The sequence below is a fragment of the Phoenix dactylifera genome, chromosome 8, assembly GCF_051530095.1.
Source record: "Phoenix dactylifera cultivar Ajwa chromosome 8, Ajwa_hap1_PhDact_Kaust_v1.1, whole genome shotgun sequence".
Taxonomy (NCBI): domain Eukaryota; kingdom Viridiplantae; phylum Streptophyta; class Magnoliopsida; order Arecales; family Arecaceae; genus Phoenix; species Phoenix dactylifera.
In genome coordinates, this window is record NC_143197.1 from 32,468,385 (window position 1) to 32,608,800 (window position 140,416).

Sequence of the window (140,416 nt, forward strand, 5' to 3'; positions counted from 1 at the left end):
AGTATCATTCTAGAAAGACCATTTTTTGGTAAACATCTAGAAAGACCATTTCATTTCAAGCATTATATGTCAGAGTTTTCCAAGAATAAGTTTGCTCTATGTATGATGATTAAATGTTAGACTGATCTAATGCAGAGAATGAAAGGACAAATAAACCATCAGCATATTACTGTTACGTGTAAGAGTTCATGCAAAACTGGATGTCTTTCTCAAAAAAATGCAAAGTAGATGTCACCATGGTGATAATTAGATGTTGCGAACAGCTGTACGTTGTGCCATCCAGACAATCTCAAAAGAGGCTGCTTGTTCATAAACTTGAAATTTCATTCTGATATATGGTACCATCAGCGTTATTCTTACAATATTTGAGCACAGATAAATTTAAAGATGCAATCGTTCAATCTGAAGATGACAAAGCCTTTGGCCAAAAGTTGAGAGGAAGAAGAAAGGAAAAGGAGAATAGAAACTAATTAAGGGTACAGACAGATACAGAAACACGATGGATTTGCAATTCTATTTATCCTTCGGAAGATGTCCGAGCCTAAGTTCAAGATCAAATTCTTCATCAGGGCAAGGACAAAGTTTGAGAAACTCGGAGTGGAGTTTTTGTTGGCCGTCTGGAGCAACTCCTTTCAAGAAAGAACATGGATCAGTCCGCTGTCTCTTGCTACTAATGCTCTCCTCCTCATCGTTGCCTGGATTTCTTGAAAACCGAAAGCCTACTTCCCTGAGCTTCAGATTCTCTCTTCCAAGTTTCGATTCTGGCAAAGTTAGCTGTCGAGCGGTCGTTGGATCTTTGAGGAATTGAGTCGCAGTGAAGAGGGATTTCATTGGATTCTCTTGAACAATGGTCGAAGAATAGGGAGGAGAAACCAAGGAGTTTTGGCTATTCTCTCTGGTGGATGCTGCTGAAACCCTGGGAGAGACAACTGATGCTATAGCATCACAATTAGGGTTAGGGTTGCCGTTGCATGCCGGAGAGCCAACCAGCTGGTCCGGATACCATGTGCCTAATGGTGTGCAGGGACTGTGGTGATGATGCTGATGATTGCCATGGCTTTCACCGGTGGGACTTGAAGATTGTTTAAGCCTCGCCCTGTCCCTCCGGTGCACGTTCATGTGACCACCAAGTGCTTGGGCTGATCGGAACTCCCGTCGACAAAAGCTGCATGAATAGGATCTTGGAGGCCAGACACAACCACCCAAGTGGCCTGCAAAGTCCTCCGCAAAGGCCTGTTCTTCCCATGACTCACTGTACAAAGAGCTGGTGGAAATTTTGTAGATTGAGGAGCCAAAAATGGGTCTCTCAACCGATTTCCTTCGAGTGCACATCCAATTCCTTTTTCGCTCCATGGCGCTGTGCATGGATGAAGAAAAAGGAACCAAGGGAGAGAGAGAGACTTGAGCTTGGAAGAAGTTAGATGTTTGCTGTTGGGAAATAGTTCAAGGAAAGGTGGATATGGATGGGGAGGAAAGCATCTCTATCCTAGAGCCATAGATGGGTACGGGAGAATCTGGAGGGTAGGAAAAAGCTTAGCTGAAAAAGTCTTCTCAAGGTAGTTGGAGTGGTAGGGTTCTTGTATTTTTGGCTGGAGCGAAGGCATACCTAGTTTGAACTACGGTTCACTTTTGTACTATTAATATACAGTTTTGCTCTGATAGCATATTGAAAAAAGAGAGAGAGAGAGAGAGAAAAGAATTGTATTTTTTGTTGTCAGTCATAATATATAGGAGCAGCCTTTATATAGAGACTAGGAGGCAGACGAAGTTTGGACTAAATTTGGCACAAGCAATCACAAATTCATCAAGGTAAAATTTGATAAGGCCGATTAAGTTTGGCATAATCAATCAATGGACCTAATCAATTATATGATTTTAAGATTGAAATCGCAAGAAAGTTTATGTTTCCATGAGAAACAAATTGATTTGTTTTAGTACCGGGTGTCTAACATCTTATTATGGGTAGCTTTAAACACTAAAGCAGGGATTTACAGCCACATTTTCATAACCACGATGGTTGGTTGCTATGGCCCCAATGATCGAACAGCTGAAACAAGGGCCTACTTCTAACTACCTAATTGTCACTCTCACAGCTGTTCCTCTTGGACCATTCTTTCTTCAGAAAAGGTTCTCCTTGCACATTACCTTGAGTCTAGTTTTACCAGGTCATTTCAGATTGATACCCAGTCCACGGCATGCCAATTCTAAAATCATCAGTGTTAGCAAGTGCTGATGACTCAAAATGCAGCCATTAAATGGCAAATTATTTATAGTTTATTACTTTGTTCTCATACTTATAATCGGTAAATATTTGAGTACAATCTCGACAATTTCCGGCGGGATGAACAAGCCAGTACTCAGGGATTAATTATATGCAGAATTCCACTGAAATAATGTAATACTGCTGTCCTTCCTTCGGCGACGTCTCATTTGTTTTATATAAACGTCCAATCATTCTCTGTATTAAAACGACATACATGCAATAAACTAATGAGTAACTTGTGCCACTCAACCTTCATTTATGGGGTTTGTTTTGTTCTCGTAATCTAAATGAGAAGAATGATTTAGTCATCTTCGAGGCTGTGTCATTACATTGGGTCAATTGAACCAATTAAATAACCTTGCATTTGTTGTAGTGGTTGTATCTTGTGACCCTTGTCTTCCCCTTCCTCACTGACTTTTTGAATTTTTTAGCTGTTCACTTAAGTGATTTCGGAAACAACCGTTGATCAAATAGCCATTGTTGATAGTAACAATAAGTAATTAAATTATCATAATTACTCACTGTATATCTCAAATAAAAAAAAAAGAATTACTCACTGTACATTGTGGTGATGGAACCGAAGCTTGTGTCTCCTTGGAATCTCCAATTAATTAAAAAATGAACAACAGAATATCTGCCATGGCTCCTCAATTAAGGTGCAAGATAGGATGGAGTGAATACTTTGCATCTCAGTTGTGCACCCAGCCCTTATCGATTCCAGAGAATTAGAAAAATTACAAGGGCCAAACACTCCCATAAAAGATCAACTTCCACTTCAATGAAGGCCAGCTCCTTGTTCTTCATGACTAAATATACCAGTTAAATTATCCTCTACTCATAGATTCTATCTAACATGTATTCATTCTCCACTTGTTTTGCGCGAAAGAAGGAAGAAAAGACCCTTCTCCTCAAATTTAATCTCCTGATTTCCCTACAAAGAAACATTGATAATGATGAAGGGGACGTGAGACATCAAATGTTACAACTGGTGGCGTGGATATGAGAGTAGAGTCGGAAAATATTTGGGCTGAGACATGAAACTGAAACACTGGATGATATATAATGATTGTTTAATAGAATTAGCATAAGAACCAAAAGATTCACTATCCCATGTGTACTGAATTCAAAAACATGCCCCTTGAATTCAACCTTTCTTTGTGGGCCTTAAGCGGCAGTATTTTCCATACTTCCCTTAATATTTTAACTGACCCCTTGGACCCGTATTTAGATATCCTTCGTACTCTGCAACAATCTCAATGAATAACATCCTTCAAAAGGTAGGTTGTATCCACTTTTAGATTGTTCGCTTTGAGAGTAGTAGGTAGTGTTGCAGTCCCACCCTTTAAAATAAAAGAGGAAGACTCACACACTCACACAAACACATATGCAGAGAGAGAGAGAGAGAGAGAGATTTAGACCCAGCACGTAGACTTGGCCCATGATAGACGGGGTGCAATATTCCACTTGCATTTACTTTGTCAAAGTCTTGGTATTTTTTCAGTGTCAGGGTGTTGGTGGTGTCAACGTTGGGGCCTGCCACAAGCTTAAGGATCGAATTCATCTAATTCGTAGGTACCAAAACTCTTAATTAGATTTTGGCCATTGCTCTTAATTGGATTTACTTTAGCTGTAATGGAAGTCATCGATGCCTATGTTAGGTCCTATACCATTAAATGCCGCCATGTTATCTTCGAGTATTGCTTCATAATTAACTCAGTTCGTATCTAATCCTTAGATTTTGGTTGCCTTGTTGGATTTTAATAAACTAAAGCTAGCTGTCTCCTTAGTGATAAAAAGATGTATCATTTGGGAAGTTCTGAATCTATATTTATGTAGAGCTTGTGAATGAAGCATGCAGCATTGCAGCTCATGATGGTGTCACGCCCAATGATTGGTAAAGTAAAAATTGATGCCCATGCATGTCGCCATACATCATGGATGAGCGGATATAGTGTGTTTAGGAGGCACCCAAGAAACATATAAGCCTCTAACATTGTTTGCCTGTTTAATTTTTGGGCCGGGTCTGATGTTTGGCCTCCCCTGCCTTTCGTTTCTCTCTTCTTTTTTGTTTTTTACTTTTTTTCTTTCTTTCTTTTTATTCTCTCTTGTTCTTTTCTAGTTTCCCATTTCATGCTCTTTTTTTTTTTAATTTATCAGTGAAACTTGGGATGGGTTGCCACTGCTTTGCTAAAAATACTATCTGAAAACATGCTTTCGGTAGAAAATCACTAAAATGAGTGCAAGAATGATGCTCAATCAATTTTTTTTTATGAAATGCAGATCGGAGTCGTTAATCAAAGGTTTTTGAATTAGAAAAAAATGAAGAAAACCATTGTTCTATCGAGCGTTTATAATATTCACCACCGAAATCTACTTGTAGATCAACAAATTACTAGAATGGCTGAATTTTCCTTGAGATATTTTTAACATAGCCTTCAAATAATAGATTGAGCATGGAATTTTTTTAGACTAGTGTTTGTTTATAACGAAAACTTGATTCAAGTTTCAACTCAAATATCAGAAAATCCATTCCCTTATCTGGCCTCCCATCTGACAGGCTTCTCTTGATATACCATCCGGGCCTAGAGCAGCTTATGAACCCTCTATGAGGGCAGCAGGAGCTTCGGGGATCGTAGAATTCTCCTAAATCATCCACCGTCCAATTCAAGAGGGTCATAAACAATATATTCTCCTTGGATGACAATCTAATATAGGACAGCAGCCAGGAAAAGATTATGGACAACTTTGTAATTCGGTCCAAGTTTTGGAAGCTATCACCCAGCATAATACAGGCATGAGATCATATCAAGATGTTTGGCTGTCATTTTATTTTTCGCCTCGATTAGTTTTCACTCATCTATTGAATACATTAAAAAGGGATCGCACCTTGTTTCTGATCACATGTTTTTCAAGATGCTAGAAGTTAACCAAGCCGGTGGACACACACACACACACACAGAGAGAGAGAGAGAGAGAGAGCTGCTCATATGTTACATTACAAGCTTACACAGCTTAAGCCACCTTGAACAGAGCAAATGCATACAAAACTTTCATGAAACTTACATGACATGCTCAGATTGATATACAAAAGGGCCAGAGCAGTTAATTCAATGACATGCATTTCTATTGAAACGTTACTATTTTTACGACCATAATTGAACAGGATCTGCTCTATGCACAGATGTATTCTTTATTGCTAAAGAGATGGGCAACTCTTATGAATAAGGCTATGTATGGTTGTGATTACAATAAGCATTCATGCTAGGATAAATGGGAAATGTCGCATTAATGCATCTCCAATAAATTTTTGCCTGAGAGAATTTCTGGAAACATTGATAACATGCAGCAAGAGGGACGACATCAAGGCCCTACAGCAGCCAGGGCACTGCACAGGAAATGATCATACAAACCTGAAAGAGTATAAGGGTCACATCTGCTGCTACCCAGCTAATAACCAATAAGAACCACCAGTGCATGGAATGCTGATATGCGCGTAAGGCTGTAAATCTCCAATAAAGAGATGCATGTAGATTGCTCAGCTCATTTAGGTTTGCTGTTAATACCTCCTAATTTGCAGGCCTGTCATAGTTAAATGACAGCAAAGCCTCATTTTTTTTTTCATTTTAAAACATCACTTTCACCATTACAGAGTCATAGCTTCATCTCACATCTAAACTATTCCACAATGGACTGTCACAGATTAAAAAAACCCAAGTCTGCCAAATGCCAAGCATCTCCTTAACTTCATCTTGCTTAATACAACCAGTTATGCAGTGAGGAAAACATGTGCGAATACCTCATAGCCTTGTGGTCAGGGTATATATCTTCATATAATTTGACTGTTAACCGATACCCAGAACGAAACATAATATATGGACAAATATATAATCTAATTAGTGAAAATACCAACCAGATGCAAGCCACAGAATAGAATACAGTCAACCAACAAAAGAAAAAGGCCCAACATAAATTTCAGACCACTGCGATTGACAGAATTAAGTTTGTAAAGCAGCAGGATAACCCACCAACATAAATCTTATTCAAAGCACTCAGTCCCTGAGTTTTGATGGAAAAATAGAAGTAAACATGTCCAAACAAAGGTGCACTTTGTGATTACCATTACCAGAGACAAATAACTAAAAACAACCTTTGCCCCATGTCAGACACTGGATCTATTGACAGGAAGCAACAAGGAGAAGAGCTCATTCCTTCTTCCCTATCCCTTGAGACATGTTGTAGATGCCCCGTGCCTGTTTACAAATATAAGAGTAGGTCACAAAAGCCATGAGAGAAACCATAAAACAAAAGATAAATGTCCAGACATTTACTCACAATGAGAAATGTGGTAGAGGCTGCAAAGGCAAGGGGGATAACAACAGAGGTTATCTTATCATAACGGCCTTTCAGGTGAGTATGTTTGTGAATGTTCTGGAAGTATTGCTGATGCTTCTTGAGCCTCTCCCTAGGCACAAAAGGTGGTTCTGTCATCCTGCATTTGGAGGAAAAAATCGATGAGATATTTCTTGCATCAAAATTTCATCCTTTTGCATACATAGTTTTTACACTCATGGGCCTTGGAGGCTATGAAGCTAATAGCCACCCCTCTCCTCCCAACCTTCACCCCCAGAAAAGAAAAAGAACAAAAAAAAGGAAAGACAGTTGGATTAAAAAAGTACATGTTTTTTCGGTACAAAGAAAAGTATAGGTTTAATATACTCCAGAACCTCAATAAATCCATGAAACTCCTCATACTTCACGTTTGTAGCCATGCAAAAAGGCCACAAAACTGTTCGATGATTTTGAAGCATGCAGCTACATAAAGCAAAATTCAGCTCCGACCAGGGTTTGGGATAAATATCTGGCTTCATAAGATTGCCGATCAGTTGCAGTTAATAGTTTGATTGAAATGTAGAAGTGTGAAAATATTTCACTTAACCAAAGGGACTGCATGAGAGATTATACACTAGTTTTAGGATGGTAAACAAAGCAGATCAACAAGGAAACAGTATTATTCCAATATAGATAAGTATTAACTTCCATGTCCTACCTATACTTAATCTAAGAATAAGCCTTAACCATTGAGACCTGAACATGATAATTTAATTAAAGAAAATGGTCAGAGGTTCACAGGCCACAGAAAGCATACGACATCCCTTCCAAATACAGATGACCAAGGTCTAAAGAAAAAAAGGTTGCTTGTGGGTGCTTAATGCGGAAATGATATACTCCACGCTTCTGATGTGTGGACATGCACACATACACAATCACATACACCACAGGCACACATCCATGCACAGATGCACGTCCATTCGTACGTATGGATGCATATGTGCATGTGTGCAAGTAAACAGGAAATTGGATTATGTACATTCATATTTATAGAGCTGGCTCAGAAACATAATGGTAGAATTTCTTGTAGATGTTCTGGCCCACCTAGCAACAGTCACAGGGGCTCACTTATATATTCTCGTGGAGAGAGAACAATAGTGTTTGCAAGTGTGTCTACATGCTTGTAGTGGTTCTGTTATGACTCCATTTTACGTTCATTTTTAGGGTATTTTTATGTTGTGATCTGATGATGCAAACTGAAAGCTGGCACGCAATAAAAGGACCGTAACATGCACACTCCAGGTGCAAAGCATTGTGAGTGTGTTCACGGATGCCAGCGATCAGAAACACAAAATGTATCAGAAGTGCTGCCAGAATTAAAGAGAATTTGGCGAACAAGGGTACTTATGAGCAAATGTGACATAGAAATAAAGCAAATTGTTAGTAGGTCGCAGGAGTGTAGAGCAAGAGTAGGACACAATTCCTGGAGCTTGAGAAGATGCAAGAACCTATGTTTCTTCTGCACTGGGAGACAAAATTACATTTGTCTGTCCTATTAGAATTAGGTTCAATGACTATTAATTGTATGGCTTTTTAGCCGTTGAATAAAGTTTCAGACTCTTGTCTTTGAAGGCTAAACACTCTCAAAGTGATTATTCAAGGCCTGACCCCCCTTGAAGTGGTCATTCCAAAATCTGTTTTCTTTTGTTTTATTCTACAACACGACCAGATTCGTATCAGCATACCACTTTTCGATCCATAGGAAATACTTATTTAATCATGTAATCTGTAAAGAAATGAGAAACCGTTCATAAGACAGTCTAGAGTCAAGACTATGGCCATGCAAGATCGATATCTGATGGTTGAAATCTATCCAATTGCTAAATTTATGCAAGATATACAATATGAGAGATCATATCATAGAAATACATCACAAGACAAAATCGAACTCTAATTTTCTTTCGGTTTTCTTCGGTCGAAAGAACCAATCATTTGCCATGAGACAGATCGCAGACTCTAATAAACTCATAAACGTCAACGGCATCAAGGACGAAGAGAATAACAAAGCAATAACAAAAGAATTTACAAAAGAAAACGCCCAAAAAGCGATCCGATCGATCCCCAGATCTATGGATCTCACGAACCCTAGAAGGTTATTGGCGTTGGGAGTACGATCTTTACCTGGAGACTGGAGGAGACCTTTACGACCGCGCAGGAAGGAAGGTGGGGCGGGGCGCGAGAGAGAAGGCCGAACCGAAAATGAAGAGGAGCCCTTCAGGTTGAGGCTATAAATTGATTCCGGTTGGACCGTCCAAACGATCCAAGATTATTCTAGATCATCATCGGTCCTGCATTCGAGGGCCAAGATTTTATCTGAGTGCATAAATAAAAATTAAAATACAGCAGCATTTTTCTAATATTTTCTTTGCATACATACCCTCCTAAATATTAGAATTTATATATATATCTTTCCAAAATTAATATTTACATATATACTCTCACCAAACACTCTCATCAAAATTTATGGTAGATTCAAATTCGAGGGTTGATTTGATGGGAACATCAGAGCTGATCGTCCGCCCGTCTAGTCCACCATTTTCATTAGCATTTTATTTTATTTCTGGGCTTGTTTGCATTTTATTGTTGTAGGGTTTTATTTGTATTATTTTAGAGCTTTATTGAGAATTATTTTTGTGTAAGGGATTTATGTTACTTGTTTTTGTTTGGGCTCTATATATAAGAAAGGACTTTTATCATAATTAGAATTTCGATGAAGTGAATTAAGAATTTCTTCCTCACGTCTCTTCTCCTCTCTCTTTTTCTTCTTCTTTTTCTCTTCCTCCCTTCTTCGGTTCTTCTCTCCTCCTCCTTATTTCTCCCTTCCTCTCTTCTACTCCTCCTTTCTTTCTTCCCCTTTCTCCTATCTTCTTTGACCGGTCGCCACAACAGCCTTACCTATTTTGGTTCTGCATCAACATCAACCTCTCCCGTGATCGGTGTTGCATCAACTTGGCGCCACAACACCCCTTTCCCGTCTAGGTTCGTCATCATGATTGGTGTACACAGTAACAAATAGTAGATGGTCCTAAATTTATGGCCCAAATCTAACTGCTTGAGAAATAAATCAAGACTCCATACTCGGTGGAAGTAGGATTATTAGACAACCAAAACCTGCGGAAATGCTGCTATCATGGTTCTGTAGCTCAAACAGGGTTAACTCATGTGTTTCTTTAAATAAAGTAGTGGACCCTACCTGTTTGAAATCACATACATTAAAACTGAGCCGCTAGCTTTTAGCAATGTTGCACAGATAATACTCTATCATGCAAAACATGTTACTTTATGAGCTATTGATGTCATCCGCATCACACACACACACAAAAGACATAAGTTGGCTATTGAGGAGTCGGTCGACCACGTGCTCTTCCAGTGTACATGAGCGAAGTCGGCATGACAGTGGGCAGGGATCCCGCAAGAGGTCTGGTGTGGGAGGCTTCAGTTTTTACATATGATACAGTAGTGGTTGGCTCGCCCTCGAACATGTCAGGAGGCTATCAGAGCGACTTGCACAGCTCATCAGATCTGGCTGGCCCGGAATGCCCGCACCTTCGGTGAGCGTAGGGTGTCACCGAGGTTTGTAGCGGAGTTTGCGCGAATACAGGTATTGGAAATCAAACCTTCTTCAGATGGACCTCTGATAGCTCGGGACACCTGGGGTTCCCTCTCTGCTCCAGCAGTTCCTCGGATGGTGTTCTTCACCTGGGAACCCCCACCCCCGAGTTTCCTCAAGGTCAACTTCGACGAATCAGTACTGGATGGAGGAGCGCAGGGTGGTGCGGGCTTTGTGATACGGGACCCGCACTCCAGGGTGGTGGCAGCAGGGGGCTATCAGTTGTTCGGCATTTCGGTTCCCGGGGCAGGGCGACTCGGCCACAGTCATCAGGTGGATCCAGGAGGGGCTGAGGGGTGTGGGCACAGACCACCCCTTAGTTCGGGATATAGGAATGATGTGTGGGGTTGGGGTGGCCGTCCAGGCCAAACATGTATTCAGAGAAGCCAATGGGGCGGCCGATTGGGTGGCTGCCTTTGCAGCTCATCATTCTGGGTACACCCTTTGGGTGAGGGAGGGGGAGCTGCCACTGACACTCAGTGAGTTAGTGTTTTTTGATTTTATTGGATGTATTCGTACACGTATTGTATGAAAACCTGTTTCAGCAAAAAAAAAAAAAAAAAAAACATAAGTTGGCTCTCATATATATAATTTGAAAAAAGCCGAAATACCTGCAAGGAATTTCCTCACAAATAAATACCTACGAGGAATTTGCTCTAGTTATAACTAATTTACACTACAATAATCTCTCACAAGCCATGATCATAAATTGTTAGAATTGAGATTATGAATTTAATGAAATAATAAAATAAAATGTGGTACTGATCATACTCGTTTCTAGTCATTGATATTATAATTGCTATAAAGCAACATTAACCCCTCCCTCCGAAGCCAAATGAGTGCATACTTCATTACTTTGCATCCATTTAGCCAATATACTGATTGGATGTCCTCGATGTCGATCAGTACAAAGCTGCGTGTGAACTTTAAGAATGCAACATCTTCTTTTCTTTTTTTTCTTTTTTTTTTTTTTTTTTTTGATACATTGGTGTCTTCTTACCTCGGGCCTTCATCCATGTCCCACAACTGAGTTTTCCATCCCATGGCTTCCATGATTAATCGAAGGCCATCAATAAAAAATTTTGAATCTCGAATATAAGCATGCCCACCAAGTCTTAACATGCGATCCATCTCTAGCAAGATGCTGGATATATTACACCTGCCTCCTAGTAAAAGAGTGATTAGTACAATTATTCAATTTGAAACATTTACCATATGCCAAACAATGACAAATTACATAAGTAATTTCTCATCTATTTGATAAACAACCAATCATTGATTAGACAAAACAAAATAAAAAGTCTCAGTTCTCAACCCTATCATGTGTAAAGGCATTTATGTGATATATGAGAGGGGACTAAGCAAATTAAGTTTCAAATCTTATCATTAATCATTTAAATACTAAGATTTTTTTGGACCAAATTAAAGTTTTATCATTATTTTTTTTTGTCCCTATGGGTGTTTAAAAGTTTCGTCGATTAAATGTAAGGACCGGATGCCTCTCGTCTGGTTTATCCGGTGGAGTCGCTATCTGGTCTGCCATTACTTAGGTGGTGCAGGTGTGACGTATTCATACAGGAATAGGGCTGTCACGCGGGTGGGGCTCTGCCACGGATGGAGAGGGTATGAGTAAAAAATATTCTATCCACATAGAACACTCTCCAGCAGGAAAGGGCCCAGTGAAAGTTGCTATACAGGTGAGGTTCTCCTCACCATCTCTCTTTCTTTTTTCAAAGAAAAAAAAGAAAAAAAAAAAAAAAGAAAGAAAGAAAGGAAGAAAAACGACAAGTACATATAAAATATGCACAAACGATTTTAAGGTAACTCGTGGGTGCAAAGATTACGAAAGAGCCGCATTCCCGCATAAAAATTTCCATCCGGACGATCCGGCCTCCGAGCCGCAGTCGCACTGTCGCAGTTCGCTTCACAGTACTTCTTCAACACCGATATTTCCGTGTATAGTCTGAAGTTGTCCAACCTCCTTTCTTTGTTTCTGCTATAAAAATCCAACCCCGATATTTCCGTGTATAGTCCTCACATATCCACCCTCCTCTTTGCTTCTGGTATAAAAATCCTTAAAATCTCACCTACCTTTCGCCTACGGGCCGTAACTCCCCCACCTCTCTTCCTCCTTTCCACCCCCGGTCGTCGTCCTTTTCTGCCACCCTCTCTTCACCGCCAGTTCAGCCCGTCTTCCCAAACTTCCGTACCAGCACCTCCTCCTCCGTTTCGACGAAGAACATCATCGAATTCCCTCATCCCTTTCGAAACCCCGGCGCCCTGGAATTCTGGCTTCCCCTCCCTCTTCCCCTCTTCGTTCCCAATCGTCAAAGAATTAGGGTTAGGGTTAGGTCGGTGACGGAGAGGCTGCCAAGTGTTTGATAAAATGGCGAAGCTCGAGGAGGAGCAGGGAGGATTGAACAACCGTCAGCTCAATCCGCTGAACGTGTCGCGGTCTCGGTCGGTGTGCGAGACGGTAAACGGGTCGCACCGGTACACGGTGAAGGGGTTCTCGCTGGCGAAGGGGATGGGTCCTGGAAGGTACCTGTCCAGCGACACCTTCACCGTGGGGGGATTCCAGTGGGCCGTCTACTTCTATCCCGACGGCAAGAACCCGGAGGACAACTCCCTTTATGTCTCGGTGTTCATTGCCCTGGCGAGCGAGGGGACCGACGTGAGGGCGCTCTTCGAACTCACTCTGCTCGACCAGAGCGGCAAGGGGAGGCACAAGGTGCACAGCCACTTCGATCGGGCGCTGGAGGCCGGGCCCTACACGCTCAAGTACCGGGGGAGCATGTGGTATGCCTCTTTCTTGCTCGCCTTGAATCTGTATTGTTGGCTGCGGTTTTGATTTTGCTCGTTGAACATTTCTTTATCATGCCTCCGTGTTTCCTCTATCGCATCATTAATTCTTTCTTGGTCTCCGGAGTTGGATCAAAGAAAAGATTTGATTTTGCTTTTTTTTTTTAAATATTTCTCTGGGTTATTGGTACTTTAAACCCTTTTTGTAAAGCGGCTTTGGATTATTTAGAAGAAGAAGGCAATTCTGTAGTTCAGATTTAATCCTTTTTGTGGAAGCTGGTGTTAAGGAAACCAAGGAAAGAATTATTCTTGGTAGACTTGTTTCTCATGCCTTAAGGGACAATTGCTAGCGGAGTCGCTGTGCAAGTTCATGATATCAATATCATAGCATTGTATTAGATTAATCTTCCACCCAATTGCTACAGTGTACTGCAATAGTTGAAGGGATTCTATGTTGGTCTCAATCAATGTCAATCTTCTACCGATTGTGAACACTAGGTTCCATTTAGTATCTATATATTTGCTCTACATACACTTTGCAGTCAACCACGTTTTTTCTTTTTGATCATAGTTGATTAATATGTCTTCTTCTTTTCAACATTAAACATGGATGCTGTATATCTCAGGGGTTACAAGCGGTTTTACAGGAGGACATCCTTAGAAACATCGAATTATCTCAAGGATGATTGTCTAATTATGAACTGCACAGTGGGTGTTGTTAGAAACCATATTGAAACACCAACACAGCTTTCAATTTCTGTACCACCACCTGACTTGGGTCAGTGTCTCAAGGAGTTGTTCATATCTGGCATTGGTTCTGACATAGATTTTGAGGTTGGTGATGAGACATTTAAAGCTCACAAGCAGATTCTTGCTGCTCGCTCGCCAGTTTTTAGTGCACAATTTTTTGGTCTTATCGGGAATCCAAATGTGGACAAAATTGTTGTGGAGGATGTTGAACCTCCTATTTTCAAGGTAGTGGTCATGCAATTTCTGATTATATGTTATATCTTGCTGTTTTTGATTCGATGCTATGCCTTATTATTAGAGAATGTCTAGTATGATAGTATATATATAACTTGTTTGTTGAAAAGAAACATAAAAGTGTTCTTTTACCTGATTTTTTAAGTTCTTTAGTATATGTTTGCCAATTTTTGTCAGATTCTTTCTTGCTCCAAGTTTTATTTGGCTATGTGTTTCATTTAAGTTTGTTGCTTCATAAAATCTCATATAGCTGAACAGATATGACAGATTGGAGGGTCTTACACAAGCTCCAGAGTTACTCGGTAGAAGATTAAGGAGGCATATGCAATTAAAATAAAACTTAAGCCTAGAATTTTGAGAATAATTATTGAATTTTAAATCTCAAAGCAAAGGATCTAGATGCTTATAAGAAAATTAGAAGAAGGGGTAACTAGGAGCTTCTTGCCTTGCCAAGAAAACCTTGTCGTTGTTAAGGAATCCACCAATTGACTCCATGAATAAGGAATTTACCAACTAGTTGCATCATTGTTCCTAGAATCCACTAGGATCACGAAGAATCCACCAGGTAGAAAGAGAGAACACCAGAGTGCTTACAGTAAAAAGAGAAGCTTTATTAATTTTTTAATAATCTAAATCGAGTATAAGCGGAGATATTTATAGGCTCTAGGATTCCTTACAAAACTTGGGACATTTGTGTACCCTAAGCTAACTAAATTAAACTATCTTACCATTCTCGATCTTCTATAAGAAAATTGGTTTCAATGGTGACCTATCTGCCTTCGATTACCTTCTGGTGCCAATTATGGTGCTGTCGGATGATTTGATGGTGAATAGGGTTGTCAGATTCCTAGGACTCAGATTCCATCTTGGAATAGGGCTTGAAACCTTCAGATGGTAGATGGACACCATCGAAAGCCTTCGTAAGGTGGCTAGTGCATCATCGGTTGAATTCTAATGCATTACTATTCAGTGTCAGTAAATTCTTGGTCTCTGATGATTTATTTCTAGGCTTAGCTTGATCTTGGCTTGCATGAGCTACCTTCGGCTTGGATAAGTTTGGCTCCAACGAATTGTGCATGAGGTACTCTTCATAAAGGTCTGTATTCAGTCGTTGTAGATCCTCGATAGTTATCCATGATCTTTGTGAATTGGGTCATCCTTTCCTCCACTTTACCAAAATTTTTTGATAAGCCTTCTTCTTGATCAACACTATTTCATCATCGAGGATGGCCTCGATCTCTTTCTTCATGTGCTTTTGTGGAGGTAGATGCAAGTCAAGGTCTTCATCAAATTTTCTTGGCTTTCAAAATATGGTGAGAGGTCCACCACATTGAAGACGAGGCCGAGGTGGACGTCTTCCAAAAGGTCAGGTACGTACTTCTATATGATTTTTGACCTTGTAGGTGCAAGATGTTTAGGTTGCAAGTTGTTATGGGATCTAGGAGGATGTCACCTGGGTCAGTTGCAGACAAGCACCTTATCTCCTGGTTTGAATTGAAGACCATTGCACCTTTGATTAGCTTGATCTTGTTATAGTTGATTGCTTTCTGCAATCTTCTTCTTGACTTCATGTATCTGCTTATGCTAGGAAAGTCTTCATTCTTGGTTGAAGTTCGGCTTAAAGGTGGTATAAGTACCAGGTCCTATGGTTGTCGTGATGCAAGTCCTGCCACAATATCAAACAATGATTTGCTTGCAATATAGTTCATGTTGCTCTTTTATGCTAATTCAACCTAGGGTAGGATGGAATCCCATGTGGTAGAGTTCTCCGCGACTAGGATTTGTAGCAGGTTTCCCAAACTTCTATCAACTATCTTTGGTTTAGTGACTAGCTTGGCCTGTAGTGTCTTCCAAAAGTGATCGATAAATTTAACATCTTGGCTGAATATTATGCGTCGAAGCATCCCAAACTAGGCGGTATGGGGCGTATTGTACTGGTTCGATACTGATACTCGGTACGGGTGGCGTACTGACACTCGATATACCGAAAAAATTCCATACTGACATAGTGCTAGTGTGGCACTGGTACGAGGTCTGGTATCGAGATGTGAATCTTGGTTTTGGGTACTCCATGCAAATGGGCTACTTCCGATACGAAGCATCAGTAGCCTTCTTGGAGAATGGATCCATCACCACGAATATGGACTTGTATCTTTCTTTAGACTTGGTTAAACCTAGGACAAAATCCATGCTTAGGTCTTCCTAAGGATGTTCTTCGATGGGCAATGGCGTGTAGGATCCGGGTGTCGATGATATGAATTTGGTGGTCCGATAGGTGTGACACCATTTGATTACTTTTTGTCATATCCTTCTTCATACTTGGCTAGAAGAGTCACTCCTCCACAAGTGCGAGCATCTTATCACACAGGCAAAGTGTTAAGCTAGCCACCGTCATGTAGCTCTTGTATGTTTTGATCATGCATAGAGGTCCTTGGCACGCAAAGCCAATTAACCTTCTGATGGTATGCTTGTTGCTGTTTGTTGGATGGTAGCTGTTATGCCATCAGCATGCTTCAGATAGTGGTCTTCCTGTTGTCAATTTTTTCAGAATGCGTGTAGAACTTGGCTACACCAAAAATCCAGTGGCAGCAAGTGTAAGGATCTTGGGTGTGTGTGCTGCTTTGCCTTGGCTAAGTATGGTTGTGAAATCATGATTACGACTAGGTAACAGTTTGCATGGGGGCTTTCTGCAAGTGGATAGCAAGCTGAAGTCAAACCACTTGGATAAATCTAGGCGGACCCAAACAAGCTCTCAGACCAGCCTGGATAGGGCAAGATGATCTGATTTCTCTCAACTCAAGTAGAAATAACAAGCAGAGGAAGTTACTTCAACTCCAAGCAGTATGCCTTATTCTACTTGAAAAAGGACGCGAAAGTTTTGAAAACAATTTGAAGTTTGAAAGCAACTAGAATTTCAAAAAATAAAGTCCTAATGTAACTGGATATATTTTTATCATGTAAGAATTCAAAGTAAACTAGAAATTTAAATCCTGAACAGAATATATGTCCTAACTAAGCATGCTTGCATCACAAAACTATTGAAATCTTAAAATAAAAATTGCTAGCAAGAAGAAATTAGGAAAGACTCCACTCTGATACCAAGAGAGCTAACGTAGGCTGGAGGGCCTAGCGCTAGATTTAGAGATACACAATAGAAGATTAGGCAAGCATTTGCTATTAAAATAAAACTTAAGCCTTGAATTTTGAAAGCAGTTATTGAAGATAAAAAGTAAACACAAAGGATTTTGATGCTAAGAAAGAAACTGGAAGAAGGGCTAATTAGTAGCTTCTTGCCTTGCTATCAAGAGGGCCTTGTCATCACTAAGGATTCCACCACCTAACATATTTGAGATGCTCCATGACTAAGTGCTCCACCAACTAGCCATGTCATCGTCCACGGAATCCACCAGGGTCACATAGGATTTACCAAGTAGAAAGAAAGCACCAGTGTCTCTAATTAAAGAGAAGCTTTATTATTTTCAATGATTAAAATTGAGTACAAGAAAGGGTATTATAGGCTCTGGGGTCTCTTACAAAGCTAGGGATGTTTAGGTACCCTCAGAGTTCGAAAAGAACAAGAAAAACAACTCCTATGCTAACTAAATTATCTTGCTACTTTTGGCCTTCTAGGAGAAAATTGGTTCCGACCATGACCTATCCACCATCATTGTCTTATGATTCCAAGTGCGGTGGATGATATGACAATGAATAGGGCTACCATCAGGTCCCCAACTCCTCAGAATAAGGCTTGAAACCTTTAGACAATAGGTGGCTATAATCGCAAGCCTTCTGATGGTGCCTAGTGCATTGTTAGTTGAATTTTGATGATGCACCATTCATGTCAATAGATTCTTGGGTCCTATGATTTATTGTTGGGTCTAGCTTGATCTCAGCCTACATTAAGATCTTGTCAAATTCTCCAGTAACCATAACCAAAATCCTCATAGTTTCAAGGTAGCTTTACATATTCTTCAAAATTTCTTCTATTAGGGCTACATCATTGTCAAAACAGATTTTATTTGAAATCGTTCCTCACAACCTCTGCCCTTGTGCCCTTCTCCTATTTTAGACTTGTACACAAAGTGGAGTCCTTCTCATTTTAGGGTTAATGTAGTTCAGGTTGAATATGGCTTGCCATTGTAGAACATACGATATTGGTAGCGAACCTATAGTCAGTATGGGGGGTGTATCAAATTTAGGAATTGACCGTACGAACACTGTACTAGCATGGTACTGTTATGAATATTGAAAGTGGTACTACTAACAATTATTCATAGAAGTGTTTCGAGATTTTTGTTGGATTGAGCATACTTCTAGGACTTGATTTTTAATTAAGAAGAGTAATATTGCCTTTTGAAGGCGTGACTGGGGGCATCCAGAATTGCATGCCTCAAAGCTACTTCAAGCCCAAGACTTTTGGTTTATCTTGTTTGGTCCCAATGTTGCTCAAATGTTTGGTTAAGATTCACCGATTTCTTTATTAAACATATTTTTGTGCACCGACGCACTTGATTATTGCTTTATTTTCTCAATCTCCTTTTTTTCTATCTCGTTATTGTAGGTTTGATCATTTGCACATTGAAGATTCAGTTAAAAATTGGTTGGAGCATGAGAACTGCTAGATGCATTTCCTTGCATTTTGTTGTATGTGATGATAGATATCAAAATTGAAAAAGAAAGCAAATGCCTGGTCCAGCAATCACTTCTGCAATGTGTGATCTGCTTTGTTTTTGGCTGCACTGCATTCCTTACGTTGTGTCATCACTGCTACATGCAAAAATTGATGTTTCCTAGTATCTCAAGAAAAACTTAATATTGTTATTGAAACATCTTGAGGCAGTTGCTTATACCATGATTGAGGAGCCTTGTGGAAAATCAGTGACATTCTTATCTGTTCAACTGGACCTAGCATTCTATTATTAGCTTAACAAGGTTAGAAGTTGATTACCCTATTCAACTGCTCTAGCAACATTTCATGACGAATCATGTCATGTTAAAGATTATTAAGCATTTAATCATCTGAAAAGAACTTTTGTTGATATAAGGGGAATTTGTGATATGCTAATGTCTGAATTATTACATGCAGCTGTTCAACTGATATGCTTGTGACTGTTTCTTTTTGGCTTCCCTTGTGATTGATGATTCTTTGCTTGCTGCAGGCCATGCTTCTGTTTATATATTCAGATGAACTCCCTGATGTGCATGATCTAACTGGATCTGTTTCTATGTGCACATCCACGATTATGGTACAACATTTATTGGCTGCAGCAGATAGATATGGACTGGAACGTCTGAAGCTGTTATGCGAAGCAAAACTGTGCGAAGAAGTCACTGCTGATACTGTAGCAACAACCTTGGCCCTGGCAGAGCAACACCAATGTGCTCAATTGAAGGCTGTCTGCTTAAAATTTACAGCAGCTCGAGAAAACTTGGGAGGTATGCGTTGTTGACTCTATAGTCAGAGATGTGCTTTTTCAGTTTATATCATGGTTATATGATATGCGTCATGTAGGATTAAGCATTTAAAGTCTTCTTACCATCTGCATGTACACCACTGGCCTTTTATAAATAGTCAGCATGCCCTGTATGTCCACCTAATTTGCTTATGTTATCTGTGAGAGGAGAAACCTTCTGGGCCAACTATTTTTTCTGCCAGAGCAACTCAATCTGAATCTTCTACGTTATTAGCCAGCTAAAGTATTACCTTTCAAACAGACTGGAGCTTGAGCATGGAACAAGTTATATTTATTGCTAAAAATACTGCATAGGATGCGTAAACAGTACAGTGGCGAGAGAGGGTTTGATAAATGCTTAGTGGGGTGCTGCACATAGTTGTGCTCCATTTGCTTCCTACTAAGCATGGAATAGGGATTACATGACTGTGCTGTGCATTTAGATACTTTAATTTGGAGCAATAGCTAGAACAGTGGTAGTCCTATCGGATTTTTTAGGAGGCTCAAGAGCATTATCAGAAATGGAAGGAGAGAAGTTTTATTTATTTGTAAGAGAAAAGTTTTGAGTGATGTGAAGGTGACATGCTGAAGGATCCAGCGTTATATGGGAAAGGTAGTCAGCTACTCTGAATGGTGAGACAAGGCCTTCTGGTTATGGCATGGTATACGGGAAAGGGAAAAGGAAAAAGGACATAATTAGTGAATGATGATTATAGGTGAATCCAGAAGAAATTGATTTCTGAGAATAAGTTGGCTGTTTTCGGGAATACTGTATATAGTATTACCAGAATATACAGAGATTTTGGACATTGGAAGCAAATCATTAGGAAATCAGTTCTTGATATTGTTATTGTAGCAATTCTTTTTTTTTTTTTTTTGGGGGGGGGGGGGGGGGGGGGGGGAGGTTAAATGGTGAAAACAGGGCATATTGCTGGAAGACACAAATCCCCATATTTAATATTTAGAGAAGATCATTTAGTCTCTTATATATCCTGACATTGTGGCAATAACATGGGATTTGTAAATCTCAAGAAGCTGATGTTATTTCGATGATCATTTCTTCTTGCAGACCATACATTTTGTACTCTATTGTCAATGAGTTAATTCTTGACCATTCACTGCATATCATGGAACCGGGGGGGTTGCAATTATTATATGAAAGAATGCGAAAAGAGGGATTCATTTTAGTAATTTAGAGGGACTAGGGATTAGAATGCCACCATACATATTATATCATATGCTTTTTCCTGAAAGGCCTCTTTTTAGGTATATTTTATTCTTTACATATTTGCAGGCGATGTAGGTTGCATCTGGATTGGCCTTTGATGTTTATATTCTGTTGAATTATATTATGTAGAGGTAATGCATGATATGTGTATTTTATCATAATTTATGTTACAGCTTACAATGGATACTGTATTGATGTTTGATTCACATTGCTTTTTGAAAAATTAACCAATACCTTCTGCGAAGGGTAATGCACTCTTTAGCATCGTATGCAGAAGCAGGGACGGACAAAAGACCTACTTTCTATGCATTCTTGCTTATCTGTTTTGTAACAATATGAATAAGTGATACAAAGAACATGAAAACTTGGAATAGTTTTAATGCAATAAAAGAAATTTGATGGGCAAGTTCACTTGATGTGGAATTGCATTACATACAATATATGATTTATGTATAGAAAGAACCAGTTACATGCTTGGTTTTCAGTTTCATAACATTCAAACAAGTGATAGGGAAAATGAAAATTTTAAAATAGTTATATTGACAAAAAAACAATCGTGTGATGAGGAGACTTGACGTGGAAATGCACAATATATGGCTCACACATGGAAGTAGGTTCAGTTAAAACTTTTGGTAACTAATCTATCAAAGATCTTTAGTGAAGTTGTTATTTGCGCTGCTGTTGATGAATAACTTGCAAATCAAGAGGGATGCTGCTTTCAGCAGGGAGTAGCACCTCATAGTTTACAATGTTTTCCCGTTTTGATGACACCTCTAATTAAGTCAATTTTAAATAATGGGTAACCTACTGTAATACATACTTAATCTGCCTTTCAGAATGAATTTTTTTAAAACCTCTAGTGATATATTATCAAGGTACCATGTTCCTTCTCCAAATGTTTAATTTCTTATTGTAGAATTATAGATTGATTTCTGCTTGTATGTTAGTAAGCTCAAATTATTTGAATGGGTCAATTGTGGTTGGACGGAGTAAGTTTGGAGTCATCAGATGCTGCAACATACCATTTCAGTTGACTAAAGCAAGCCTATTTGACTTGCTTCATGTTTATTTTAAAGAAATGAATTGTCAAAGAAGGCAACCGATGCTATCTTGCTTGCAAGATTTGTAATGACTTATATGGACATACCCAGATGTCTTCATCTGAGAGATGTCACCTTAAGGTTGTTTGTTTGAAATATCTATACATTTCATTCAATTGCAATAATTTCAAGTTAATTAAGGCTTTGAATTATTTTCAATGAGAGCATAAAAAAACAAGGTATAAAATAGGGCTGCTGATGGTGCTCCTAGTGTCTGAAGATTCAAAAAGCAACAGCAAATTCTCTTTCAGATCTGTCTATGAACTTGAGCTGTTCTTCGACTTTTGTTGAGGTGTGTGTTGTAGGTGAAAATGTAAGAAATAAAACAGTTTTAATTCTTCATTATAGATATCTAATATGATTATAACTTTTGAGAAACATATGCAACTCAAAAGTTCATCAGATTCATATGGGTGGAAGTTGCTTAACAGAATTCCTGTTGCCTTCTGATTTGGTGAAATGTTACATCCAGATTTGATGGCTTGGAATCAGTTTGTTAACATAAATCTGATTTGAAATAACAAACGAAGACTAATATTTTTTTCTTAGATTGAATTATTGTAGTTTATTATCTGGTTACTGCTTTGCTTTTGTCTGTCTTACCTATTGGTGCGGCGCCTCATATTTTCTGTTTGTGTATTTCTCACCACAGCAGTTTAGTCTCTTGCAACAAGGTTGCTAGCATCTTTAGGCAATAACCGACTCTCGACAACATCTTCACTATAAAGTACTTATAGTAGGTTCCTAAAAGGGTAACTAGGGGTGTTTGGCTAGTCAGAGTGATCTGTTGCTTATGAAAATTGATACTGAAACTGTGTCGATGGTGTGAAGGACATCCAATTTTGAGCTGCATGGTTATTCAAGTTTTCAATTTCCATTTAATCCATGGTCAAAATGTTGTCTACTTTTTGTTCTAGGTTTTGCTGGAAGTTAATTCGGAGAATTGCGTGAAACTTTGCTTTCTTTATTGGATTTTCTTGAAGTAAAAGACCAAATTGTTTCTACTTATATTCCATGGTTTCTGGATCATCTACTTGCAGCTGTTATGCAGACTGAAGGGTTCAATTACTTGGAGGCGACGTGCCCATCTTTGCTGTCAGACTTGTTGGCAACTGTTGCTGTGGCGGATGATGACTCTAGTCCTATCAGCAGGAAGAGGAGCGGTAGCAGTAACATAGGGCTCAATTTAATGGACAGTGTTGATTTGAATGGGAGGCGTATGAAAAGGCGGATGTAGCTTGCAATTGATCATAGGATAGTCCGTAAGTATTGTAGTGTCTTGCTGCTTCCTCCACAGACCTTATCGGTTTTCAGATCTGTACATTTGTGTAGTGAAGTGGCATCACTGATTTGATTTGAACTTTAGTGGCTTATAAATAATTCATCTCTATTATCAAGCGGTTGTGCTGTTGAGCTCTTGATTTGACAATGACATCACTGGACCTTACCTGGAGCTTAGAAGGTCTCAGGAAGAAGTCTCTGATGCTGTCTTTGTAAATGATTATGTATATTGATCTGTGTTTCTTCTACTTATGTACAAGACTAGGCTTTACTTAAATCGGCAGAGCGTGGGGCCTTGAGAGATTGAATCCATGTAAGAGCCTGGGGTCACTGTTTGGTGGGAGAAGTCATAAAGTGTGCATAGGTAGAGGGAGAAGCATCAACATGTTCTGATTTTTTTCCCCTTCTTGGACTCTAAGAAAGCCTCATGATTTTTTTTTTCTTTTGCAAAAAAGAACTTGATCTTCCAGGTATAAAACTTTATTTCTATGTGAACTGGTTGAATAGTTCAGACTATTTCATATAAATTCAATCCTAAAGGCATCATGGCACCCTCCCCCTCTCTTCTTTTTTTTGTTTTATTCTTGGTTACAGGAAGGGTAGATCTAAAAATGAAAGATACAATTTCTTTTTTTACTACCAATGCATATTTGGGAAAACTTGATCGTTTTGAGGCAGAGGAGAGGGAGAGATTATCATGCCTCCGGTTCAGGCCTTCATCGACAAAATCCAAACCAAAATTTACCAAACAGAGACCAACTGCTTGCAGCAGCAGCAGCACCATGTAGCGGGTACTCGCCATGCCAAAGATTAACTATTTGCAGCATTAGCTAGCGCTCTCGCAACAGTCAACACCCCAATGGGAGTACAGAAAGCTGCCAACTAATTAACTAATTTCAGGAAACTAGCACGCAAGCGTCTTCAGCGGCATCAGTTATTGACTAATGAAATGTAGAACTTTTATACGAGTATGAACTAATGACAATGAATAAAATTAGGCATTTTTTTTTTTTTGAATGGTGAGTATTCATGTTTGCTCCTAAAAGAAAGAAAGATTGGTGATACATTGTGGTTGGAAAGATGCTATGGTAGTCTAATTTTCGATGGTCGAGAGAGAGCACAAACAAAAGAGAGATGATATGCTGGTGAGATGAGAGGGAAGGTAGGAAGGGAAGAAATCAGGGGGAGGCATGGTCGAAGAAATCGGAGGAGGGAGGTGGCAAACCATAAATTTTTAAAAATAGACAATTAGGAAAAAGGATTAGGAGGATGGTGAGGCTTTGATGATGGCCGGAGATGCTTAAATCTTCTATGCTCTGAAAAAGATTAAGGTACAAGATGAGATAAGTTATATGAGGTATCGAGTGAGTTTAAAAATAGAATATGCGAAAGTAGGAAGCGTAAATCATGTTCGCTTTATTATTTACCTGAACTTAATGAAGAGGTAGGGCTAAGATTAGATCGATACGGATCGGATTTTAGTATATTCATATGTATGTTATTTTGTTTGATGAATATATATATATATATATATATATATATATATATAATTACAGATGCAAAACTTCATATCCATATTTATTTTAAACAAATATGGATATAAATCGGATAGTGGACATATAGACATATATATGGAGATAAGTTGAATAATTAAATATTTTGACTATAAAATCAAAAATATTACTAAATAAAAATAAATTAAATTAATAATATATTAATATTTTTTTTAATAAAAGTTTATAAAATGCTATATAAAATTTAATATAATTATAAATGTAATCGAATATTTGGATACAAGAATTGTCTATCCATGCTTCTATTTATGTATTTTTTTATGAATATAAATATTGGTATAGTTATTGGTTGGATATTTAAATTTTTATCTCAAAAACTAAACAACGCTCTCTGTTGAACAACGTGGCGCAATGGGCAGTCGACACGCGAGTCCTTAGCCCTGGGAGCCTTCCAGAAGCTTCTGGGGAATTCCTGGCCAGGAATCGCCAGCGATCCTCGTGTCGCCACGCGTGGGCCGGCCACCACGTGGGCGTCCGACGTGGCGTCCGCTGATTCTAAGGAAATGATGCCGAGCGAATTACGGCCCTACTGCTTCCAATCTCTCCAACTCTGAAAGCCAGACCTGTGAGTTCTCGAACAAGAGGACGCAAGAAAGAAGAGAGAGAGAAGAAGGTTTACATGGAGAAGATGAATGGTGGAGGAGAAGGGGGAGAGGAGATGGAGGAGGACGGGAAGGAGGAGAAGGGGAAGGGGAGGGAGAGGGAGAAGTTGGTGCTGATGTGGGGGTATCTGCCCGGGGTCTCGCCGCACAGATCGCCGCTGCTGTGCCCGGTGGCCGTCCGGATGCCGGAATCCGCCGCCGGAGATGGATGGAAGGATGTCTGTGGAGGCGGATGTGGCTTCGCCATGGCAATCTCTGGTATCCCTTTCAGATCTCTCTTCTTCTATTTCGCTTTCTTGGTTTCTTTTGTTTTTCTTTCTTTTCTTTTTTTTTTAATATTGATTTTTGAAAACATAAGATAAGAGAGCGTTTCTTGATCTGAACACACTTTACTGTCGGGACCGATGTAATTATCTCCTTTGCATATTTATTGGAATTTTTGAGCATTTATGGACAGCAGGGAAGAACTTGTTGTAGTATTTGTCAATTTTTTAGACTAGTCGACAGTTTATGAAACTCGCGTTACTTGTTTTGATTCAGATTTCGAAGTTGTATCCCCGTACATGCCGAGTCTTTGATCTTGGATTGTTGCGATTTTTCCCTTTTTTGCACCCTCTCCTCTGGGATAAGTAATTTTTATGCTTTCTATATGCATATTGATGTGGGGTCGGAACCCCGACACCAGCCCACACACCGGCCGAGCAGGGAAAGCATCTGCGTCCCTCCCGAGGTATTGTCCGCTCTGGGATTGCCGCTTCGGGTCTGCGGGAGGTCGCCCAGGGCCGGAGCCCAATGACAGTCTCAATGACAGTCCCGAGCCCTGACGGCGCGGGGGTCCGCGGAGGTTGCCCCTTACCCTCACGGTTTTGTCCTATAAAAGGCGCCTCGTGAGGAAAGGTTTTAGGCCTCCTCATTATAAGGCACAGACCTTTCCGCTGATTAGCCGATGTGGGACTAAACTGGGAACCCCATCCCACAACACAGCCCCCTCAGTGGGAAGGTCTGTGCGTGGCCGGGGCCCTTCCTCTAGCGCCATCTGATGTGGGGTCGGAACCCCGACACCAGCCCACACACCGGCCGAGCAGGGAAAGCATCTGCGTCCCTCCCGAGGTACTGTCCGCTCTGGGATTGCCGCTTCGGGTCTGCGGGAGGTCGCCCAGGGCCGGAGCCCAATGACAGTCCCAATGACAGTCCCGAGCCCTGACGGCGCGGGGGTCCGCGGAGGTTGCCCCCTACCCTCACGGTTTTGTCCTATAAAAGGCGCCTCGTGAGGAAAGGTTTTAGGCCTCCTCATTATAAGGCACAGATCTTTCCGCTGATTAGCCGATGTGGGACTAAACTGGGAATCCCATCCCACAACACAGCCCCCTCAGTGGGAAGGTCTGTGCGTGGCCGGGGCCCTTCCTCTAGCGCCATCTGATGTGGGGTCGGAACCCCGACACCAGCCCACACACCGGCCGAGCAGGGAAAGCATCTGCGTCCCTTCCGAGGTATTGTCCGCTCTGGGATTGCCGCTTCGGGTCTGCGGGAGGTCGCCCAGGGAGGTCGCCCAGGGCCGGAGCCCAATGACAGTCCCAATGACAGTCCCGAGCCCTGACGGCGCGGGGGTCCGCGGAGGTTGCCCCCTACCCTCACGGTTTTGTCCTATAAAAGGCGCCTCGTGAGGAAAGGTTTTAGGCCTCCTCATTATAAGGCACAGACCTTTCCGCTGATTAGCCGATGTGGGACTAAACTGGGAACCCCATCCCACAACACAGCCCCCTCAGTGGGAAGGTCTGTGCGTGGCCGGGGCCCTTCCTCTAGCGCCATCTGATGTGGGGTCGGAACCCCGACACCAGCCCACACACCGGCCGAGCAGGGAAAGCATCTGCGTCCCTCCCGAGGTATTGTCCGCTCTGGGATTGCCGCTTCGGGTCTGTGGGAGGTCGCCCAGGGCCGGAGCCCAATGACAGTCCCAATGACAGTCCCGAGCCCTGACGGCGCGGGGGTCCGCGGAGGTTGCCCCCTACCCTCACGGTTTTGTCCTATAAAAGGCGCCTCGTGAGGAAAGGTTTTAGGCCTCCTCATTATAAGGCACAGACCTTTCCGCTGATTAGCCGATGTGGGACTAAACTGGGAACCCCATCCCACAACACAGCCCCCTCAGTGGGAAGGTCTGTGCGTGGCCGGGGCCCTTCCTCTAGCGCCATCTGATGTGGGGTCGGAACCCCGACACCAGCCCACACACCGGCCGAGCAGAGAAAGCATCTGCGTCCCTCCCGAGGTATTGTCCGCTCTGGAATTGCCGCTTCGGGTCTGCGGGAGGTCGCCCAGGGCCGGAGCCCAATGACAGTCCCAATGACAGTCCCGAGCCCTGACGGCGCGGGGGTCCGCGGAGGTTGCCCCCTACCCTCACGGTTTTGTCCTATAAAAGGCGCCTCGTGAGGAAAGGTTTTAGGCCTCCTCATTATAAGGCACAGACCTTTCCGCTGATTAGCCGATGTGGGACTAAACTGGGAACCCCATCCCACAACACAACCCCCTCAGTGGGAAGGTCTGTGCGTGGCCGGGGCCCTTCCTCTAGCGCCATCTGATGTGGGGTCGGAACCCCGACACCAGCCCACACACCGGCCGAGCAGGGAAAGCATCTGCGTCCCTCCCGAGGTATTGTCCGCTCTGGGATTGCCGCTTCGGGTCTGCGGGAGGTCGCCCAGGGCCGGAGCCCAATGACAGTCCCAATGACAGTCCCGAGCCCTGACGTCGCGGGGGTCCGCGGAGGTTGCCCCCTACCCTCACGGTTTTGTCCTATAAAAGGCGCCTCATGAGGAAAGGTTTTAAGCCTCCTCATTATAAGGCACAGACCTTTCCGCTGATTAGCCGATGTGGGACTAAACTGGGAACCCCATCCCACAACACATATTGTCTGAGGACATTATGTTTTTTTTATTAAACTAATGCGACTTTTGATTGTTACAAGAAAGATGTAGTTGAAGATGAGTATGAACTTGTTTAATTGTCTTGTTCTGGTGAACAAGTGCCCATGGATTTCCTTACGATATAAGAAAAGCTCATGGCTTTCTTAATATTTCAAATCCATTTATGCACAATTTGGACAAGAATGTAGGGGCAGGAAATAGCTTTTCACAGGATTGATTGTGAACTATTCCTAGTGATGACCACTGTCAGGGAGAAAAAAACTGAGGTTTTTTTGTTGTTTTTAGGCCTTTCGATATATTTTTCTTGTCTATGGTAATGTATGTCAGTCCTTGGATCAATTGATGCCTTTACACAGCTATACAAATTTGAATATTTATTGGTACTAATGGTAGGGAAGGTTACTGATGATTGGTTTATTGCTTTCCCGTTTAAATATTGAATGTTGATTTTGTAATTTAGGGTTCACATTTCCTTCTTTGTTGTATCAGGATCGGGCAGACTCCTTACATGGGGTTCGACGGATGATATGGGTCAAAGCTATCTGACTTCTGGGAAGCATGAGGTACTTAAACTTTTTGATGCTCAAGGTTATTGCCCAGCCGTTTTCCTATTTCTGGAACTTGAACATCTTAAGCAAATGGGTCCTGTCATTTAATCCTCTCAGAAGTCTCCTGAGGCATTTTCTCTTCCAACTGAGGCAGCCATTGTCGAGGCAGCTGCAGGGTGGGCTCACTGTATTGCAGTTACAGGTGCTATGCCTATTTATATTTGTTCTACTGATGAATGGCAATTGGTACTTTTTATAGTTTCTTAACATATTGAAGTGACTTGAGAAATGAGGCGATTCTACATGTTGATGTTACACGTATATTGCCTTCCAATAATTGTGTAGAAAAAAGGTGTATTACTTTTGATAGAAAATATATAATGTCTCATAAATGAGTTACATTGTTAGCTTTCCTGTGCTGTTTTTAGTAGCCTAAAATGTTTCTTTTGACCAGCTTATGGAGAAGTCTACACATGGGGCTGGAAAGAATGTGTTCCAACTGTGGGGATCATAGGAGACCAGTCTTTAGGTGGAACATCAGAGAAGGATGAAAGGCATAGCACATCATTGAACGATCAAGGTGACTGTTGTTTCTTCATTGGCTGTGGGAATATTTGGTAGGAAAACATAAACTGCTTTAGATCAACTGTTTACAGATATAACAAAAGGCAACTTATTACAGGGAGTCCCAGATCACAAATGTCAAGAACAAGTAGGGGAACTGTATCCGGCCCTGAGAGTAGCGGGGGGGAGGAAAGCACAAAGCGTAGAAGGATATCTTCAGCTAAGCTAGGACATGAAAACCCAACATCTGGTGATGAAGCTCTTTCGGCTCCCCCATGTCTACTGACACTTAACACAGGAGTGAGGATTGCCACAGTAGCTGCAGGTGGACGTCATACGCTAGCATTGTCAGGTAACTCAATTTCTTTGTTGAATTAGTAATGTGACTGTAGACTTATTCTGTATATTTTGTAGTTTGTTGTGTTTGAAGGAGGTACCCTCATTACAAAAAGCAGAAAATGCTAATGCGGGCTATTTCTCCAAAATTTCAGATGTAGGTCAGGTGTGGGGTTGGGGATACGGAGGGGAAGGGCAACTTGGGTTGGGTTCTCGTAACCGCACAGTGTTTTCTCCTCATCCTATACCTTGCATTGAGCCAGCTGCTTATGGCAAGGACCAATCACCTGCAGCTACCAAAGGAAATAAGAATTCAGAAGGGCAAGCTTATAAAGTCACAGGAAGCTGCATAAAGGCAATTGCTTGTGGAGGTCGTCATAGTGTTGTTGTCACTGGTAACATCTGCTGGTCTAACTTCTGCTTTGGCAAAATAGACATTACTGTGGGATTTAGTTTGTTTACTATTTACTCTTGTAATAAATGAACAGTAAATATAAGTAATATTAGTTTTAGTGAAATATCATGTCATCTTGTACTGTCGTTAGGCCATTAACATCTGTACTTCCTTACTGGAAATGATGGTAACAGTAGTTAAGGGGACATACTGATATTTATAAAACTACTTTAGCAAATAGCAATTTTGGCTTGTTATATGAAGCTTTATTTGCTAATCATAATGATTGTTGCCTTTTTTTTAAGGTGGGTACGGACAACTCAGGTTAAGGTCAATATTAGAATCAATGCCCATGAATTTGATAGTGTGATTGTCTTTGTTTTCATGGAAAACTTATTCGGAAGCATCTGGGGAAGGATGAGCCAACTGTAGTAGATTCAACTGGAGGTGAATGGAGCTTAGGCGTGTCTCTAAAGTATTATGCAATGCTGCATCCAGGTGATTTATGAAAATATTATGAAACAACAGTCGAGCTCAGTAGCTCACTGTAAGTGGATTAGAAAGTTCAGAAAAAAGGTGGGGCAAGAACATTACATGAATGCAACAAAAATGAAATTGTTGATGTAAATTTATGGTGAAATCGAGGGTCATTATAGTTTTGTATGAATGCAATAGTGGAATCTGAAAGTCGCATTGTTATGATAAGTGATTGGTTGAAATTGAAAAGGTGTGACTAGTGGTGTGGTCTCATCTGAAATGTGTAAGGAGAATGATAGATGAGGAAGCCTGCTACTGAAGCTGTGGTTGGATTTGATATTCCCATGATAGCAACATGTACAGACTTTGTTATAACAGGAGAGATAGTTGCGAAAATGTTTGCTGTCCTTTCACACTCTGTTTTATTATGTTGTCTCATTGAATGTTGTTTCATCGTCTTGTCTATTGTTGCTAATTCTTTTGGCTTGATGCTAATTCATCATATTTTTCAACCAGGAAACACAATCTTTTCTTTTTAAAGTTTACTCATCAAATTTAGTAGTTTGATGAACTTTTTATAAACAGAAAGAAAAGCCTGGCTATTTGCTTTCTCAAATATATAGGTTTTTTTTTCTTATAATTTAATTTTAAGGCATGGACCTTTATAGTTGACACAACATGCAATTTGATAAACAGTAGCAGCTCATAAAAAAGCAATAAACACCTTGTTTATGTGATCTTCCTCACATCTCTCCCCATTGTGTTCATGCACGCACATTACTTCATTGGCATCCTCACTGTTAGGTTGTACAAAATATTCCTAATAAATTTTAGTAATTTTGTTATGCATCTGCAGATACCGGAGCACTGCTAACTTTTGGTTGGGGACTTTATGGACAGGTTAGTTTGTACCACATTTCTTCTGCATCCATGCATCTGCATAGTTTAACTAACATTATCAACACTTTTCTGCATGAATGCACACATTCTTACGTAACATAATATGAATTACACTAGTATTGAAAAGAAATGGTGGGGCCACCACCATTTGATCTAACAGAAGGTATGGATCGGGCTACAACATGTTCAAATCATTAATTATTTAATTCTTTTGCAAAGCTCAGTTTGAGCTGTTGATGTTCCAATTCCACCATCGTGCAATATCATTCTTATCCTATTTGTGTTTTGCACTATGTTTAGAATCAAAGATCACCGAACTGGTACCGGTCGGCACCAGTACCGGTTCGGACTGGCACGCGCGCAACGTGCGCGGCGCACTGTGGCAATGCCACAGCCACAGTTGTGGCATTAAATGCCACATATTGAACCGGACTCGGGGCCGGTTTGCATCGAGTCCTAGCCGAGTCGAACGGAACCGGTTCGGTTCTATTTGGTTCGGCCTTGTACCGGCCGGTATCGTTTTTTGTGGCCGAACCGGACCGATCGGCGCCAGTGCCAGTTCGGTATGAGCTAAACCGGCCGGTATCGGCCGGTTTAGCATTCCTTGGTTTAGATAACTGGTTTCATTTGAGGTTGGTTGTGATATGGGGCGGACTTTTTGCCACGCTTCCTCTAATACCCCAAAAGTCGTAGAATCCTTCTACTAACAAAGTTATTAGTCCCGTGATTAGAAAAAACCAAAAAAAATACATACTATATGGCCTAATAATACACACCAAGCAAATTAGCCATTTAGCAAGCAAATACACATATCTAAGTAAACTGATACAAATTTTAGAATATGGTCTTCACCGATACAAGTACACAATCAGATGATAACACTTAGCAAATTAGTGAGCAATCCAATACACACCTCCAAGCAAATTAATACACAGTTTCTAAAACAACATATTCACCAATACACATTACATGGCCGGTGATACATACTTGTCGACTTGCTGATACATACTGCAAGCTTATTTGATACACACCTAGGAGTGATCCAATATATACCTCTAGGTAAATCGATAAGCAGTTTTCAGAATATACCTTTTCCTAATACACATACACATTATATAGTTAGGTGATATACACCAAGCAAATTATTCATCTTGCAAGCCAATACACACATCTAGGTAAATCGATACATAGTTTTCAAAATATAGTGTTCGTCGGTACCGATACACAGTTTTCTAGCTTTGTTTAACATAAGAAATTATATACATATCATTCTTAGATTCTATGAATTTTTAGGTACAAAGATCCTAAAAAAAATAGAAGAATTTAGAGGAGAGAAAGAACTCGAGAGGGGAAGGAAGATCTCATGGATGGAATAGACAACTTAATAAGAAAGAGGATAGATGAAGAGGCTAGACGAGGAAGAAAAAGGATGCGGACAATCTCTCTTCATAGACGATCTCTTTTGGTGTGTATAATTTTTTTTTTTATTACTTTTTTTAAAGTTACGAGAGTGATGGACTTCGTTAGTAGGAGTCCTATTCCTATTTGATTGTTGGGTTTTCTCTTTAAGATTGGTTCTAGAGGAAACGTGGCAAAATAGGAATCTTGCTCTAAATGATATTCTATAGTGCTCACCCCATATGATTTTTGTTCGTAATGGTGGCACATTAATTATATTGAACATTAATAGTCATGCATCCATTTTCATACCCGAGGTATAAGATGCTGGTGTCTCAATAAATGTTCTGTGATATCCTTGCATAAGAAAAAAAAAGAATCATGCATGATCTGTCAGTGCCTTTTAGTTATCAGTGTTTTGTTCTCTCTGGTTGAGGGAATAATGTAAAATTTGTTTCAGTGCTTCCAAGAAATTGGAGGACAAGTGATGCCGGACTAACTTGTAAATGGAGGCAGGAGAAGAAGGGAAGAGAAGGAGGAAGAAGAAGAGAAGAAGGAGAAGGGAGGAGAGGAGAAGGAGAGGAGACGTGGGGAAAAGAGTTCTTTAATTCTGCATTAAACCCTAATCATGAAAATAGTTCCCTATATATAGGGCCCAGATACACAATTTGCATAAACCCCCTTACACAGAAATAAATCCTAATAAACCCACAAATAACACAAATAAACCACAACTAAGCCCTAAAATGCAAATAAGCCTATAAATAAAATAAACCACAATAAACCCTAAAATGCAAATAAGCCCAGAAATAAAATAATAAAATAAATATGCAAATAAACGGGTCTGACTCAATCCGGGGGCTCAGGATCATCTGGATGAAGGGCTCTGATGTCCCCATCAACTCCTCCCGGGTGAGAAAAACTCGACCCCGTCGAGTACAGGTCTGGCCGGCTGTCATACTGCTCCAGAAGATCGGGGTCAAGGCGCTGCAACTGTGCTCTGGAAATCTACGTCACATCAGACTTTGGTCGACCTTTCCACCGAACAAGATAACGTTGGTAACCACCGTTCCTGGTTGATCAGGTAATCATCCACCGTTCCTGGTTAGTTGCAATCGGGCGGTGGCGACGGCGAAGTGGCGGCGGCGTAGGCGGTGGCGGAGAAGCGACGGCGGACGCAGTGATGCGGCTTGGCAACGGCGGAAGAAGAAGCGGCGGCCGATCGAGACGACGGACAGAGGTAAGGATTTTTTCTTTTTTTTTTTTTTTTTTTTTTGTCGCGTGCAAGGCACGTGCTACTCTTTTTTTTTTTTTTTTTTTTGAATTACAGGTTCGGGTTATCGGGTCCGGATTTTCTGGTGCAACCCGCTCCGATACCCGTTCATCCGCATGTGCAACTCACGTGCGCTGCTTTTTTTTTTCTTTTTCTTTTTTTTTTTTTTTTTTTTTCCGGAACGGATCCGAGCTAGTGTGGCGGGCTAACGGGTCTGAGACTTACCCGTTTAGCTGGCCGTCTTCAACCTCCGACGGATTCGTTGGGGATGCGCCGGATTTTGTGGCGGTGGCTGCGAGGCGGGATGGAGATCGCAGTGGCGACTCTGGGGTTCGCAGCGACGGGCGGCGGCCGGCTACGGATACCCACGGGGCAGTGACCTCCTCCGAGGGTCGGACACGGCTAGCCGGTGACCAACACAAAGAGCTCGGGCACAGCGGCGCTTTCGTGGGATTGCGACGATCTCCAGCGATGAACTAAAGTCACGGCGGCGATGTTGGCGGTAGGGTGTGGCGGAGAGGAAGCAGCCGGCGAGGGTGGGCGTGGGTGTGGTGACGGGTGGTGGGGAGACCACCGAAGGGTTTCTTCTTTTCCTTCTTCTGTTTTGAAATCGAGGGGTTGTTCTCTTTTTTTTTTTTTTTTTTTTTCTCCGGTGAAAACCGACAGAGGGGAAGGGGGGCTGGTGAAAACCGAGAGAGAAAGGAAAAGAGGAAACACGGGACCGTGGCTTTGGCAGCAGGGGCAAAGCCTCTTGCTCTGATACCAAGTTGATGCCGGACTAACTTGTAAATGGAGGCAGGAGAAGAAGGGAAGAGAAGGAGGAAGAAGAAGAGAAGAAGGAGAAGGGAGGAGAGGAGAAGGAGAGGAGACGTGGGGAAAAGAGTTCTTTAATTCTGCATTAAACCCTAATCATGAAAATAGTTCCCTATATATAGGGCCCAGATACACAATTTGCATAAACCCCCTTACACAGAAATAAATCCTAATAAACCCACAAATAACACAAATAAACCACAACTAAGCCCTAAAATGCAAATAAGCCTATAAATAAAATAAACCACAATAAACCCTAAAATGCAAATAAGCCCAGAAATAAAATAATAAAATAAATATGCAAATAAACGGGTCTGACTCAATCCGGGGGCTCAGGATCATCTGGATGAAGGGCTCTGATGTCCCCATCAACAAGGCTCTTGTAGAATCATGGATATTGTGTAAATCTTTACGCACATTTTACACACACAGGCAGGTGGCTTATCGGTAGCACAAGGCACAAGGTATTAGTTTCTTAAACTGTTCTGTTATATATCCAAGAACATAAACCCTGGGGTGAATTATAGTTTCCTGAGAATGTAAAATGGAGATGGCAGAGTTAACTAGGTATAAAGCAAATGATTTGTCACCTTTCGTCTTCAGTTTTATTGCTCATATAGTTTCTTGCTGTTTCTCGGTAATCTGCAGTTTGTAGGGCTCAGCCAAGAATAATGCAGCTATATCTTCCTCTTTAAGTTCATAAGAAGTATGTAAATATCATTGACTTCATGGTGCACATTAATGAAATTACTGGTTTGTTGGCATATGGTTCGATTATATATATCCAGCAACATGCTCTGACTGCTCTCCAGGATTAACATGTAGGCATTGTAGAAAAGATGGAGAAAAAGCAAAGTATAATGTTGAAGATGAGGTCAACTGTAATATGGGAAACAGCCTTTGTTGCTCTCTGTTGTGGATTTTATATTGCATTTTTCAGGAAAAAGACTCACAACACTTTTTTCCTTTTCACCCTTTTCCCTCTTACTGGCTGTTTTGGTCTAGTGTGGACAAGGGAGTACAGATGATGAGCTGAGTCCAACATGTGTGTCATCTTTGTTGGGTATCGAGATCCAAGGTATTGCTGCTGGTCTGTGGCATACTGTCTGCACGTCGGTTGATGGTGATGTGTATTCTTTTGGTGGGAATCAATTTGGGCAGCTAGGAACTGGTTCTGATCAGGCTGAGGTGTGGTCTTCGTCGCAACTTGATCTAAAAACCAAATTAGCAGTTTCCTTCTGTGAAATGGTTAGATACAACATCACTGGTTGCAAGTCAATGAACACGGCATGGCATTGGCTAGCACATGGTAATTTCCAGGTCTCAGTTGGAAATTTATGATACCAGATGTTGTATCTGATCATCCTGTATGTCCAGTGTCCTGGAGATGGGATGATGGAGAAATAAGTTGCTGCTTTCTTTTTGCCAGAACATAAGATACTAACAAAAGTCTTTCAAGTGAAGGAACTAATGCAGCTGTATCCAAAATGCTCCTGTTTGCAGACTCTCCCCAAGCTACTAGATGCTGCATGTTTGGAAAACAAGAATGCCAAGATGGTCTCTTGTGGGGCACGTCATAGTGCCATGATTACAGGTAGCACTCCAGATCATCTTCCTAATCATTCATTGGCAGATTTAGTAAAATATAAGTTTGTTTCTCTATATCAAAAAATTATGCTTCCAGCCACTCGATTTGATGTTTTGTTCCGAGTCACAAATGCTTGCTGCTGCTAGAATGACTTTTCATTGGGTATCTGGCGACAGCTGGTATGCTGCTTGCTTCTGGTCATGCCCTTGGGAAAAAGTTTTAAGTGCTCTGCAATGCTCTGGGTTTTTGAACAATATAGGTGTCTTGGTAGTTGGTACTGCACTTCTTCTCTTTCTAAATATATCGGTAGCCAAGGCTGAAGAGAACTTGCTTTATAACTCTCCAGGCTTTTCATCCAAGTATTGCAGTGCTTCTGCTGTCGCCACTTTAGCAAGCATTACAATAGCAATAGAAGTATTAAGGCCCCCCAACTCAATTTATTGAGTTGCTTATACATATTTGAGAATTAAGATGGGCGAAAACCTGGTAAAATTAGGTGAGGCAAAATTTGAACTCAGGTCATTAGTAACTGACATACAAGTTACTTCATCAGTTGTATCAATTGGCACCCTTCTTTGTGCATCTGTTTTTGATGGATGTAGTGCTAAAATGATTATAACTTGGAATTACGTAAGGAAATAAATGACGTCTCTCGTCAACTCTACTTGGCCCACGTGCTTTTGAGTGCTATTATTGTCCCTGCAACTTAAATCTCAGTGAAGTGAATGTTGTAAAATTCGTTTCTTGCAAGTATTTTCCAAACGTGAATTTACGTGGCACTGTTGTTTTTGATTTTTTATAGAAGATGGAGAGGTTTTTTGTTGGGGATGGAACAAGTATGGTCAGGTATTGTTGTTGTTGCCATATCCATTTCAAATTCTCTTCTTTGCTTTCTCATTTCCTGCGCATGGATATCAAGTGTTTCTTGCCCGCATCTGCAGCTTGGCTTGGGCGATGCCATAGACAGAAGCATACCATCCCGGGTTCCCATAGAAGCTTACCACCCCACAAATGTATCTTGTGGTTGGTGGCATACGCTAGTCCTCGCGGGATCACCTGATTGAGTATAATTCTCGCACATGGTTCTTCTCACAATTTTGTTAGTTCAAGTAGGTCTTGCTGAATGCAACATTTATTTGTACAAAATCTAGCAATGCATGCTGCATGTATTTGTTCTTTTTTTAAGTCTTTGACATGCTGCAGTGTGCTCTCGGTGACTCTGGTCCATCGATGATGAGCTCTGCAACCAGGCAGGCATTCCTGTACAAGAGTTAATTTTACAGCTTGGCACCCTGAAATCTGTTCATAAACATGTTTGGAACTGAGAGGGGGAAAGATTGATCGACAATCAACCATTACCAGACAAATAAATCATCAGTATTTGCTTGGAATGGATGTGTAATCTTGTTGCAGCAGCTGTGTGAACGGCCGGAGAATTTGCATTCAATCAAAAGACCCTGGAAGTCTGAAAAACAAATGTCATGTTATTCTTGCTTCGATGCAGAATGATGAATTGGTTATCTTCAAGCTAAGCATCTATCTAGAAGATGAACTGAGCCTAAAGCTTGTCTGATCGAGTTTCCAAAATTCCTTCAGAATGTTTAACTCCGTACTTCAGATGAGATGGACCTTTTATAAGAAAGTCCATCTTCTTTGCATAGCATCTGAAATAGAAATGAGTGCCACATTAGCAAGAATGTCAATAAATTTAACATGAATACAGTACAATGCCTCTATGAGCATTTGATCTGGTTGGCCAAGGTTTTCAAGGGGGCAAAATTTAGGTTGGACTCCAGCTCATAGGTCCACGTGGCTCCTTTAGACTGAGATTGAGATGTCACCACATTCAAAACCTCATCTCTAATCTGTGGTTTCATTCCATGTAGGGAATTAATACTTATTGATAATTATCAAGAGAGGAGAGAATGCATGCCATCATTTTATGGCAACATCAATAACAAAAATTTGGAGAGCATGGTGGGAACAGAATTCTTATTTATTGATCATCACGGAGCATAATTTATGGTGATCTAAATAATAGGAAAAATAAACTAGCGATTCCAGGTGCATGATTAAGATATCATGGGAAGGGACAATTCATTGCCAGCAGCCGAACATGCACAGTAGTTTTAGTGGCTACTATGTGGACATGAGTGGGCAGAATATGGACAGAATGCGGAGAACTTCTTCCTCTTTTCCTGTAGTCTAAATAATAAGGTTTCTAATAAATTATGAACTAGTAAAAACTTGTCCTTAAATAACGCAACCATGTTTTTGTCACCTTCCTCAAGCATGCTGCCTTGATGATGGAAAATGCCCTATGCTCAAAAACAAATGAGATTCAAGCTGTGATCCCCAAGAAGATGCAATCGATGCGAGAGAGTGAAAAGATAAAGCTACGGACCTGGTTTTTGCCCTAGTTTAAGAGAAAGACGATGGCCGGGCTCTGCTGCTAGTTTTTCTCTCCTCCCTTCGGGTCCGGACGCTCTCTTGCCTTTCCGAACATGAAGGACAGCTTCGTTGGTTAAAAAGCACCCCGGTGACCTCATCTTTCTTAATGCATCAACGGTAGGCCTACTTGGCTAGTTGGCCCGGCTTTTTATTAAAAAAAAAAAAAAGTGAGTTGCAGTGGGATTTCAGGCCACGTCGGATAATATAAACTTTTTTGTTAAAAAACACATAACATGATTCCTTTCCATTGTCAAAAATATTTATATTCAATAGTTTATTACTATAAATTGATTCAAAAGAACTGATGAATCAAGTGAGACGAGTAGTGCTGTATAAAACTATTTTGCAAGTATATGAGCAATCTCATATTAGATTTAGGTATATAGTTTACCTAAAACATTGCAAGATTCTCAGAAAAGAAGGCACAACATGACAGTGAATCATGCATTAATGTGGCATACGGAAAGGATTGCAAATGTGAGGTCCACATTTTTTTTAAATTAGGCCTTGCTCATTATTCTATGAATGATAAAGCCTGCTGCATGTCCGTCATATCAGATTAAAGCTTACCCTCCATATCAGATTATCATATAACATCCTGTCTTTGATCTCTATATACCCAATAGCATTTAGGAAGTTTTGCATAAATTGAGACAGATGATTGCAAACGAACGGGCATGGTTCCAATCTTCCCAGCTGCAGTTCTTACTTCTGGATATCCAAATATTGTGCCAGGAGTCACAAGCAAATCCAAAAACTGCATTCATGTGAGGATTGGCCTCGGATAGAGGCCCTTAAGCATAGTCGCTAACAGATTGTGGAGAACTGTTAACTCCCTCATGGGAGACGTCATCTGACTCAGATACTTGTGACTGGGAACCATTATTGATTGCCAGAAACATACCCGGTATATGCTAATGGGATGCAAACAGAACTGCTCATATTCCACAACAATGTATCGCCACAAACGCAAACCACTCAAAAAGAGACTGAATCCTCAATTAATAATACAAGCATCCTGGATAAAGCCTCCTTCTTTTCTTCTTCTTCTTCTTTTCTTTTCTTTTCTTTTCTTTTCTTTTTTTTTTGGAGAAAACGACAATTCATATAGCTCTAACGTGAGTACATCCTGCCAAGTCAAAAACAAGTAAAGAGTACAAAGGGGACGGAAGCTCTACTATGGACGTCCACAAGAACTCCCCGGAATATCGTGCAATATAGGAGGCAACCCAGTCTGCAGCCCTGTTCGCCTCCCGAAAAGCATGCGCAACCTGATGCTCGCTTAGCTCAACAACCAACCTGCGAGTATCGCGTATAAGTGGATGGCCGTCCCCATACCGGTCTGCACTCCGTATCCACTCGATCACCGTCGATGAATCTCCCTCGATATACATCCGCTCGGCACCGAGCACCCGTCTCGTATAGGAAATCCCCTCCCAGGCAGCTCGAAGCTCTGCCCCAACTACGGTAAAACCTGGCGTATGACGACCCTCTGCTGCAACCAAGCTACCACGATGGTCTCTGATCACAAAACCAACCCCTCCAGACCTCCCATCTGCCGCCACACTGCCATCAAAATTCACCTTAAGAAAACCAGGAGGTGTGGGCACCCAAAAAACAAAAGCAAACCTGGGCGTTGTAACAGCGACGCGAGTACCCCAAATGTCCCCGGCCGTCCCAAGAGAACACATAGCAGCGCATGAGATCACCTCTCCAGCCAGAAGCACTGCTCTAACCACCACCAATCTCGGCGAGGACTCCCTGCCCTCAAACAAGCCCGCATTCCTGTCCAACCAGATGTGGTAGGCCAGATATGCTCTAAGAACCCCTATCTCCACAGAACTAGGCCGCCGGAATGAGTCTCTCAACAACTGCAGCAAATCCTGTACCGACATCGCCGACAGGAAAAGAGGGACTAGTGACCTCCTCCATATCTCCCTAGCCCTGGGACACTGCAGAAGAATGTGCCCAATAGTCTCCTCACTGACCGTGCACACCTCGCAGCACTGCGAGATCCGCATGCCCCGCCGGACTAGCACGCTCCTGGTTGGAAGGCAGCCCTAGGCCACCTTCCAAAAGAAGAGCGCCACCCGCGGATGGATCCACATCCTCCAAATCCACCCTCCCTCTATCTGCCGAGCTTGCTCCCCACTGAACAGAGCCTGTAGATCCCTCGCGCACATCTGCGACCGCCCCGTCGGCACCCACACTAACCTGTCAGGCTCCCCTCGAGTCGGCACCGGGAGGGCCAGAACCATCTCCGCCAAGTGCTCCCCAAAGACCTCCCGAATCAGCTCCTCCCTCCATCGGCCCTCCTCTGAAATCATCATGTCACTAACCGTGTGGCCCGCCAATCGTCCCGAGTCCACCAAGGTTGACAGACGGCCGAGCGGCTGTACAGTCACCCAGCAGTCCTCCAAAACATCGATAGAGCGACCGTCACCAATAGCCCATCTAATCTCCAGAAGGACCAACATAGCTCTGGCACACATCTCCCTCCACACCAGAGAGTGGTAGCGAGTGGCTCTCACACCAGTCAGCAACACCCCATACTTCGCCCTCATCAACGAGGACCACATACTGTTAAGCTCCAGAACAAATCTCGCGGCATGTCGGGCTGCTAACATCTCTCGCCTCTCCAACAAAGACTGCACACCCAGACCCCCAAACCTGATGGGCTGACACACCACCTCCCATGCTAACAAGTGGATGCCACCTCTGCCTCCATGCCTTTCCCATATGAAATTTCTAAGAAGCTGCTCAATGGACCTCAAAACCGACACTGGAATGAAAGAATTGGAAAGTAAGTATATAGGAATCGAAAAGAGAACTGACCGGACCAAAGTGATCCTGCCCATCATAGATAGAGAGTGTATCTGCCAGCCCTCCAACCTCTGCCTGATGCTGAAAGGCTGCAGCACAATCTTTGACCCATGAACATCTCTTTTCTAAAGTGAAAATAAGACAGACATCATGCTGCAAGGTAAGGAGAGTGCTCATATTGTGAGTTTCCATATGCACAGTAACAACCCTGCGATATCTAAATACACTTACCCTGCTGAGCACACTGAATCACTGTGTCCCCCAAATCTGTGCTTCAGTCGCTAATAAAGGAGGAATATCACCAACATCCTATCCAAGTGAAAGCATGGAGCACTGAATTTGCTATCCAGAACCTGAAATAATGCACTGAACTGTCTGTTTTTGAACAACCAGTACAGCTTGCTGTCATTGAGATTTAAGTGCTCAAGTTTTTATCTCAAAATGGACATAATTCGCTCAAGCGTTCCAACATAACGGGCTCTTGCTATTCTCCCGTTATCTGGCTAAATATAAGATTTATACATGGCTATTCACAAAAAAAAAAAAGAGGCTAAACATACTTTTTCTATCTTGATTATTTGAAGCATCTATGACATAAAGCTGATCAAATAAATAAGCTGAACACATATGAAGCAGCTTTATTCCAGTACCTACTGAAGCAAAAATCTTATTCCAAGCCTTGCATGATTGAGCCCAATGGTCACGCCTGCTCAATAGCCCAGGCTCACAACATAAAACAGTCATCAAAGAGACATGGATCGAAACCTACTGAACATATTTACATAGCTGGTCTGGGTAGCAAAAAGCAATGGAGGTGGAGAGCATATAAGTGCAATAAGAACAGCTAAAACTGGTGTACTTTGTGCAGCATCTGCGAGCCAATTGCCGAAGTGGATAAGTGCTCTGAACTAGGTGAAGCTTTTATTGGATGATCACTAGCTGAATCGCTTGCAACCTGTTTTGTTGTACCTTTGGCAACACTTACATCTCTTTCTGACAGCTGGGACTCCATCAATGACCGGACCTGATGTAAATTTCTATCCCCATCAGTACTTCTATCTTGTGCATGTAAATGGTACTGTGTATCAACAGAAGTAAATCATAATCATGTTGAGACAAAACCAAAAAGTAATAGGTAGGAATACCGTTTCCAGACGTTTCTTGTGAACATCAACAGATACCTGCAATAGTTACAGAAATGCATCATGATTTGTGGAATCCTCGGAGAAAAAGAAAGAGTGTCCACAAATGATCTAGTGCTTTGAAGATATACTTACAAACATCAGATCAAAATTTAAGGTTTTAAAGATTTAGAAGGGAAAAAACAAATCAGAGAAGCAATAAAATTGCAGTTAGAAGAAGAGGAGGAAAACAAAGGACTCAAGATACAAAGGATAAAAATGGGCAGTGCCAGTATGTCTGCATGGTGCTTTCATTCAAATGGCACGAGAACTAGTAATGCAACACACAGATAAACATTTACACTTAGAGCATACATATGAATCATGCTCAATATCCAGTACCCAACTTTCTCACTTTCATAAGTTTCTCTTGTTGGATACTCATCAAAAGAATTATTTGTTTGCAACAATAATTAAACCGCTGTCAAGCTGCACCTTCATGTCAAAATTCACCCTGAGGAGTTTTTTTTAAAATCTTTCTCGCTGATATATATCATTTAAGGTTGCTCCCTCTTTCATGGTAAATCATTTCAAGCAATTGTTAATATTAGAACTATAGAGGACATAAAAGCACCACAGTAGTCAACAAGAGCTGCATTTTCATGTCCAATCTTTCAACTTGCCGAGGTTCTTCTAATCCTTTCTCGCTGATGCATCTATTTTAAGGTTGCTTCCACCTCACATTATAGTTATACCACTCAATGCAACATCAAAATAAACATGCATACACATGAACAAATGCAGCCATGTGCATGCACATATTACATCACCAAAGCAGCTTCCTGCATTCTTCATATTAGTCAAACAAATCTTTGGCCCTGATTCTCTGGAGAACTTCTCATGGGATTGCTGTTGTTTTTGACTCTGGCTTATAACAGATGCCTCAAAAATGGACCCAGTATCACATTCTGCATTTACTTTCTCCGAGTCTGTCAATCAATTTACCTACAAAGGGCAAAGCACTCATGCTCAATTTCTTGGCAGTACACCAAATTGGTTTCATACGATCCCTGTTACTTGTACAAATGTTTATTCCGTATCCCTTCCACAAATGAAGCAATAATGGCTTAATACCTCTCTTCCATAGAGTGAGGTATGTTATTGTACATCAAACTACTCTTTAAAATTAATAGTGCAAGGCTTCTCTCCCAATTGCCAGCCTTACCTTATCAGTGATTTAATTGAACAATTTATGAATCAGACCAACTCAGAACTCCTCTACTGATAGAATAAAGATGGATACTAACTTCACATCCTATAATAAAATGAGTGGATTCCAGCCTTATTCAAAAATTCAAATTTCTATTTGGCTCAAGTATACAAAGGAGTATGGTTCAGAGAAGCTGTCTAACTAAATTATGTCATGTCACAGTTAAGCAGTTTTATGGTAATGAAGACAGCAGGAGTGTTGACACAGATTTTGTAAGATTTGCAAACATAGTGAATCAACACATTTTCGACCAATTATGCACCAAGAAAGAAGATTGGGCGGAAAGTGGAGATCAAGAAAGCAACAATACAACACATGCAAGCATCCACTCTTTCGGTTCCTTTAGACATATGATTTGTTCTTTTTATTGTCATGCTATTTGAGTAATATCATATGATGAAAAATCAGCAGCATATCACACCAAAACAGAGACGAGATAAGCAAACCAAACATCATCAAGCATTGATCATCAAACATTTCTTCCAGAAACCTTATTTTTATAATGACCACAAAAGGGTAGCGACAAGCTAATCTAGCTGCACAAGTCAACAAATAAAATTTACAATGCTTCTAGACTAATAAGTTCCCTATGACCAAACACATTTTGGTGCTGTTTATATTCCAGACACAAAGGCTTAGAGTCTGAAGCAGACTAAGAAGGCATAGGTATGTTTGTACTGCAAATCTTTGAATAAAAAATAACAAAAACTAAAAAAGTTAAGGAACATTTCTTACAGATTTTCCTTGCTGATTCTGCTCCTCCTTTGAATAACCAGGAATGGTCAAGTTCCAGTTTTTCTCTGCATAAGATCATTCATCAATTATACTATAGAAATTGAAACAGCAAATTTATAGCAAATGCATGTTTTAAATTCTTCATTTAAAAGTCTCCTATTAGACACAAGCAAATGGGGAAGCAATAATTTTCCCTATTGCATTTGGAATTTATGGAGTTGATACCAAACATCGAACAGTCAATGATCACTTAAATATAAAATGCAACTAATCAAGAAGAATTTGCTATCATCAGCATTTGAAATTTTATATGAACAAGCAAAGATTAAACATATAGAAAGGTTTCTTTAAAGAACAAAAACAAAAGCACAAATCACCTGTTAATATTTGTGTTCAATATTTATTATACATAAGCAAACCAAATGGATAGAAGTGCTATTGAATGAGCTGCAAACCTAGGTGTAGCAATACATCCTTGGCCTCTAATGTTGAAGACTTACGATGCTTTGCAAGACTGCATGCAAATGTGGTAACCTGCATGCATTCAAAATCATCAAGAGCTAACTCTGACATTAAATCAGTAGCTGCAAATAAGATTATTGATGACAAAATATGACCAATAACTGGGACTTGTTCCCAGACCAAATGATTTACAGGCACAAGATGCAAGAAAACATACCACATAACATTATGCATACGAATGAAAGAACATATAACAGGGACAGCAAAATTGCATGGTAACCCAACAAGCAACAGCAACAAAAGATTACGAATAAGGATAGCATGAATTCTAAAGCATGCACAAATGCGTGTGCAAGATAACTTTTTCAATGTGCTAAAAAACAAGACTACAACAGGTGACCCAACTTGAAAGTTAGCCAAACTATTAAAGGACAGTGCTTATTCTACATATACTATAGCTATTTCTGACTAGATTGATGAAGCCAAGCCTTGACCAAGTCAGAGCATCCAAAGTTAACATTAGTTTCAGTAAATCTGTAAAACAACATTCTCCAAGCAAAACAGCTTTCTGACAGAAATGGCAGAGACGCAACCATATACATATAAGCACAAAGTGTACTCAAATATAATGAGTATCACCCAGTCACAACTAGATAGAAGATGACTGATTAATCTTTGGAAATGAAGCAATGACATGCGATAAGAAAAAATGGCTAGTATCTAGTTATAGTGAAAATGTATGTGATTTTAGTGAAACTATCTAACGAGATCTCCTCTTCTATATTGCAAATTTTGGCTGAAGGATCTAAATATTTTCCTTGTAGATCTGGTGTCTGCTGTACATTCTTTAGTTTTCTTTCTTGTGCCAGTCCTGTTTGATCATGACTCTGAAAACATTGTATGTAAGAAATACCATTAGCTTACTTCAGTTTAGGCATGGGAGACTGTAGCATTCAGGTTACATACAAATCATCACTAAGGCCCTTCAGTGTCACTCGATATTAGTGGTAAATTTTCAAAATGTAAAATACAGAAGGATTAACAAAAAAAAAACTGTAAAATTTTCCTGCGAAAAGGAATGAAACCAGTTCCTGTGGATAACTAGTTTCCACAGACAGAAAAAAAAAAATCACATGTATAGATATTAAATTTACCATTGCTCATGAATTGTATGACCAAACAACTACACTGGTCCCCAACAAAATGTGGATGCTGCAGCACCAACCAATAACCCACCACAAGCATGATCCACTAGGCAAACACAAAACCAATGACACAACTTGACAAGTAAAACCACCATAAACAATGACAAGGGAACATAGAATATACGTATGAAAAGCAGTTACTATATAGACTGAGTTGTAAGCCGGTTGCTTATTTGAGAACTGACAATGCCAGCTAGTTTATATACTTGTTTCTAGTTTTGCATTCAATAGCAATTTCAACAAAACCAATACCATGCACGTATAGTATCAGTATGCCTGGTATGAGGATCAGTTCAGTGCATCGAGACTTGATACACCTCCGTACCAAGACTTGGTATACCCCCATACCAAGTCTTGGTTTGCCCCCATACAGAATCTCGATTCGGTATTGATATGGTACGATATGCCCACAGGGGACGGTACACACAGTATAGTGACATCGATCCCATGTTTAACCCAAGTATTTATGGATTTAATATGCATGTGCATATTATTTTTTGGTTATCGTGTCTATAAATTTTGAATGGTGAAGCTTAAAATTACTTGAGAGAAGAAGGAATCACTAAAATTTTGATGACAGCAATTTGATAACCTAGATTCAATTTGAAAATAATTGTGGCTTAGCTTAGTTCACAACATCAACATGGATGAAGTATTCCAGTTCCTAGCATAAATTTATAATAGATTAATTTGTTCTATGTTAAAATAAGGTCAGCCAAGTAAAACATTTAGGATTTCCTGTGCAAGCATGATATAAAGACAATAGCTCCAAAAGTACTGCAAAGTCAAATAAATCCTTGCGTAAACTATAAAATCCAACAGTTTGGAAGCATTTAGCTAGATGTGCCTAGAGAGTAAGATCACCGTACATACTACTAAGTATTGAAATAACCTATAAAGATCAGCAGGCCATGACAGCAATAAAGAAGAGAATGCACTAAACAAAGTTGATATTTATGGCATTCTTTAGACTAAGTGAACTTTTGATACTGACTAGAGTTGAATTTTAGTCAATTATAAGTTCCAAACTTGTAGATATCAAACAATCTACCTAGAAACTATGGCACAGTTTGGATGGATACCTCAGAACTAAACAAGCCCTCCTAATGCAATGGGTTACCTATTGCTCAGAACAAGAAGGAAAATAGAAGATTGGGAGTTTGATTAAATTTCACTGTCAATGACAAGAACATGGTTGTATACAGTATTATGCGGAAGGAAAAAAATAAAAAAGAAAACAATTATGTGCATTACTGAATTAATGAAGTCATCAGCCATCTCCAAAAGGAGGTCTTCAACTTCAGGATCCAGCTTACATTGGGGATCCACCTGCAAGGATATTAAATAAACAGTACAAAGTAAATAAATTCAACATACAATACATAAAAGCCAAAAGCATTTTAAGATGCATACTCAAAAAAAAGAAACTACGAGAAAAAGACTGCCTGATAATAATACAACACAATCATGAAGTCGCTCGTCAGTAAAATGATAACAAATAAACTATGATAAATACAATAAATTTAACAAATATTGCATGAAAGCCTGAAGCATTTAAAGGGATAATTTAAGAAAGATGCTTTGACAGAAAACAAGAAAAAGAGTTATTGCCTGTGGATGTATTTAGACAGGCATGCATTATTTGCTTCATTGCACATGATTGTAAACATTCAGTCACCCATCACTTAAAACTAATTTCATCTCATATATCAGTAATAAGCTCTGTCCTTCCTAATTTCACCATCCATCAATTTTACCATCCTCATCTTTTAAATGCTCATTAAATATAATCTATCTACACCATTTGCTGATACTATGCTTCAATGACTTAATCATTAATAGTCAAAAAAAGGTTTGCAACATGATGATCCAGAAATACCATCTCCCAGATGGTTTTAAGTGTCAGCATTTGTTGGTCATTGTCAGCACAGTAGCAGCAGCAGGCACCGGCTTGGCATGACACCTATTATCTTTTAGCTTGTACTAAAAAAAAGTGACTTTTGAGCTATCTTTTTCTTTTTTTTCCCAGCATGACACATTCTGTAGCAGTGATATGCAAGAGGCACTTAACTCCTTGATCTGTCATCAATACAGAAAAGAACTTTACAAAATTAGATAGCTAAACCATCAATAAGATGTACCTGTGAAACTAAATCCTGGATCCTTCTCTTTCCAAGAAGTTGATTAGTTGCTTCCATTCCTTGACTTGAACTACCACCAGTCATAGTTGTGGCAGATGCAGGTGTTTCTGGTTGTGATCCAGTCATACTTAAAGACTTTTGGAGTGCAGGCCCTGGCATCCTTGGAGATTGCTGCTGCTGCTGCAACTGCTGTAGCTGCTGCTGCTGCTGCTGCTGAGTGCCCAGCTGCGGCTGCTGTTGTGCTAGTTGAGAGATTTGCTGTTGAGTCAGGCCCATGGATTTTTGATGCAGCTGAGATGAAGGCAATTGTTGCGGCAAGAAGGCCTGTTGCTGCCTCTGTTGTTGTTGAAGGTGATAAGAAGGAGAAACTGGTGCACCCATTGATGGCTGCATTTGCTTCAACCATTGCTGCTGCTGAGAGAGAGTAGTCTGCATCAATGCTGATTGCCCATTTTGAGTTAAACCAGGTAGCTGAGGGTTCATTGCTGCAAGTGATGGCGTCCTCGGTAAGCTTTGACCAGGTAGCTTCTGCTAGATTGATTCAGTTATAAATATTACTTCTTCTTTTAAAGGAATACAAGACAATAGACCATAACAGTTGCAAATTCAAACAATTAAACTAAAGAGAGCAATAACCAGGTTACTCAACATGCACATTGATGCAACCAAAAAAAAAAACACATTGATGACCTGTTAAACAGAAGATGATAGCACATAATACTTGTGTATTTGGATCTGGTAATTAATGAACAGTTTATAATGACAAGATAACCCAAGATTCAAGTGTTATACATAGCCTAGGAAATATTATAATTTTAACATTCTATTTCAGTAACTCATTTATTTTGAACATCAATAAAGGATCCCATTCTGTTCAATCCCGACTACGATTGGGATCAACTTAAAACAGCGTGATCCAAAGTGCGTCGCATTGTCCATCCACCCCTCTCACCCTGACTTCATTCCATGCCTCCAAGTGCCATTATAAATGTTTGGTGGCCTAAAATGTCAATCATGCTTCTGTTTTGAGGATGAAGTGGAGAAGTCTGCATGACAACCGCCATACTTATATATGGAGTGCATATTTTAAGAACGATGATAAAGGGGGTGGCCTCTTATGGGATGATATGAAGCAAGAGCAACAGAAAATGAAAAAGCAATAAGAATGGCAGAAGGCCAGGTTGGTTTGGATTCAAGTGGGGTTAATTTATACGAGCAAGGGTCAACTGGTCTGACCATAGTCCATCTCAATCTGCCAATAGGTCACGGTTCCTCTCTTTACCGATGTTAGAAGGGGTAGACAGAGGAATTTGGGAAGAATCGTCAAGACAAGATCAAGCTATAAACCATAGAGGGGATGGGGGGTTACATCAGATTGAATAATGGATCATAAGATACCTTTCCGATTCTTAAAAAAGGTTTAAAATATAAACGAAAATAAGACTTAAAAAATGAGTCAAAACTAAAGTAAATGAAGAATAAAAAGCCATATATAGAAAATGACTAGTTGCCACCATCATAAGCCCATATATAGAATGTGTACTTTTTTCAAACATCTTGTATTAGTTATTCTAAATACCAATCGATGCATCTACCATTTTAGGTAAAAAAAATTCGGAACAAGATTCATATGTTAACAAATAATTGTAAAAATAAGAAAAATAGTCTCTTTCCTTTTACTCCATCAACTCCACATTTCTTTCTTTAAAAAGTTTGAAAACTTAAAAGGCTTGCTAATTTTGCATACTCAAGGCTTATATTAGCAATAAATATGTAACTACATAAGTCAAATAATCAAACAAATAGAAGATAAAGTTCCAATATGATTTAACGAGTAAATAGCATGATAGTTTTGGATCTTAAATTTAAAGGATCATGCGATCCATAATATGGATCTAGATCTTATGATTATGGATCTAGACCTTATGATTATGGATCGAGATCTTATGATTATGGATCTAGATCTTATGATTATGGATCTAGATCATATGACTATGCATCTGGATCTTATGATTATGAATCTAGATCTTATGATCATAACTGATCCCAAATCAAGGATGAAAGATTTGGATCATTTAAGGCCACTTTGATCCCGATCATAAGATCTACATCACGGATCATAAGATCTGAAAAATAAGAATAACCGAGGAAAGGGGAAGAATATACCAGTGTCAAGTGGGACGAACAAGCTATGGCGGTGGATTCTAGTAGAAGATGGATGAGGGACGGCAGCACGGCAATGGAGCCTTTGGTGGCGCGAGAGCAACTAGCCACGACAAAGAGATGCTCGCAGATCACAAACCGTTGATGGGCGGGGTTGATGGGTTGCACCAAGGTAAGACCGACGGACCACGATGATGAAGAGATGTGAAGAAGGGAAAGAGGAAGCGGGTGGAGGAGGAGGAGGAGGATGAGAGGAGAGCAGGAGATGTGGGACAGGAAGGAGAGGAGGGGAGTGATGGGAAGGGTGGGATTAGAGAGGAGAGGAAGAGACTAAGGAGATTGGAAGGCAAAGTAGAGCAGGGATTATAGAGGAGAGGAGATTTTGGAAAAATTGTTAGGGAGAGGAGAATAGGTTTTGCCTTATATATAATATAACATTAAAAATGATATTAATATTAAATGCCATTTACTATGAGCGAATGGGTTGGTTTTGTCTACCCCAAACTTGGCATGACTCATCAACCCATTAGGTCAAGTTAAATGGTTTCTGATCAAAACTGCCATCCATCCCTAAGAGTGATGATTATGAAGAGAAGACAAAAAGCAAAATGGAAAAGCTCCAACAATATTTGTCATATTTGGAATACATACACAGATAAATAGACAAGTGAAACAACTCATGAATGATTTCACCCATTTCATTGTCATTAGAGCATCAAAAGAATCAAGCAAAATTGACATGGTATTTGCAAGGTTTTCATGGAACACCTAATACTTATTGAGTACCTTTAACTTATGTATATTTTAAGATTGACGACTAGATAGTTCATAATCAATTAAAAGATAACACCTAGGGAGCACTAATACTTCATATTATATGCCTTGTTTGTATCAGGTGTACTTCTCAGATGTGTATCCGATACTTGTGTCAAGTATCCCATTTTTCAAAATTGAAAAGAAATACTCAGGACACTTCCCGGATAGACTCAAGAAACTTTCTTGGTATCTCCAAAAATAAGAGGGCAATTTTTTTATCTTTTAATTATAACCTTCTAATGACGAATCGCCAGTTCTGTAGTATATGCTAATCAACTATATATAGTTGAAACTCCATGAGTTGGCCATGTAAAGACGAACTCCAAAGTAGCGATGAAAGTTCTAAGAAAATAAATATTTTATGGCTCCCATAATTAAGACAGTGAGAAAGTGAAGAGTTCCACTTCTGCACATAATAACTCTTCTGTTCCTTCTCCTGCCATTCTCTCTTCCTTTTCTCCAAAAGTACATGCACAATACTAGTATCAAAATACGAAGTATAGATTGGTGCCTATGGATTTGAACAATAACTAAATGATGAGCTTCTAAAAGTTGATGATGTCATATAAAATCTGGACTATGCTATTTTGATAGTGTACTAAATTTTATGGATGTCTTTTACATGCTTTTTCAGAATCTATCATGTGGATATAAAATGCATATATATTCATTGACTTACGTCCTGTTTGGGGGAGCTTTTGGAAGGCCGGAAAGCACTTTGTAGCCCTCCAAAAATATTTTTGGATGAAAAGGAGTGTTTGGTAAAAATTTTGGAAAGCTGTTTTAGCTTTTTCATAAAGCTAGAAACAGCTTTTTAAGAAAACTCCATTTTGAAGCTTTCCGAAAAAACTGTTTTGAGCTTTGTCGGAAAACTGTTTTTTTTTTACCAAAATATCCATAATAAAATATAACAATGACATACTTTGTCACTTTATAAACCTAAAAATCTGCTAGAGCCCTAACAAAGAACCCTATCCGTGAATCAAACTTTCTTCCGTGCAAGAAAAGGTATTTTTGTTTCCTATTATTATATTATACTATAAATATAATATTATATTACATTATATCATAATACATTAATATGTTATGTTAAATAATTTAATATTATGTTATATTATGAAAATTAATGTACGCTAATAATTATAATATTTTGTATATTTATTATTATATTATACTATAAATAAAATATTATATTACATTATATCATAATATATTGATATGTTATATTAAATAATTTAATATTATATTAAATTATTACACTATAGTATACAATGTTATACTATATTATAATAATATTATATTACATTATAGTAATATTATACTATATCATATATTTATGTATTAATATATGTTATATTTTATTATGCTCTGTTGTATAATACTATGCCATGTCCTTTATGGTAATTTTGTCATACAAAAGTACTTTCTCAGTTTGTTTACCAAGCACATGTTAAATTGCCACAGCACGTTAGAAATATAGTTATTAAACAGCAAACAACTTTTTATAAAAGCTCTACTTCCAACAGCTCTACTTCCAAAAGCTTTACTGCCAACAACTCTCCCAAACAAGGCCTTAACGTACTTGTAGCTATCCTACTTTTTCAATATTTGTCATACCGGTGTATAATCTACATCCCTTATATGTGTCCATGCTTCATAGTATACCATGTACATTAAGTCTTGCAGATTAATTATTTCGAATATTGTTTGAGCCCATATTAGATCATCATAGTTTGTTTTCATCAGCACTAACAAAAACACAACAGTACAGTTACATTTTCGCTGGTGGTGGGTTATATGGAACCATCTGCATGATATGAATAGGGACATAAATCGAAGCATAGGTTGACAGTTCTCACAGGTAGCTACACTTGCTCCATTAATCCATGCAGGTGGGTTATAAAATAAGACAGGAAAGATAAGTCCTCTCAGATGGAACAATTGCTTCACCACAACAACAAGATTCATCAAAAAGTTGTCAGCTGGAAGGCACACCTGAGGAGATGTGAGCGCCATTTGTTGCGACAGCTGCTGCTGCCTCATTTGCCCATGCGCAAAACGTTGCTGACCATATGAGAGAGGCCCATTAGCTCTTAGCTGCGGATTCAAACCGAGTGAACCCATCACCCCCATTGCCTGCATTCCTTGCAACGCCTGCCCTGATGAATTACCAGGATGAAACTGTGTACCTTGGACTAATCCCATCTTCTGCCTTGGCTGCAACTAGAGTGAGAAAGAAGTTAAATAGCTCTTCATACCAGACCTACTAATTTAGCAAAACATATCCACAAGCAGTAAAAACCTTGAAAATGGATTGTGCTTGGTTTGTTTAGCTGAAAATGGAGTAGAAACATCGTTAAAAGCTCCACAAGTTTCGGTTTTATTTTGTTCCAATACTATTCACCATAAGTTATTCTAGCTGCAAATATGGGCTCTCCAATCACCTTGTTTTTGTTTCCCTTCAATATAAACCAACAGTGATAAAGTAAACCATCGCATTGGCATGTCAAAGAACTGGGTCTTATAGAAAAAGCATCACGAATCCAAATTCTCATTTAATATTATTAAAGAAAAAAAAAGCAATGAAAATAAGCATTCAATCATCACAAAAACAATTCTAAGAATTCCAAAAAAAAAAACATTTTGTCTCCAAAAACAATTCTCATCTCGTCTCCATATGAGCGAATCGCACGTGGAGCAAGAGCAACCGATTACCTGTGCAAGCATCTGGGACTGCAGATTTAGATGGGCTGCACTCTGTCCGGGCAGCATAGGCAGCTGGCTGGCCTGCCCCAATGTCCCGGCCCTCGACATTCCGGCAGCCATCTGCTGCTGCTGCGGTTGTTGCTGTTGCTGCTGAATCTGCGCCCCGCCAAAGTTCATCTGCCCGCCATACATCCCGGTGTGCTGCCGCATCGCGCTGGCTGCCACCGCCGCGCCGTACTGCTGCTGAAGCTGGCTTATCCTCGGCATCGATCCCGATCTCAGGAGGCCCTGCTGGAGCTGGAAGCTCGTGGAACCCGGCATCAGGCTCTGTTGCTGGCTCTGAAGCTGTTGTTGCTGGGCTTGGAGCTGCTGCTGCTGCTGCTGCTGGGATTGGGGCTGCAGGGATTGCTTGGAAGCATAATCTAGGGCGGCGGCGGGGTTGATTTGGGGCTGGGGTTGGGGGATGTGCGGGGAGGAGATCTGGGAGAGGTCGTTGATGGAAGGGGATGCGGTGATCTGGGGGGAGGGGAGATTAGGGTTTTGGGTGTTTGGTGTGGGGATGGGGTCGCCACCGCTCGGGGTGCCGAGGGGCTTCTGAGGAGAGGAGGAGGTGGAGTTCTCCGCCATTGCCGTCAAGCTGGAGTGCAATCGGTGGAGAGCATCGCGAAGGGAGGTGGGGAGAAAGGTTGGGGAATAGCAGGAAAGGGGGAATGTCGCTCGGTCGGTGGTTTTGAGTTACTCGTTCGCCGCTGCTAACGCAAGGATCCAAGTTTCTTTGGGAACCTATACGAACCTCATCGGCATTTGTTCTCTCCTCGCTAGTTTTGGCCGCCCTTCAATCGTACACGCCTGAATAGACCTCAGAGCCCGTGCCCCTCAAGGGAACAAAAATCACATGGGACGGATCCAATAAAATATCATATATGACGGAATTTTTATTAAAAAGAAAATTCAAAAATTAAATATGAATAAAACTCTCACCAATGAAGTTTGTTAGCAAAGGCTAAAATACGGTAGGAGCTGGAGGGCCTTTCATGTCAACCATGCGTTTCATAAAATTAATGAGGCTATGGACTGGATGGCTGTTTATGTAGCCAGTCACTCCGATAGTACCATGTGAGTTGAAAATGAAGAGTTGCTCCGATACTCCAAAATATTTTGTTTTTCGATTTTATTAGATGTATTCATACTCGTCAGATATGATCCACCCATCCTAGCAAAAAAAAAAAGAGAAAATGTGCTGATATTTTGTGAGGATAATTCATGAAAAAAAGAGTGCGCTTGATCCAATAGTCTAGTTTGTTCCGTCAAAGCTCACCTTAGTCACTTTATGTTACATGATTAACTAGTTTGTTGAAAACAAACCCCAAAATGATGTGATGGAGCATTTGTGATTTCTTTTTTTCTTTGAGTGAAAATAAAGAGGCTAAATCACCTCTTGCCTGTAATTTATTTAAAGATATATAATAAGAAAGAAAAATTAAGGAAAGAAAAAAAACAAAGTAGACACTTCAAGAGAACTAAGATCTAAGTAGAAGATGAAATTACAAAGAATGAAAGGAGAGCATTTATGAATTATGTTTGTACTTTCAGCAACCATGGAAATTCTTTTAAAGTAAAACTTAATTGAAGAGCTTCTGAGAATGAAGATGTTGCCTTGAAGTGCGTTGTTCATCCTAACTTGGCTTTTCAGCTTCACTACAAAAAAATGAGACAATTTGCCTGGTTTGAAGTTGTTGAGGAATCAAGCAAAAATTATATAACAAATCATCGTACCAGATTCATATGTCACATCATTAATATAAAAAAATTTAAATATTATGCTGCGTCGTTATCTATATGCTGAGGTTGGTGCAAGCAAGAAAAAAAATTCATCTTTGCAACTTTTTGATGTCCAAAATAGGCCAAATTCGTCCGGAAGGACAACAGTAATCATACTTAAAAATCAAAAACTTAATTAAAAATTTTTAGATTATAAAAATAATTTAAAAAATAGTTATGACATTTAGGGAACAAAAATATAATTTAACAAAAAAAATTATGAGAATCCGGACAAGATCACCAATTGGACATCTGATTTGCTTACGTTGAATCAATCCCGGCACCTTCTACAATCCACGAAAAGGAGAGCTTCCCCCATTTGATTTATATCCGTCGGAAGCATGATGTACGCTTGCAGTCGTCCCTGCGATCCAAAATGTCGAGATCACGTGATCAAGTCCATTCAAGCAACGTCGAACCGTTGCCGACGCAGAAGCGAAGGGTAATTTTACCGTTCCTGGATCGGGTCACCGGCCTAGTTACGTGCCTCTCGGGAGCTAAAACCGCGTCCGCCTTTTAGCGGCATTCTTCTCTCTTCCACGCTCGCTCGCTCGCTCTCATAAAGCTAGGAGTGGGGAAAGGGTACCCTCTCTCGGATCTCAGATCTGGCACGAAGACCTCCCAGATCTCGTATTCGGGCTCTACAATCTGCCGTTGGAGGTATTCGTCTTCTCGATTCTTCGACTTCATACCCTTGATCTCCATTTTTCGCCGTCAAGATCCAGCATCTCTCGCTTTAATCCGCGATTTTCTGTTTTTTTTTTTTCAGGTCTTTTTGAGCAAGTGGTACGTCGTGGATTTCGAATTGATTGCTCTGTGAACTTGATTGACAGCAAATTCGTCCTTCTGACGCTTTTTGTCGTGTGATTGTCTAATTATACAATGGATCTACTCGTTGAGTCTAGAGGAGCTTTTTCGATGAATTTCGAAGGATTTCTTTTTCACTCTGCTAAAATTCAAGCTTTTGCACGTTTTCTTATGGATTTATAGTTCTTAGACCATTTTGATTTGTGCTTTTTAAAGATTGCCTGCAATTGATTGCGTTTTTCAGATACTACTTCCTTACTGCTAACTTGTCTCGATTTATGGGCTTTGGTCTAGACCACAGAGCAATGCATGAGCTTATTATATGTTTCTTTTTTTTCGATCAGTGTAAGTGCTTGTAATATTGTCGGTTCATAGACCGATGGCGGCAAGGAGAGCAGTAAATCCCTCTCGACGCTTGGCTGATAGTGGAAGTGTTCCACTTGTCAGCTCACTACATCAGAAGTCACGAACGTCTCCTTTACTATCGATTGGGCTGGTTCTCGTGGTATGTTAATTCCACTCAAGAGCATGAGAATTTTGGAAGGGATTAAAAAGGCTTGCAACTTGACTAGCTTGTTTGGATTTGTTCTTTCAGGGCGCATTTCTTCTCATTGGTTACTCCTATAGAGGCTCAGGTCCATACAGATCCCCTCACAAATATGGATATCAGAAAGGAACTCATCTTATTTTAAGATGGAATATTGCTGAAGTTTTTCCTCATTTAACTGCTTTTCCTGCATAGCTCAATTCCTCAGATCTGCTTTTTGTGCGCTGAACTTATAATTTTTCATTGACCAGGCGGATTTGTCAGCGACAAGGAAGCTATAAGCAGGGATGGAGGTAGACATCTTTGTTTTCTCATCACTATTGACTATTGTCCATTGAGTTGCTATTTCCTAGCTCAATGGTTCTCAAGGGTGTTATTGTTCATTAAATGGCATCTCTTTATGTTGGCCATAACTGGCTTGTCATATGGAATTTGTTTCTTATAGCTGTGTTGAAGTTCATCTTGATTTCATTCTTACAACATTACTTATAATGTTTGGAGGTAAAAGTGAATTTTCACTTCCCTTTTGTGTCAGAGATATCAACTTTAATCAAGTTTACCTCAGGGACTTTAAAGTGTTCCTATTGTAAGCAGTAACAGGTGTTGCTTGTTGTTTCGCTGGGATATCCAATCACACTAGCATGTGTGTTTCCCAAACTTAAAGCCAGCCCAGCTTCCACTTCCTACTTCTTTTACCTCCTTTTTCTATAAAGTATAATTTCACAAGGATTGAAATTTATCAAAATCAACCTCATTTTCAATGATAAATGCACAATTATTTACTTTTCATTCTTTCAAAAGGGAAACTATCTGTTGTGTAAATAGAGATTCTTTGCATTTGCCGTCACTTATGTTAAGTACATTTGACACTTTTATTCTACCTCTCTGATCCATATTCCCCAACCAAATCTAATTTACAATAGAAATTATCTTTGACCTTATAAAAGACTTACCATGCTTAGCAAATGCACAACTCTTTCTTATTTATCCTTAAGAAAATTCCTCATCATTGTTTATGGACTTTCACCTGTATGAGTATCATCAATCAACAACATGCACCGAAAATTGGCTTGCCGACCATCTATGATTTTCTCATTTAGAAGGTATAAACAATATTTATGGGTTTAAAGCTGAACCAAACAGCAGTCCAACTATAATATGGGCTTAAGAGAATCTTTGTAAGTAGATACAATAGCTTGCCACAAAACACATGTATGTTTCATCAAAGGTAGAAATGCTGACCATACTACCCCATACCTCATGTTGCACTGCCTTGTACTGCATGCCATATCGAGCCATGCCAATCTTTATTGATACAGGTGTATCATTTGTGTCACTGAATTGTGAGTAGATATGAGGGGTGTTCCATTTCTGCCTAGCTTACTAGTATTTGACTGGCATGCCCCCATACCCCAGAATTTTAAACATTGCTTTCATCAATGTTGCCACTAAATTTGTGTAGGATGCCTTTTTTACCTCTTAATACCTCCAAAATTTCCTATGCTGTTGCTTGTCATCAAGCTATTTATGATGTAAGACAGTGTATATTACTGCATTCTTTCCATTTTGTTTATAAATTATATATCCTAGTAAAAAATTGGTTCAATTGTAGCCTTCCTCATCTTAGATCCAACATGTTCTTCACATCCTTTTATTGTCTTGTTTTCTGTGTGATGGGTTTCTTTAGTAGCTTCCCATATTTTTTAAACTAAGCAGTGTTGAAACTTTTGAACATACTGTGGAATGACAAGATACTTATTGACTCATCATTAGGATCTTCTTTGATATCATTTAGTCTCTAAGACGTATTACAATTTTAGCAACTGTCTTTTTTAACTTGACTCTAACCACTCTGTTAGCAGTACAGATTATTTAATCAAATGATTTTCTAAAAAATTCTGATGCCTGAAGTGCTTCTCAGCATACGACAATCTTTCATACAAATTAAACAAATATTAAGCACATTGTACCTGGAGTCAGGATACTTTTTTGTGGTGTGAGAAGCTCTGAAGAATACATGATCTGATTTTTCTATGACATGCTGATATGAAAATGCTGATTATAATATCAAAGGATGCAATTTGACATTCTCCAAATTTTAGGACTAGGTTGTAGTGACACATGTGTAAAGTGGACGAACGATATATAATCATAGATATGTTAACATGTTGATGATTCAAGACATGATCAAATGGTTGTAAGTATTTTTTTCTGGAGAAGCCAACATTGGGAGGGTTATATCTTATCATGGATGAAGTATTTTAATTGCCATTTTCAAGGATTTTCGTATATGCAACGACTTTAGACATTTGGTCACTGCACATGTTGAATATTTTTGAACACCGAATCTTATAAAGTTTAATATGCAACCAGTGATAAAGTGAACTCAGGTGCAACCTATGTTACTTGGTTTTCGAGTGGTGGGTGCAGATGCCTGTCTAAGCGTCGGATTGTTCCAAAGAATTTGTTCTTCCAAAGTTGTATCTAAGTGTCATACCAACATCTGTGTTCAATTTCCGGGTGTGGCTACTCTAGGCGAGATTTAAGGGTCTGTATGTGCAGTGCAAGCATCTAGGTATCTGGTAGGTCACATTGGGTGCATCATGATGACTGGTAGCATAACCCTTTCCCAGTGGCCTTATGGCCTAGTTACAACGCCAGGATCCTAGACTGCAATTCATAATTATCTGTTACCAATTTATTGGGGGTCAAACATTTTGAAAAAGGTGGTGCTTCTTCTTTGCTTCCTTTTAATATCTCATGTGAATAGTTAATGGCCTATATTGGCACAGTAAACTACCACAGATTGTTCAAATTGCAAAGTTTTCCCAATATTTAGATATACTGGTGTAAAGTCTGTTATATTGTTATTCTGTGGCACCATTATCGTTGTTTTTATCAGTCACCTGCTGGCTACATAAGCCTGATATTGTGGGTTATGGATTCAATCTGTTGTTCTAAGTTCTCTACATTTACTATTATCTGTTAAAATTTTTTAGGTGAACATAATTACTGCTCGTAATTGAGCATGTTCATGGACATGTTAGAGTATTCTATATTCTGGCTGCATCTAGGGACAGAAACTTTTGGTGCTCCAGCTTCTTTCATTATGCTACAGATGTATTAATTTTGTTCAAATGGAATGGCCTTTCGTTCCCTACAAATTTTCAATAAATTTCTCTAATATCTGCAGGCGGTTCCTGTACATCAGAAGTTCTACAAGCAATACCTATTCTAAAGAAAGCATATGGAGACAACATGCGTAAAGTTTTGCATGTAGGCCCTGACACTTGTAAAGTGGTTTCTAAGTTGTTGAAAGAAGATAACGTTGAAGCCTGGGGTGTGGAACCTTATGACTTGGAGGATGTTGATACTAGCTGCAAGACCCTTGTGCGCAAAGGTTTTGTCCGTTTAGCTGATATCAAGTTTCCTCTACCATACAGGCCAAAATCATTTTCCCTTGTCATAGTGTCAGATGCACTGGATTACTTATCTCCAAAGTATCTTAACAAGACCCTTCCAGATTTGGCAAGGGTATCCTCAGATGGTCTTGTTATATTTGCTGGTAATATTCCATTCATTGAAATCTTTATTCATTTGAGCAATTCATATCTCTGTAACATTTTCAAAGTTAATTTACAGCTAATCACGTAAGCAAACATTATGCTTTTGGTATAAAACCAATATGAGTAAGTAATTAAAATAAGAGATCTAAAAACTGCCCAATTTTGGAGGATTTGCCTCGCAATGGACTTGATGGCAAAATTGAATTGATTAAACAAGTACAAGTAGGTTTAAGAAAAACCTGCTTTTTATTTATATTTCAAGCATCAGAACATATGTGCATATATCACATACACGTGTGCCTTCGGGCCAAAATATAAGATGGGTTAAATTGAAAATCTACATTATTACAATGTGATTTACAATATTTATAATTTCTAGAAACCAAAAAATCATCGTTTTTTATAGTTTCCAACTTTTGGGTCAGCTGGATGCATATTGCCTGTGCCCTTAATTGGATACGAATCATGAAGCCATACTTTATGTCGACGTATTAGTTGTAAGCAGTTTGCTTGGGTCTGTCAGCTCCCACAGGCGTAGCATATTTGCTGGTTAGAAAGAGTGAATGAGCTTTATGATCTGCTGTGATTTTTGAGTTCTATGTCGAAGTGCATGATAGTGGCTTATGCTCATGGTCGTAGAGTATTTTTAGTTGCACATACTTTATTGAGATGTGTTACTATGCTTGGGAGCAAGGTTCTAAAATTCGCCAGAGCAGGATGTGCTCTGGTAGAAAACTGACAATGGGACAGTCTCGTACCTTGTACCCATACCCAGTACTGTAGCAATTTTTCAAAAGACTGATACGCCCTCCGGCACTGGTTTTTGAAAACCTTCCTTGGGAGTTCCATATTCCCTTTAAGTGGTTTATGTCCTTCGCCATGTAGGTTTATCACTTTGATATATTTAGCTAAACAAGTGCTAGTGGTGATCACGTCTTTTAGGAAGAAAAGTTTAATCCAGACATTTTTAAGCTATGGCTCTATTAGAAAACTTATTCTTTGGGAACCAAAGAGGTTTATGCGAATATCCAAAATTCGACCCTGTCATTTGGCATTGGTATTTCGGAAGTAACTATTCTTTGTTTAAAAGCTTGTGAACCCCTTCTGATCTTATCATCAGGCTCGATATCTGCAAAGCCGTGTAAAATCATTATTGTGTACTTTTGCTATATTTCAGAACATTTGACAGGATGAGGCCAACATTCTTTTGAAAGAACATAAAAATTCTTCAATCATCTCATTCTGGTGTATGATTTTAAGAACTGTAACTTGATGAAATATATTGGAGTGCTGGCATAGAATATTTTTATTAAGTTGACAATGGATTGGGGAATTCTGAGTTGACTTCCATCATGTTAACATTTTTGATATGGTGGAATATGTGGAACTCCAACAATAAATTTGAGTTCAGTTCTGAATTCTGAGTTCCCTATTACCTACAAGAAAAAAACTTGAATGGTATCATGTTGCCTGCTTAGATCAGTCATCAGCATTTACTATTGGCAGTGGGTGAATGTAATCAATAATTGTGTTTAAAATTTAGGCGTCCACAGTATTGTAAAGGCAGTAAAAATTTCTTTTTTTATAGGGTATTTTCTTTAATGAAAGGATTAAGTAATCGTCCTTTCCTTTCATTCTATTTGTAGGCTATCCAGGTCAGCAGAGAGCTAAGGTTTCTGAGCTGTCAAAATTTGGAAGGCCGGTATGTATTTAATTAATTCATATCTGTTTGCTGCCGGGTGAATTTATTGATATTCATGATCAACTTGATAGTTAGGTGTTCCCACCTGTGGATATAGTGATTATCGTTTTAAACTTTCTTTTTTTATTTCCTAAACAAAATTTAATATTTGATTCCTTTCTAGTGAAATCACTTTTTGACTTGCCAACAAATTCATCTGCTTCTGCATCGAATGTGAATTTCATAATCCATAATAGATTTTATTGTTAAAAGTCCTGTTTCACTTCCAGCTACATTATTATCATAATTACCTATATGCTTGTATCGTATGGTAACATAATTCGGTTCATCATAAAACTAATAGTATTAAGTATTTGGAAACCTAGGTTTTCATCCTAGCCGTTATCTCAGTTGAGATATCAATTTGCATTGGTATTGGGCAGTCACAGTACATTGTAACTCATATCTCAACTTTTATTATTTCAGCTGATATAAACTGATATAGCTTGATATGTCGGCCGATTTTGATATCAAAATGATGCCCGAGGTTTCCTAGTTTGCCGTTTAGAATCTCAAAATGCTCTGTATAATTAAATATTCAAATCCCTCTTTAACAAGGAAGTTAAGCTGGGTTTACCATAATAACTGCTATTTTGAAAATCCCATTTCCTTTAATATTGGCCACCCTATTTTGAGACTTCTATCTTGACCAATATAAACTAGGATCTTGGTCTATCTTGTTATCGAACAACATCTGAGATGGTAGAGATCTCCATAACCAATAACCTTGCCATAATGATGATTGCACATAACAGCTGGGTACTTCATCATGCTAAGAAAGTAATTGCTAATGGTACTAAATGATCTCTCGCTTTTTCCTTTGACTGAATAGATTTTGGTACTAAAGAATTGTTTTCTGCCTTCCATCTCTCTCTCTCTCAGTCTCTCTATGTGGCGGAGGGGGATCCAGACATGCATGTTCAAATGTCACCATGCTAGCAGCTATGGTTTACAATACCGCTGGAACAGGATGGTATAAACAGTACCATACCATTCCAGCAGGTTTCCAGCACCAGTACACAGTGTGTTATTATAGGACTCAGTCTTGTACCATGTGTCGCTACCCAGTATGATACCGTTCCCACAAAAATGGGTACTAGGTAGTAGGTATGGTACCAGTAGTTCAAACCTTGCTGGCTGCCTCCCTCTGCTCCAGTCTTTGGCTCATCTAGTCCCTTCCAATTCAGGAGCAGGGCTGTCTCCTCCTCCTCATTCTCTCTCTCTCCCTCTCTCTGTGGGAGGGGATCTAGACTTGCTTGTTCAGGAGACACCATGCTGGGCTGCCTCTCTCTGCTTTATTCTTTAGCTCATCTAGTCCCTTAATATTCATGAACAGGACTTGTAACTTCTTTCAATGCACCTTCATTTGTTAGTTGAATCTACTCCCTCATTTCTTCTGACAAATGGACTTCCAATCTGGATCTTGGAATTCAATATTGCCAACCTCTTCTACCATCACATGGGCTGAGTCCCACAATTTTTATCACTCTTTCTCTCACCAAATCTTCTAGAATAGCCGGAACGTTAAGTCCACTGTGTTGTCATCATCAAAGTGGTGACACTAATAGCATTCTGCTGTGTCTGATTAGTTTTGCGCAGAATGTCGCTCTTGCTGCATATGCTATTGCAAACTCTAATGACACATTGAATCAGTAAATCATTTTCTATGGCATTGTATTTGTTTAAGACAATGACATTTTGGGAGTTTACATGTAGGCCAAATTACGGAGTTCATCCTGGTGGATACGATATTTTGTTCAGATTGGCTTAGAAGAGAATGAATCTGTGATAAAGAAGTTTGAGCCGGCTGCAAGCAAGCGGTCATACAAAGGAAGCTGCCAGATTTTCCACCTCAGCTCATAGTATTTATCTTGCCACAAAATCAGAGCACAATGGGGCCTCTTTAGAACTCTATCGTGTAAGACATTTTCATTTGCTTCCGGAGGTTTGCTTGCCTATTCTCATTTTATGTTCTAATTGTAAGATTCCAGCTATTAATTGATAGAATTACTATGAAAATCCACGATTAACTTGTTTTCCTGGTGCCTTACTGTAACTAATGTTTGAATTCCCTGTGATGTAGTCGCAAGACTCATCTCAGTCATGTTTTGGTCTTGTTTTTAAAGAAATGCTGTTTTTGGTGCTGGTAATTCTGTTGTGACTTTGCGCTGGATAAATTAGAAGGCTATGTTGGCCGCCGATTTCAACTACTCCAGCCTGCTTGTTATCAATTCTACCAACCGACAGAAGGCCGAAGTCCCTTAATGGACTGGCATAGCTCCTAGATTTGAGGTGAACAGAATGATAAACCCTGTCCACTTATTTCAGATTCATGGCTTAGCCCTTTGCATTATGTAATCTGTTGCCTAGTGGAACTGAGTGGTTGTGCGCCTGTTAAAGCCTGTTGTTCATAGTGCTCCAGAATTTCAGTCGTTCATCAGTTTATGATTTCTTAGAGTGTGTTTTGAAACATGGATCTTGACCTTCTGTCTTTTGACGGGAGCTTTCTGTTATTAGGTTCCTATGAAATCAAGTAGTGCAGTGGAGCATTGTGTTTTAAAACTAGCAATCTGACCCTGACCAAGTTCTTTCATTTCAAGAGTGAGCTTTTGCATTGTGCAGCAACTGTGTAATCTCTGGTTATTTGGTACCAAGATAGCAGAGAATGTATCTGCACTTTCACTTGCTAAGCATGGTATTTTGAGTTAGTAGAATTATTCTGGCCACCGATCTATAGTGTTTAGAATAATGGTAAATCTCTACTGGAATAATTCACACATCAGTGCACAAATAATTTTCATCTTCAAGAGAGAACAATCGGTCGCTTGGATTTCCATAGTTGCAAGATCCTCAGAATGGGGTTGGTGCATCTCTCAACTGGCGGTCTATGATTGTCCTATATGGTATCAAAACCAAACTTGAAGCTTGGGATGGATCATGGTTTGTATAAGAGAGATTTATAAGTTCATATTTCATTATGGTGATTCTCAAATCCGATCTGTGTAGTGTGCATGAGTCATCCAGAGCTGACTTATAGACATGGATTAGAGAAGGCTGGGTTGAGGTCAGGCTTCCTTTTTTGTGCTGAGAAATTCCTTCTCTTATAATTGCTGTTAATAATTCCGGGTTGTTACGAAATAGGGGATGGAATAGTCCCTTAATCTGGGTTGTTCTGCTCAATGGTCATTTGATCAAAGAAAATTATCAATGGTCAGAATACCCTTTTCCGAGTTAATCTGTGATAGAGGGGACAAGTCTGCTCTCCTTTGAACCAGATTCTTGCTCTAAGTTATTTCAGTATACCTGGTTCACCATTCACAAACCGAAAAAAGCTTAAGATGGCAATATGACTGGTATTACGTAAATGTCGTGCCAATCAAGAAAGATTTTAGAAAAGAGGCTGTTATCTGTCTTGAAGTTGGTAATCCAACTTAGAAGCCATATCCTTATAGGAGCAAAAATCGTATGCGGCGGGCACCATAGAATATCATATAGGGTGGTACTTCTAATTTGCCGCATTTACTCTAGCATCCAACTTAAAAGAGAAAATTCAAAAGTCCAATAAGAACAAGACTCCTACTACTAATAGAGTCCATCAGTTCCATAACTTAAAAAAAAAAGGAGAAAAAAAAATTGAACGCGGAAAGAGAGATTGATCGCATTCTTTTTCTTCCTCATCAAACCTCTCCATCTATCTCCTTTATCATCAAGCTATTTTTCGCATTCATGATGTCTTTCTTCTTCTCTTGAGACTCCTTCTCTTCCAAATTCTTTATTTTTTAGAATTTTTGCACTTAAGAGTTCATAGAACCTAAGAAAATAGCATGTATATAATTTCTTATGTTAGATAACATTAGGAAACTGTGTATTGTATTGATGAATATTTTGTTCTGAAAACTATATACCGATTTATCTAAAAGTGTGTCTTAGCTTGCTAGATAACTAATTTGTTTGGTACACATTACCTAATCAGATTAGTGTGCACCGATAAAAAAAAAGAAGAAGCATGTTTTGAAAACAAAAAAGAAAGAAAATACAACGTGCAATTATTTTTTTAATTACGAAAGTAATGACTCCGTTAGTAAAGAGAGTCTTTAACTTTTAATTTTTTTTTTTAAGATGAGCACTAAGAGAAAACGTTAGCAAGATAGGAAGCCTGCCCTATATTCCTTATCTGGTGCCCGCTTCCTATATGATTTTTGTTCACCTTATGGAGACCGAGTCTGATAAATAACCATGGATGAGTTCTTGTTTGTCTCTGATTACGTCGCTTCCTTGTTGTTTAATCTCCACTCATAATCCGCAGCGATGATTACAATAAGACCACGTAGATATATAACGACCTCTGCCTACCTAAAATATCATAAGAACCTCCGGTAGCTTTGGATTCAGTGAACTGTTAAATCATATCTTTCCTCATGAGAAGCAATACCAAATTGCGGTAATAGCACGATACAAGCATTCTTCTTGGGAATGTATTTCATCAGTCATATGGCAAGCCGTATTTAGATCCGAGCCACTTAGATTCCTTGGTGGACGGTCAAATTCTGGCAGGATTCTGGTTGGTATGTGTTGCTCGTGCAGCAGATCTCCCCCACCCCTCCAACTTGTACTAACTTTTTGTGTTAAGTACATCCTAGACCATGGTTTAAAATGCTACTAGCCGTTATGGCTGCAATAGCTATCATTCTCTATTCTGAAGGCTCCTTGTACTAACAATACATAACAGTACTTTGGGGTTTGAAACCTGAGGCTTTTCATCTGGGAATCGTGTTTGCAATGCTCGTCAGCAAGAAATAAGAATATATGCATGCTTCCACTGCATGTTGATCAGTAAGTACAGAAGATGTAAAACTTTGAGAGAGCCAACCCATATCTTAAGATACAAAGGATCGATGACTTGGGCAAGCCTAAGTAGCACTCCAAAAACACGAGTTCTATAACAATCTAGTACTAGGCTTTATCCGAGAGACATGCATCCCTTTCCACCATCCAGAGACTAGCATCATGATCATCATCATATTAGTTTTATGTTGGTAATCAATCTTTTCCCGATGTTGAGGTCGTACGTGTGTTATTATTAACGCAGTTCTTTTGCCCCATAAAGACTTATAACGTGTGGGTGAGTTGATGACTAAGGAGACAAGGACCTTGGCACGGCAGCCATTAAGCCCACGTTATTTGCGTTTCCCACGGTTTCTTCTCCGTGTACTGTCAGGTTCCCCCGGCCAAGGAAGTCCAAATGGTCTAACTTGATGGGCCTCCTGGAGCTTCAGAGAACTTTCCCCGAGCTCACCATTTTAGAAGCTTTGAAAATTATGCATGGGAGGGTTGCCAAGTTGCCTTCCTCCAATAGTTTTAAAGTTCAGCTTGTTTCAGACTCCAGTTTGGTAAAATCAACCATCATATGGTCCAGTCCAATATAGCTGTCATAAGGTCATGGAGTAAATTAAGAAGTACAAGATGAAGATGCTGAGAAGGCATCATGATCATTAAAGCAAGTGACCAGTTTACTTCATGACAGATTTCTGTTCGTAATTCTTCAATATAGAACACGTATGGATCCACCAAACGAGAACAGCTTTTGCTGGTGGTGCTTGCAGGTATTACTTCTTTTTCTTCCTCTAATTGCATGTGCATGGCCTGCACCATCAAATTGATACGCCAACATCACCCCTACTGACTTTGGACCAGCTTTGAGAATTTGATACGTTATTTTGGATGGCCTGATTTCCTCAATATCCTGAACTTTAAGTACAGGTTGGCCAGGATTAACTCCTTTCTTTAATTTCTATGTTAACTAAGTATTCTACTGTATCAGTATCACATTGCTGTAGATATAACAAGAACCATATATTTTGTTTGGTAGGTGATAATTATATTTAAAGAACTAATGATACAAGTTGTGTTTGTGAATTTCTTTTGAAGTAGATTATAAGTGGTAGTACAGTGCTGCATAAGCCAATAAGGCGGCCCGTTAAACACCCAAGAGTCTGATCTACAAGAATAGTGGCATTTCATCTTTGAAACCTTGCTAATGAGCTCAGACTTACAAGTAACCTTTGGATGAGACATGATTAAATTAATAATGACAGTAAAATACGAATACAATGTGAAATCTCCTTATACAACTCAGAATCCGCTGTTAAACACGGTAAAGAGACAGGAAAAAACAATGTGAAAGAGCTAACTGGATGGTATCTACTTTTGAGGCAACCTTTTCTGACCAGTTTCAGATCTCTTGTCAATCCAAAATTAAGGTGTTGCTTGCACGATAAGTATCTTATTTATCTGTTTTTTTGTCGGCCATAAGATATTAGACACCTTTGACTCCATAATTGAGTTTGACTTATGTATTTGGTTTGCAATTGAAATCAGAATTAGAATCAGTATTTGAATACTAGAAAAGAAAAGAGAAAAGATCAGATTTTGGAGAAATCAAAATCGAAATAAAACTCTTTCCAACCAAATAACTAGAATAAAAGTCACTTATTTCTATTCTCACTTTAAAATACAATTTCCCCAAGCAAGCATGCCCTTACTGTAATTTACACCATAAGCGACAGTTTTGTCCCCAAATCATATACTCCACTAGATTCTTTTGCCCCATGATCCTAAAGACTTTTTACCTTCTGGCTGAAAGCAGCGTTGAATACGAAGCAGATAAATTTAGATAGCAATCCAACAGTCGGAGTCCGTGAGTGGTGACGGGGAAGTAGAGTTGAAACTAGATGGGAGCCCCAACGAACTACGCCACTATACATATATAAAATTTACCAAACTAATGAACTAAAGACAACGTCATTGGATTTGGTGAGACGTTAATAGCAAGAAAGCTACGTTAGATATATCGCCCTTAACTTCCGCTTATTTCTTCTCCGAAGACCGAGTATGTTTGGCTTCGCCCTACGAAAATCCGGCTTTGGATGACGCCCCCCGCCATTCCACGTCATCCAACCTCGAGTCTCCTCTTTTTAAAGTAACCCCTCTCCCCCGTTTTTCCCCTCTAAACAAGCGCAAACCATTCTCATACTCAATATTTTTCAGCCGGCCGCTCCTCATCCCTCGAGCAAGACAAGGAGCAGAAGGTTTACTATCTTGCTAAAGAAGCTCGGTCTTCTGCTCTCATAGAGATGGAAGGACTCATTCCATTAGTCTATAGGACCATAGTCCAATACAGGAGTGGTGGGCAGACTCCTCTGGGGACTCCATGGTTCGAGGACTCACCTTCGGCTTCTTACATGCGGTTGCCGGGTGATTCCGGTAGATACCGGTCCTCGGAGATGCAAGGCTTCTTCTCTTCGTCGGCCCCAACAGTGTCTGCTTCCAATGCAACGCAGTCTCCTCTGCGGCGGTCTGCTTCGCGTGGACTTGCCTGAAGATCACGAAGGTGACCGAGGCCCACGCCCCAGCTTTTTGTCACGTAAGTGGAAGGCAGGGGGTGTTGATTGGGTGGTGTTCGAGATCCCTTGCTGAAGGTGCACGGTATATTGGTATATAAATATTGGTGATCGTCATGGTCTTGACGACCTGTGTAGTATTGGTCTGTTTCCCTTTTCTCCAATAAAGGCATGGGACTGCCAAAGTAGCCCTGCCCTTTGCCCTGGTGTCTCTGGACGTGTTAGGAGTAGATAGATGAGGAAGTCTGGTTTAAAGTGTACAAGGATTTTTATTTTGGTTCCGTACGTCAAATGGACGTTTATGATTCTATATTGCAAAGAGAGTAATTTTCATTTCTTTTTCTTTCTTTCTTTTTAATGGTAGCTTCTCTTTATATATAATCTCTGGTTTTGTTCTTTCCTTTTTCTTTCCTCTGCGCAAGGAAGACATGTTGATGCCATCATTACTTGCTAGAAATATTGTTGCTGAGAATTACAAGTCAAAAGCATGAGGTTTTGAACGGGCCTTGGATTCCATTTTCTTGATGGTCTTGGATTGAATGAGTAAAACACCATCCAAGGATATGAAGCATCCAGAAAGATTGAGAATTCAAAACTCCACCAGGATGGCAAGATCAAAGTTGCTATTAATAAGAGACAGTTTGTTTTAGCAAAAACTGAAAAAAAAAAAATAGAAAAGAAAAGAGAGAGCCAGAGAGATGGTTTGCAACAATCCTATTGTGACTTTGCATGAATGCTAATGACCAGGAGAATTGGACTGTATTTTCTATTTATCCGAGGAGATGAAAAAGACCGCGCAATTATCTAAAGGAGATAAAGACCATGCAATCACAAACAAAGTTATCATGCTAAGCTTACGTCCCGTATCCGATTATTCTTCTTTTTCTTCACATGCCTATTTATCTGTTGACGTTCGTTTTGCATGACGTGCGTTCGATTCCGGTTTGGCATTCTCATATGACCTTCAGAATAGTGTAGGATACGGTTGTTGGAGTAAAGATACTCAACTTATTTATATTGAAAACACATCTCATAAGGATTTGGTCATTAAACAATAGTAACATTTCGCGGAAAACCGGAGCATGATCTCCAGATAATAACATGTTCATGTACCACCAAGGTGACATTACAACACACAACAAACCACTACAAACTCATTCACTCCATCCAGTCAACTTCCATTTAATCAGAAAAGCTTCTATCAAACCAACACTGATTCCATAAAAAATACTTGCTCTCCTGATAAGTGAAATGGTCGAACCAGAAAGAAAAGGCCAAAAAGCACTGGGAATTTGTTTCTAGGGAAAAATCACAGAAGTATCACCGTATTTCTCCAATAAACTATATAAGTAATCCTTGCACCAAAAAAGAGGGAAAACATGTGTCAAAGACTCAAAATAAAGGGAAAACCTCGACATCTTTTATGTCTACATTATTATTATTGCATCGTCCATGCAATCTGAAGCAAACAATGACTGTAGTGGCACAGAAGGGAGCAGTCCATCATACAAATTAAAATGTCCAACTAGATATAATTTGATCGTTATGAACCAATCCAAAATCGTTGTAGACCGTACCAATCATTAGTTCCCAACCATGGGTCGAATGAAATCCGATCCATAAATCAGTAACTAAAAGAATCAAAAAAGCTTTTATTGTGAATGCGGGAAGGGCCCGTGCAGCTGCAGCAGGATTTGAAAAAGGAATCGATCGTGATTTGGAACCTGTTCTTTCCATGACCCCCCTTAGTTGAGATTTTCTTATTTATATCTATTCTATTGTTTTTTTCTGTTCTGGCTCGGCTATCCCACTGCTCAGAAGGGAGCAGTCCATCATACAAATTAAAATGTGACAATATAACAGTCAACGATGGAAATGATCATTAGCTTCAATTAGCAGTAAGATGAACCAGAACTTAGATTGAAGTTCTTCTAGGATTTAGAACCTTTATACAATTTGGCGGTTTCGAAGCAAAGTCGAAATCGGAGAAGAAGCAAAACAGGCTTCCATCTGAAATCCAAATGACTGAAAGGATCCTGTAAAGAGACCAATTCTGATCAGGCCTTGACGTATCTCACTGCTCACTTCTCAGTATAAGATTATCATTGCCATAGCATTTGTGATTTTCAATAACTAAGTAGTTTTCCTACCGAAAAAGCTGAAAAGAAAACCAAAGCATCGACTCTTGATGGTATTGTGATTTTCAATAACTCAGCAACATAGACACGGACTCAAATAGTCTCAAGGCCGAAAATACAGAGGAGATGGTATTCACTGGTCTGAATCTAAACCTACATTAATGTTCAATCAACCCGATCCAGACATCCAACGGGATCAATGTTCTAGCCATTAGAAAACTACATTGATGTGGTTAAACGCCACATTCCTAAACCAGATAGGGCTTAGCACATCACATGTAATGGATAGCTGTGATCTCTCAACCAATTATATAGCTTTATCAAAATTAGACGCTTCCTAACGTACCTAAAATTACAGCTAAAGTTGCAAAGCGGTTGGGTTGACCAGTGATCCAACCCAATACGACCCGTTTGGACCCAATCCAGACCCGACTTAAGGATCCATAGGGCTAGGTCCTGTTTCACATTTTGGGTTGGATCCAAGTTTATTGAGTTCCAACCTGACTTGACCCAACCCGACACAAGTTACATGGTTTTTGTGTTAGCATATAAAACAGATTTCAATTGTAGAATTGTTTAACAGGAAAAGTAGGTTAAAAAAACTGAATACGATAAATGATCCCCAAATGCGGATGCTATATTCACCATCCCATGCCCTCACATAAATACACTGCTCCCAATACCCCAACAAACAAAATAAAAAAAAAAAATCATTGATAATACTGTAAAAGAAAGTGCATATACAACAAATTTAATTTTTCATCTGCTACTCAAGTATATACTGACTAGCCAGCACTGTATATTCTGCTCAATTTAGACCATGTGCATGTAAGTGTAGATACATCCAACAACCTACAAATTTTACACCTCATCTGACATTAGATTGCTAATAACATTTAGGGTTGAAATATCAAGGCATGACTGTCATGGATAATACAAAAAACAAATTGATGCAGCCAACCATGGGTAGCCCACTCTACCAGAGTGTGATATTACAACCTACAGATGGTGGATATGAATCTTGATATTTTGAAAGTGGAGGAGGTTTGGTGGCCTCCTCTACTCAGTTCTTTGAATGCTCAGCTGCTAAACCTCACAAGACTCAAATGCCGAACTGGATGAGGATCTGCCATCTCATTCTTCTTTGAACAAAAAACTGAAGAATCATTAACACTGTACTCGATGAACCCAATAATCTCCCAGGCTCATATGCAGAATCCAAAAACAGCCTGGAGTATACAATCCCCATGAACAAAACTAGAAGGTTCCCATCAGACCCCTAGAGAAAATAAGCAACCTCTAATGTGTTTTTAAATAATTTTAGAACAGTGTAATTTACTCTTAAATTGAAAATTAGTAAACTGTGATCAACGATAAAATTTTCAAACCTAGAAAAAGGGAACATTGGTGTGGCTAGCCGAGGGATGCAGTAATTCAACTGCTTCTTTACTTGAGCTTCAGGCTCCTTGTACCTTGCTTCCGCTCATAACCATGCCCCTGAAAAAGACAAAAAGCTACTCTAAATACAAGGAAGCCAAGGGCAACACAACTATTGTATGATAGTATTATTTTTATACCACTAAAATATTTCAAATGTTACAACCTTAAATAACCGTTCCCACCATCTAACAGATTTTTCTTGTAAAAGAATCCAATCCATGGCCATTTCATATTCAATTGTATTAGGCTGGGAACAGTGTGAAGTTGATACAGCCCTTCTCTGAAAAACAGAAACAACTTGAGCATTCGGAAGGAGGAGAAAAAAAGGCCAGAAGATAATGGATCTAGCTTAATTCAGGAAAAGCAATAATAATCACCATTTCCTCTCGTTGCAATTGGGGCTTGAGCTTGACAGAGTAATGACCAGCCAATGTAGATGATTTGGGCTGTGGCATCTTCAACATGCCTTTACTGCAAATAAGGGGTCTGCAAAAACCAAGAGTTTGCACCAAACCAGAGGGAGGAAGACGAACAATTATAATCATTATAATACCTTCAAAAATGAGAGAGAAGAGGGGAAGGGGGGCAGCTTTAGTGATCTAGGATATATAAAGATGTTGGGTAAAAAATTCTAATATCCAGGAAACTAATCAAAATCTTCAAGCTATAATTATCAAAAATTAAGTTGCAGTTATCTCATATGCAGGGAACTAAATGATTAGGAACAAAAAGGAAACTAGAATACATTACAGTAGAGGAAGTTTTTCAACTGAGATATCCCCCACATGGTGATACTACCTAAGTTAGTTACTTTAAAACAGGTTTAAGCTGAAAAATGAATTTCCACTAATGTCACTAGGGTTGTTAATGGGCCTGGCCCGTGTTGGCCCTCTTCAGGCTAAGGCCCAGCCTCGAATTAGCTTAGATTGGCCCAAGCCAAGTCATTAAACAAATTATTAGGCTCAGGCTTGACTAGGCTGAGCTGGGTCCTGAAGATATAGGCCCAGGCCTAGGCCAGGCCCAACCCATGGCCAAATTTCAGGGGGCTTCTCTACCCATCATGCACATCACAACAAGATCTTCCAATGTTCCCCTAACCCCATCCCCATCATCAAGGACCTCCACCACCCCCGCCCACCATTTCTTATCTTATACTGCCCACTATCCACCTTTGGCCTCTCGCTTCTCTCCTCCACTGCTCACCACTCCTTTCTTACCCTCTCCATGCTCACCGCCCACCATTCCTCTTCTCTACCAGCAACCACAATCCTATCCTTCAACATCCACCACCCACCACTTGTCCCCTCCATTGCTCATTGCTTGCTACTCATCCTCTCCATCACTTGTTGCTTGATGATGGTCCCGGCCACCTACGGCTTAGACCAAGGTATGTTGAACCGTGCTAAATCACTTGGTTCGGGGCATACCAAACCGAACCGGTCAGGGATCGATATGGGTACCCCCCCCCCCCCCCCCCCGCGCTGTCGCCGCTCATGTTCCAATAAGCTCCTTCCTCCCACCCTCTCTTTCTCTCTCTCTAGGCTGGGTTAGGGTTTCCCTTGCCCTCTCCAGCTGACCCCATGTCAGTACGCTCCAAAATAGAATAGTACAAATCCATACCATGCCGAATCGGTCGCCATCCGATACCTCCTTTGGTACCGGTTCAGCGAACCTTGGTTCATACTCATCAGAATAAAACTAGGGATGGGGAGGGAAAATCGATGTAGGATTTAGATTTTCACGGGTCTGATTAAGCCTGGGCCAACCCACATCAAGGCTATAGACATGCTGGCCTAGTTTTTGGGGGGAGTTAGGCCTAGGCCCATGGGCCGTTGTAAGCATGAACCTTTATCGGCCCGGTCATGGGCCTAGGTTGGCCTGGGACTGTTATCAAACTTAAATGTAATCCCTAAGGAGGTATTTGGTATGGAGTGATGACCCAGGATCAAAGATGATTTGGGTGGAGAAGATGAGATCACCGTGTTTGGTTGCACCCCAGTGATCCTACGTGTCGGTAATCTTCGATCATCCTCACTTCTCAAATCACCGTCGAGCCCGGTGATAGGAATCCCATCCTTGAGTACGAGTATCCAACATCACCCCAGTGTGGTGATCATTGACCGAAATATGTTGACCAAAATGCCCTTCATAATACCCATGTCTTTTGCTGGCATTTAGGACATTTTTTTGCATCTAGGACATGTGAATGAACAAAAAAAAATGGAAGTGTTCTGCAGATCATGTGATTCATGTCCAAATGTAGGGGCCACCAAAAGTAGAGTCTGTGACAAAATGATAGAGCTATTATAAGAAACAGCATATTTGCTTACATTCTTGATTCATGAGAATTGAGAATACATAAAAAATCCATATGAGAGATGTCAGGGGTACTTTTGGTATTATATGGCCAATAATCTTGGATTCCCTATAACATACCAAATAAGTTACTCGTGGATAACCGAAAATTTTTAATCACTAGACCGTGGCCTACCAAACACAATAATTTTAGATCGGTAGGGATCAAATCACCCCAGGATTAGGATCTCTAGTGATCTTATATCACTGTGGTTATCGCATTTGGGTCACCAACCATACCCTAAAGAACTTTAACCCAACAAACAAAAATGATCTCTAATATTTATCCATGGATTAACTAATAAAGCTATCCGAAGTAAGCCCCGGTTCACTGTACCTCAGGAAGGAATGAAAACACTAATAAGTCAATTGCAACTATGCATCTCTATAAATCACAACATACCAATTAAGAAGCTACCATATAGAACATCTTCCATTACACAGGCTCCTACATAATTTTTGTCCAAATATTGTTTTTTAGTGGATAAGTGGTCTCCAAGGTGCACTTTGCTAATAATAATTCAGCAAGTAGCTGCTTATAGAATAATTACCTTCCAATAAATTGAACGGGTTTGCAATTTAAGCAATGTTGTCAAAGACACTCTAGGCTCTTTCCCATGTGCTCAGGCAAGGTGAGAAAGCCACTAAGCACCTTAACAATCCCCAAGTGGGGCAAATTTTCTAAGACACTGCTCAGGCGAGCACCCTGGAAATGCGAGAGGCATCTAGGCAAGCGCTTCTCAAATGTTAACCAATATCTTTCCTATCCATTTTTCGTCGATTCTTTTAATGCTTTGCGAGCTTTACTTTGAGGGCTATTTTGGTCTCTTAAAGTTCTTGTAAATAAAAGGGCTACTCTAGAATGTTCAATGATTTTCTTTTTTTAATGACATGCTTTATTTAGAAATATAAGACCATTGGGAAGTAGTATATTGCTTTCGTGTTTGAATTTTTGTTACTAAAGATGTCCAATTTATTTTTGCTGAAGTGGTATTTCAATGTGACATTTAGAAAGATTTGAAACACAACATCTGATGTACAAGGCAATTATATTTTTTTATGTTGAAAACTTGAATAATTAATCATATAATGCTTGTATTATTTTCAGATACAGTATTTTTTTCTAATATATATTTATTGAACTTCTCTTGAATTAGTGCCTTGCTTTCTTTAGGCAACTGCCTTTTTGGCACTTAGCGCCACATGATATAGGATTCTTGTCACCTTAAGGGCACTTTTTGCTTTTGACAACCTTGACTTTAAGTTATTTATCATAAAGATGTTGTAAGATATACGAGAATGTTAGAGATTCCAACTAATGACAGTGAATGATGTCCTACAATCAATGCTGCCAAACACTGTACCGTATATAGAATTCAACTGCGCACTTGTAGAATTTGACAGTGGATTAAACAACTTTTATCCACATAACTGCATCAAAAATGTGCCTACTGCATGCTAGGCAGTACTATAATAGAGGGATGGGAAAGGGACCATAAAATTGTTGATAATAGACTACAAGCTCATGTAGCAACCTAACTTGATGCACATCTATAGTAATAAAGAAAAAAGAGTTCTCTAGAATCAAAGAAAGAGGATACCTTCCATCTGGTAGCATCATACATCCCATGTTGATTTTTGAAACAGCCAGATCTGCAGCCTCCTTTGTTCTAAAAATCACATATGCTTGACCTATGACGCAAGAACATTCATCACTATTGTTCTACTAGAGAGAAAAGGAAAAGCAGTTTAGTGGTCATGCATTTAGCAAAGCAGTCATAAAAAATAACCAAATGAAAATGTTTCCTCAGTTCCCATTCTATTCTTTTTCCTCCTAAAGTTTCTAAAACGCAAGCAGTACTACCAGATGGTTTTGTGTGATAACATACCATAATTAGGATCTTGAAATGTAGCCTGCTGAATGACCCTTGCTTTGCAACTTTGTTCGAAAGCACGATAGAAGATATCCTATATACAAGACAAATTACAGAGGAAGACCATTAAGAATCCTATGAATTAAAACATCTAATACTAATTCATTGGAAGCAAAACACTAAGGGTTCGTTTGGTTGGGGGTAATCTGGAATAGAAAAATAAATCTTATTTGGTACGAAAAGATAATGAGAGAGATGGTAAAATAGTGGATCCCACGTCTAGTTTACTGAGACAAGGTAAAACAAATACCACCAGGAAAGTGGTATTTTTTCCCATTCCAAATTATCAAGTAGAGGTAATATGAAATTATCATTGCTTGACAGAAATGCCCCCACTTATATTACATTCATATTATATTAATTCTATTATATAATTAATACATTAATCAGATCAATATATATTATTTTAATATATTATAATTATATATTTATATGAATTATTATAATTAATATATATTTATACGAATTATTTATATTTATAATTAGTTTATTAACTATAATATATTAATAAATATACTAATTTTAATAACTATATTAATTATATATGATTTATTATAGCTAATATATTTATAAGTTATTTATTATAATTAATAAAATAGATTAATTTATTAAATTTAAATATTAAATTCTAAATAATAATTTTATAAATAATAATATTATTAGCATATTAATATATTTGTTAATCAATATATTAAAAATTTATAATTAACATATTTATTAATATACCAAAAATATACTAAAATTTATTTATAATAAAAAATACATTTTCTAATATAAGTATAATCAATTTTAAAATATTCATTAACTCATGTAGATATATTTGAATATTCTGAATGGCCCATATTAATAGCCTACACAGAAGTGGACCATAAATGGCCAACAAATAGACCAAACAAAAAAGTCATTACTTGAATTATTTATTCAAGGACATAGTTTGAAATTTTAATAATATTTCTATATAAAATTACCCCCAACCAAACATAGTAATTTTTTTCTAGTACTATTTTCCAAATTTAATTTTTCACCAATCAAACGTGTAAAATTTATTTACCCCTGCAATCATTTTCCAAAATAAATGATGCGCAGTAATCGTTAGATTACTCTGTAATCTGACATACCCCAACCAAATGAACCCTAAGGGGGTGTTTGGTAACCCCAACAGGATCACCACGGTGATCTAAGATCCCTAGTGATCCGAATACTGGGGTGATTTGATCCCCAGTGATCTAAAATCACTGTGTTTGGTAGGCCATGGTCCAGTGATTAAAAATTTCCGGATATCCATGAGTAACTTGTTTGGTATGGTACAGGGATCTAAGATCACCGACCACATAATACCACAAATACTCCTGATATATCTTAAATAGATTTTTTAAGTATTTTTAATTCTCATGAATCAAAAATATAAGTCAATATGCTAATTCTTATAATAGCTCCATAATTTTGTCACATATTCTACTTTTAGTAGCCCTTAATAAGTTTATTTTGCTTAATCCCCTGTAAAAAAAAAAAATTGATTCTTTGACGACCATTTATGCTAATAAAATTTTCTATAGATCTTTAACATTGTTTCCATCTATTTATGGTTGATAGCAATAGTGCTCTAACCTTAGATAGCAATAGTGCCTCTTCAATTTAATATGATTCTTGAATGGAAGCACGGAAAAGTAATTAATCTAAAAGAAGGCCCATGAAACTGATTAAATAACTGAGATAATGCTTCTCAATAATGTTTACCATGTCAAGCAAGAGCAGAATAGGAAAAGGTTTTCCCACAGCACTTCATGGTCAAGGTAAACGAAAGAATTTGTCCAGAAAGGGACAAATCACTAGAGAAGGCAGGGGCATTATGAGAAATTCACTCCACCTAACTAATACAAATGCCATCCCGCCATCTCCCCTTTGAGTACCCAAGCAACAACTGCAACATCACAGCACAACAACTATTCAACCCCAAGCAGCCATTCAACCACAGAAGGAAACTCTCCACCTCCTTTCCATCAAGGGGGAAGACTCGTGGCCAGCTCTTGTTCCCGTTTTATATGGAGCCTTTGCTTCCTCAAATCTCACAGTCGGACACAGAAAACAGGGCAAGAAACCTCCCTACCCCGCCCCCCTCTCTCTCTCTCCTCTCTCCTCTTTATTTCATCGCAAGTCGGTGTCTTTTTGCCTTCTCCATTCCTTCCATGGTTATCTTCTCTTTGCCTCCCGAAAGCTTTCCTTTAGGCGGAGGCCTTCCTTTTTTATTAGCATTCGGACTCCTTTCTTGCGCTCGCTAGAAAGGAGAGAAGAGAGATGGGAGAGATCGGAGCGGAGATGGGGAAAAGATAACGACTCGAGCATAAAAAAAAGTTGAGGGGTATTTTGGTCTATAATTTTCAACCTAGGATCACTGCCCTGAGGTGATTTTGGATTTCCGACCTCAAGGACAGGTATCCTATCACCGGATTGGGCGGTGATTTGAGGAGTGGAGGTGATTTAGGATCACCGCCACGTATGATCACCGTGGTGCAACCAAACGCGGTGATCTCATCACCTCCACCCTCATCACCCTTGATTCTAGGCCGATCACACCATACCAAACGCCCCGGAAAAAAGAAACACAAGCAAAGATCAATTACTAGACATAACCCATGGTACAATATCAATCTAAATATAGTGCATCAAGGGTTCTAGCTTTCATCATGTTAGACCAGTGCAACTTGAACTTCACCCTTGTAGCTTAGCCAGCTTTTGGGCTCAATCGCCCTCAGTTCATTGCAATTCCTTGACAACTAAGATTGTAAACTATAACCATATGAACTCTCAGTATCATTATTAGGAAGATAAAAGGCCAAAAGACAAAGCGCATATTCAAAATTCATAGCATAGAGTGCCGCAAGCAAATGCAGAAGAGTAAGCTTCATGAGTATTGGACACTTGAGACATTAACTAGGTACTGTCAAAATTTGCAATGAGTTATATAGAACAACTAAATTTTGTGACAGAATTGTGTTCTCTATCAAAGAAACAATCTTCCAAATGAACTGCATCCACTTCCTCCAAAGCCCTAGGATATCAGGGATCTAGCTAATGAACTACAAAGTCTTGTCCACCATAAGCTAGCCTTATTATGTGAAGTTCCATCAACCCTACAGGGCACAAACCGCACGTTACCTATCACGTCCAGACACTTCAAAGCCAACCATCATATTACCCTATACACATAAGAAAGAGCTCTAAGAAGGGCAAACTACCTCATCTTCCTAGAAATTATCAAATTCACTACCTGTTGTGCAAGGTTTTACACACGGGAGCCACCCAACATCTGAAGATATTTTCATGACAGGACATGGTAAAGTATTTAATGTCCATCAACCATAAAGCCAATTCTCTCCTACTCTTCCATGCCTGATCGGTCCTATTGTGGTTCAAATTTGGCCCGAGGGTGACCACACCGGAGGAGTCAACGGAGCCGCTGGAATGTCGAGGAACAAGGCGAGCCACCTCCCACGCGACGGTGTACCTGCACAAAGCCTCACCGGCGGTTCCGGTGAGGGCCCTCCGACGATCAAGTTAAGGTGGATTTAGGATAGATTTCCAAAAGTCCCCCACTTTATGTTATCTTACAGGGCTATTTATAGTTCCTGTAGAGGCGTCCAGGTGGCGGAGGTGTGGCCCATTCTTATCATGAAAGGGGATGGCTTTAAGCCAGATTGCGCATAGCTAGAACTTGCTTGAGGTACACCGTGCAGTCCGTTCTTGTGAACGGTAGGGCGTTGACAATCGTAGCAGGGTATGGCTGGAGCAGCATGGCGTTGTCTTTGATTGTCGTTGGCCGGCAAGCGAAGCATGGTGCGAAGGCGTTGCGACGTACGGCCACGTAGGCGGGTATAGACATGCTCATGGATGCGGCCGTAGGCGAGGCCGAGCTCGGTGAGGTCGCATCATGTATTTGATGAGGTCAGCTTGTCGGATGCTAAGGTCGGCTTAGCATCCCTGATTCCGAGATGTGATCGGCAAAGCGCCCCGAGCTCAAGGGTCGGGGCGCGTTATTGGATAAGGCACCCCGAGCTCGGTCGGGGCGCGCTGATAAACATAGGGCCGCCCTAGGCTTGGCTAGGGCACGTTGTCTATGAAGAGTTAACACGTGCGTGCTCCTCCAAAGCGGACAATATCTTGCTCTCCACCGAGCTGCTCGTGCACGGCAATTTTTTCCTCACGGCTTCGTCCCACGAGGGGCGCCTTGCTATGAACATCGGAGAAGGTTCACGCAGGTTGCAGCAGCGGAGAGACCTGTCTAAGGTCAACTGAGCCCTTGACAAAGTTCGTGCTCTGATTGACTCTTAGCGGGTCGAGGCCCAGTTCAACCGGTGTTGGGGTTTATTTTGGCTAAAATTGGGTGGCCCTACTGTGGTGAGCAGGACGATCCATTTTGCCCCCCATCAGGTCCCATCTAACATATTTTAAAAAATATTCTCCTGATGATTCTTTTACCCTGATAGTAGCTTTCCCAGCAGCTTTGCTGCCCCGTAAGCATTATAATATTTTTCACGTGCTCCTTGAATTGTCAAAGCTATGTATGTTCATTTATAGGTTGCACCTATTATTTTGTTATTAGCATTTGCTTCACAGTCCTTTTTACTTTTTTATATGTTTGTGGCATATATGACAAGAAGATCAATACAATATGTATGTTTCCTAAACCTTTTTTTTTAATTTCTCAATTTCATTGATATTAGAAGTGATCTCTTTTGTAATCTTTCCGGATTTTCTAACAACTTGCCCCATGTCAACATCAAACTAAATATAATTAATACAGATCGAGTTAATCAAATTTAGAAGCATACCTCTATTTCTGATGATGTATAATGTCGGTCAAAATTCTCAATAAACACAAGGGTTCCTTGCTCATCAGCATTCTTCATTCTTACTTCCCAAGGCTGAATAATTGAAAAAGAAAAACCAATAGATCAGATACACATTATTAAAAAGTGCTTATAGCATACATTAAATACTGAGAAACAAGATCTGAATTTCTTGCTTTATTTCTTCATCGCTTATCAAATAGTAGACAAAGGATTTGTCAGAATCTCCAGTACCGTGAGCATGGATATACCTAACCTCATAAGCTAAATTAGTAGAACAAACATACAAATAGGACTAGCACCTATTTAAAGATCCTAACAAACCAAAAGGTAAGTCAAACTTTTTTAGCATTAGCAGTAGAATAAACTCGCAAAAATAGCTCATAACATGGATTGACTTCTTGCTAGATGTGATGTTGCACCCCTGCCATTAGATGACTGTAAATATTGTTCTTCTATGACCAAGAAATATTGGTACAAATCTTAGTTACCGGAAGTAGGGGCAAGTGTGGGGGCAGAGTTGGGTGCATATAGGAGAAGTGGGTCTCTCCAAAAAAAAATTGAAGGAAATGTTTAAGAAGCAGGTGTGTGGCAGATGAGTTTCTAGTGAGATTCGAAGCAGGTACACCACCCTGAGTGGACAGTGCCATCAATTATGTCAGTACTACAGTAATCAATGACGAGCAGGCAGCCATAACTGCAGTAAGCAGAATCTGCATATGTTCAAAGCTATAAAACAAAAAAACAGAATAGGCAAAAAAGGCCCAGAAATGGTAAATATATTTTGCACTGCACAAGGATGACTAAACTAGCTGAATTGCACTGGATTAAAAGAAAATCAACTAGCAACACAAGATGTATACAGCTAACACAGTTGATTGTGATTACTTTGTTATGGAGAAATCATGTGAACGAATGAAAAGAAAAGAAAATGCTAGCAAAAAAAAGGCTACTCACAAGTCCCTTGAACCACTTGCTTCTATCCTGTTAACATGAAAATTGAAAAAAAAAGTAGATCAGCACCGAAGTTTTCATAGTTTTGCACCAAAAGTAACCTTTGACACAAAATAAAAGTTTAAAAATATACATAAAAGCATTTCCAGATGCATGGAAAGAAAGGTCATCAACTAACATGCTGAAGTTACATAAGCACAATCCCAGTGCCCAAGGCAGATAACATAGTTATACACCGTGAATTTATTCATACCCTTTTATTACCCTTTCTCAATGCAATCATTTGGATACTACAACCATTTTTCATGTACTTCAAACAGCCAAGGCGTGGACTTCTACTACTTGTTTTTTTCCTTTTTTTTAGAAAAAAAACTTTGTCCAAGGACAATGATATCACCAGATCTATATTCAAGAAAAGACACTTGAACAAACTATCAATTACCAATTGAATTTGTTCCATCAAGTAAAGCAGAAAAGGAAGAACCAAATCAATTTAGACTTATCCTAAATCAGGTCAGGTGTTCTATTAGATATCAATTGAAATTTATAGGTAACAGCTAAATATGCAGTTGATAAAGTTGAAACCCAGAATTCACCTCTGCATAGATGTGAATACACATAAAAAATGCTGACTTTTCTAGGCCTGTATTTATCCTGTCACCTGATAAGCCCAAGATAACATTACAAGAGGGAACACTATTACCAATAACCACCTTTTAAACTTTAAAGTTTCAGTTTCAAAGTCCATCCTTACTTTTAATTGGACCTGGAACACTAAGGATAGAATAGATCAGCACCAAAGAGGGAAAACCAAAAAGACATTAAGGTTATTAAAAGATGAGAGAGCTGGACAGGAAAATTCTAATCATATTTGTGCTTTAGCACATTCTTGTGTAACATGATGATCACATAAGACAAGTCCATTAAAAAAAAAGGATGATTACATGCGACGAAAATATGTTTGCCAGGTTACATTATGTTATGAATGGGTTACCAGGAAGAAGGTTTAAATAGGTTCAGGATTATGATATCCTTCTGCCAGTTAGAGGCAGTGAAGCAATTAGAAAACCAAAATACCAGAAGAATAATACAAGAAATCAGCATGTACTTATGTGTAAATAATTGAGAATATGTTTCAAAGTAGCCAAGCCATGCTATTCACATATACACCATCACAGAAATTTTGATCATATCATGTATCTTCACAAATAGGCTGATAAAGCCTATTAGTGTATTTTTGCTTTTATTTTACTTCTAAATCTAGAAAGCACATATGCTGCTCCAACACTGGATATAAGGCAACATTGGTCCAGTTATTTCAGCCAATTTGGATAAATTATATTCTACACGTTTGTCACTTTTGTATCTTCAGCCATAGGATGAAAATCAAGTTTGCATGAAAATCTTATAATCAAAGAACTAAAACTCATTCCATATCATATCCTTTGTAGATTCTACCACAAATATTCTCCTAAGTTCATGCACGGATAATCTATCATTTAATAGTTACAAGTCCATTTGCCATTTTGTCCCAAGCACAACAAACTGTTAAACAGCCAAATGGATGAGAAATCTGGTATTCACATAATTTGTTTGCACATGTGCAGGTTCGCAATTGCACTTTCCCGCCAACATGTGATCAACATGGCTGTGACTTGAAAGCATATAGAAAAGAAGAAAGACTGAACAACAATGCAGCACGATTGGCATGAGACATTACTTTGAGAGGGTTTAATAAGAAGAAAGCTAAATGGTTGCCTGGACATCATTAACATGATAACTTCATTTTTAGTGCCTACATCTGTCATGTATGATATAAGATGGTTCACTAGGCAATAACTCGTTTGCTGTTTTCAATCCACATATAAATCATAACCAACAAGCCATATTCTCTTATTCTAAATTAGTTTGATCAATTTTTTGGCCTTTCTTCCTTTTGAGGCTACAACAACTTTATTATCTTTCTTGAGGAAAAGGTCTATCCTTTGGTAAATCCAAGCTTCTTCATACTTTCCTGCAACTCCTCAGATTTTTCTAGATCCAACAAAGCTTTCAAGACATATCAAAGTAAAGATAACCCATCTTTTACAAGATGCACTAAGTTTTCCATCAAAAGTTTATCATGTTTGAGAACATTCACCTTAGCAATCTCGTCTCTAAATGCTCATAATGTGTTCAATTTATTGCCAATGGTTTGAACCATGGTTCGCCGAACCGGCCCGTACCGGCCGTATCAGATCGGTCCGGCTAGCTACCAATACGGCGGAGCCGTGAAAACCGGTACGAGCTGGTTCTGTGCCGGAGATGAAGAAGCGAAGAGAAGGAGAGAGAGTGCGGGAAAGAGAGGGAGGGAGGCGGCCACTGGTCTCCTCCCTCCCTCTCTTCCATGCGCTCTTTCTCGTTCTCTTCTTCTTCCCCGGCTTCGGCGGGGAGGAGCTGGCCGGTTCGTACCAGTCGGTTCCAGCGGAAAAGAGCTGGCCGGTTCGTACCAGCCGGTTCCGGTACGAACCGAAATCGGAACCATACCGGTCACCTACCGGCCGGTACAAACCGGAACCGTACTGGTCCGGTAGGCGACCAATATGCCTACCGCTCCTGATACAGCGAACCTTGGTTTGAACCATGCAATAATGTTGACGTTATTGCTTGTCTTAGATTACAAGCATCATGTTCTATCACCAGGCAATGTTGATTAAGACTGAGTTAACAAGAGAATGACACAAGAATAGTAGAAAACCTTTCGCCAGAAGGGTACAATAACAATAAAAAACCATCAATTAGATATCCAAACTGAACACATAATAAAGAAGCAGGAGGGGTATAAGGAGTATACTGAAGGCATATATGAAGGATAGTGCACAGATAGGTCCACTCATGTTCATCAATTACCACCTACAAACAATAAGCATCGATGTGTATGGTAAATCTTACCGTATCTGGTCTCCTGGTTACTTCCAATGTTTGAGGGTCAGCTTTTTTATCTTTCGCCACTATAACAGCAGGAGATGTCTTCTTCCAGGAGTTATCCAAAGTTTCGGTTTTCTTTTCATTAAGCTTCACCTTACCAGAAGATACCTTATCTACGGGTTTTGCCAGGCCATCAGTCAATCTCATTTTTTTCGAAGGTTTATCTTCTGACTTTGGATATCCAACACTGGCTTCAAACTTTGGCTTCTGATATTCATCACCAATTGCTTCAAATGCTGCTCCAGGTTTTGGCTTCTGATCTGGTCTTCTCTTTACTCCCACTGTTTGAAGGTCAGCTTTTTTAACTTTGTCCTCCAGAGCAGCAGGAGACACCTTCTTCAGGGATTCATCTAAAGGTTTGGCTTTCTTCTCCCCAAGCTTCACCTTCTCAGAGGACACCTTATCCAGGGGTTTTGCTGGGTCATCAGTCAATGTCATTTTCCTCGAAGGTTTATCTTCCGACTTCTGATCTCCGCTAGAATTTGCTTCAAACTTTGGCTTCTGATCCTCTTTCCAGTTTAAAAGATACTTAACTGAAATATGTTCAAACATAGGAAGATCAGAAAAACATGAAGTTCAAAGTTCAAATTACAAACACAAACAGGAAAAATGACAGTGAAATACTTGCCTTCAACACCAGCTATTCTATCTGCTATCTTTTCAGATATTTCATAGCTTCCAACATCAAATGTGCGATAAAAGATGTAATCAGCCATAGCCAATTCTTCGCTGGAAGGTTGTCGATTCCTCTCGTCCTTTGAAGTGCAGATTACACAACATTTGCCAGCTATAGCTTCCTATTTTTACATTTATAAAATGTTAAGATAATTTCGCCAAATAATTATTTTCTCAAGGACATTAAAAGAAATAGAGAGAACAAGTATAGAACAAAAAGATACCATGGATCCGTGCAAATAAAGCACAATAATATGCTCCCATCCAATAAAACACAAAAAGTGCACCAAGCAATCAGATATAAAAATGATTTTGGCCAAAAGAACCTTTCAAACATTAAGGGATGGTAGTTAGAATAACATGTCAACTTCAAAAGATGGCAGCACAAGACAAACAACGGAGCAAGCTCAGATGTAGCACTTGGGAATATCTCTTGCTGAATCAGTGTCAGACTTGCAGTGGCCATGCAGATTCCTCGTAGATAGGTTACTCAATCCTAAAGCAACCCAATAGAGATGCACAATCACACTGGGAAAGCATAATATTTGATTTAGATTGATTTAAAATGGTTTTATATAAAGCTAGGTGCTAATTTTAGGGTAAGCTAATCCACCTATACTGAACATTAGGAGATTGTAAGATACATGGGGAAAAAAATCGTTATCAATTCACAGAATACAGGAATTACAAAAATATATTACAAGTTTTCAAGTATCATAACAACAATCGTGTGACCCAACTTATGAAGGTAACAGGATTGCAGTCCATGACTTAGTTTAAGCAATTGATTGGCAATTTGTAAACTCCTTATTCCATGATTGCAGCTTCTAGATGAATGGACTAATACTGAAACCCTGCAATATCCCATATTAATCTATGCTTAATATAGTGTTATATGAAAAAAAAAAGATGAGATAAAAGCCCATGCCTCAACAAATATTAAAGCTATCAACCAGTCTCCAACTAAAATCTCTACTATCCTAGTGAACCCTTCATAGATAAGACAAAAACAAGCAAACAATTATCTCAGCTAAGTTTTTCATGGTGTCTTCTATCCTGTTTCTGTTTGGCTTTTTGACCATAATTTGCACCTACAGAAAAAGTGCAATATGGACTCCTTCCCCCGTTCACTTGGACACCTTCCAAGTTTAGGGGAACCTTCAAGGATTAAAAGGTTGCATGAGCATAAATTGCAGGATCAACAAGGGATCATTTGCTAGATCATTTGCTACCTATACCTGACACTTGGACATGAGAATTGGTATGGCACTTGGGTCTTGTACTATAAGAATAAGTCACTACATAATGGAAGGATGTGGCTCTTGAACTCACACCTAACACGCACTGGTGTCCCTGTAGAAAAGTTACAAGAATTCTAGATTCAATAACAGTACAGTTCTTGCCCTTAGTTGCAACGGAAAAAACTGTTGCATCAATCCGAAAGATCAACAGTATTAATGACAAAAGCCAATTCATGCTAGATTAGAACCCAAAGGATTCATATATCCCCAAAACTCACCCATTCTGTTACAACCAATCAAGAGAGCCAACAATATTCACAATAGAAAAGGACAAGTTATTCAAGCACAGTTTATCATCCAAACAATCCATATACTTCTAAATCTCATTTTCTCCATTACAAATCACCGACAATCTTAAAATATCAAATGTCATGACAAGATCCAATTTGGGTTAAAAGCTAATATTCTCCTCTAGTAAGGCATCTAAAAATTGCCAAAGATTGTATGAGTTATGACTGCAGCTTGGAAAAGTAAAGTCTCAATTTTCATTTTAAACAATCAAACTCTCAACTTTCATTTAGAATCTCCATACAAACCCCTCATGATTACTAAAAATGTTTATTTCCCAAAACTGGCAACCATGTTGGAACAATGTTGAATCCTTTAGGTTGCAACAGCTCTATTTCTCACAACAGAAAAACAAGAACTATAACACAAGAACATGTGAAACATATTTTAACATTTTTTGAAAAAAAAAATTTCAAAATTTCTAAAAGTTTCAAGAGTTATTTTGGTTCAAGGATTTAAGTGCTGTCGGCACAGGGGTGTGCCAGAAAGTGGCTGACATGGCATGTGTTGTGCCATGCAATTCCATGTTAGGTGGGAAAAAAATAAACCAAAACCCTTCATAATAAAAAAAATTAAAAGAATAACTTAATAAGTGCAATGTCAGCCAAATATTAGGTTACTGATATCAAGCTAGCATAGTATGTTCCAGCTGGTACAGACCAACATTAGTAACCAAAAACCATGGTTTGGATTCATAGAACTAGCCTACCTACAAGTAGGGCTGCAAGCTAGACAGGATGGATCAGATACTAGCACACCCCAAATCCAATTCATATTGGAAACAGGTCATATAAATGAACCCAAGCATAATCCATGTCCATCCAGGTTAGATTTAATCAGGTTTAACATTCATAGATCAATCCATCACATTTTTCGAGTTACATTGGGTCAAAAACAATCCAAACACAAAGCACATAAACATGTATATATTGATACCTAATTATATTATAAACAAATTATGCAATAAAATAAAAATAAGAAACATGTAGAATATCAACAATATATTGCACAGAAGATTTGATTGATAATGGCATACAAATTATAAAAACAGCACAAATCAATAACATGCTACATCAGTTCTCTAAATAGAAAGAAAAATAATTTCTTATGATCGAGGAGCGCTTCCAAAATTTATAGTATACTAGTTTTGGAGCTATTCGGGTTGGTTTGGTTTTTGATTGAGAACTTAGTGATCCAAATCCAATCCATGTTTGGAGCAGGTCATATTTTTCAATCCAAGCCTAGCCCAAATAACTTGGGTGTGGATTGGATCAAATTATTTTTGTATTGGCTCCATCTTAAAAGTAGGTCCATTCAATCCACTTTCAACCATACCCACAAGTCCAATAATCATAATTAGGCACTCATCAATACATATATACATACATAAATACATGCACGCACATACACCAGTTCTCATTACCTTAGACAATATAAATTGTTAGTATACAACCAATATGATGACATACAAAAGATAATATTCTATTCACCTTTTTTACTTCCTTAAATAGATTTTTCAGGTAAATATATTTCAAACTTAATACCTAAAAACAGGTTCCAATCTCGTATTTACCATAACAATCGAGATTTCAACATCTTGGTTCTAAAATATTGATCAAGATCTCAAAAAATCTCAAATCTTTCCATAATCTCCCACCTTCTATCTTGATCAAGAAAAACAGAGATCTCGGTCACTATCTCAACTTTTAAAACCTTGATTCCATTGTTAAAATGAGATTGTTAATGATGCTTCATGGGATTCAAGAAATTCTCTCAACCAAGCAAGTTACTGCCTCAAAATTCAACTCAATACTGGCTTGTTCTAAAAAAAAACAAATCAAACACAAGCCCAAATCTTAAGCTCAAAATAAGCAGATAGAACACAAGCTTGGTCCAACACACTTGTATTCAACTCCATATAGGTTGAAGAATATAATTATACATTATTATTTTTATTTGTTATTTGTAAGAACACTTGACATGTTCCTTATGATATTCAATGCATCTCAGCCATTAGATCTAAGATCTCACAGTTTTTAAGGTTTGTTTACTTGTCAACATTATACTTGTTAAATATACAAACTAAGGCCTTGTATCTACCGATATGGGGTGTTAGGATGGGATGGAAGAGATGTACAAGAAAGCTCCAAAAACCAACCCTCTGCCGCACCTATTTCTCATCCCCTCTCTGTTTTTTGTGCTATCTAAGGAACCTCTATGACAAGCAATGGTGGAACCAAAAAGAAAGCTAAAGCCCCTAGATATCATATCTCTAGGCCTATCTAGGAGTCCAATTCTCCTCCATGCCTATGGCCTCCTAGATTCAAGAACCAGCGACAGCAACTTTCAATCTCGTCCAGTAGTAGAGCTGGCTAAAAAATGCTTGGGTCTCCTGAGGACTCAAATGACAATGGTAGCAGCCCCATTGCTATTCTCCCCTTTTCCTACTCTCTCCCTCTCTCTAGAGCTTATTGCATATGATCCCCCCTGATCTGTACTTACTCCAATTGTTTCTTGTTCCTCTCTGAAACCCCAAGGCATGGAAATCTGAAATTGGAGCCATTCTGAAGTGAGCTTATAATCAAACTTAAGCTTATAACCTAGCTCAGATTCTGCAATCTCATCTTGTTTACACCCTCAGATCCAAGCACCTTTTATGTTCTTTATTCTTAAAAGGAGAAAAAGTACCTTCTTTTCTGTTCTTATTTTGAGCTAATATAGCTTGAAACTTTTTTTTTTCTTGACTACTTCCATCCTTTTTGGTGCTAACAGCGCTGACACTGCACATGGACTTGACTTTCTCGAATAAGACCTCTACTGAGCAACTTTTTCACTTGTCTTTTCAATTCTTCATATTCAGCGGGACTCATTCTATAGGCTGGTAGATTGGGCAACACTGCTGCAGGTACTAAATCTATTGCATGCTGAATGTCCCACAAAGGAGGAAGGCTTTTGGACAGCTCCCTCTGGAACCAAGTCTTGAAATTCATACAGCAACCCTTTCATACCAGGTTCTAACTCCTTTTGTTGGTTGTTATTTTCACTTGGAGCATCCCGAACAATTGACAATGCCCTTTACTTTCAGCAGCAAATTTCTTTTCAGATCGCATGTTTAAAGCTTTCTTTTGTGATGTCTTAAGTTGAAATTCTTCATGTTTTTTCGGCTGCAGCCTAATTTTTTGCCCATTGTATGAAAACGAATAGGTATTGATTTCATGATGATGATGTGCTTTTCTATCATACTGCAAAGGCCGTCCCAATATAGTATGGGATACCCTCATTGGAATTACATCACAGCAAACAGAATCAACGTACTTATCTCCAACTGAAAAAGTTACCAAACACTACTAAGTGACTAAGAGGGAAGTATCATGTATCCAGGCAACTTCGTAGGGTTGGGGGTGATCCTTTGTCTTCAACTTGAGCTTATCAACAAGCTTTTGAGAAACCATATTCATGCAGCTGCTTCTGTCTATAATTTCACAATCTGATCTACACTAAGCCAATTCCTTATGATGGGAATCAGCCCACTTAAATGTCTGAAGATATGCAGGAACTTAAAAAGATCATTAAAGAGTAAAGAGTCTCTAGAATGTGTCGGTCAAAGGAGTCTTTTAATTTTCCAATTGGGTCTTTAAATGTAGTCTTCAATCATCTGTCAAAGTTTAGTTCCAAGGGCTGATTTATTATTCAAAGTCTTGAAAGTTTCAGAGTCTATGTAAGGCTTCCTTGTATGTCTTTGAAGGCAGGAATGAATTAAGTTATATGTTTATCTCGCTCGTGTTATTCTAGAACTAACTTTTCTGGGATTAGATCTTGTCTTACGAGCTATCCAAGGAGGTTGACTCCTCCTACACTTCATTGCCACCACAAAATTTCCATCCATTATTTATCCTTCTTTTTCTGCCCTGACTTCTAGGCTACATCAGCATTACATCATTTTATAGCATAATGTTCCTCAAAATGTACAATATATAACAATAGTATATGTATGGATAAATTTATTGCTTAAAAAGCTCAAAACTTTTTCTATGCATATTGTCATAAGAGCTACTTACCTGTATGTTGTTTCAACGTTATAATGTCAATAAGGGGCTTTCTAGAGCCCTATAGTCGAAGTTGCATTGCAACTCAAGTTGCATTGCAACTCAAGTTGCACTAATTGACATACAAGGAAGCTCGCTTCTTGTGTTTGGAGGAGAGTTTGGGGAAAAAAGGAACGTCTCTAACAAACATTCCATTGGACACATTGCAAGCGAACACTAGGTCAAATACTTGATCTACATGGAGATGAGGGTGTTCATGAAGAGGTCAAAGATGAAACCCCAATGGCAAGGGCCTAGGCATGCACTTGGGCACCTATAGAGAGGGACCGGGCGGCGATGCAAGCCTTGAGGAGGGCAGAGAAGGTGAAGGAGAGGGGAAAAATAGGAGGCCATAGAGATGGAGGTGGCCCACGATGGCAACGGAGCAGGCAGAATAGAGCGTGACACCGTGGATAACGGCAACCTAGAGGAACAGGTTTGGGTAGCGGACCTAAGCGAAGACGAGGAGTGGGCATGGGTGGGTAAAGATGCAGTGGTCGATGAGGCAATGAAAGAGATGGGCAATGAGGAAGTTGTTGCAGTGAAGTCTGAGGCGGAGGGAGCGGTTGTGGGCCTCTAATGGGGGGCGTTCTCGGTCCCCAAGCCCCTCACCATTGCCTTCCTTTGCCGCTTGGCTTCTAGCCGGGTTGCAATGCTGCCGTGGACCGATTTGAAGGTAAGCGCCAAAGTTTTGCCCATAGAAATTGGAATTGGCAGCAAATCCCTACGCCTAAATTAGATAGAACACAACTTGGATGGATGAAAATTGATGCACAGTGGCTATTCATTTAAATTGGAATGAAGGATACAGAGTACAAGTGCAAACAAATAAATCTAGTGGCGTATACAAGGTTTTTGCACTAGCCCAATCTACTAAGGACTCGAAAGGAATTCCAAATAGCCCAATCTAGCAGAGATAGACATTCCTCTGGCTAGCCTAATCTAGTGAGAACTTGATGTGGTTTTCCCTAGCCCAAGCCCTAAGGCCGAATCATACAAGTGGACTCTCCACAGGTTTCTTCACAATCTGGATGGATACCCCGCACTTCTGCCTTTCAAGAGTATTTATAGACTGCAAGGTTGGATACAGTTGTTGGGATGCAGTTGCCCTTGGCTGCGGTTGGCTACAGTTGGCTGTGGTTGGCTGTAGCTAGTGGATTGGCTGCCGTTGGCTCGCGGGATCCGGCTGATCGGGCCGCGCATCTTGGAAAGCTTGGCGCGCACCCAGGCGAGGTTCTTTGCAATGCTCCTTGGTCTTTTGGACCCTTGGGGTGGGATTTGGGAGGATGCCCAGCTAGTATAGTAGGGGGCCGCTGCTGCGGCGCGCCCGCGCACGGCCAAGGCCAAGGTCACGACTCGGCCAAATCCATTTGCAATGCTCCTCAGACTTTGGAACTCTCGAGGTGGGCTTTGGGCAGATGCCCTACTGGCTTAGTAGGAGGTTGCTGCTGCAGTGCGCCTGCGCAAGGCCACGAAGCGATCTGGCTCGAGCCAGATTCATTTGCAATGCCCCTCAGTACTTTGGAATCTTCGGGATGAGCTTTGGCCGGATGCCCTATTGGGGTAGTAGGGAAGAAATTGTCCGCTGGAGTCAGACAAGAGCGCGCGAAGCTGATGGGCGCGCTCAAGCTTGTGGCTTGCGCGCTTGGGCAAGAGCGCGCGCAAGGGGCGCACGGCTGGTCAGGCGCTCAGAAGCTTGTGAGTTGCGCGCTCAGCCGTTGCCTTGTTTGGTTGGCGCGCGCGGCTGGCCAGGTGCGCAAGCACTTGTGCGTAGCACACACAGCCGTTGGTTCGTTTGGCTAGCGCGCTCATCTGGTCGGATGCGCTCGTCTGGTCAGGCGCGCTCAGCTGGCCCGAGCGCGTAGACACTGACGCGTAGTGTGCTCGGCCCTTGCCTTGCTCGATTGGCGCCTATTGTGCTAATGGGATGAATTCTGGCACGCGGGCTAGTTCTACGTGCTACCGTTGGTATTGTCGTCGCGCACAGGCGCTGGTCTTGGCCTGCGCATGTACTTGTTTGCCTTTGCCTTTTTTGGCCACCTAAGGCTTGGTCAGCCTCTAGGCTCATCAGTTGCCCGATCTGGTCCTTGAGTGTTGCTTGGACCTCGCCTGGCTGAGTGCCATGGCTGTGCAGTTTTGGAGGGTTTTCATCAATCCCCCTCCCTTCAAGAACATCCTTGTCCTCAAGGATGAAAGTTGGGTATGACCGAGCTACCTCGTCATAGTCCTCCTAGGTAGCCTTCTCTTTCGGTAATTAGTCCCACTGAATAAGGACTTGCCATACCTTCTGGCAAATTCGTCCTCTTCACCACATTCAGTACTCGAAGGCTTGGATTGGTTGAAGAAGTAGTCGGCCCTCCTCATCGAAGGATGGTAGTCCCTGCTCAATCAAAGTTGGGTTACCTAACTTTTCTTCCAGTTTGGATACATGAAAGACTGGATGAAGTCTTGATGTGGCTGACAATTTCAATCGGTAGGCAACTTCTCTAATGCGCTCTAAGATCTTGAATGGCCCGTAATATCTCTGAGAAAGCTTGTGGCTGAACTTATCCTTGAGTAACTTTTGCTTGAAAGGCTCTAGCTTCAGATAGACATACTGGCCCGGTTCGAAGATGACTTCTCTTCAACCCTTGTCGTAATATCTTTTCATTCTTTCCTACACCTTCTGAAGCTCCTTAACATTTCCAAAGACTTTGTCTTGTGCCATTAATTCTTTCTCAATTTCGATGCTTTTAGCCGTGCCTCTCTCATAAGAAGTTAAAATTGGGAGAAAAGTGCCATACACTAGCTCAAAGGGACTCATTTTAATAGAAGAGTGGTGGGAAGTATTATACCAAAATTCAGCCCATGTAAGGTATTCTTCCCATCGTATTTGTTGCTCATGGCAAAAACAGCGCAGATACTGTTCCAAAGTTTGGTTGATGACCTCTGTCCGCTCGTCGGTCTGCGGGTGGTATGAAGAACTGTACTTGAGCTTGCTCCCTTGCAGTGTGAATAGTTTCTTCCAAAAGGCGCTCATAAAGACATTGTCTCAGTCCGTGATGATGCTTTACGGCACTCCATGTAGCCGTACTATCATCTTCACAAATACTTTGACCATTGATTTTGCTGTGCAAGGATGTTTAAGTGCAATAAAATGTGCATACTTACTCAGCCGATCTACTACTGCCAAGATGACCTCGTAGCCCCTGCTTACCGGCAATCCATCTATGAAGTCCATGCTCAAATCTTCCCAAATAAGGCTTGGAATGGAAAGTGGTTGTAGTAGTCCCGGAGGTGCTCTTGGGTCATATTTGACCTTTTGGCATATATCGCATGCGGCCACTAGAGTTTTGATCTATTGCTTCAGTCCCTCCCAAAAGAAAAAATGCTTCACACGCAAATAGGTGCGAAGCCAGCCGAAATGGCCCCCTTCCTTATTGTTATGGAAGTGGTTTAAGATGCTTTGTCTCAAATTAGGGGGGTCAGGAACATAAAAACTACGCAAAATACGATCATATATATGTATGGGCTTAGTTTTCGCTATTATTCAATGATTTGTTCAATGGCTAGTTTCCATGATATATTCCACTAATTGGCAAGACTATGAAACTATCGAGTATTATCGGTGTTTTTGATAATCTAAGCCACCCTAGCACAAACACCATGCATACCACTTGATATTTTCAGTGATTTGTCTAATGGCTAGTTTTTGTGACACATTCCATCATGGGTAACATTATGAAATTATCCTGTATTATTGGTGTCCTTGATAATCCAAGCTACCCTAACATAAAAACTATGCATACCACTAGCAAAAATATCATCAATCAAGGCATAAAGCATAGTATACTACTTCGATACTGCTCAGGATTGAGTATTGGATGCATTTATCCTACTATGTTGACCTTTTGGCTGGAATTTATATGGACAATACATGGTCATGTGAGTAAACCCGCCATAGGAATCTCAAGTTGAGTATTTTTGCTATCTATTATACTCTTGTCCGTTTTAGCAAATCGTTTTGAAATAGGGAGGGTGATCCACGAACATTATAATCGCCCAAGCTTATATGCTTGGGGATGCCCCGTTCAGTAATCGACCCAGAACCCCTAAACAACTAGGTAAAGCCCCAAACTACTTTAGCAAGTCATTGTTGCCACATCAATGTCTTGTGAAGCATCTAGGGGATAAGAAGTGTAGTATGTACCAAAATAACAATTGGTCAAAAAATTTTACTCTATCACAAGTGGTTTCCATCAGGGTATACTGTACCAGCCCGTACCGGCTGATACGAGCCGGTATGAACCGGTCCGAGCAGAGACCAGTACCAAATCAGCATGGGATCCGGTACCGAAAGCTTTTCAGTGAAAAACCGACCGGTACGACTGCCATACCGGTATGAAACCGGTACGTACCAGTCCAGACCGCCACCGGTACCGGTACGGCGGACCTTGGTTTCCATAATAACCTAATCATGGATGGCCCATCTCACCAGTTCTTCTCGCAGCAACTTCAATTCCTCAAAGCCCATATTTTATTGGCATGTTGTGCCTCGCATAATAATCCCATGCCCACTACTTAAGGCATCTTTTTTTTTTGAGCCTCATCTCAAGATAGGCAAACTCAACCTCAAAAACATTGTTAAACAACATGCTAGGGAATGTGGAAATACGCATGCAACTAGCTTAACAAATATCATGCAGCATAATAGTCAAAAACATCATGCGGCATCTTTTTTTTTTGAGCCTCATCTCAAGATAGGCAAACTCAACCTCAAAAACATTGTTAAACAACATGCTAGGGAATGTGGAAATACGCATGCAACTAGCTTAACAAATATCATGCGGCATAATAAGTGAAGGAGGCAAAGTAACATTCATCAAAAACAAAAATTTGATAATCAAATATAACATGCTCGCATTTTTTCATCTCTATCCAAAAAAAACGTTACTTAAATCTAATAAAAATGCTAGAACTATATTACATCACAACACAAATTTTTTAGGCTCATACTTTCCTTGTGTCAAATACTTCCTATTTTGAATGTCGCCTATGATTTCAATATTTATATTTTTAATCTTATAGAGTTGCAACATAATTTTGAAAGGGTACAAAGTGGAACATACTACAACATTATCGAGACAAAAGACATGAATCAAATTTACCAGTGTATTGACATTGGAAAGACCAACACCTTCACCAGAAGCCAAAAAGATCTCCTTCTCCAATGGTGCATGATCTCCCAAATAATTTTGAATTTCATTTGGGCAGAAAAACCATAAAATTTTTACTCTCTTATGGCCCGGTTGTTCCCATATCTTCAATATCTTTCCAATATAAGGCTTGGGCTCACCGTGCTTAAAAAGGTAAACACAATCATATAATGAGTAGTTCACATTATCAAATGTGAATGACTCATAGAATTGACAATCCTTTTTTGTACCACCAATTCCTCTTTTTTTCCCCCAATGAAATTGAATATCATCATTACTTTGATCCTCCAAATGAGCCATTGCTTGAATAGCTTCACAAAAAAGCAAATATGGCTCAAATTGGTCGTCTTTATGAGCCTAAAATAAAAAGAAAGATAAAAATGTCAATGACAAACAACAATTAGAAAGGATGAAGTAACATATTAAACGGAAAAGTAGATTTATTAGTTCAAGGGAAGTTGAGACAACAACGAGTGCTACAATGGGGCATTGTATAAAGAAAAAAGATTGAAAGTCTTCAAAGAAAGCCTGGAAGATTTTGAAAAGGCCTAGCAAGCTGAAAAATGTTTGTTCAATGATCAAAAGAAATCAATAACATGTCATGCTATTGAGATAACTAATTTTTTAAGATATGAAATAGTAAATGAGCTATGATGAAATATAAGTTAAACAAAATGGTCCCACTTATTTCTTGCAACAACATATTATAGAAGGATACGTCCCATCTATCTTGTACATATATATGATTGTAACTCTAGGAATAGAAACGGAGTCAATCATAACTGAAACTTCATATTCATGTAGTTTGACTTACAATGCGACTCTTGAGTGCATTTCCATTTAAATGGGATACATGAATATATGCCATGACAAATTAAATAGAGAAATTGAGCAGATTTTATGGAAGCATCGATAATTCCAAAATGATTGACAATTTTACAAGATATATAAGAAGCATAGTTTATTGAAGCCTTCAATATGTGATAGAGACAATCACCCACTAGCCTTTAACTGCATGCCCACTAGAAATAAGCTAGGTGCAAATAGCAGATAAAACAGCATTTGCCATACTGCCCCACATCGCTCAGTTCGGGGTGTACCAAACCAAATTGATGGGGAACCGAAACGGTTCACCCTGCTGGTTCGGCAAACGGGCCGAAACCATTAAACAGTCTCTCTCCGATATTTGTTTTGCTCGATCCACTTGCTATCCCCCACCCTGCCTCCCACACATCTTTCGAACCCCTCAAACCCCACCCCACCCATCACGAATCCCCCCTCCTCCAGCCCCTTCACCTCCTTCGCTCGATCCGCTCGCAATCGCCCCTGGCACCCCCACGTCCTTCGAAGCCTTCAAACCTCCCCATCACAAAAGCTTCCCTCCTCCGACCTCTCTCACTCTCTCTCTCTCCCGCTCCCTATCCTTCCCCAGCTACGGTCGTCGGACCTGGGAGGCTCGGCTACAAATCAATCCATGCAAGTCCCCCACCCTTCTCTCTTTCCTTCCCTTTCCTTCAGTACTCCCCAGAACAACACAATACGGACTGTATCGTGTCGAACCGGTCGCCGACTGTCGGTACCAGTTTAGCGAACCGTCAAATGAAACATTACCCCTTCTTGAAGAAGCAAATGAGATCTTCCAAGCTAAGCTTTCGATCTTACAAATATAATATAATGTCAAAGGACAAACACGAGCAATCTGGGCTCAACACAAGCTTAGCTCAAAAACAAACATAACTAGCTCAACTTGGCTTGAGCCTCAAGTTAGGCTAGTAAGTACGGTCCAGTTTATGTAATTAATTTCAAGGTAAGCTCCAACTTGCTTTGGTTAAGCTTGAAATGAGCATAAATTGGTGCTTTTGATTGAAGTTGACGTCACAATACAAAGCCTAGGTCTATGTTCACCCCTTTGATGGCTTGGGGCTTAGAAGAGGAAGAACAAAGTGGGTAAAGGCAAATTTAACTAAGATGGAAAGATATAGCTTAGAATCGGGAATACATGTCAAAAGTTGGCTGCTTTGAACTCGGAATAAGACTAGGCATTAGAAATCAAATTTATGACTTTGGGAGGTGTCATTGCCCCTTATCAAACCTTTAAGACAATAAAAGCAAAGGGTTGAAGAGATAAAGAGTTAGCACCAAAGATCTCCCCAGAAACTGCCATTACCCACCATCTCACCTTTTTAGAGATTAGTAGAGAGGGGAATGGGAAAGATGAGAGAGTTAGAATGAAAACGATAGCATTAAAAAGGCTAGGTACACGCTTGAAGGATTTCCTTGGGTCTTCTTCCCATCCCATGTCATTCCAGTTGACCAAGAAAAGCCATTTGATCTTATATTAAAGGGCTTAAGGGCTTGTTTGGATGTTTATTAAGTTATCCATTGAATATACAATAGCATAAGGTTTGTCGTACTGGCTGGTACCGATACATACTGACCATATCGTACCACATCGATACCAAACCGGTATGTTGTACAGGTGTACCGAGTGTCGGTACGCCGAACCAACCCCATATTGGGCGTACCAACATAATAATAGGTTGGTATTGGTATGAGGCCTAGTACCAAAACAGCGAGCCTTGCCATAGATAGTAAATGGTGGCAAGAACCTAACAATGGAGAAGAATTCTTGCTTGAGGGAAATTTTTTGGCTCTAAAAAATCAATATACTAGAAATTGCCTTGTAAAAGGAATCTAATATTCTGATTTTTTGGAATTCTTTGATTTGCGACAGCCCTATTTGTGTCCATCTTTCTCATCAGCACTACCTCATTCTCTCAAAGTTCAGTTGCATGGAAAATTAATCTCGAGATAGCCTCTCCAGACATTTGAATAGGCCCTAAGTGTTTAGTGTAAATAAACTTGAAACTATTAGATCTACGGCCGAACAAAGTGCACGTTATTAAAAATACTTTAAAAGTATTTAAAATAGATATAAAATAATAAAATATTTTTTAAACAAGTAAACAATATATAAATTTATTTAACTTAACCTGGCCAGTCCAAAACTAAGATGAGAAAGGTTAAAGGTTAATGGCTAGTTGTAAAAGCTTGTCAAATAATGCTAAAATGGATTCAAATTTGACATGCATGCATATTAGGGCATCCCTTCCACTTCAATTTATGTTCAAGGATGAACATGGGGAAAACACGAGATCCCTTGATGGAAATTGTGAGAAAAAGAAGGAATCGCTTGAAATTACAAGAAAGATAGCCCTATATAGGAATTCTTAGTGAATGAGAATCCATAAAACTAACCTGCAATAGTTTGGATAAGGTTGTATGTTCATGATTGTGGTTATTCAATTTTAGCTATTGAGATGAGCACAAGCATGCTAAGCCTAGCTCATGCTCCGGCACATTTATTTTTCAAGCTCAAAAATTTAGCTTATTTCAGCTCATTTACTAATCAAACAAGCAAATAAGGCTCACAGAGAGCTTGTCTCTTCGATAGTATTGTTCTTGTATAGGAAAGAAAGTGGACAGAATAATATCCATCCACATCTCTATTCATACCTAAATCTATCCAGATAGAGAAACATATTTGAACATCCACCCAATATCCATATTCATCTCTATATTTGTCAAAGAAAAATGAATATAGAAATTGATAGACAACTATCTGATCCATACCCAAATATCTGATTGTGATTGTAATTCTATTTAATCTCATATAGCATTCATGAAGTTTTAAGAGATAAAGTGACCATATTAACATGTTATTAACTTAATTTACCTTCTACTTAGTGATATCTTTAATTTGGTGGTCATAAATACTAACAATCTAATTTATATCTGTACTTATAATATCTATTCCGAATATGTATTCATTTAAAACAAATATGGAAGTGAATTTTTGCATCTGATTAATATCCATATTCACATTAACATTCACCAAACAAAACCAAATACAAATATGGATATATGATATCAGATCCACATCCGATCCATTTTCAGCCCTAATCTTGCATGTCACATACACCTTACATCGAAAAATCATGTCAACTATACAAGCAGATATAGCATAATCAGAATCATGCATTAGAAATGGCACTTATCCATAAATCTGGCCACAACCAAAAATTACAACGACCAATAAAATATTTTGCACCCTCTCTTTTTTATGTATTTTAATAGCACACAGAGGTACATGCTGCAATAGTGTCCCAATAGTCTCATATTTGTAAATTGGCTTATATGCTGCATTGTCGCTTCAATATGAACCAAATTGCAAAAGCTAGGGCATGTTTGGTTGCTCATAAAGTGGACATCCAAAGTCATTTCACGTACGTAGGCAATGACGTGGCTTTTGGTTGTCTCGAAGTAGGCTAAAGTTGCTTCCCTCTCTGAGAAGAACTAGGCTCACGAATGCTGGAAGTGCCTTTGGTTGTTGGGGCACTGAAGGCACTTTGGCAAAGTGAGTTCGAGCCCAGGCAACCAAACACATACCTAAAGAAACTACGCACTGAGAGGCATAACGAATCCAAGTCCTCCAAGTCATCTAGGCGACATCCTAGGATGATTAAGGCAAATAGGGAGGACCTCCAAATACCTAGATGAGTAAGTTCTCGTTGAATTGCTTAGTCAAAGTCGAGGCCAGATTGTTTACATCGTCATGCTCGTATCAGCATGATTTTCACTCCAGAACTTGAATCCTTAATCCACATAAGATCATACACCAATATATTGGATGATGAAAGTTATATCAAGCATCCCAAGTATTTACATACAGCCATAGACAATCTAAGCCCATTAAGGCTAGCATATGCCCAACAAATATGCATGTCTCCGACCACATTATGACTACCTTCTTCAAATTTATTTCAAGTGGCAAGTGTTGCATACTTTTTAGTGTTGGCATGCAAAGGTGTATTAATTTGGAGCTATTGACTATGTGACTAGGTCACTCAGGAATCAGTAGATCAACTTATTTTGTATCACCAACTAAGGGTAGCTTAAAGGAACTAAAGCAAAGACAATAAAACCTTCCTCATTGACAAACATACATAAAAACACCTTAAGGCGCCTTCAAAGTTGTTAAAAATGGCCTAAACAAGAAATATCAAGGCCCGTATCTAGCTAACTTGGCTGAGTTAAATGCAGACTTAGAAGCCACTAATCCAGAGGACATGAAGGCACAAACAAGGCCATGTTCATCACCATAGTATCGAGTACATGGAGTAAATAATATGGTAGTAAAGTAGCATTACTAAAACATGGGATTCCCATATGAGTGAAATTTGGATTGTTGACTTATGAGCTAGCCATATATCCCCTTGTATTTACACCATAATTTTGAGGTTATTTATGTTATTAAAGTGTAAACATAATTTCAAAGCATTAGCTTGTATGATAACTCACTTGAAACTATGTGATGCATGTAAAAAGCAACCGCCCACAAATACTTCGAAATATTTGTGAACCTAGATTTTAGTATATCAGTTCACAGCTAAGTTTGTTTATCCAACATACATGTACTAGTACAAAAATACTTGGGTGAACAAATTTGAAATTGATCAACATATCTTAACATGCAAATTCCAATGTTCTAACAAATCTATCATCTTGTCAGTGCTTACTATCAATTGGCAAACTATGGATGGCATGATCATAAAATTAATTAAGTAATCCTAGCCCTCATCCAAACTCATAATATAACAAATGACATAACTGAATAAATTCCTTCACCCCAAAAAAGAAATACAATAACCCTTTTCACTTGATCAAACATATCATTATGTAATCATTATTCTCATAGCATTCTTGTCATAGGTTTGAGCCGGTCAAATGAGGGAGCTTTTCCTTTTGTTGCGTCAACATCACCATTAGATGCGACTCTAATCTAACGTGCTAATTATGTCTGTCAAGACGATTTGAGAAAAATATCTAAAAAGAAATTACACTAGGGATATGGCAAGGATTGAAATGCTTGGCAACAAAAAGATCGTGCATAAAAAAAAAAAATCTTTTCTCAAAAATGATGTTCAGCAGATGTGGAATATAGGAAGGATAAAATTTAAAAAAAAAAAGTGAAAAAAACAAGAAATTCTGTTAGATAATGTAGATTTGAAAATGGAGATGAATATGCAAGTTGAAGAGCAAAGGAGGGGTAGAGCTAAGATTACTTCAACAAAGCTGGTGAGGAAGAATGAAAGATTTCATGTGTGAGGGAGCACATGCCTAAGTTCTAAGATCCTACTTCGACAAGTTAGATACATCTAGAGGGGCTCCGTGCATACATTGAACCATTTAATTGGATTGCAGGTACAAGTGAGCCAAAAACAAAGAGTCAAATGTTAACATGACAATAACTAATGTTGGGCATCAAGAGTCAAAGAATAAAAGAGTGACAATCCACAATCACATTAACTTGACTAATCCCCCTCTCTGCCAAACCAATCCTTAAGAGTATGAAAGAAGGCAAGGTTTCGAGTTGTACTTAATTGGATGATCCAAATCTTGTGAATACATGCAAATTATTGCTTAAAACCCAACAAAAGCAACTACTTTTGTTTGCTCTGCACATTTTAGCTGAAAGTCAACTATTTCTGATAAAATGGGAAAAAAAGGTTCCTACAAAACATGTAAACCAGTCCTTACAAATCTAACATAAAAGAACATGGCCTCCAAGCTTCTGCCATAATCAGACTTCGAGCTCCATGAAATGTGTTTCCTTTGTATGTTCAATCTTGGAAAGCTAAAGTTTCAATAGCTTCAGCTTACAATATATCTGCCATATCCCAACTTTCTAAACAGTTTCACTCCAACCAAAGTACAAGGTTGCTTTGATGAATCAACAGAAGAAGCACCTAAACAATGTAAGTCATACGATTCTATACCTATAGCACTGCTGTAAACAAAATTCCCTTTTTTGTCATATCTTGAACTAGATCAAAAGTACTCCCTGTAAGACTGCATCATATATTTCACTTATTTTAAGCATCCTCGACTTTAAGAAAGCATATTTCACTTCCTTGAAAAAACAATTGAACAAACAAATCGTAACTAAAAGCTCTTTACTATAAGGGCAGTAAAATCACATGATTAATTCATGAAAAATTTAAGTTCTGATCCCAAAAAAAAAAAAAAACTTCACAACACCTTTATCCATTTAATTTCTCTTTCCACTTAACAACAAGTATCCCATGAATCTGCAATATGAATGCTTCCTCTGTTATTTTTCTATTCTTTTTCTCCCTCTCCATTTTTTTTTTTTTGTCATGTTGACCTTATACCATGTTAAACAGAATCGCACGTCTTGTGCTGCAACAAGAAAAGCCACACAGAACCGTATTTCCTCGACTTGAACACCATTCTCATTATCACAAAACATATGGAAGGAAAAAAAGTCACACCATTGACCTACAACTCTAAGCCCATCCAATAAGACATCAAAAGGCAGCAAGCAAATCAAATGACTGAAAAAACAAACCAAGTACAATCAAAAAAAAAAAAATCGAATCAAGAAAATCGATATAAAAGAACAGGGTGCTCCAAGAAACCCATAAAACAAACCCTAATACCAACCGCCAAGAACATGAAAAGGAAAACAAAGGGAGATGATGATTACTTTCGTGCCCTTAAATATGTGCACTGCATCAATATAAAACAAATATGAAATGATTTATAGAAAAGAAAAAAGAAAAAAAAAACTTAGAAGAACTGCGATTCAAAAATCCATCGCAGCAAATCCAAAGACAAGCTCCAATGTCAACACCAGAATACCACGAATACAAAATATGTTTCAAGAAAAGAAAAGGGAAAGAAAGAAACCGTAGAAGCGACAATGTGGATTATATACCCTTCCGCATGACAGACGGAACCATCTCCAGGGAAATCACTCCAGGACGAACGGAAACCACAATCCAGCCCATGTTCTCTTCCCGAAAAGGAGAGAAAGCCGCCAAGATTGAAAAAACGAACATCAGGGTTTCTTTCCACGGAAAAAAGAACGGGAGAAAACCCAATGTAGAGATTAGGGGAAGGGAACGAAGCGTCGGAGTACTCACTACTAGAAGAGCAGAGATGGACAAAGCGAGACCACGAGAGTTTGTCCACGGCTTCGATTCGATTCGAGAGGAATGACGGAGACAGAGGGTGAGAGAAAGGTGGAGGATGGGATCGTGGAGCTCAGAACCCTCGTCGCCGTTCAAGAACTCGCATAAAGAGAGAAAGAGCGGAAGAACTGCAGATGAATCGCGAGAGAAGTTGGGGGGCCCCTCCCCTTTTATAGGAGGCGATAAAGGAAGGGGCACATTGTATCTAACTTTCTTTAATATCTATTTCGGCCGATATAACGGCCTGTATCAATACCGGCATTGTTTCAAATCTCAAACGTTATCCTTCTGGGTGAATATCACGATGATATCCTATGTTTCATTGATTAAACATCTCTAAATATCCGGATGTAATCTATTTAGTATTTTATAGAAATTCAAGACCATTAACTATATAATACTCAAACTATTTTTAATATATTCTATAACATATATTTATTAATCACATAAAATATACTATAATAAATTATTAATATAATTATTAATATATTATTTATTAGTTTATTATATAAAAATATATTTATTAATCCTATAAAAATATAATTATTATTATTAGAGAATTCATGTTTACATTTATAATAATATGTTATTGTTTTAATACTAATCTTTGTTTTGATTAGAAAAATAAGGTAAATAGAACTCATATATTAAATAATTTTATAATATAAATATAAAGTGCAATAATATATTTTTATTATAAATGAAAATTATAATCAAATAATAATATGACAATAATAACATATTATAAATATAATATATATAGCATCAAGATAAAATTATATATATATATATTCATATATTATATTAAGTTTATTGATATACTAATTTTTTTCTATTGGATTGGGGCATTTTTGTCTCCAATATTGGATACTTGACCTCAAAGATGAATTTTTCATCACTAAGTTGGTCAGTAATTTGAGAAGTGTAAATAATTAGGATCACCGCCATGGGCGCTTACTATGATAAAACCAAATAAGGTAATCTCATCATCTCTACTTTTATCATCTTTGATCTTGAGATGATCATCGCACACCAAACTTTTCTTTTTAAGGATAATGGCAGCTGTGCTAGTTTAAGTCAACTTGTTGTCACGGGCATTTGGTCCCCTGTAAAACGACCTTATCTTTTTCATGGCTTCCCATATCTTGCAAGGAGTCAACAAAGCGGTTGATTGCGTTCCTGGGAGAGCAGCGTCCACTCGACGAGGCTTCATCTAGCATTCTCCCCAAGGCTTCATCTAGCTGAATAATGGAACTATTTCTAGTTATTTCCATAATTTGTCCCTAGGTGATGCTTTTGGGTGTTATATTTTACGAGGGTCTTGACTCTCTTCCTTCATAGAAAAAGGGGAAAGTGAAAAAATAAATGAAATCAGATGGGTAGATGGAAGAGCAGTTTGAAAATAAGGTAACAGTTTGTATCTTTCTTTGATTTTAAATTTTGGAGATTCTCCCCTTCATATGTACCCCCAAAAGAAAAGTAAAATAAGGTAATATGGAGATAGATTAGCCGAGATCCTCTCACATGCTATAGACTTTGGTGTTTGATTTTAGTAATAAAGATATAACAATGAAAAAATTAACAACATTATAATGGACTATTAGTATTATAACAAACTATTATAGCATAGAAAAAGGCCATTATTTGACATTTATGCTATTTCCCTGACAGTATATATAATAAATTTTTTAAACTTTTTATGAAGAGCATGTAGCACCTTAAAACTTTTAAACAACGGTTCGGACAATGATATACCATACTAACATTTTTTCTGATAATTACTCCAGAACATGCAAGATGGTGGAAATAACATTTTTTTTTTTGGTAGAACTGGATTTATTAAACCATTCTAGAAGAAATACATCTATGTAAACGTGAAAATAAAGTATGCAAAAAATTTAAAGGAATATCCGATGCACCAGACCAGATAGTGGTTCTTGTATGATTAGCAACATATGTCGCCATCTAATCAGTTGCGCTAGTAATCACTTTATAAACGTGTGTCGCCTCATAATATGGGTCGCCTTTAAATGCATCACCGCAAACTTCAGACCTTTCCAAGCAACACGCAACTCAATCGCTAGAATTGTCATCTCAAAAAGTCAGAACTCCTCATGCAACTACTAGCACACCGCTCGTATTTCTCTTTTTTTTTTGTTAAGACTGGTGTTTCACACTATTCTAGCGTGAATACATCCAACAAAGTTAAAATGTAACAAGTCTCCAAAAGCCCTCGGAGCAAGCGACACGTCGGTCTAGAGCGCACCACTATTGTTCCAAAAACAAAACTAGCTCCACCAAAATCATCTTTACCTAGAATACTACCATCAAAGTTAATTTTGAGAACAAAAAGAGATGGTGGCTCTTAAGTAAAATAAATTATCTTAAAAAATGTACAATTTGTGAAAAAAAGATTAACATTTTTTTCTACTAGCCAAGAAACCGTTAAAGCAGCCGTATAGATGAATTCTAGCTAGAATAGATGCACGCATCAAAATCAACCCTGGACTCCAAAGAAACTTTAAAACACACGTTGACTTATGGCCAACTAAATCTAAAATACAATATAGGACATCAACACCGCCTGATATTTTTGGTTACCTTACACAAATTCCTCTTTAACTTTCTAAATAGAATCCTCAATGGATAGCAATGGGATACTATCTACATCAATAATAGGAGCTTTTCTCCATATCCAAGTTGCCAATTTACAATTCAAAATAATATGAGAGATCAATTATTCAAAGCTCGGACAACTATCACAATAAATCGGAATGTGTAGTCCACGTTGATGTGAAAAACCACGGCATGGGAGCCGGTTCCAAGCAATTTTCCATATAAATAAAGCAATTCTAGGATGAACACCAATTTTCTATATCCAACCAAAACTACAAAATGATTAGCTTCTAACACCATAAATTTATAAAAAATTGCAATTCTAACAAACAAACTTGAAGATGGACACATCCTAACCTATCAATATTGTACCACGCGAGATCGGTTAAGAAAAAATGGAAATAATGATCATAATAACAATTATAATTATCAGCGATGATACCAATACGTATAACTGATATCTCGGCCCACCAATACGTACAACTCCGGCTCCCTCCTAATCCTAACAAAAGTTTTCTAACCAGCCACTTTCCCTCGCCCTGTCCACTTTCCCTCACCGGCTCGTACACATGCTCCCAATTATGGCATCTAAGGTATGCACCAATGTACTTTAACATATTCACTAGTATAATATTAAAATATCATTTAATATTCATAATTAGTCTATTAGATATACAAACCGACGTTTTCGTTATAAAATATCCAAATCATTTTTTTGAATTAGTAATCAATCTAGAGTTGCCATAATAGCCAATATTTTATCTCACTCTAAAAAATCTGTTGAAATCTTAAAAATGTCAATATGGTCGGTTGATTTCTGAATTTTAAAAATCTTAGGGGCGGAACCACCAACTTGAGATATTTTCTTCTTCTTTTTTTAAGTTTAGAAAAGACCAATGCTCACCTATTGTTGTTGCTGAGAACCGGCCCGTCCTAGGAATTGTGATGAGAGGTACGACGATATTGGAGGGCTCAGCTATTGGTTGCTCCGGTCAGAATCAAAGAGGGTGTGCAGCATACGATCGCTACCGGGGTCCTTGTTGAGTGGCCACACTCCGACCTAAAACAACACAAATGAAGAAGTCCTCTGGCCAGAGCATTCTAGCGAGGAATCCTCTAACGCCTAAGTCAGGATGGTGCTCAGAGAATAGAAAAGGAGGTTCTCTCATAGTCTGTTGCGTCTTAAGCACTTATCTCCTTGGTTCTCCTCTTTTGTTGATTGTAAGGTTGGAGAAGCTTACCTACCACCGGAGAATTAGGACACATGAGCTGACTAGAAATAACTGGCCTGGGTGCGGCCTGGACATCAGGCGTGAATGTCTCGTATGCGAATGATGTCCTGCCTGTCACATCGGTAGAATTTCAGTGATTACTAGGGTCCCCGGCTAGGGATACAACAAACCGTGGAGAGCTCATGACATGCGAATTAGGCCGCGCAGTGTCGGGCTCACCGAGTGGCCACTCCTAATCAATCACATGCTGGCATCATAGTGAACTGTAATTGGTCGGTCCTTCTAGCGAGTTGTGGCCGACTTGGATGCGCATCATCTACCATTTTCGCACTCCACTTTCTCGAGAGTTGATACCAATCAGAATCGAAACCTACCCCAATACCTAGGTAGCATGCATGATGCCAGATAATCTATGCTATGAGTAGATTATACTTGACAAGCACAGTTTATGGTGTTCTATGTTTAAATAATTATAATAAGATTGATACCATAAGCAACGGACAAGAGTTAGCAAGCATAATCAAACATTGGCACCCTAGTAGAGAAACCAGATGTGGTGCTATTTATGGATTAGATCCAGCACTTTGTCAATCAGGAAATCTTCAGAGCACCGGGATTTAACAAGAGCAATTCGCAACCACCAACGATGTGTATGATGCATTATTTCATATAAAAAGCAAACAAGAGAAGAAATTTCTAGGACAAGTCATTTGCAGGAAATTTAATTTTATTTTCACCAACATTCACATATAGCACGATAGTCACCTCTGCTCTTCACAAAAGAGGCCCAATCACCATCCATCTTATTGTGCCCGCTACCAATGTGCTGCAACTGCGTGCTAAGCTAAAGCAGCCGGTTTGGGGAAAGGATTAGGTTGTGGGATGTGACATGACATGCTACTTTTTGAAAGAGGATCTTCTATGGTGTGATTTTTGAGTTGGATGGTTGCCACATCAACATCTCCATAATGCGCTATATATCATGCAAAAAGTATTCGAATATGTTCTCGGGATAAATAATGAGAGATGCCTACTTCAAGATAGATAATGTATGGTATAAAATTTTATGGTACAAAAGTTGTAACATGGAGGATCCAAACTCCTGGCGAAAAGCTAAGGGCAAGTATGTGGGCTGCCTCAAATTTCTACTTACTGCTTTTACGTTATACGTTGGAAGTGAAGATTGATCAGGTTGTAGAGGTCCCTTCCATCCTCGCCGATGGAGTATCTTGGCTTAACCTTGTATGACAAGCAACTTCAAAGTATATTTGAGCGGATGGAAAAAAAAGGCCCCTTGTCACATTGTACGTATATAAAGGATAAGTATTTAAAAAGGACACATCTTGTGCATATGTATTCAAGTGATTATTCAATAAAGTGGATGATGGCTGTTGAATGACCTTAGTCCTCTCATCTAGTTAGAACAATATTTTTCAAAGTTCCAATTGTTGTGTCGATTCAAGATGTTTTATTTTGTTCAAAGTGACATAATCAATTAAAGTCATTATTTTACCATCATTTTCCCTTCTTCTTTTTCTTTTGCGATGATTGTTATGGTCATATTTCCAATGTTTAGGTCCTACATGTGTTATTACAGCGCTTCCTTTCCCACGTTAGGACAAAGGCGCTGTTGAGCCGATGACAAAAAGGCCAGGACCTTGAAGCGGCGGCCGCCAAGTCCATGGTATTTGCGTTTCCTACGCTTTTCTCTTCCCGCCCCCCGGTTCCGCCGGCCAAGAAACTACAAATGCTCTCACCTGGTGGGATTAACTATAAAGCACGCTCCTTTAGCTTGTTATTTTACAATAACGAAACTTATACATTAACACCAATATTTGCTGTAATGTCTCCTCTCTCTTATGATATTTAATTAAAAGGTCAGTTTGCTGCTTACTCCTCCAACCACCCTCAAAAAAAAAAGTTTCGCTTGTTCTAGACTCCAATATGGTACAATTAAACATCATTTGATCCATTCCAATGTATACAAGCAAAGAACTACAAGATTAGAGCTGTCTTATTTCTATTGTTTATCTTTTCTACTACCAAACAAACACAAAACCATCAAAGTACTCTGCTTTCTATTAGTTCTGTCCGCAGGCAATACTTGTTCCCCCCATTCCTAATATGTACAAGGCCTGCACCATCAAACTGACATGCCAACATCATCCCATACTTGTTTCTACTACCAGTTTTTTGTTCCATTTTCTTCCCATAATCTTATGTCTTCGAATTTTAGGATACTTAAAACTTTTTTTAGGTAGCTTGATTACCTGATAACAGCGTATAACCAGAAGCAAAGGAACGAAAAAGCCTGTCGAACAACGATTGGTCTATTCTACTGGACGAGTGGCATGCCATCCTTGAGATTTACCATGCATGAGCTCGAACCTGGGAGGAACTTCGGACGTAACATGATCGAACTAATTACAAGAACAAAGAGGATCCACTGTTCAATCACAACTGAGAGATGATTAATTCCCATGTGCAGCAGAGCTAACTGGAAGCTGCCAAGTTCCGGCTCATCCTTTTCTACAGTGTCAGATTTCTTCTGAGATTTTGTGTTGCTTAAATGACAGTACTTCAGACCTTATAGCAGACATGGTTAGTTATGATAACCACATCAGCAGAAATATAAAATCGTTAACTAGCTAACCGTTACATCAGTAATCCATTTATAATTCAAGACATAATTTTTACCTGGTCATAAGAGAAGTTTTATATGATTTTAGTAGCTATAGGCTGTAGTCATATCTTTTGACCACCAGTGCACCTTCAATTACAATAACCAATTGAATCAGAGGCTTAAAACCTTAAGGCCATATTTTTGACAGTGAACATCATGATTCATATGTTATCATACTCCTGCATCATATACTATATTTTTGAGCATATAGTATTAGGTTGTACTCTGTTTCAAAAATCTATTCAATTATTAAAAGTAAACTCCTGATCCGTGCATGAAGCTCCTCTCCAGAGATCGCATTTCTTCGAGGCATGCAGCATGCTCTGGAAATATAGAATTCCTAGATTGTTAAGTTTCGTATTTCAAGTTGATGATCTTCTTTAGGGAAGTTTTGATGATATTATGGCATACATTTTGTTAATGTTCCTGTTGTTTGTTCCCCAAAATATCCTGCTTTTCTTTGAAAAAAGTTATTCTGACAACTTACTTTTTTCCTGGCCAACAGATGCGGGATTCAGTTTTCTCCACGATTGAATTCAACCCATCAACGTAGAAAAGAGCATTTCACCAAATTATGGAACAGATACAATTAGATAGTATTCTATCGATGGGAGTTAGTGTGAGTGGTGACGAGGGAGTGCGTTGAAACTGGATAAGAGCCCCAACCAACTATGCCACTACAAAGATAAAAAGTTCACCAAACCAGCGAATCCAATATCCTCGATCACACATAGTGCGAATTACACCGTAGAGTGTTGTCCAATAGTCGATGACGGCTGTAGATATGGATGGCTATCAAATAAAATAGTTTTATGTGTCATACATGGTGCATCGTTGTTGATAGAGTGCTCCACATTATTTTGCAATAAGGTCACATTATTTTGGTAAATTGTTGATAGCTAGAAAGCTACTGCCCATTAGATATAACTAGCTAGAAAGCTACTCCACATTGGATGTGGCCATTTCCAGTTCATTCTTCCACAAGACTTGGTTAGTCTGGCGTCGCCCTTCCTGACCAAGTTTACCTGGCTTCCTCGAAAAACAACTGGATTCCACCCCATCACTCCACGTCATCCGACATCGACCCTCCTCTTTTTAAACAAATCCCTCTACTCTTTCCCCTCTAAGCAAGCACAAGCCTCTCTCATCCCCTAGTTCTTTCAGCCAACCACTCCCTCTTGTCAAGCAGGACAAGGAACAAGAGGTTCCTTCGTTTCTAAAGAAGCTCATCTTCAGGCTCTCGTAATGGAAGGTCTCATTCCATTTGTCTATAGGGCCCTAATCCAATACAGAAATGGTGGGCAGAGTCCTCCAGGGAGTTCACGGTTCGGCGACTCACCTTCCGCTTCCTACATGAGGTTGCCTGGTGACTCTGGTAGGTTCCGGTCGTCGGAGATACAGTTCTTCTCTTCGCCCGCCCCCTCGGCACCTGCTTCCAACGGAATACAGTCGCCTCTCCGGCGGTCCACTTCACGCCGGCTTGCCTGAAGATCACAAAGGTGATCAAGGCCCATGCCCTGTCTTTCTTTACGTAAGTGAGAGGTCGGGGGTATTGTCTGCGTCCGTGTTCTCCTGCAAAAGGTGGTAAAGGTGATGTCGTCGTCTTAAACAACTAGCGAATCATTACGAGTATTGGCTTCTTCTTTTCTCATTTTGTTCTAGTAAGGGTATGGGTCTGCCAAAGTAGCTCTGCCCCTTGCGCTGGTGTAAGAGGAAGTGTGAATTTGTGTAATTGTGTGATGTACTAGGATTTTAATCTTTCTCATCCCTTAATGGGGGTCTATAATTGTATATTTCACAGAGAGTACTTCTATTTATCTGGTGCTTATTAATTCTTCTCTTTTTTCCCCTCTCCTCGTGTTACTGAAACCTTATCAGAAGAATTTTGATGGAGATTGCTCCTCCTAATAGCCACTCTAGCCTATGCACGCCTAACTGCAGGATTTTAATGGGATACGGTGTTCTTACACTAGCATGATCACATCACTAACAGAGTTAGTCATAAAATATTGTAAAGATCATGAAATAGTTTGGGCTTCGACGGCCACTAGGTTTCTGCCATCATTACTTGCTTGGAGTTGCTGAGAACCCCAAGTCAAAAGCATCAGGTTTCGAACGGGTCATGTTTAAATTGTCTTGATTCTATGTAGGAAACACCATCCAAAATATGAAGATCCCTCCCAGAAATTTCAGAACTTACCACCTCTACCTTGAACAGGATCAAAGAGCCAAGTTGCTAGACGGTCATATTAATAAGAAATGGCTTGCACCAGTCTTCTTCAATCTGGATTAAGTTTGCCTTATCTATCAACGTTTGTTTTTGCATGGTAAGCATATAATTCCAGTTTATCTTGCACAAGGTCTTTGGGAAAGTGCAGGTTTTGCTTGTTGACGTACAGAGAACATGCATATACTCTGTAATATGATTTAATACCAACAAAAAAAGACATCGATGGCACTGTATCAATAAACGTACTGCAAACTTATTCACTCCATGCACTGCTGTTACATATTCTCTACCAAACCAACATCGATCAATACATTCATTTGAAGCCTATAAACTATTGCCACGAAAAATATTTGCTCTCTTTGCATGTGAAATGGTGATGCTAGAATTTAAAGGCCTGAAATACTCATGGGACATCCAAAGTAGAGGGGAAAACCATGGCATCTTTTATTTCTCCATCATCACACGTTTTTTGCAGCAAAAAAAAGCATGATTGCATTGTTCATGTAGTACTTAATCAAAATCTAATTGCAGCAACTCAAAACAGAGTAGTCCACCCAACAGAACGTCAAACATATGGCACATCTTAAGGAGAACAGGGCAAAAAAGTGAGAAACACGGATTTCAGCATGTGATTATCCGTCTATGAACTTTTTTCTATGTGACCATGTGGGTATTAACCATGAACAAGAAGCAAATAACCATGCCTAACAAACTACAACAGTCAACAGTCAAAATGATCCTCTGGACTTCAAATAGCAGCAGGACTATCCAATCAGAACTTCGATTCAAGTTCTTGAAGCATATACAGCCTCTTAAAGATTCTGAAGTTTTTGAAGCAAAATTTAAAAAGAAAAAGAAAAAAGGAAAACAAACAGAGCAAAAGAGCTTCCATCTGGAATCCAAGTGACTCCAATTATCCTGTAGAGAGCTCAACTTTGAACAGCCCTTGGAGTTGCCCACTCATCAACTCACAGGATAGGTTGTCGCAGCCATATTCCCTGAGCTTGTTGATAACGCTCTCAGCATAATTTCCTGCTGAAAAAGCTGAACCAATTCAACTCCATCCAGTCTTCTGGTCAACAGCAACACAAAAAATTTAGTCAAGAACAGAAATATGGAAGGGCACCAAAAGATCAGGCTTGTCTTAGTATTCTCAGAAAGGTTAATTGATTCCGACACCTCATCCCAGTTCAATTCCTCTCTGATCTGGCTCTCATGCATTTGACGGCATGCATTCCTTTGCTAGCGCCAGAGGAGGGTACTGCAGTTCAGGCAGCTTAAAGGCAGTCGATAAAATCACACAACCATCTGCTCAAGTTGCTCATATGGCAAGATCCCTGTAAGGGTGTCCTGACATTCAGTGATTGCCTTTCTTACCACAAGGCCCGCATCATTCATACCATGAAAGTGGCTCCTGCTTTTCCCATAGCAGCCAATGGATCTTTTGTGGCTTAAATCTTTGGCTCTGCTACCTGCCATCAGTTAAATCAGACAATGAATTCTTGAATGAAAATTTTGATGATAAAGCAGAAAAAGAAATGAACGAGAGCAAATGACCACTGTGTGTGAGAGAGAATTGCATGAATATTAACTCAATGGGTGAACTGTTTCACTAGTCTGATGCTATCCTGCATAAAAATACTTTTCAACGCAGAAACTTACATGCTACACAAGTATATGGTGACCTAGGATACAAACATAGAAGAACCGCAAAGCATATAAAAAACAACAAATCAAAAGTATCAGTTTGTCCACTTTCATAGGCAAATGGTTCTTCCTTGATTTCAGGATGATGCATCCTCAGTGACATTAGAATGCTGTGAGCTATGATGATACTGATAAATTCTTACACAAACAAATGCAATATTGACACTTCACCTTACTAACATGTAGGCCCTACTGCCTCAGCCAATTTTCGGCGGATAGCAGCACTTCCAGTATCAAAGGTGCACGATATTTGTGGCAAAGAGATGTGGTAGCTGACTGGTAAAACGGTAATGTATTCTTTCTAAACGAAATACCAATTATTCCATGGGAAAGCTCATGTCACCCAAAAACTGAAAAACAAATTGGTATACTCTTTTTTTTTGCATGATATTTGTGGCAAAGAGATGTGTTAGCTGACTGGTAAGGATGTGCTGAAATGGTAATATATTCTTTCCCAATGAAATATGACTTACTCCACGAAAAATCATATGTCACCCAAAAACTGAAAAACAAATCAGCATACCTTTTTTTTTGGGTCTTGATTTGCAATTTATCAGACATTATATGGTACAATTTGTACGCTCCCAGTGGAAGGTTAACCAGAAATTAAACCTGGAAGCAACCCACCCACCCCAAACAACAAGAGGTTACCACCTTAAGAAACCTGATGAATTACAACCTTGAAAAACAGCTTCTTAAAGGCTGAAATATCAACAATATGTGAGTTCTCCCACTTTTAACTTTTTCTTAGAAAGAGAAAGAAGAAAGAATGGCCCCAAAATGACACCTACTACTCAAACATACTCAAAAAAATAAGAGATGACCCAAAACATACTCACACGTATATTACCATTTATTTTTGGTTTCAGTACATTCCAGACATGACTGACTGAAACTGCTGTCTTGGCAAAATTGCACTGAAATCAATCAATTTCAACTTTAAGTGGTTAAAGCTGCTGATAGAGGCAGTTATAGATCAGTTTCAGCCTAAGTTAAATGTTGAGTGCCCCAGAATGAATTAGAGGTAATGAAATTGGGCTTTGTAGTGATATGCTGGTGTGAAAATTATTTTTTGTAGACTTATCTACCTTTCTCAAAGATACTCATTTCAGGGAGCCAAGGTGATGAATCAGTATTGTGATGGAAGAGTGAAGATTTTGGTATCCTGTTTTCAGAAAAAAAAAAAAAAAAAAAGCTTCTACAAAGAGATGTTTAAGAAGTGAGAGATCTCCCTGCATTACATGCTCCTCAATTTTGTATACCAGAAATCTGTGAAGTTTACTCTATAGAGCTCCTGGACAATACCCCTGCCTAGTCCCATTCTAGAGGGTGGCAATTGCAAAGTTTGTTTGAGGCCCTGTAGAAGCATTTTGCAAGAGAACCATTGTTTGGTGTCTAGGAGGTTGTTCAAGAAAAAATCCATGAGACGGGAAAATCTTGTTAAGAAAGGGATTGATGTGGAATAAAAGGGCTCAGTATTCTGTGGATGATGAGTCAATCAACTATTACTTTATTAAAAAATTCTTCCTGTGGGTAAATATTATTTCCTCATATTATACAATACGTTAGTCACTGCAAGATTGCCTGCCATGGATGTTAAATCGGTCTTCATTATCTTTTAATGGAGCTCATAGAAGAGACTAGATGATCATGTAGCAGTATGATATAAGGAAAAGATGAAATAGAATGTACTCCAAAACATTGAGAGTTCAGAGTCACACGTCAGATGATTTCATGATTAACTGCAATTATAGAATATTTCAGAATGGGGAAACTTGGCAACAAGATACGTAGTTTCAAGGTAGAACCGCAGCTATGAAGTATGAACTAACTGTTAGTGAGGGGTAAAATCAATGGCTTGCTATTAGTAGATCAATACAACAGTAAAACAAAAGGAATTGTCTCCGTGAGGGGAAAACTGGAAAGTCAATTTGTTAGCATTTGTTCTATGGACAAAGTAGTCACATCTATCGATTTGAAAGCGTAGAAGATCTGCCGAGGAAGAAACCTCGTTCCTTCTTTATCTGTTCCCATTAACTAAATCCATAAACTCTGGAGCATTAAGTCTCTCTGTTCTTTAACAATCAAAGAAACAAAACAAGAAAAGCTAAATCATATTAAACAATACAGATAATCTTGATGGACAAGGCATCAAAGTATTTCCCTCGAAGGTCAAACGCATTAAGCATCATGATTCCCGGGAAAACCCTAAAAAGATCTGATTTTTATGCCAAATCCCTAAACAAGCAACGGATGGCATATATATAAATGACAACGAACTCCAAATTGAGCCGATCAAAATCTTCACCAAGACCCACCAACACGTTGGATTCCAAGGTTCTTCTTAGGGTTTCACCGCCCCATACATTAGAGAGCAAAGATGGATCAAATATACGAATCTTGAGAGGGTAAAGGAGAAGGAGAAGGGTCGAACCTGGGGCCCGGCACCGAGCACGGAGAGAACTCGAGGTCACCGCCATCGGAGAACCTCTCGCTGCGCTCTTGGCTATACGGTCTTCCGTGCCCTGTCTACAGGACTCCGTACCAGTTCGAGGCCTTGCAGCTAAAAGTTGCGAAAACATACACTAAAACCCATGTACATCAATAATATTATACTGATGTCCTCCTCTACTTAATGGCACCCATTTCTTCGTTTTTGAACCAATCTCGTCGTGCTGCTTGCCGGGACTAATTGTACACCGGGAGGACTAGTTTAAAGTTGTGGACCTGGGTTACGGAAAAATTGCGTTTAACACCCTGCCAGTTAGAACTTGCACTTTAGAAAAATTTACATGTAAATCCTTATATATTTGAAGTATCGCGTTTTGGATTTTTCTATGGTGTATTTTTGTTTACAAGTACGTAATCCTAGCCGTCCATTTAAAATTGAATAGCTTTAGATGAATGACCGGATGACTAGTAGTACAGGTTACCATATTTGGTTCTTATTATAATTAAATGTAGAGTCTTATCCTTTTTATATTCATCTATCCGACCCTTTACCTTCTTCTACCCCCCTTGTTAGAAACTCCACCATTTCTTTAAAAATAAACCATTTCTTTGCAACTAGATATAACTTTAGCCCAAGTGCCCAACCATTAAAAAATATGTATGATTAAACTGATGCCAAGAACGTACTTGAATCATTTTAGTTGTCGATAGAAGTCTCTAATGCTCTATTTTAGTTCCCCTAATCTCTTTTTGGCCTAGCAAAGTATTGTATTTTCTAAAATAAATCATTTTGCAACTAGATATACCTTTAGCCCAACCTTTAAAAGATATGTATGATTAAACTGATGCCAAGAACATACTTGAATCATTTTAGTTGTCGATAGAAGTCTCTAATGCCCTCCTTTAGTTCCCCTAATCTCTTTTTGGTCTAGCAAAGTATTGTATTTGCTAAAATAAACCATTTCTTTGCAACTAGATATACCTTTAGCCCAACCATTAAAAGATATGTATGATTAAACTGATGCGAAGAACATACTTGAATCATTTTAGTTGTTGATAGAAGTCTCTAATGCCCTACTTTAGTTCTCCTAAACTCTTCTTGGTCTAGCAAAGTGTTGTATTTGCTAAAGTAAACCATTTTGAGATGGTAATCGGGCTTTGATAGTGGCTCACAATCATTTTTTGCTACCCTGTCTTGTAAACTTATTTGAAAATAAATCGTTCTCCTAAAAATAATATTTTCTTGGAAGGTATATATAACTTAAAAACTCCATTCTGACTAAAAAAAAGAAAAAAAAACTAAAACCTCTGATATTTTGGAATCTTTGTTTTGTGTGAGAACATATTTGTAATATTCTCATGACAAAGTTTTAGAAGGTGCTGCCTCGGCGTTTGCATGATTTGCAGCATGTGATATCATTGGTTGCTTTTAACATGATAATAAAGACAACAATGATTTATAAACATCCAATAATAAAATTGTCTCATTCTTCTAGTTTCTTATCGTTATCAATGATATAATTATTATTAAACATAATTATTAAAATTGCATGATTTAAGTTGAATGGAAGGATCCCATCTTTCCTCTCTGAAAAAAAAAGGTTGAATGAAAGGAATTACACAGGGACTCATTTAATGAGATTGCCACCGTTGCGGGTTTTCCCAAACATAATTAAGTTTATTGATCCTTTCATCATGTTTGTTTTGTTTGACTGAAATAAATACGTGGTGACATTGCCTCGTACTGAAATTGTTCTCCACCAACCCTTCTATTCTGAAACAAATTCCTAGCTTGAACGAGGAAATGTGACCTGTCTCTAAGATTTTGTCTCTAAGATTTCGGTGCTCATGAGACTTGAGTATCTTGTACCATAATAACGGAGAATTAGACCTTAATTGACAGATTAATTTGGCATCAGTCCATGCCAACTTCGATCTATTTAACCCCCCAGTATTTTCAAATGGGCGTTTGCATTTGGCAGATCACGTTCATGGAGGATAGTGTGGTTGAGGGAAGAATAATTGATTAACTTTTAGTAGTCGTCTTTAAAGGCAAATCGCATGCATCATTTATTTTTTGAGCTTAATTTTTAAATATTTTATTTTTTAATTTCTACAGATGTATTGGTATTAGTTTGATTTAATTCAACTTATTTTAACTTAATAAACTTACGGAAACACCCTTCCAAGTTTGGATCATTTACGCATAGATTCTGAAACTTTAAAAAATACCAATTAGCCATCAAAACTTTAAATTTGTTGCAACGTGGCCCAGCCATCTATCTCTGTTCCAAAATATTATCATGAGAAAATTATATATAATAATTTTTATATAAAATATTGGAGTTGCCCTTTCTACTAACTTAGCAAAAGGCTCTTATTTTGGCAGAAATTGAAAGAAAGGGCTTTGAGATCTGTGTTGGCAGATGAATGTAAAGGATGGGGTGCTTTCAGAGCTGTGCAGATAGATGGATGACAAAGGACCGAGCGCTTCAAGATCCATACAAACGGATGAATGATAGAGGATAGAGTAATTTGAGATCTGTGTAGGAAGATGAATGCTAAATAATGAAGTGCTTTGAGATCTATGCAAACAGATAGATAATTAAGGATGGAGCGCTTTGAGATTTATGCAAGTAGATAGACAATAGAGAATAAAATACTTTAAGAGTTGTGTAAACAGATGAATGATAGAGGATATAGTATTTTAAGACGTGCAACAATGCAAGCGAATAGATGATACATGATGAAGTGCTTTGAGATTTGTGTGGGGCGAATGGATAATAGAGGACAGGTGCTTTGAGATCTATGCAGGTGAATGGATCATGGAGGAAGTGTCTCGAAATTTATGCAGATTGTTGGATGACAAAAAAGAGGCCTTTTGAGATATGTGCATGTGGATGGATAATCGACGATGAAGCACACTGAGATCTGTGCAGGCAGATGGATGGCAAATGATGGAGCGTTTTGAGATTTATGCAGGTGGATAAATGACAGAAAATAGAATGATTGAGATATATGTAGATGGATGGATGATATCATGATAGAGAATGAAGTGGTTTAAAATCCATGTAGATGGATGGATAATAGAGGATGGAGTACTTTGAGATATGTGCAAATAGATAATGACAGAGGACAACCTCTTAGAAGAAAGGATTTTTTTTTTTTTTCTGATTCCATTAGCGGTGTTAGATTCCATATAGACGGTTAAGCTATATTACAATAAATTTGAAGTTTTGGTGGCTAATTGATACTCTTAAAACTTTTGGAGCTAACTGTAAATGGCCCAAACTTGATCGGGCATTTTTATAATTTCTCTAAGAAAAGAAAAAAAAAGAAATCAAATGTATGAAGCCTTGCGTTAAATGTGATTAACCTAACCCCGCTCAAGGTTTATTAGTCCACGCGTTTCCAAATGCCAAAATCTCATGCCATTGGCAAACAGATCGCCACGATCACCTAAATGCATTTCAAGAACATAAATGGAAAGGCATTTCACCTTGCACGTGTTGACTTGAACCGGGTACTGGAGCCAGTGTAATTTGGGGGGACAAGATGCATAGGATTCATTAATGATTGAACAAAAAGGACCATAGAAAAATATTTCAAGGAAGCTTCCGATGCAAAAGGTTGCGACAGGGTCAATACCGCCACAATCCGTGCAAAACTACTTACGTTTCTTCTTCAAACCATGAGCCAAAAAATGCCTTGCCGTGTACAATGCCTCTGTTTGGTATGTATTTAAAGGATATATATATATATATATATATATCCTGCTAAAATGAGCAATTCATACTATTTTAGCATGAATATATCAAAAAATAAAATATTCCGCAGTGCTTGGATGCTGAGTCGGTCTATAATACATCATCAGAGTGTTTAGCTACATGAGAGACCATCCAATCTTTATTTATTTATTTATTTATTTAATATATACATGCTTCTTATAGGGAAAAAACTACGTTGGAAAGAAACAGTTCAAGGAGTTTGCCCATCAAAGAAAAACCAAAAGGAAACTTGAGAGAGAAACTCTGGGGAAATAACGGCTAGTTACGCCGTACCTCAGAGGTGTTTAACGGCTACTTACGCCGGCGTCTTCCCTCCGGCGATCGTCACCGATCCAGCCTGACAACCCCGGAGGGGGGGGGGGGGGAGGCCATTGCCCTCATTCATCCTTGCAGTCGGGTTCACCTTAGAGTAACCCCGCCGTCCAAACCGTTAGCTCAGTCTCCCCGTTCAGCGGGCCTTCATCCTCGGCCTCCTCGCAGGCGGTTCCCGGCACTCGGCTCTGTGCTTATTTTCCAGTTAACTTCCTTCCCTTCTTGCAGGTGGACTTCGTAGGGCGCCGTCATGGATCGGAAGGGGAAGGGGAAGGCGCCGGCGGGGACGGAAGCGGGAGGTACGGCGAGAGGCTCAGGTAAGCCCAAAATACCCGGTGGAGCATTCGACGGCGGTCGTGGGGAGCACTCCGGTGCCTGGTCGAGGCCGGGGCCGTGGGTGACTCAGTGGCCCACGGCCGCGGAGATTGAGCGGCTGAGCCGCCGCTTCCCGGAGATCGTGACGCTCCGGGAGGAACCTATCGCGGTGGCTCGCGTGGAGTGGGACGGGCGGGCTGTTGTGGTGCGCAGCCTGGGTCGTCGAGTCCCGGCCGAGTGGGTAGCCAAGGATGTGACTACCCGGGCCAAGCTCCAGGATGTGGTGGCCGTCCCTCTTGCGGACGGCTACCTAGCTCTCCGTTTCCGATCATCGGCGGACCGTGAGCGCGCCCTCAATCTGGGACCTTGGGTAGTGGGGGGGCAACTCCTTGCTATGACCCCCTGGGTCCCCGATTTTGAGCCAGGGGAGGAGACGGCGGCGCCGGTGGAGGTGTGGCTTCGCCTTCCACGCTTGCCGCCGGAGTATTGGACACCGGCGACCATCCTGGATATTGCAAGTAGGGCCGGCCGACCAATCGCCGTGGACGCTGTCACCGAGCAGCGACGGGCGATGGCGTTCGCCCGGGTGAAGGTTGCAGTCGATGCATCCGAACCCCTCAAACCTGGAATCCGGATCCAGGGGAAGACGAAGGTGCGGTGGCAGCCCTTCGTCTTCGAAAATTTACCTCTCCTCTGCTCCCGGTGCGGGCGAATGGGCCACATGGAGGCGGCCTGCCGGTTCCCGATGGCCTCTGGGGTGGAGGTTCCGCCACCTGTGGCGGTGGACCCTGGTGGCGGGTCGGCTTCGGCGCCCCCTGGTGTAGGGGAGGAGAACCCAGGGCTGGTATTTGGTCCCTGGATGGTGGCGACGCGGCGGAGGCCTCCGCCGCGGGAGTCCCGACCACCACGGCCGAAGGAGGCTCCACCAGTGCCTGAATCGGGGCCGTCCCGACCGCCTTCTCCGGTAGCTAGACCGGAGATGCCCGCGTCTGACCCGAGGCCTGGGTCGCCTGCCGCTCGACCGCCATCGCCAGCTGCCCTACCGGTGTCCCCTGTGGACACCGAAGGCTGGCAAAAGCCGACGAAAGTCGCCAGGCGACGATCGCCGGCGGGTGGGGGCGAGGGCTCGCACCGAGAGCTCTCGATCCCGCTCTGGGTCGACTCGGTCGATGACCTCGACGAGGTCGACCGAGCGGCGGACTCGGCCCTGGTCGTCTCTGGGCCCAGCGAGCCGAGTCGGGGCTGCGCCAAGCGGGCCAGGGCCCCGGTGGGCCCTAGTTCGCCAAGGGGCCCAGGCAAGCAGGCCCAGTCGATTAGGCTGGGCCGCCGGGCCCGGGCCTTCAGAGCCCGACGCGGGGCCCACGGCGTGTCCCGCGCCGATGGCGCGCCCCGCGCCGATGGCGCGCCTGCCCGCGCCGATGGCGCGTCTGCCCGCGCCGAAGGCGCGCCCCGCGCCGATGGCGCGCACCGCGCCGTTGGCGAGTCGCGCGCGGGTAGTAGGCCGCGTCCGCGGGCTTCGCGACGGACCGGGGCTGTGCGGGCCCAGCTGGGTGCACGGGGTGCGATGGGTCACTCCCATCTGGCGCGGGCTCTCCGTGGGCTACGCGGGTTGGGTCGATCTGGGCCGCGGCCTTTGCTGCAGGGACGGGGCCCGCTAGCTCTATTAGGGGGGATCCTAGTGGATCTTCAGCGGGGGGCCTACAAGCCCAGTCAGCTGAGTGCTTGGGGATTGGGGCTGCGCAGGACTTTCAGGATGTGCAGGCCCAGGATGATCCGGCTTGGGATCTCGTGGAGCCAACTGGCCCTTTCCAGTATAGGTCTCCAGGTCGAGGACCTGTCCCAGTGCAGGGGACCCACCTGCTTGTTGGTCAGACCCCTCCTGGGCGGGACCCTTGGGATTCTTTTGTGGGTTCTGGGAGAGGGCCCGATGGTGTCTACCGTTTTGGTACTCCGACCCAAGCTTTGGGTGAGCAGCACTTGGCTAGCCCAGGGGTGCCACTGGAGGCAGGTTCGGTAGAGCCCCTGACGCTTCGTGATGAGGCAACAGGGGTGCCGCTCGGAGAGGCGCCACATGAGGGTCTCCCGGAGGCAGATGCCAGTGGTGACTGCTCCACGGGATTAGCTACGGCAGAGGGGGACCACCCAGCTGTCGTGCGACTCATCAGGGCGGCAGTCATGTGCGAGGTATCTGATGAGGTCGAGCAGCTGGGGGATGTAGGCCGCCAGCCTGAGCTAGCTCCCGAGGCCCAGGGGGAGGAGGTACCTGAGGCCGACCGAGCAGTTGTTGATCCATGAGGATTCTAGCCTGGAATTGTAGGAGGGCGGCCAAGCCGGCCTTCATGTCCTCCTTTAAACGGCTAGTGCAGTTCCACTGTCCTGAGATTTGTTTTCTTTGCGAGACACGTTTGTCGGGTGATGGGCTCGGTCGACTGAGGCGACGCCTGGGGAGGGACTGGGAGACCTATGCAGTCGAGTCCCAGGGGCTGTCTGGTGGCCTTTTGATCCTGTGGAGGCGGGGGGTGGCGAAGATTGATGCCTTCCACAACTGCTCTCAACAGGTAGTGATGGTTGTTTCGGAACCTGAGGCGGACCCCTGGGTGCTGTGCGGTGTGTATGCGAGCACGGACTACAGGGTCAGGAGACCCCTTTGGCATGAGATTACCAGCTTGCTTGCCCAGGGTATCCCAACGGTGGCAGTTGGTGATTTTAATTGTATCCAAAGTGCGGATGAAAAGAGGGGAGGTGCGCCTTTCACTGATAGGATTGATAGGAGGGAGTTTCGCGACTTTGTGCAGCTAAATGGCTTGGTGGACTTAGGCTTCTCGGGGCCACGGTTCACCTGGTGCAATAATCAGCCTGGCGGTGCTAGGGTGTGGGAGCGGCTAGATAGGGCCTTTGCTTCCCCAGACTGGATCCTTCGCTTCCCTACCTGCCGAGTTAGCCACTTACCCCGGATTGCATCGGACCATTGCCCCTTGTTGATCTCGACCTCGTCGGTATCGGGTCACCATAGTCCTTTTCGTTTTGAGAAGATTTGGCTGTCGTACCCCCAGTCCTGGGACATTGTTCGAGAGGCGTGGCGTGTTCCGGTGCGGGGGGACGCGATGCGGCGAGTCTCACGCAAACTCGAGTTGACCAAACGGCGGCTCCGCCGTTGGAATCGCGAGGTAGTGGGTGATATTTTTCGGAGATTGGAGGGGGTGGAGGAGGAGATTACGACACTACAGGAGAGAGAAGACCTACGGGGTGCACTCCCGGAGGATGACATGTCTCATCTTTGGGGGCTTCTTGCGACGCACCACTCACTGCTACGACAGCATGAGATTTTCTGGCGACAGAAATCTCGGGTCCAATGGGTTAACGAGGGTGATCGCAACACTAGGTTTTTTCATCGGACGACGGTTATTCGGCGTCAGCGGAGTATGATCCACTCACTGCGTGATGGGTCTGGCCGCCGAGTGGAGGGTGAGCCTGCCGTTGGACAGGTTCTACTCGACTTTTTCCGCGCCAGATGGACTGAGGATGAAGGCCCTGGTGCTGATGACCACCTTCCGCGGGCTGATGTAGGTATTACTGATGATGAGAATATGACCCTGGTTCGGCCGGTGTCGGCGGAGGAGGTGCAGGAGGCAGTCTGGGCGCTAGCAGCGGACAAAGCTCCAGGACCAGATGGGTTCCCCCCTATTTTCTTCCGCAGATATTGGGGTATCATTCGGGAAGCTGTGATCGAGGCTGTCCAGTGTTTCTTCACCCAGGCAGCCATGCCTGAGGATTGGAAGGCCACTTTCATTACGCTCATCCCGAAACGCCAAGAGGCAGTGGAGCCGGGTCACTTTAGACCCATCAGTCTATGCACAACCTTGTACAAGGTTGTGGCGAGAATCATGGTGGGCAGGATGAAGCCCCTACTGCCAAGCATTATCAGCCAAGAGCAGGGGGCTTTCATTGCGGGAAGGAACATTTCCCACAATGTCATGCTGGCTCAGGAGATGATGTGGGATCTCCAGCGGGCATCGAAGCGGGGCAGTTTGATGGCTGTCAAGCTGGATATGGAGAGGGCTTATGACAGGATCAGATGGAGTTTTCTCCGGAGGGTACTGGAGGCTTATGGCTTCCACAGGCGATGGATTGGATGGATCCTAGGGTGTGTCCAGGGGCCTAAGTTCTCTATTTTAGTCAACGGCACACCTTCGGTATTTTTTGAGTCCACCATGGGGCTGCGACAGGGATGTCCCTTATCCCCTTATTTATTTATCATTTGCTCTGATATATTGTCCCGTGCCCTCCAGAGGGCGTGTGCAAGCCGGGAGCTGGAGTCCTATGTTCCAACACCGGGGGCGGGACCTGTCTCTCACCTACTTTTTGCTGACGATTGTCTTCTTTTGTCCAGAGCGCGGGTTTCGGAGGCACGTGTACTTCGCAGAGTGTTGGCAGCTTACTGTGCGGCATCCGGACAGAGAATCAACTTCACGAAGTCGGCTATCCAGTTCAGCCCCAGCACAGAGAGCAGAGTCCGACAGGAGATCAGGAGTATCTTGCAGATGCCCGAGCAGGAGGGGACTCTGGTTTACCTGGGAGTTCCCATCACGGGCCGGAGGCTACGAGTGGCGGAGTGCTCGGGGTTGGTGCAGCGGGTCGAGAGCAGGCTGGAGGGATGGAGGGCATCTTCACTATCCATGATGGGGAGGCTGACCCTTGTCAGATCGGTGCTTGGGTCCATGCCGGTATATCTCATGGCCAACACTGTGGTCCCTAAGACGACTCTGTTGAAGATTGAACGTCTTCTCCGGAGCTTCCTCTGGGGGTCCCATGGTGGGGGTCGTGGGGTACATTTGGTGGCCTGGGAGCGGGTATGTCGGCCCACCAGTGAGGGTGGTCTGGGAGTTCAGTCCCTTCTGGAGCGGCGTGAGACACTCATTGCACGGCACGCAGCTCGTTTCTTGTTGGAGCCACATGGGCTTTGGAGTCGGGTGATGGCAGCCAGATATGGCCGAGGGAGCCTCGAGGCGGCACGGCGCGGTCGCCGCATCTCTTTCATGTGGCGGGAGATTGGGCGGTACCTGCCGACCGTGTTAGCTCATACCAGGTGGCTGATGGGCGATGGCCGGACCATTGTTGTGACTGATGACCCATGGGTAGATACCATTCCCTTGAGATATTGGCCGACGACGGTGGATTTCGAGGCAGCAGTAGGGCTCCGGGTGTGCGACCTCCTAGCACCAGGGAGGGCAGAGTGGGACGTGGACAGACTCTACCAGTTGTTCGGGGCACATCTAGCTGAGAGGATACTTGCCATGCCAGTACCAGGATGCGAGGGCCCAGATGTCAGGGTTTGGAGCACTTCGTGCAGGGCCAATGTGAGGCTGGGTGATCTGGCCCGGGTGATTCAGCGCGAGCATGAGAGTGGATGGGACGGTGCCTGGATTTGGAGGTCTAGGCTCCACCCGAGAGCAGCACTTTTCCTATGGAAGGTGATGTGGGACCGCCTTCCGACGAGAGCTGTGCTGAGCCGACGTGGTCTGGGGATCCCTGCGGAGTGTGGGGCCTGCGGTGCGGATGAGTCAGTTGATCATGTACTATTTGGATGCTTGTGGGCGCGGCAGACATGGCAGTGGACGGGTATCCCAGAGGAGGTTTGGCGGGAGAGGAGACTGTTTTTGCAGATGATACGTCAGTGGCTGACTAGTCCGCGGACATGTCAGGAGGCCATCCGAGCGATTTGCACCGCCCACCAGATCTGGTTGGCAAGGAACGCTCGCACCTTTGGCGAGCGTCGGATGTCGCCGAGGTTTGTTGCGGAGTCCGCTCGAGCATTGGCGATGGAGTTCAGACCTGCCAGCCCTTCAGATACGACCTTGATAGCTCGGGACACCTGGGGTTCTTTCTCTGCTCAGGCAGCTCTTCGGACGGTGTTCTTCACCTGGGAGCCCCCACCCCCGAGTTTCCTCAAGGTCAATTTTGATGGCTCAGTACTGGACAGTGGTACACGAGGCGGTGCCGGCTTCGTCATACGAGACCCTCACTCTCGGGTAGTGGCAGCGGGCGGCTGCCGGCTTTTCGACACATCAGTGCCAGCGGCGGAGTTGCGAGCTGCCTGGGCCGGCCTCTGCCATGCGCGGCGGGTACTGCGGGCTAGCTCGATCATCTTGGAGGGCGACTCATCCACTGTTATTGGGTGGATTCGGCGGGAGAGCATTGACCATCCTCTGATCCGGGATATTAGGATGATGATGAGGGACGTTGTGGCCTTTGAGGCCAAGCATGTATTCAGGGAGGCCAACGGAGCGGCCGACTGGGTTGCTGCATATGCAGCACACCATTCGGGATATGCCTTGTGGGCAGGAGAGCGGGAGTTGCCATTGGCACTACGCGAGATTTTGTATTTTGATGTTCTTGGGTGTATTCGGACACGCGCTGTCTGAACAACCCGTTTCAAGCAAAAAAAAAAAAAAAAAAAAAAAAAAGAAAAAAAGAAACAGTTCGAGAGGAATTGCTGCAAAAAGCTTTAATGGCTTCCATCTTAGATAAAAATAATAATAAAAAATAAGAATCTAAAGTTTTTAAAACAAGACAAGGTAGCATCAGAATTTCCATATAGATATTTCTCTCTCATAAGCTCTTTAGTTAATTGTATCTATTATGTCAATCTAACTTGAGAAAGGAAGGCATGTGCCCCAGTGAGACCCCTATGATAAAGGGCAATGATACATCCATGTTCCCGTTTCAATTAATCATTTTTCCTTTTTTCTTTTTTTTTTGGCCTTTACATTGCACATGCTCCTTGTTTGTATTCTCTAAAATGGGCTCATATAAATTTGTTATTTAGTGTTGAAATGAAAGAAGCAACTCTATTGATTTTTTTAAATATGTAACAATAGTTTATATGCTAGTTGTAAATAAAATATTAGAGAGCATGTATTTTAATCAAATAAATAGTAAAAATTAAAACTTATAAAGTGGAAAAATAGTCAAACAACAATGGTTATTAGATGCCTCATTTAAAGATCGAAAAGATTCTTGCGGTCAAACTTAGTGTCGATTGTAACTAAACTCCTTTTAGTTTTGTATCTTTTGTTGCATTTATTTTAAATTTACTTTTTATGTGTTGTGACTTTATTCAGTTCTTATAGAAGTATTGGAATACTGCTTTCTTCTACCCGTATCTTTGCATCTTAGTTCAAGTTTATTTATGCAGTCATACTCTTTTCATACATCATCTAAAAATGCCAATTCTCGGAATAACATCAAGTAAACCATCTTCTTGCAATCCGTCAATTTGAAAAGAAATAGAAGAAATACTTATTTTAACCTCCATTCCTGCCTACTTTTATCACACAAAAAACTCTCTCATCACCATATGTTAATAGATACTTCCATCTTTAGTAAATAAGTCTATTTGGCTTGCTTCTTGATCGCTTCAAAGATAGTAAATATAAATAAAACATCATCTAAAAGAAAAGGCATACATACTGTAAGTAGAATACCGAATTCCTATTTTTTTTCATGTGTATTGTTGTGCCATAAACTAACCTTCAATTTAGATGAAAAAGTCTTTCAATAGACTCTCATCTTTTCTACGTTAATTCCTCCCTTTTTATGTCTATGATCATATTATTGCAAAAATTTTAGTGCAGTCACCTTCCAAAATATAAAGAGAAGAGGAGAAAATAAAACGCCAATATTTCTATATTTAACCAGAATATGTTTTCAATTTAGACCGACCTAGAAAGACCAGTTCCTATCTTTCTATGTGTATGATCATTGTCAGAGTTTAATGCAGCAAGGAGAGGAAACATAAAGAATGAAAAATGAAAGGTGGCACATCTCCTTCGACTTCGGAAAAGAATATTTTCATATTTAACTAAGACATATTTTTAATTTATGTTTTACTCTCCAACAAGAAAGAAAGTACGCAAGAAATTATATTTATATTAGTTCTTGCTCATTTCGTAAAGAAAAATAAGAGTACATGAGCAAGAAATTTAGAGAGTGATTCATTGATTTTTTTTCATGGATGACAACAAATCCATGAATTATTCACCTACCACTATTTGTACATGAATAGGTTCATACTTTCAATGCGTATTATTACTAATTCAGTTGTTTCCCATGCGCCGTGCATGGGCGGCACACTGCCGTTGTATGACGTGACTCGCCGTTAGGGGAACAGCGAACTCTCTCTCCTCTCAGCGTCACCGACTAAGAGACGACCGTTAAGGAGGAGAGATTAAAAAAATAGAAAGGAGATGGAATAGAGATTATCGTCGTTATTAAATGAGTAAACCAGGATTAGTTCTAAAACTCGGCAGGTGGCTATATATGAAGAGCAGCGGGATCTCCCTCCGGGATTCGCTTTCTGAAACTTCTTGCGAGCCTGAGCACGGAGCTGCTCTCCCTTTTCTTTTTTTTTTCCCTTTTTCTCGCTCGAAGGGTGTATAGAAGATAAGGAGGCAGGGATTGGAACTCGCCGGGATTCGCGTCCTCTAGTCGGAATCTGACCAAAATCTTGGTAAGATTCGACAAGCTTCTCCATTTAAATCTTTCCCCCTTTTTTTTTTCCTTGCTAGATTTATGTAGCAGGTAGTGATCTCATCCTCTTAAAGTTTCCGGTCTTCCGACATCTGGAGGCGTCTTCCTGTCTCGGTCCGGGCCCTTCGAGTTGGATCTCCGGGTGGATGCGGCAATGTGGCCTGGGAGTTGTTCGATTATTCGAGGAAAATGATTAAAGTTTTAATCTTTATGCTTCTGTTGTTCGACTAGGGTTTCCACACCTGTTAGGAAGCTTTTTTTTATAATAATAATAATAATTTAAGTGTTTTTTCATATAATTTTGATGAACTTGCCTTTTTTTTTTAAAAAAAAAAACTACCCAAAAATTTACAATCTTGAGAATTTTGTTTACCTTTATGTGCTTCAGTTGAATACTAGCCAACTTACTTGACTTATAGAGCTTATTTGCGTCTCTACTACAAAAAAGTCCATTTTGGAGCTCCTTTTAAGTGCCAGTTTTTTTTTTTTTTTTTTAATAGATTTGGTGAAATCTGCTCTTTTCCCGCCCTTTCTTTTATGATCTTTTGATTTAGTTGAATATCAACCGTATTTTTCTCCACTTAGAGTCTCTAGTTTCTGATTTCCAACAGCTAAGATGATTTCATTCTATTATAACAAAGTCTCTTCTCAGTTCCTTTCTCTAGGTCTGATTGCAAATACATGATTTCATTCTGTTACCCTACTCTTGTCTTATGCTATTCCTTTTTTTTTTCTTGTAAATCTTTTCTGCATTGTTGAGTTCTTCCCCTTCTCTTCATCTTGCTAGAATTATGCTTAGGATATTAACCGAGATTCTTTTAGAATTTTGACCCAATCATTAGAGTACTGAATTATGAATATCAAAGAAATAACTCTAAATGATTACAATCCATTTCCTTTCTTCCTTTCAAGGAAAGCATAATTACAACATGATTCGTAGTCTTTTGAAAGGATTCTGGAGGACTTTCCTTTCTGTTATGCATACTTCTTAGGAATAGCCAACAAAAGAGAATTCATAAGACCAACCCTATAATAAAGCTTTATGCTTCAGGTTGTGGTTGTGCTTCACTTCAAAGAGTTGAAAGAAACAATTGTTTTCTCAAAGAAAAAAAAAGGCTCTAATAAGAGTTAAAATGAAGTATCTTTTACCAGTGGCTTAATTTGTTTATTGGGAACTTCAATGGTTCGGCTTTCTTGCATTGATGAATGCAGCCTGTGATCAAAAAAAGGAAACAACACAAGAAAAACAGGACCATTGAAAACACAAAGGGCGAGATCATATTAGCTGGAATTTGGAGCTTCATTCCAAGTAGAACGTAACGACAGTTTTCACCTAAACCCTACCGATTTTTATGCTTCGAGCGACACCTGCACAATCTTTTTTCTTTCCACACTGCCCGACCGCAGATTTCAGTTCCTGTGGTTTCTTCCTTGCATGTCAAGACACTATGATCTTGTCGCTTTCTTGGTGCTTGGAAGGAATTTTTCTGAGCGGAGTGGATGCCAGGCTGGTCACATCAATAGCTTTTCAGAGTCCTTTATGAACAAAGTGGCAATCACTCTCCATTCACAGATGCAAATATAGAGTTCCATAAAGTAGAATACTGTGACTTCTTCTCAGGTTTCAGGTTTGGTTTGCTTCGTGGTATTGATTTCTACCATTTAATCAAAAGGGGAAGAAGGGAGCAGCCAACAATGAAGGCACTCATCCTTGTTGGAGGTTTTGGTACCCGATTGCGGCCTTTGACACTCAGTGTCCCAAAGCCTCTCGTTGATTTTGCCAACAAGCCCATGATCCTGCATCAGGTATATGTTTTCTGTAGTTATGATGTTGTTAGAGTAAATAAGAGGAAGAGTAATTCTCATTAAGGTAAAAAACTGTTTTTTCATGTATAGTTGATGTCTGGTCTTAGAACGTAATCTAATTTTAGCATGTTGTACCTTTATTTGTGTGTATCGAGCCAGTTAAATGAATGTAAGAATAGTTTTTGGAAAGATGAAGAATGCTACAATTCTTTCTGCATATATCATTTAATTCACTTTGTGACTCTTGCTTCTTAATTCTAAATCAGATTAAAGGATTGTCACTTTAGAGATTGCATTATACCTTTGAATGTCAAGAATTGGCCCCAGTTGTGGTATCAACTAGATAAGTCTTTATGGCCAGATCTTCTTTTTGCTACTTCAATTCCATTTTTGCCTAATTTTAGTAATTCATCTAACCTTTATAAGGCATGCCTCGGTAGGTCCATGTCCATAATTTATTTTGGATCAAAGCACTTTTATATTGTTGTAGATCTCTCACAACAATCATCAGTTAAGATTTTTTTTCTTCTTTTTTTTTTTATCGAGAATCAAGTGCATTTTTGTCAAGTATATTGATCTCTATGGTTAGGTCTTTCTTTCTGTAACTTTAACTAATTTTTTGGGCTAACATCAACCATAAGGGGATACTTTGGTAGATACATCTCTATAGATTCTTTTCAGATCGAATCACCTTGGTCTTGTTGATCTGTTATTTTTTCTGGCAGAAGGAAAGATAAGCTATCCTTATAGATTTTATGCAGTCATAGTGTTAGTCTGAACCAATATTCTTAGTTGTTTGGATATAACGCCGGAATCCACATTCAAATTCTTCATTGTAACCAATGGTTTATAACACCTATGATCAGATTGAAGCTTTGAAAGAGGTTGGAGTGACAGAAGTTGTTTTGGCCATCAATTATCAACCAGAGGTAAAAGCATGGACCTGTTATCTATATCTACCAGTCCTCTATACTATTTAGCGGGCTGTCTTGCAATTAAGTTTCTGCATGCCCTAATCTGAGGTCTCTGTATTCAGGTAATGCTCAACTTTTTAAAGGATTTTGAGAGCAAGCTTGATATCAAGATTACCTGCTCCCAAGAGACAGAGCCATTAGGAACAGCTGGTCCCCTGGCTCTAGCCAGAGACAAGCTAATAGATGGTTCTGGGGAACCCTTCTTTGTCCTCAACAGTGATGTCATCAGTGAATATCCATTTGCTGAGCTGATTAAGTTCCACAAAGCGCATGGCGGAGAGGCTACAATTATGGTAACCAAGGTATAAACCAAGTCTTGGCAATTATTTCCTGTAACATTTGTTTTATTTGCAGCCTGACCTTTTATCTGATAGGTTGATGAGCCATCCAAGTACGGTGTTGTGGTTATGGAGGAGGAAACTGGAAAGGTTGATAGATTTGTAGAGAAGCCAAAAATATTTGTGGGCAACAAGATCAATGCCGGGATCTACTTGTTGAATCCGTCTGTCTTAGACCGCATTGAACTGAAGCCCACCTCAATCGAGAAAGAGGTTTTCCCAAAAATTGCAGCAGATCAAAAGCTCTATGCCATGGTCCTGCCTGGTTTCTGGATGGATATAGGACAGCCAAGGGACTACATCACAGGCCTGAGGCTCTATCTGGATTCTCTTCGCAAGAAATCTCCCTATAAACTAGCTGTTGGCCCACACATTGTGGGAAATGTTTTGGTGCATGAGAGTGCTGTGATCGGAGAGGGGTGCCTGATCGGACCAGATGTTGCGATTGGACCAGGGTGCGTTCTGGAGTCTGGAGTAAGGCTGTCAAGGAGCACGGTGATGCGAGGAGTTCGGATTAAAAAGCACGCATGCATCTCTAGCAGCATTATTGGGTGGCATTGCACTGTCGGACGGTGGGCACGGGTTGAAAACATGACTATCCTTGGGGAGGATGTGCACGTCTGCGATGAGATATACAGCAATGGAGGTGTCGTGCTCCCTCACAAAGAGATCAAATCAAGCATCCTAAAGCCTGAGATCGTCATGTGAGCATGGAAAACTGGAGTGGTTTGGGTTGCAATTAGAGCTATAGTTGTGTTATGTTCCTGTTCTTTTCTTATTATTTCTGTCTCTAGCTGCAAGTGTATGGCTATTTTGCTGTCTGTCAGTTTATAAGCGTCTATGTATGCTTTGTTCCAGTGCTGGGCTCATGAAAGTTTGTAGTCTGGGTGTGTGGATATAAATTTCTCCATTGGACATGGAAAGTTAAAGAGTTTTATTCTGTGATAAAATCTTGCCTGTGGGTATTGTTTTATTTGTTGATCTTATCCTCCTGCTTCAGGAGCAGTAACGTTGCAAGGTTGAGCATGATCAGTCGTCCTTACATTTGTTTTGGTTTTAATACCTTGTCCTCCTCCTAGGAGATATGCAGTTAACTATGAACATGGTGGATAGGCGAGTAATACTTGCCTATTTCGTTTAGATCTCATTCATGGAATGTGATAACGAGGGTTGCGTAAGTATATTGATTTCAAACCATCAAAAATAGAAAGCCTTGGATCGGTCAATAAGGGTAGTCAGGTGAGATTTATATAATAGGTCTAAATTGATGGAATATTAAGACATTTTGTTGATGTTGTCCCAAGTTGCGACTTACTTCTGGCCATGACTTGCATCATTACTGGCCAAATGAAAAGCAACCTCCTATTCCGATTCAGAGCGATTACGGCTGACTTCCTGGCTACAATTGCGGACAGTTGGAGTTCCTTTTAATCTCCTGTAAGTCTTCTAATTAAACAATGCGACCGCGAGCTTTGGTCAAGTTAGAATTGTAGAGATTGCAAGCAAGTACAGTGACTTCTAATCCAAATCTTCGGAAGCTGACCGCTGTATCTTTGTGAGGGTAAAGGAAATGGATTCAACGTAATTGAGAGCCTGATTTCAGGCAAAAGGAAATGGTATATCGCAGCATCTGGAACAGTCAGGAGCGTCTCTTCCACAACCCAAGTTGTAGGAAATTTATTCAACATAGAAGTATGGAATAATTTAATAGTCTAAAGAGAATATCTAAACAAGACCAGGGTTGTAGAGGGTAAGAGTTTAAAGACCGTAGGAATTCATAATATCTGTCCATCTTATGTACTTCAGCATACTTCAAAAACATATCTACATGTGAATAAAGAATCTCATGACTAAAAGAACCTCATCTTATCATGCATTCATCAGGAAGTTCCTTTGGAATCAGGCATGGATTGTGCAAGATGCAGAGCGTCAATTCAGTGGCTTCAGCATTTGCCCAGCCTAAGCGGAGGAGGCTCGTGTGTTACAGGAAATCAACCACAAAGGTACTGAAACGGGCATTTTCTCTCGTTATCATGATCATTTGGTTTTCAGAGTCTGTTCTTGCAGCTCCCCCTCTTTCATGCTTTACATCCTGAGTCCATTAAAAACCTTACAAGATGAGCTATGATGATGCATAATACCACGGTGTGTGGAGGCAACTAAATCGGCCTATCCATAGAATGCCATAGAATGCTACACTATCAAGGACTCCACCTAAGCCTCTTAATCAGCAAACTGACTGACTCATTAACATAGGAAGCTATTAGTACAGCAAAAACTGAAACAAAATAACAAATAAAAGAAAAGAGAAAAAGGAAACTCATTTTTGCCTGCTTCCATAGCCAGCACTGTCATCAACTATCGCAGCAGATGCAGAAAAAAGCTGGCCAGGCTAGATTGTAAAGCATTACATGAGCTAGAACTTTATAATACAGGTAAAGTATACAACAAACATGTTCTGGTAACTTGGGAAGTGACTTGCAGCTCAAAGCTCAGCACCATTTTCTTAAATTATGGTGAATTTCGTTTCTTTTTTAACAGTAATTAATATCACAAAAAAGAGAGATTCATACAAGACCCGTCAAGCTGATGCCAGGAGCCAAAACATCACTAGGGAAGATACGGCAATTAGCAGCCATGTAAGAAAAGCCAATGCAATGGAGATTTCAAACTTGCCACATGAGAATTGAAGAATTATTCTGCAGAAGTCTGAATCTCTTGCAAAGAGAACTGTTATAGCCGCTGAAGAGCATGCCGCCGCAAGTGACAGGATTGCTGTTACCTGAATTAGGTAGGATAACTTGCCTCAGTGACACAGAAATATGAAAAGGAAGTCCTGTATGAGCTCAGTTTTCAACATCCCTAGGTATGAACAACACTTGACGAGATGTCAAGTAGAGTGGTAAGAGCATGAGGTAAATGACTACATCACAGAAACAGCAGCATGAGATAATGGATTCAGCGCACGGTTCATTCTATGATTCATTTGAGTAATTAACATGGCAATGGCATTTACCACGTTGCTTGCTTTCTGCTCACAATTATAATCACAGTACTCAAGATTTTGCTATTTTGGTGATGTTTTTTCTATAGCATGCCCGCAGGAATAATTCAGCTGAAACTCCTTAACAATTAATTACGGAATTGGAAATTGATTAGAAAAAATTAACTGACAAAGAAGAAGAAAAAAATGAAGATTGGATCAACTGTGTTTTCATGAAGCTATGAAATGGAGATCATACAAAAGTTTCAGATAGAATCAGTTCTTGTTCATATGCAACAACATCCAAAACAATGCACACAAACTTGACCAGATGAGACAAAGTGATAACTCTAACAAGATTGCAACTTTGATTTGTGACTTAGGTCTAGCGAAAATACAAATATAACCATGGCACAATGCCTCAGCTTAGAAATGAATGGTACCCGAAATGAGTTGAATACTTTCATATTACCCAATTATGTTAGATGTATAAGATTAATTTATGTACCCTCACCATGAATACAGTCCCTTGTTAATCAAACATAAACAAGCATAACTTCTCGTCTTTTCTTTTCACATTCAATTTTCACAACACAAATTACATGTGACGAAATGTGGATAGATTCACAGAATTTCCTATGGGCTTTTTGAAGAAGTCTTGACTTCAATTCAGTTAAGGGGGTTAAGAAAAAAACATAGTTCCAGATCCTAGCTACAAAAACTGCTTTCATCAAATGTTTTCTTGGTAATCTGAATTAGTTCCTTAGACTGCAAACCTTAATATCCCATAAAGGTGGACCAGAGGCAACTTGATGTTTAATTACTTCCCTAAAATATGCAGATGGAAAGGGAGTATTGACATGTCGCATGGTACACAAAAGTCATCATGTCATACCATAGAAAGCAGAAACATCACAGAGATTCTTGTAAACTTAGTGAGTACAACAGTGAAACAATAGTAAGCTTGCAGAGCTTCTCTCTCTAAGTCATAGAAACATGCATTATTTGAGCAAATGATTGCATTCAGAATGTCCTGAAATATTCTGTCAAAGAGTTCCAAAATCCCATTTTACTTTCATTTAATAAATGAAATTATACCAAACATCGAGCAGTGTAACTTGAAACAAACATGGGTAAAAAAAACATCGGACAGCAGATATGGCACCGTGACTTTGTTCATCAGCTGGATCTAAAGAAAACAAATATTTTAAAGAGAAGCAGGTGATGGTGATGTTATTTATAAAGGGTTCCATGACTTATGTCCTATAAGCAGGTCCACCAAGCATTTCCCGTCAGACAAGTTTCAATTGTATTTGAGTATGAACTTGCCATAAATGAAGCGAAAAACCTCAGCTGCCTTACATAAGGATTATGTTCGTCTGCTAGAGGGATTGATGTATCATTTATGCATGCAAAGAGAATATTAAATTCTAAGAACTGATCAAGTCATCTAATTGTGACATGTAACTAAAACAGAGTAAAGGGATGAAACATTACCCAGTCACCGACCAAGAACAAGCTTACTAACATAGGATTATGCAGATCTCTTTTAATCTTTAAGGCATAGATATCAACACATGCAAGTCCCAAGCTCCATAATGCTTGTAGTCCCATAGAAGAAATCAAATAGCTGAATCCAAAGGCATTACCAACAATTCAGTCCAATGAAAAAGTCAATATCATCAGAACAGTATGTTGAATATGCTAGACAAGCTTTACAAAGCATAATCTGCAAAATCGTTTTCTTTCATGAACTTATCATTTCAGAATCATAAAATATGATTGCACAATACTGACCTAGGTATATCAGGGAGTAAACTTTCCTTTTATTATACTCTGCTGGTTAATTAGCTAAAAGTACTAGCTAGAAACAAACAATCCATGTGCTGACTGTTTTGAACAAGTTCGATGCTGTTTATTCTCGTTGATTATTTAAGACCGAGCATAAG

At 40.1% G+C, this 140,416-nt stretch overlaps 12 protein-coding genes and 2 long non-coding RNA genes across 39 annotated transcripts in view; 8 read left to right on the plus strand and 6 right to left on the minus strand.

Moving 5' to 3' along the window:
• Positions 1–286: 286 nt before the first annotated feature.
• Positions 287–1,489, minus strand: LOC103704188 (uncharacterized). The gene has a single exon (XM_008787377.4). The coding sequence runs from the start codon at positions 1,363–1,365 to the stop codon at positions 514–516; it is 852 nt and encodes a 283-aa protein (XP_008785599.2). The 5' UTR covers positions 1,366–1,489; the 3' UTR covers positions 287–513.
• A 4,769-nt stretch (positions 1,490–6,258) lies between these two features.
• On the minus strand, positions 6,259–8,924 carry LOC103704137 (uncharacterized). Its single transcript, XM_008787314.5, has 3 exons — positions 8,774–8,924; positions 6,596–6,752; positions 6,259–6,513 (listed from the first exon to the last, which is right to left on the minus strand). Exons 2-3 carry the CDS (start codon positions 6,749–6,751, stop codon positions 6,466–6,468), a joined length of 204 nt encoding a protein of 67 aa, XP_008785536.1. The 5' UTR covers position 6,752; positions 8,774–8,924; the 3' UTR covers positions 6,259–6,465.
• A 3,361-nt stretch (positions 8,925–12,285) lies between these two features.
• On the plus strand, positions 12,286–23,387 carry LOC103704136 (BTB/POZ and MATH domain-containing protein 3-like). The gene is made up of 4 exons (XM_008787313.6): positions 12,286–13,061; positions 13,691–14,039; positions 19,208–19,484; positions 22,870–23,387. Exons 1-4 carry the CDS (start codon positions 12,649–12,651, stop codon positions 23,064–23,066), a joined length of 1,236 nt encoding a protein of 411 aa, XP_008785535.4. The 5' UTR covers positions 12,286–12,648; the 3' UTR covers positions 23,067–23,387.
• A 1,805-nt stretch (positions 23,388–25,192) lies between these two features.
• On the plus strand, positions 25,193–38,024 carry LOC103704135 (ultraviolet-B receptor UVR8-like). 9 transcript variants are annotated; one of them, XR_005511248.3, is made up of 13 exons: positions 25,194–25,544; positions 28,691–28,764; positions 28,867–28,951; positions 29,204–29,329; positions 29,432–29,665; positions 29,805–30,044; positions 31,355–31,420; positions 35,730–35,785; positions 35,910–36,213; positions 36,408–36,498; positions 37,295–37,338; positions 37,434–37,601; positions 37,696–38,024. XR_005511248.3 is itself a non-coding variant. In XM_039125063.3 (13 exons), the coding sequence occupies exons 1-12, from the start codon at positions 25,304–25,306 to the stop codon at positions 37,554–37,556; spliced, it is 1,563 nt and encodes a 520-aa protein (XP_038980991.3). In that variant the 5' UTR covers positions 25,196–25,303; the 3' UTR covers positions 37,557–37,601; positions 37,696–38,024. The 9 variants fall into 9 exon arrangements, 6 of the variants coding, with proteins under 6 accessions (XP_038980990.3, XP_038980994.3, XP_088559823.2 ...); XM_039125063.3 differs by having other exon boundaries at positions 25,196–25,544; positions 35,910–36,092; XM_039125065.3 differs by lacking the exon at positions 35,730–35,785 and having other exon boundaries at positions 25,196–25,544; positions 31,377–31,420; positions 35,910–36,092.
• Positions 38,025–42,312: 4,288 nt separating this feature from the next.
• LOC103704133 (transcription initiation factor TFIID subunit 12b) lies at positions 42,313–55,280 on the minus strand. 3 transcript variants are annotated; one of them, XM_008787310.6, is made up of 8 exons: positions 54,395–55,280; positions 53,675–53,896; positions 48,701–49,228; positions 47,814–47,888; positions 45,348–45,426; positions 44,893–44,957; positions 42,912–42,947; positions 42,313–42,790 (listed from the first exon to the last, which is right to left on the minus strand). In XM_008787310.6, exons 1-8 carry the CDS (start codon positions 55,010–55,012, stop codon positions 42,611–42,613), a joined length of 1,803 nt encoding a protein of 600 aa, XP_008785532.4. In that variant the 5' UTR covers positions 55,013–55,280; the 3' UTR covers positions 42,313–42,610. The 3 variants fall into 3 exon arrangements, 2 of the variants coding, with proteins under 2 accessions (XP_008785532.4, XP_008785531.4); XM_008787309.6 differs by having other exon boundaries at positions 53,675–53,902; positions 54,395–55,278; XR_015968461.2 differs by lacking the exon at positions 42,313–42,790 and having other exon boundaries at positions 45,270–45,426; positions 53,675–53,902; positions 54,395–55,236.
• Positions 55,281–56,726: 1,446 nt separating this feature from the next.
• On the plus strand, positions 56,727–64,905 carry LOC103704132 (putative pectin methylesterase CGR2). Of its 2 annotated transcripts, XM_008787306.5 has the most exons (8): positions 56,730–56,866; positions 56,976–56,992; positions 57,358–57,518; positions 57,609–57,648; positions 57,812–57,853; positions 60,754–61,125; positions 62,773–62,828; positions 64,584–64,905. In XM_008787306.5, the coding sequence occupies exons 3-8, from the start codon at positions 57,393–57,395 to the stop codon at positions 64,728–64,730; spliced, it is 783 nt and encodes a 260-aa protein (XP_008785528.3). In that variant the 5' UTR covers positions 56,730–56,866; positions 56,976–56,992; positions 57,358–57,392; the 3' UTR covers positions 64,731–64,905. The 2 variants fall into 2 exon arrangements, with proteins under 2 accessions (XP_008785529.3, XP_008785528.3); XM_008787307.6 differs by lacking the exon at positions 56,976–56,992 and having other exon boundaries at positions 56,727–56,866.
• Positions 64,906–65,029: 124 nt separating this feature from the next.
• LOC148702825 (uncharacterized) lies at positions 65,030–65,466 on the plus strand. The gene is made up of 2 exons (XR_015968462.2): positions 65,030–65,159; positions 65,385–65,466. It is a non-coding gene; the product is annotated as an uncharacterized LOC148702825 (long non-coding RNA).
• Positions 65,467–69,870: 4,404 nt separating this feature from the next.
• Positions 69,871–70,579, plus strand: LOC148702826 (uncharacterized). The gene has a single exon (XM_088703699.2). It carries the CDS (start codon positions 70,001–70,003, stop codon positions 70,244–70,246), a length of 246 nt encoding a protein of 81 aa, XP_088559825.1. The 5' UTR covers positions 69,871–70,000; the 3' UTR covers positions 70,247–70,579.
• Positions 70,580–72,284: 1,705 nt separating this feature from the next.
• LOC103704130 (protein ANTI-SILENCING 1-like) lies at positions 72,285–106,662 on the minus strand. Of its 8 annotated transcripts, none has more exons than XM_088703689.2 (13): positions 106,456–106,646; positions 106,248–106,325; positions 98,399–98,803; positions 87,531–87,699; positions 86,867–87,435; positions 83,939–83,965; positions 82,964–83,056; positions 78,090–78,168; positions 77,802–77,892; positions 74,223–74,331; positions 74,009–74,125; positions 73,794–73,902; positions 72,285–72,303 (listed from the first exon to the last, which is right to left on the minus strand). In XM_088703689.2, the coding sequence occupies exons 3-12, from the start codon at positions 98,744–98,746 to the stop codon at positions 73,852–73,854; spliced, it is 1,653 nt and encodes a 550-aa protein (XP_088559815.2). In that variant the 5' UTR covers positions 98,747–98,803; positions 106,248–106,325; positions 106,456–106,646; the 3' UTR covers positions 72,285–72,303; positions 73,794–73,851. The 8 variants fall into 8 exon arrangements, with proteins under 8 accessions (XP_088559815.2, XP_038980996.3, XP_088559816.2 ...); XM_039125068.3 differs by lacking the exon at positions 72,285–72,303 and adding an exon at positions 73,105–73,684; XM_088703690.2 differs by lacking the exon at positions 72,285–72,303 and adding an exon at positions 73,105–73,684 and having other exon boundaries at positions 106,220–106,325.
• Positions 106,663–114,092: 7,430 nt separating this feature from the next.
• On the plus strand, positions 114,093–114,866 carry LOC148702827 (uncharacterized). The gene has a single exon (XM_088703700.2). It carries the CDS (start codon positions 114,280–114,282, stop codon positions 114,520–114,522), a length of 243 nt encoding a protein of 80 aa, XP_088559826.2. The 5' UTR covers positions 114,093–114,279; the 3' UTR covers positions 114,523–114,866.
• A 1,004-nt stretch (positions 114,867–115,870) lies between these two features.
• On the minus strand, positions 115,871–119,989 carry LOC103704128 (uncharacterized). 2 transcript variants are annotated; one of them, XR_603570.6, is made up of 3 exons: positions 119,406–119,563; positions 116,444–116,736; positions 115,871–116,336 (listed from the first exon to the last, which is right to left on the minus strand). It is a non-coding gene; the product is annotated as an uncharacterized LOC103704128 (long non-coding RNA). The 2 variants fall into 2 exon arrangements; XR_003385052.4 differs by having other exon boundaries at positions 115,871–116,736; positions 119,406–119,989.
• A 6,139-nt stretch (positions 119,990–126,128) lies between these two features.
• On the plus strand, positions 126,129–130,259 carry LOC120111466 (uncharacterized). Its single transcript, XM_089924978.1, has 2 exons — positions 126,129–129,625; positions 129,818–130,259. Exons 1-2 carry the CDS (start codon positions 126,129–126,131, stop codon positions 130,257–130,259), a joined length of 3,939 nt encoding a protein of 1,312 aa, XP_089781104.1.
• A 1,843-nt stretch (positions 130,260–132,102) lies between these two features.
• LOC103704127 (putative mannose-1-phosphate guanylyltransferase 1) lies at positions 132,103–136,434 on the plus strand. Of its 7 annotated transcripts, none has more exons than XM_039125074.3 (6): positions 132,103–132,346; positions 132,441–133,962; positions 134,040–134,172; positions 135,039–135,101; positions 135,209–135,448; positions 135,521–136,434. In XM_039125074.3, exons 3-6 carry the CDS (start codon positions 134,062–134,064, stop codon positions 136,190–136,192), a joined length of 1,086 nt encoding a protein of 361 aa, XP_038981002.1. In that variant the 5' UTR covers positions 132,103–132,346; positions 132,441–133,962; positions 134,040–134,061; the 3' UTR covers positions 136,193–136,434. The 7 variants fall into 7 exon arrangements, with proteins under 7 accessions (XP_038981002.1, XP_008785518.1, XP_038981001.1 ...); XM_039125073.3 differs by having other exon boundaries at positions 132,138–132,346; positions 132,441–133,675; positions 133,774–134,172; XM_088703701.2 differs by having other exon boundaries at positions 132,138–132,346; positions 132,441–133,675; positions 133,810–134,172.
• Positions 136,435–137,707: 1,273 nt separating this feature from the next.
• LOC103704125 (CASP-like protein 5B3) overlaps positions 137,708–140,416 on the minus strand; it is a 4,051-nt gene continuing 1,342 nt past the window's right edge. Inside the window, exons 2-3 of the mRNA XM_008787290.6 lie at positions 139,965–140,097; positions 137,708–138,266 (exon numbers count right to left, since the gene is read on the minus strand). Coding sequence (XP_008785512.1) covers positions 138,066–138,266; positions 139,965–140,097 — 334 coding nt within the window. The 3' untranslated portion in view covers positions 137,708–138,065. The remainder of the gene's footprint in view (positions 138,267–139,964; positions 140,098–140,416) is intronic.

What these genes read in the sequence shown, in the direction of transcription:
- LOC103704133 (XM_008787309.6), bottom strand. Translation starts at nt 55,012, where the DNA reads ATGGCGGAGAACTCCACCTCCTCCTCTCCTCAGAAGCCCCTCGGCACC. An exon ending in TCCAGGATTTAGTTTCACAG is followed by an intron (nt 47,889 to 48,700) that starts GTACATCTTATT and finishes ATATCCTTGCAG; the next exon opens with GTGGATCCCCAATGTAAGCT. An exon ending in ACAAGAAACGTCTGGAAACG is followed by an intron (nt 42,791 to 42,911) that starts GTATTCCTACCT and finishes AATTTACATCAG; the next exon opens with GTCCGGTCATTGATGGAGTC.
- LOC103704127 (XM_039125074.3), top strand. Translation starts at nt 134,062, where the DNA reads ATGAAGGCACTCATCCTTGTTGGAGGTTTTGGTACCCGATTGCGGCCT. An exon ending in CCATCAATTATCAACCAGAG is followed by an intron (nt 135,102 to 135,208) that starts GTAAAAGCATGG and finishes CTCTGTATTCAG; the next exon opens with GTAATGCTCAACTTTTTAAA. An exon ending in CTACAATTATGGTAACCAAG is followed by an intron (nt 135,449 to 135,520) that starts GTATAAACCAAG and finishes TTTATCTGATAG; the next exon opens with GTTGATGAGCCATCCAAGTA.
- LOC103704136 (XM_008787313.6), top strand. Translation starts at nt 12,649, where the DNA reads ATGGCGAAGCTCGAGGAGGAGCAGGGAGGATTGAACAACCGTCAGCTC. An exon ending in AAGTACCGGGGGAGCATGTG is followed by an intron (nt 13,062 to 13,690) that starts GTATGCCTCTTT and finishes TGTATATCTCAG; the next exon opens with GGGTTACAAGCGGTTTTACA. An exon ending in TTGAACCTCCTATTTTCAAG is followed by an intron (nt 14,040 to 19,207) that starts GTAGTGGTCATG and finishes TGCTTGCTGCAG; the next exon opens with GCCATGCTTCTGTTTATATA.
- LOC103704130 (XM_088703689.2), bottom strand. Translation starts at nt 98,746, where the DNA reads ATGGCTCATTTGGAGGATCAAAGTAATGATGATATTCAATTTCATTGG. An exon ending in TAACCAGGAGACCAGATACG is followed by an intron (nt 83,966 to 86,866) that starts GTAAGATTTACC and finishes TCATGTTAACAG; the next exon opens with GATAGAAGCAAGTGGTTCAA. An exon ending in GCAAGTGGTTCAAGGGACTT is followed by an intron (nt 83,057 to 83,938) that starts GTGAGTAGCCTT and finishes TCAATTATTCAG; the next exon opens with CCTTGGGAAGTAAGAATGAA.
- LOC103704188 (XM_008787377.4), bottom strand. Translation starts at nt 1,365, where the DNA reads ATGCACAGCGCCATGGAGCGAAAAAGGAATTGGATGTGCACTCGAAGG.
- LOC103704132 (XM_008787307.6), top strand. Translation starts at nt 57,393, where the DNA reads ATGGCGGCAAGGAGAGCAGTAAATCCCTCTCGACGCTTGGCTGATAGT. An exon ending in TGGTCTTGTTATATTTGCTG is followed by an intron (nt 61,126 to 62,772) that starts GTAATATTCCAT and finishes TTCTATTTGTAG; the next exon opens with GCTATCCAGGTCAGCAGAGA. An exon ending in TGTCAAAATTTGGAAGGCCG is followed by an intron (nt 62,829 to 64,583) that starts GTATGTATTTAA and finishes GTTTACATGTAG; the next exon opens with GCCAAATTACGGAGTTCATC.
- LOC103704137 (XM_008787314.5), bottom strand. Translation starts at nt 6,751, where the DNA reads ATGACAGAACCACCTTTTGTGCCTAGGGAGAGGCTCAAGAAGCATCAG. An exon ending in CCTCTACCACATTTCTCATT is followed by an intron (nt 6,514 to 6,595) that starts GTGAGTAAATGT and finishes ATTTGTAAACAG; the next exon opens with GCACGGGGCATCTACAACAT.
- LOC148702826 (XM_088703699.2), top strand. Translation starts at nt 70,001, where the DNA reads ATGGAAGGACTCATTCCATTAGTCTATAGGACCATAGTCCAATACAGG.
- LOC148702827 (XM_088703700.2), top strand. Translation starts at nt 114,280, where the DNA reads ATGGAAGGTCTCATTCCATTTGTCTATAGGGCCCTAATCCAATACAGA.
- LOC103704135 (XM_039125062.3), top strand. Translation starts at nt 25,304, where the DNA reads ATGGAGAAGATGAATGGTGGAGGAGAAGGGGGAGAGGAGATGGAGGAG. An exon ending in TGACTTCTGGGAAGCATGAG is followed by an intron (nt 28,765 to 28,866) that starts GTACTTAAACTT and finishes TAATCCTCTCAG; the next exon opens with AAGTCTCCTGAGGCATTTTC. An exon ending in TCATAGTGTTGTTGTCACTG is followed by an intron (nt 30,045 to 31,376) that starts GTAACATCTGCT and finishes ATGCATCTGCAG; the next exon opens with ATACCGGAGCACTGCTAACT.
- LOC120111466 (XM_089924978.1), top strand. Translation starts at nt 126,129, where the DNA reads ATGAGGATTCTAGCCTGGAATTGTAGGAGGGCGGCCAAGCCGGCCTTC. An exon ending in GAGCGTCGGATGTCGCCGAG is followed by an intron (nt 129,626 to 129,817) that starts GTTTGTTGCGGA and finishes AGTACTGGACAG; the next exon opens with TGGTACACGAGGCGGTGCCG.